Source organism: Strix aluco, chromosome Z, assembly GCF_031877795.1.
Source record: "Strix aluco isolate bStrAlu1 chromosome Z, bStrAlu1.hap1, whole genome shotgun sequence".
Lineage (NCBI taxonomy): Eukaryota > Metazoa > Chordata > Aves > Strigiformes > Strigidae > Strix > Strix aluco.
In genome coordinates, this window is record NC_133971.1 from 58,156,828 (window position 1) to 58,301,006 (window position 144,179).

General features: G+C 41.3%; 1 protein-coding gene and 1 long non-coding RNA gene across 8 annotated transcripts; both read left to right on the plus strand.

Moving 5' to 3' along the window:
- The first annotated feature begins 10,100 nt into the window (after positions 1-10,100).
- LNPEP (leucyl and cystinyl aminopeptidase) lies at positions 10,101-91,970 on the plus strand. Of its 7 annotated transcripts, none has more exons than XM_074813227.1 (20): positions 10,101-10,583; positions 45,475-45,606; positions 49,455-49,561; positions 52,382-53,241; positions 57,007-57,145; positions 62,821-62,952; positions 65,461-65,581; positions 66,262-66,416; positions 66,738-66,851; positions 68,898-69,029; positions 72,920-73,051; positions 77,638-77,798; positions 81,387-81,475; positions 83,326-83,506; positions 84,222-84,378; positions 85,789-85,973; positions 86,634-86,795; positions 87,618-87,758; positions 88,748-88,829; positions 89,794-91,970. In XM_074813227.1, exons 4-20 carry the CDS (start codon positions 52,382-52,384, stop codon positions 89,923-89,925), a joined length of 3,075 nt encoding a protein of 1,024 aa, XP_074669328.1. In that variant the 5' UTR covers positions 10,101-10,583; positions 45,475-45,606; positions 49,455-49,561; the 3' UTR covers positions 89,926-91,970. The 7 variants fall into 7 exon arrangements, with proteins under 7 accessions (XP_074669328.1, XP_074669327.1, XP_074669332.1 ...); XM_074813229.1 differs by lacking the exon at positions 10,101-10,583 and adding an exon at positions 49,916-50,179 and having other exon boundaries at positions 52,401-53,241; XM_074813228.1 differs by lacking the exon at positions 10,101-10,583 and adding an exon at positions 49,916-50,275 and having other exon boundaries at positions 45,479-45,606; positions 52,401-53,241.
- On the plus strand, positions 22,152-28,343 carry LOC141918575 (uncharacterized). The gene is made up of 2 exons (XR_012621722.1): positions 22,152-23,217; positions 24,899-28,343. It is a non-coding gene; the product is annotated as an uncharacterized LOC141918575 (long non-coding RNA).
- Positions 91,971-144,179: the final 52,209 nt, after the last annotated feature.

Consider the following 144,179-nt stretch of genomic DNA (forward strand, 5'->3'; position numbering starts at 1 on the left):
GACTGTGAGGATTAGTGTGTCAATTAAAACACAAAGGCCTAAAATCAAGTCTTTGCTATCTTCAAGTTCACACTAACATTTGAGGACAATCATATAGTTGACCTTTACTGTTGCTAAGTAAGATCTTGGCAGATCAGACAATTGTTTAGATCTCTTTTCAGTGGATTTTACAGGCACACACCAAGCCAGAGGACATAGTCAATGCAAGTTATACAATTCTCAGTCTCCAGTCATCCTGCTCTCCATTTTCTGTCTGTAGTGATAAGACTGGAAAGAAGGACAGAGTAGACAGCCTGATGTGGACAGCACAAGAAATCATTAGGTCTTAGTAAAGATAGGTGAGGATTGCCTTCTTCAAGGCTGAGTTAAATATCAAATGCAAGCATATCCTAAGACACCTGCATTTTAGATGACTACTGTAACTGTCAAGTAATTGGTTAGATTAAGCTCCCTTTAGATTCAACTAGGAATTCCATGCCTGAAGTGAAAAATCTTTTCCAACTAACCTTTTATTGGCAACAGTACATTTCTGGGAGAAAAATGCAGTTTGGCAAGTAATATTTTTCCAGAAATGTATAGTTTACTGTAAAAACTCTCAACTGTTTCTAGTAATTGCATGTGTTTTCCTGTAAGTTTTTATTACTTATCACTATCAGCATTTCCAAGCATAAATGCACGCAAGACCTATGTCAAGGTGCCTCCAATTTCCTCATAACTGAAGTTTATATGTGTTCTGTAGCTTAAATGCATTGTCCATAAGATGACAAAATATACTAAACAATAACTAGATCTCAAAGGTAGTTAGGCAAGTAACAGAATTTTAATATTATCAGGTACATGACAGGTTAAGTTTGTTCTGAGAATATTATGTTTCTGGCCTGTGATTCATTGGTTGACATTTGAAGGGAGATTTAAAATAAACCTGATGTGATATCATCTCATCTTGCTGGTGTAAACACAGGTGTTAATGTTTTCTTAATCTTTTCTTTGCTAGCATCTTACCATAACTGAATGAACAGAAAAGTTCTTTTCATTAGTTTGGCAACTATTTTTTATGAGATGGTATTTTCTGATGCTTATAGGAACAGCAATTGAAGCAAAGATAAATAAAGTGCATTCAAATCTCAAACTAATCTACATTTTGTAAAACCATCAAAACATACATAGATAGTTTAGACTTTCCTATGTGTCTAAGTACTTTTCATCTTTCTACCTGATTTCTTTTTCACTTGAATTTCTAAGAAACAATCCTCTTTTGAAGGGGAATCTGGATGCAAGAAGACTGCAGTGTCTTCTGAGTAATTTAGCCCAAGCACTTAATGCAGCTCAGGTGTCACATTAGTGCTATAGAGCTGATTGTCTTGAGGAGGCAGTATGCTCCCACTGCTTCCCAGCCCCAGCCTGACTTGGTTTTGATCAGCTCAGATTTCTCTGCATGTAAATGCTGTGTGGGCGTGCCCAGAAGCCTTTGCCATAGAAAGCCTGTGTGAGGCAATGCTGTTATTAGATACCAGTATCCTTTGGACACATGCTCATCTCACACAATTTTTTGTTAAAATACCGAAGTGACACCTTGTCTGCTGCCTATGGAGATTTTTTTCTTATAGTAGCCTTCTCATATTAATGTGACTGGTTTTATTTGTAGTTTGTCTTCTCATTTGGCAGTCTTAAAGCATTACCTATGCTTGAAACATACTGCTGTTATCAGTACTAAATGATCTGAGGCAGCTGTTGAATGCCAGCTGACTACCCCTGACATTGTTATGTGGTGATAATATTACATATTCTTAGTATTATGTCACCTCACAGCACACTGATGTTCAAAATACATACTCCACATTCAAGCCAGACACATTACCAAGCATTGCCCCGTTCCAATACTGTGTGCATCTAGTAGTATCCATTAAGTGTTTTCTAAGATTCCCTCCAGACATGAAAAGTACTTTGAAAGTTTCAGCTACAGTATAGTCTTATCAGCCTTCTTTTACCCTATACTCTGTTCTTTTTCTTCAAGACAGTGTCATTTTCAATGTGAGCCAAGGTAGCACTGGTGAGTGCTAAAGTTCTCATGAGTACAAACAGGCTGCTGCACACGTAACCAAAGTCATGTGAATTCCTCAGAAACAGAACAACAAGACTCTTAGATGTTATTTACAACCTTAGATTTTATTTTCAATAGATACGCACTTCCTAAGACTGTTGACATAACTATAACATTCCTGGCATCATGCTATTTGGTCATTGTTGTTGCTGATGTGTCACTGAAGAAGACTAGAGATTAGTGTAGAAAGTTCAAAGCTGTATGCTTCAGGTGAGCTGTTTTCCATTCTCAGTTCTCAGGAGCTTGGTCCAAGGTTTCTGAACTATCCCTTAGGTTCTTTGCCTAGGTTTCTTACACTAATGAGGATAATGTGGGTGGAGAGAGTAGGATGGAAAGAATGGCATTTTAATTATTATGGGGACTGATAAGTGCCAGCCATGTTGTGGGTATTATGGGAAGCTAGCTAGGATGTTGCAACAGCAGGCTAGTAATTGCATATGCATACTTGCAGTTGGTATTCTGGAGAATGATAATTTTTTCCATTTTTTTTTTTCTTTCTGGAAGCTGAGTTGGAAACGTACTGTTGCAGTGGGGTATCCTAGATCACCAAACCATGACAATTAAAATTACTGTGAAATGCAGAGCTCAGTTTGTCCTCTACCTAGCTGGCAACTGTCATATGTGCTGGAAAGATTTTATTGCATCATAATGGTGATGATTCTACACTTTGATAGAAATCACCAGTGTGATAACTGAACATATTCTGGCAATTAGTGTACAGGTATGTGTGTATAATTTCCATGGTTTCATTACCAGGGAAGATAGCAATTTTTTAATTTCTCCATATCAGTCTATAGGAAAACTAGTTTTCAGTCTAGAAATTACAGAGTTAAATCCTCAGACTTTGTAACTCATTGTAAAACTACTAAAGTCCAGTAGAGCTATGTCAGTCTACTCATTCATATCAGCAGTGTGGCCCATTAACACAATATATAGTATACAGAGAGTCTTGAAAATTGGAGGCTATCTAAAAAATTTTCAAAAACTCGTGCATTTAAAACACTGTGTAAAGGAATAAAATATACAGAACCAGTTAACTCTGAGCCCTTGGGACTGACATTTTATGTTATGTTACTGATTTTCAAATAAGTTATATACTTTATATATATACTTTCTTTTTGAGTCCTGTGACAATATCTTGTTTCACTGTATGACTCAGTCTTGAAGGAACTACTAGAGTGAAAGGTGCCAAGAAAAAAAAAAAAAGGGAACACCAGCCATTTTATATGAGCATGAGATCTTCAGATAAATCCCTTCAGGAAAGCTGAACCACAAAATTACTTTTTTTTTAGTGCAAGGGCTTGTCAATTCTTGAAAGCTGTTCCAGATTAAATTTCATTTTTTTGGTGCTTATTGTGCATTTTGTGCATTATTAGTGCTTTAATAACTGGTAATTATTCCCTGCCTTTGGAGCCAGAGGTGTGGGGATGACGAATTTCTAATCCACACCAACTTTTACTGTCTAACAGTGGTAGCCCTCCACACTAACTTTTGCTGTCTGACTGGTAAACCATGTTCACATCTATTTCATCCACTGGTTAAAAGTTATTCTGGCCAAGTGGCATGCTGATTTTTAAATCCATGTTTTTGTATATCACCCAGAACTATCTTTTCCAATTGCCACCAGCTTCAAAGTTCACTTGTATGTGTGAACATGTATCTTATTCATGACTATTTATGGCACTGTTTTGTGACTCAGACTGCATTTACTTTCTCTGCAGAAATTTTGTAATTATACCGCTACTCTAATAACAAGAATCACATGAAATCAGTGTTTCTTGAATGTGGCTGTGAAACAAATGTATGGACAGAGACTTTCCAATAGACAGGATAGAGACTGTAATTTTAGTACCAGTAACAAATCCATAACTAGTTTCTCACAATACAAGCATATCTAGCCTCAAGCAGCAGACCACAAGCCCCATTAAGTCAAATTTGTTGCTCAGATTGGATAACAGAAATAAAAAGGGGCTAAAAGCATTCCCAAATAGGGAAAATAAGAGGGGTTATATTAATCTCTGAAATTGTTTTCACTTTTTGTTTAAAAACATAGCACAATAACTATAGTGTTTGATTAGAAACAATGATATGTCTCTTCAACATATAATATTGTCAGGTTTTTTGTTACCTGTCTTTCTCAAAAATTTGTTTTTAAAGGAACACTGCCAACATGTGATGAATGGACACTCAGTGAAATAAATAAAACACCAGAAAATTCCACAGGCAAGTGGAAGGAACTCTAGCTGCTGAATATATACTTAAATCGGAGCTCAAAACATTGGCAAGACTTTATGCTTTCTTGTTGCCCTGAGAAGCTGCAAGTTTAAAAGATGTCACAGACATGTGCATGTTGTTTATCATATGCCATGACCTCTATCCTGTTACATATCTTAACTGATTGAAGGCTATATTTTCATAGCAAGTAAAAGCTCTACAGCCTTCTACATAATTTAAGACCGTGACAAAACATCACTAAAGAACCTTGTTTTGCTATGGAAGTATTATTCCCACTGTTCTCTTACAATTTTTTTTATAATCCTCTTCAGATGATTGCAAGGGGTTTTGCACTCATGAGAGCCTTGTGCAACTGAAATCAAACTAGGGATGTCACCACTAAACATTTCAGAGAAGTATGTGCAATAATATGCATGTGTTCTGTAGCAGCACCCTGACCATTCTACTATGCATTGTGCTTGATCCTGTTGTATGAAAGATCAAGAACACATCAACCAGTATAGTACCCCATGGTAGCCTGTGCTCTGTGAACATGCCTACCAGAAGCCCACTTATTTTGGATGATTCAGCAGACTCCTATTTCTTAATTCAATGCTTCCATGATTCACATCACTTAACTTTGTGATACTAGCATAAAAATGAATGAATACATGACATTAAGAGCCCTGGTGCCAGCTTTGCACTGCTTCTGATTAGTGGCTGATAATTTCAATTCATAGTTCTTTTGCAGTTTTCCAGTTTGCAAAAGGAGAAAATAATACTAATCAGTTGCCTAATGGGGTACACAGAGATGAGCTGTGAGCATGGATAGCTTCTTAAAATCCATAATGTTATTATGGCTATAAAAAATAGGATACTTAGGCATCCTTTTTATAACTTATACATTAAGCACAGTAGTTGACGTTCTCAAAATTCATGACCGTTGCTGTGGCTTTACTGCTGTTCATGTCATTTAATGTTGACTTCAATATGAAAAAAGTCCTGCCAGCATTGAGTGTTTTTAAAATGCTCCGTGTGGATTTATTCTGACCAGATATCCTGCTTTATAAAACTTCTGCCTTAGTGCATCAGTTTACTGCCATTTTCCCCAATATTCAAGAACAGTTCTTTTCAGTGCTATCAAGCTTCAATTAGTGGTAGATAAGAGGAACTGACTGCTTTCTGAGCTGAGATGAGCTGAGAATGGAATCGCTGGAAAGAGAGAGCCAAATCCATACATGTAGTGATATAGGGGTATTTTGGAAAATGGACAATAATCATAACATAGAATAAAATGACTAACAAGGCTAAAAGACAGGAGACTGTATGTTTAACTAAAGAATTACTGAGCTATGAAAATGGAGACTGAGGCCCAAGGACGGGAGGAACAAAAACCATGGCAACAAAAGATAAAGGACAATTTATTACCTAAATGACTGAGGCCAAAGGATGTGCAACATTTCTTAGATAAGGGGGCTAACAAGCAGGACAACCAGAAGCAACTGGTTTTATGGTCTGGCAATGTTGTAATCGGGGAAAGGTGAAAAGTTGACAGTGAGGAAGACTGCCAGCCTTCCTCCAGAAGACCCCCCGAAGATGACCACCAGGAGGCAATACGGAGGCGCAAAGATGACATAAATATTCCAGAACTGCTGACACAAGCCTTTTGAACTAAACCCCACCTTAGTTATGTATGTTTGTATTGTGTAACGCTATGAATATGTATAAGATACATGCATTTAAAATGTAACCTAAGAAGCTTGTGTGTGCACGATAGGTGGAGCAATCCCCCGTGCACCCAGCGCTGCAATAAAGAATGCCTCCTTTCTAAAACTTTAAACTAAGTCTTAGAGAATGTATTTCAACCGGCTTTTTCAGTATCAGTAGAAAGCTGAAGAACTGAGCTCTAAAGGAGAGATTGCTGTAGACAGCTCACCCCTGGAAAGCGAAGAGAATCTTCCATCTCTTCTTTGGCTCTCACTCTGAGCTGAGGTTGCTTAGCTGCATGTGCATGATCCCTCCTTTTACAGATGTTATCCAGATCCTTTGCAGATTCTGATAAAACTCTGTAACCCAGAATTAAATTATTCACTGCATTGCTGAATTACTTTTCTGCCAGATTAGGCAGTTGAAGAGTTGAATCTGCCTGCAGAGGAATTTAACAAGTATCAGAGTTGGTGCAAGGTAAGTAGTGAGAGGATGAGGCAAGTGTAGGCAGAGAGAAAGAGCTGAGCGGGGAAAAGGACGTTGCCATTTTGTCAAGTGGCAAGCTGTTAGACCTGCCTAAATCATCATGCTTAATTGTATTCTAATATGTCACCTAAGGAAAAAGCAACTTTGGAATCATGCCCTGTAGCATTCTGACCACAAAAGCTGGCAAGTTACTTCTGTGCTATCTGGGATATACATGATAATTTCTAGCTAGTACATGCTTTAAAAAAACCACAAACAAACAAACAAATACACCCAAACAAAAATTAGATGTGAGCTTTTACAGTCTAGAGGTGAGAAAAAAACATACTAGAAATATTCCAAGGAAAAGAGAAAATTAGATTAATTTAATTTCAGGATCTGAAAGTTTTTAGAGTAGTTAATTTATTTTTATGACTTAAACAAAAACAGCAAAGCAGGAAGAGCATTTACAGACAAAATGTCTATACTACAATAAAATGTTCTAATGTTCTAAGCCTGTCATGAGTCTTCCTCTATAGAATAAATCTGAGCCTATATTTTTATATGTAAGGTAGCACTGTAACCCATCTAGATGCTCATGTGCCACTGGTCATTTATTTCTATGTGGCTATTGAGAATGGGCCTGCAATTGGCATCCTGCCAAATCCTTGTTCTAGGCCATAGAGAATAAAAAAATTGCTGGATTCTAAGAAAATACACAGTTAAACTAAGTAAATAATTTAGTGAGCAATGGAGCTACATGAGACATGGTTGTCTCTGCATATCTTAAGTCTTTGCAAATTCTTGATAGAAACTTTTCTTGCATTAGCACCCCTAAATGCTCCCTCTCTTATGTACCTCTACATGCACAGTTATAAGTGTTCCTATGCAAAGATTCTCTGACATATAGTTCATATTGGAAATTTTTTCTTATTGAGGCACTTACAGTACCTATCCTCTCAGATCTATTCTCGTCTAACTGGTAGAAATTTTATTGCCATTGAGATGTTTTCCCTAAGATAAATGCAAGTAGTCTTGAAGCTTCTGAAAGAGACACAGGGAGAGGCAAGGTAACAGTGTAAACAATACTCTCTATTCAAAAAGGAATATAGATCTAGGAAATGTTGATGAAAGGTAGGTTATGTGACACTATAAAATACATAGCAATAACTCTTCTGTGGAAGCAGCTGCTTCTCCTAGGTATGGATACACCTGTAGAAATAGATAGATACATCAATTGACAGATAAGGATATTTATTTTGTTAACGCAGTGCTATGGATTGCTTGGGATAATAGTCTGAACAGACAGTGGTTACCAACAGCTGTAGTTCCTGCTGGCAGGGGATGAGGGTGTCAGATTTATGCAGAGTAATGTGCACAGAAATGAAACAATTTTACCTTTAAATACAAAACCTTACATTAAGGAGGAAATTAACACATTAATCAGTAGTATTCACTACTTCAGTCAAGGAATAAAAAGAACTTCCCCATTCCCTATCTCTGCTCAAGCTTTAGGCACAGGTATTTATTGGGGACATTTTTTCATCTCCTTTTAAGGTCATTGGCCAAATGGTTCACTAGTCCCACACCTGATTCTGAGCTACCTCTGACATGTTTTAACAAGATTGATGGAGTACCGCCCTTGTTTTCAAACCCATGGAGTCCTGGCAATTTCTCAACTACAAAGCTCTACATCCTATTGCAGTGTAGCTTCTTATGTGCAAATCTGGCTGAAAACAATTGAAGACTTTCCACTGTGTGAAAGACACCCAAGTGTCTACCTGACATTTGTAAAATTCATGTGGCCAAATCTCTGTTCCTCTCAGCAGAAAAGTAAATAAGAACAAAGAAGGTCTGAGTCATGTTTCCTGCTATTTAAAAGCTTAAATACCTCAAGCATTCTTTAAGGAAAGCAGGTCTTGAAAGATGTGAAAGAGGCAGGGTCGCTAGCAATCATAGTTTACCCCATGGAAGAGACTCAGTTAAGATACTGCTGAAAGGAGGCTGCCAGACAAAGGTGAAATACAAGTCATTGCAGATGCTTTAAGGATATATTTAGGTCTTTGAGCAATTAAAGACATGTTTTATTCTGTATCTTAAAAAAAAAAAAAAAAAAAAAGACACTGTGGTAATAGTTGACTCAAGGCCTGAAAAAGGAACCATTTTAACATTCTTCACTTTTGTCAATCAAACATAACACTATAACTAAAAACTGTATTTTATAGTGAAAAGGATCTGTACCCTTTGGACACTGATTTTTCTTATCATATTGTTGAAATTTTAGCTTTTTAACAACTCCAGCAAAGCTCGAGCTTCAATTCTGTTCAGCTGTATTCTAAATGATGTTATTCAAAATTACACTGAAACCCTTATTCTTCAGATATTGGACAGATGCAAATAGGTGCTACTGTGTAATGACCTCTATACATAACTTAATCTGTATGAACAGTTCCCATTTTATTCTCTTAAAAGTTGATTTAATAGGAAAATCCAGGTATGGAAATATATGCACATGTAATGGAGCATGCTCTTATTTTAGCTTTTCTGCTTCACAGAGATGTATCATGCTCATTAAAGATTGTGGATTGGTGAAAATGAAGAGTGGTGAAAACAAATGATGAGGAGCTCAAAAAAAGTTACTCAGGCCTCTGCAGTCACTGCATGACACTGTGTAGGATCTCTGCACTGCAGAGTCAGATACATGGTTATTAATGCTTTTTTAATGTAATTAAATATAGGCTAGGCAGGGTCAGTGCTTAGAAAAGAAAGCTCTCAGGACATACTGTGCTATTAAAATAAATGCTTTACTGATTTAATAATATAATTCTTTTGAGGATGGGCTGTTGTCATATGTTGAAGACTGTCTAAGAAGACATTGGTGAATAAATGATCATTAAAACTCATATAGTTTTATATGTGCCCAACATCAGGATTAGTATTAAACTCCAGGGACTTAGTGGGAAACATAAGTACCACCTAGTTTATGCTACAGAGTTGTCAGTGTAACTGTGTGAAACACACTAAGGTGTGGAAAAAGTGCACTTCCAGGTTTATGAAACAGTGAGAACAGGTACAGGACTGGGAATAGGGCCTGAGCTCTTGTGGATCTCAGGTCCTCATCCCCTCCGTTCCTTCTTCCCTCAAAGAACGGTTAAACTTAAGATTTCTTCCTTTTTTTGGCAAAGGAAATATAGGGCCTTTGGATTTTGAGTTCTTCAGGATTAATCAATGTCTATTTTCTTCTTTTCCAACAATCAGTGGTTAAAAAAATGCCTTTATTAAAGAAAAAAAAAGTTAGTCACGTGATAGCAGAAGTGTAGTGGTCAGGGAGGAGGCCGCGGCAGGTAAGGCAGTAGTAAGGCTAAAAATAAAAAGGTTAAGCGCGACGAACGTAGCACGGCTGTGAGTTGCAGGCAAAGCAGGCCTGGCCCGGCTCGGCTGCATTGCTATGGCCGTTAGGCGCCTGCGGAGCTTCTGTACAGCGGACCGGGGCGCCCCAGAGCCACAAGGAGGCCTGCGGGGCAGCGCCCGGATCCCACTACGGCCGGGTCAATTCCGACTCTGCAGCTACAGGGCGGCGGCCGGCATTCGTCTGACACGCCCAAAGTAACCCAGACGAGTAGAGTAGGCGACCGACATCCCGACACTATTTTCCCCCAGGGTTCGGAGAGCCGCGCAGGGTGCTGCGGCCGCTCGCGCATCTCCTCCGGCCTCCCTCGGCGGGGAGGCGGGTCTGTGTGAGGAGTAGGCGGTGCAGCGTGGCCCCGCCGGGGTTGAGAGGGAAGCAGGACAGAAGGTGGTTGGTGCGGGCTAGCTGCCCTCAAAAAGCTGCTAAGCAGAGACCCGCCGACTAAGCCTGCTGTGCCCCTGGCCGGTGGAGGAGTGGTGCAGGGTTCGTGGGCAGTGACAGCGGCGTGAGGGGCTGCAGTGGCCCGGCAGATCCCGAGGCAGCGCCCGTCCTGAGAGCATGCGGCGGCAGGAAGAGGAGTGAAGAGTCGTGGCTGCGCCCCTGCGTCGTCTTCTCCCCCCTCGCTAGGGCTTCGCTCTCGCGGGCTGAGCGCGGACTCCCGGAGGAAAATGGAGCCGTTTCCCGGTGGTGAGTACCGCGACAGGACCGTGCTACCGACGAGCACACCCCGAGCTGGCGGCGGAGCCCGGGATGGGACGTGCGGCCTCCCCGCGGCAGGCTTGGCCTGCCATGCCTCCTGGCAGAGGTGCTCCCGGGTCGGCCCCCACGCCACAGGGCCCAGACGCAGCTAGGGCTCCTAGCGGAAGCTACTTGCCCAGGGGAGGCTTCTTACCCGTGCCGCCCCCATGGTCCACAGCTTGGAAACTACCTCAGATCTTGTTTTATTTGGGTGAATTAAAACCATAAGTCTTTAACTTGGAAGGTGAGAGGAGGCTCCGTCTCCTTTTTGGTACTGTTGTACTTTTTATTGCCCGGCCGTAATCTCACGGTGGCAGATCACGGACAATACGAAGCCGGGGCAACTTCTACACCAAGGTGTGCTCTCGCTCCGAGGAAGGAGCCTTATATGCGTCTGAAGTGCCAAAGCCATCATGACTCTGATGGGAAGGAGGAACCAGTTCCTCTGTTTATGCCATTTGCCTGATCGAGCCACTCTCAACAGTGTCTCCTCCCAGCGAGGGAAAGGAGAAATAAAAATACAGGAGGATCTAGGGGTTTTGAAACAATGTTTCAGTGTGTTTCTGGAAGCCAGAAAGCTTTCAGAACTGTCCGTGCATTGTCAGAAATGCTTGAAATAACCGTGTGGTTGCAGCTGTGAGATAAGCATACAGGAGCGTTTGTTGACATTGTGATATAGCACTGTGTGTGAATCCCGTGCTTGTGACTGAAATGAAGCCATGTCAAGTCCGTGTTACTACTGCCTGCATCTGTATTAGACATTCTAACCGTCCAGGACAGAGGAGGAAATGAAGCTCTCAGATCAAACTGAGACTAAAGTATGTTTGGTTAGACTCAAGACCGTAGCCAAATAAGGAATTGGGACAAGACACTGTGTAAACAAACAGCCTTCCTGTTGAAAATGCAGAGCTTTTATTACAGGGGGGGATTTGGTCTGTTAAATGACAGTACTGGGTAGCCTAACTAAAGCAGGCGTAGAGCTTGCTGCATTATATTTTTAACTCCTCAGTGACCTGCCAAATCATAGTACAAAACTGCCAAGTTCAGAAAAACCTCATGCAGTAAAAAGTAAATTTTCTTTTTCACTTGAGAAATATATTGTCATTGCTTTGTGTCTCCCTTTTCTCAAATACATTAAAATTTCCCTATCCTTTATATGCTGCTGTTTAGAATCTCAAGATTATGAGCTCTGGGCATATTTTTTTGGTTTAAGTAGCAAGATGGACCTTTTCCTTCTTTGTTTTTTTTAAAAAGATTACAGTTCTATGGAGGGTTTTTTCTGTCATGTTAAAGTTAGTTTGTACAAACAGTAGAAGATCTTTCAACTACAACTTATTACAATCACAGGATTGATTCCTACATGCATGGTAAAAAGACCTTGCCTTTAATAGTAATGCAGTTTTGGGAAGATTTTTTTTTTTAAAGTAATCTTGTTAAGTCCAGTCCCGTTGAGAGACAGCCATCATGTTGCTATCCCTTTAAAAGTCTGTTTGACATAATACTGTTACTGCATTGTGCAACAAAAATTAAAAAAAAAAAAATCTCTTTATACAACTGGAAGAAATGGCAGTGTGGGGCTGAGCTCAAAGGTACTATGTGCTACTACTGAGAAGCAATGTTCATGCGTAGAGCTTCCTAATTTTGTTCCCTGAAGTGAAAAGCCTGGAGATGATGGTGAGACTGTTTGGAAGAAAATTTGGAGCTGAAGCTGATCAATAAATTCCCTCCATAAAGCTGGCTCTTCTTTAAGGGACACTAAAGAGAATGTGCAAATATTAGAGCAGAGATGCTGCTCGTCATGTTGATGATGTTGGGGCATGTTTGGTTCTCAGTAGCAGCTGATAAAATCTGAAGTGAAGAGGATGCTTACTATTGGGTTTTTGAATAGAGTTTCCATTTCCATGGCTGGTGGTCTGGAAGTTTTTGTAGACATCAAATGTTTCAAATAAACTGTGCTTCCTGGCAATTGAAAGGTTTTTTGTGTTGTCTTACACAGTAGTAATGAGTTCTTTTTGTGAGTCTCTATGTTGATTTCCTGTGCAAAGTGCCGTGTAAATTCAGAGGAAAAGATTGCTAATGCAGGAAGCTTACAATATTATATTTGTAGCTCCTTCAGTTCTTTGGGGCTTTTACCCTTGTAAAACAGAGGGAACAGACTGAATCTTAAGATTTTTTCCAAAAGCATTTCAGTTGGATTCAGGATGCCAATGCTCATTTGTCAAACTGGTAAGAAGTCAATTTCTTGTTTTACTTTATGGATGTAGAGCTGTGTCAGAGTGGATATGTATTAAAATAGTCTTTAAGGCAACAAATGCACTGCAGTGGATACGGAAGATCGCTGTTTTTCTAATTCAATACTTGGTGGTTTTTTTTCTTTTCTTTAAATAAAAGCAAAAGCACAGCCATAATTCATTTCAGAAGTCAAAGAAACCCTTATCCTTTCCTTTAAATGCTTGTGGGTGTGCTGAACTTTTTAGTGTTTGAATAGTTTCTCCAGTGGAAATACTCAGATAACCTAAATAAAGGTATTTAAGATTTCTTTTTTTGACTTCACCCTCACTCCTGTACCAGAAACTTAGGTCCAGTCCTCTTTGGAGAGATCACTGCTATGCCTTCCCTTCTGCCCAGGAGTTTAGTGTGAGGTCCATAGCTCCAGAAGAACAGTTAATTGCAGATCTATTTTTAGGATATGAGTTAATAATACAATCATAGAATATCTCGAGTTGGAAGGGACCTGTAAAGATCATCAAGTCGAACTCCCTGCTCCTTGCAGGACTACCTAAAACTAAACCTTGAACTCTTGACAAGCTTGATGCCATGACCGCTTCCCTGGGGAGCCTGTTTCAGTGACTGACCACCCTCTCAGTGAAGAACCTTTTCCTAATGTCTAATCTAACTTCCACTGAAATGTTATAAATGTAGTTAATTCATAAATGTTTTAGCAATGGTTACTGGTAAGATTTAATTTTTTGAGACAAATTCCTCTATTTTACATGACTATTCTTAATTTGAGACCTTTCCAGAAATATGAATAATCAAAGTGTTATTAAAAGTGCATGGAAGACTTCCTTGTTGTTGCACTTTTTTTTTTTTTCCTAAGTTGGATGACCTCAAATTCCTCTGAATTGGGAATTGCAGATTAATGAGCAGAATTTATTAGTTCTGACTAGTCATTTGTTACCTAAACAGTTTCACTTAAACCAAAAGAAGTGAAATACTGACTAAAGGAGATATGTCATGTAATTTGTGACATCTCTTTTGGACAATATTACAAAATATTTTAGATTCTATGGGGTTTTTGAAAGATCATGTCACCATTTCCTGTTAATACATTAAACATGGAACTTTTCCATTTGAGATGAAAGGAAAAGGTAAAAGTAAGCTATTACAGTGTTTCTCATTTAAGAGAGGTGATGTGTAAAAACAACAGAAGGGATAACTTGTGATGATCTACTGAAATGCAAATAACTCACTTTCACTGACATTCTTGAATTATTTTTATCTTTTTTTACACATCAAATGGACACTTTGAAATTAATTACGTAACTAAACTGATGAACAAAATAAAAAGGCTCTCATAGGAAGGAGTAGGTTTTTTTGTAGAAGGTAGAAATAAACCAAGTTAGGTAATGTCATTTATAAAATGAAAAATGCCATTTGCAAAGTCTAGTTATTTCAGCTAGTTCCTGTCAATTCCAAAATGTTTTCTTTCTTTATGTTAGTTTTGTTCAGTATATAAATGTGTGGGAGGTTGCAGGAGCATATTCTGTGTGCATAGCCTAAGTCTATTGGGGGCAACAGGCATACCCTTAACTGTCAATACTGTTGTGTCATGGAGCAGAAGGGTTCCTGTTTGTTTAAACAGTAGTATTCAGTCCTAACCAACAGATTTGAGTAATCTGTTTTGGTGAGTTTAGATTAAAAAAAAATCTAAGAGGTCTGTTCTCAGTGTCTCTTCCCCCCTCCATGTTTTACATATCCCAGAATTTTACTTTGTCAAATATTACTGACAGGAAAAAAAATGCCAATTGCATCTGATTCTAAATGTGAGTTTTATGTTGCTCAACTGCATGTTCCTGGGTAGTATTTTTCCACCAAGCCATGCTGTAGCATCTGGATCTTGTGTTCCTGTGTCAACTAAGCTAACAGGACAGTGTTTTCTCAATGAGTTTGGTATGTATTTTCTTACTGCGTTTCTGTGAACTCCCTATATAGCAATAGATGTTGAGAAATTAATTCAGTAATTTGGATGCAGTCTGTGTAGCTGAGAGAGTGATCATCCCTCTCTGGGCTCGATTCATGTATATACACTTACATTCTTCCTTTTGCTGGCACTTTATTGTACAAGCTGGGATCTGATGTATTAATCATCAGATCTGGAACAGAGGTACTCGCATTTTGATGATCAGAATAATGAGGGAAATAGGTGAACATACAAAGAGAGAAAGAACTTAATCTGTTTGGTCTTGCCAAAACAAAACATTTCAATCACTGTGCATTGGAAAATCTTTTTCCCTGTTAAAACAATGTCTGAAGAGCAGAGTATAGATGTTCACTGTGGATTGTTTGCTAGTATTTTTCCGCTAAGGAGATGGTATTCCACTTACAGAATGAATGAAGACACTGAGTATCTGCATGATATCTCACGGGTCAAAAATGTTAAAACCTTATGTTGATCTCAGTATCCACCTGTAAAAGTATTCCAGGACTGTCTTGTCTTTTTTGGGAAGATGATGCAAAGCCCAGTCCGTGACACCTGTGAAGCTGTGTGCACATGTGCTAGATAAAGCCGCATAATGACTGCCATAGAAGATGTTGAAAACTGATAAAACCCTGTTCTGTTTGTTTAACTAATCAGAATGTTTTTTCATATTTGATTGGTATAATAATTACCTATGAAGAAGCTGAATTTACCTTTATTTCATGCATATGTCTGATTTCAGTAGTGAATTCTGCTGTATTCAGATAATTCAAGTTTTTCTTCTTTGCTCAGTGATTAGAGTAAAGGAAGTTCATTGAGTTTCCAGATCTGCTGGGCAATACTTTTTTTCACCAAGTACAAAAGCAAAGATTGTGTAGAAGAGCAAAAACTTTAAGGTTTTTCTATGAGTGAAAGCAGTATTATTCCTTTGTCTATCAGAAATTTGTATGCATGGCAGCTACTGCTTAGACTTCTGTCCAACGCCACCTTAAAATAACATCAAATTAACCTTTAAAACATACCAGCATTTTTTGTGAGCTGAGTTTTAATTGTCTGTGTTTTCAAGAGTACATATATACCTTCTAATAGTTGTGTTCTGACTATTTTTGATACTGCTTTAAATAGTGGAAGTATTAACCTTAAATTATAAGAATCACAAAAAGATTGTGTACCATCTAGCCAGGAAGAAAGGGAGAGAACAGATGGAGACTCTTGAAGGAAATGGGGAGGAAGGAGGGGAGGAAACAGCTCTACAAAACTCATCCAGTTGATCAAAGAGACAGGAATTTCAAGGTAATATGGTGTGTCGGGTTCTGCTCACTTTGCCTCCATGAGGCACAGCTGATGTTTTATTCCATCATGAGTGTTGTCACCCAAAAGATGTTCAAACAAGATCTCAGTGCCCAGTTCTTCTATTGGATTATTCAGAGTGTATAGTAATGTGCTGCAGCAGTGATCTTCTTTACTACAGCTAGTGAAGAGTGAGAGGGAGGAATCCTGATTCCACTGAAATGTGAGACACTTTTGATGTTTTGCTTGTTCATGTGGAGATAAGGTGGTTTTTGGATTTGGGATAGGTTTTTTTTTTTCCCCACCAAAGCTGTTTGGAGGAGTCTTTTCACTGTGCTTTAATAAGCACAACTGAGTGCAGAGAGCTTTTCTTGTGTTGTAATCACTGTTTGACATTGAAGGAAGCAATTCTGCAAACAATGGAGTTCTTGTGTAAGAATACTTCTGTCAGTGCCATTGACCTCTATGGAGGACCAGCTGTTTTTAAAATTCTAACTTACCTACTCTTCAGGGCCTAAGACTTCTTTTTATTTAAGTCTGTCTTTTGTATAAAATCTGACATTTTCTTCTGCAGTAATAATGAATTGTTAACACATCAATAGAACCACTTGTAACTGTTTTTCATGCATGTAAATCAGTCTTTCTGGAAACACCCAAGCTTGTATTTGTGGGAGTCCAAAAAGTTCAGGATACTTCAGAAGCCTCATTCTTCTGAGCTGTAAACCATTATAAAAGAAAGACAAAGAACAGGTTTTCAGAAAAGGGAACTGTGAATACAGCATGTGTAAGCTGTCAGTTTTATTATCCAAATTCGTGCCTTTTATCATTGCAGGAGATACTAATGAGGCCTCAGTGTCTCTTTTGGCACAGCTTGGTATACGTAAGTGTGAATACTTGTATGTGAAGCATTATTTTACAAAACACTGAAAAATAATTAAAGGCACCATTGCACAATATGCACTTTATCAATTAAAACCATAAATGAGAAGAAAATAAGAACTAATAATATTTAAAAGCATGCAACCTGTTAAGCTTTGAACAAATAAAAAACAGATTAAATCTTCCTTCATGTCTGTCTTCTGTGATTATAATACTGTGACAGTGGTCTGCGTGGCAGTAGTAGGAAGGCTGTTTTGTCCTGCATTATGTACAATGATTAGGCTAGCAAGCTCCATCACATCAACTGACTTGTTAGCAACTCTGTTGATTGATTTGGAAAAAGTTCAGGCTAGTGCTATGCTGAGGGCTGGCACCTGAAGTAGAAGAGGCTATAGTAAATGTTAAAATGTGGGAGGGTTAATATCCTTTATGCTTTCTTTGTGATTGTTCCTCCCTACCCCTCCATGTATACAGTGGAAAGCCCTTCATGTGGAGTATCTAAAAGAACAATATATAGATTCTAAATCTTGTCTTTGCCAAACATTGGCACTTTTTGCAGAAAGAATAGGTCATACTGTGGTAACTTTTCATCTGTGAAAATTATGATTGTGGGATTAAGATCAACGAAGGCAAAAAAACCTCAGATGCGGAGCAGAATGGAACTGTTATTATGAGGGCCTGTATCATTGGCAGGGCTGTGATCTACAGAAATTCTTCTAAATAAAAATTGGTAATTGATATGCTTTGTCTAGAGAGGAACCAAAGGTTGTCTTTTTTTAGATCTATTGTATCTTTTCCTGTCATTCTGCTATTTTCTTTCTTTTTCTGGTAGCAGCATATATGTTCTGAAATATATATATATATTCTAATACCAGCGACATGGCCAAGGATATGCACATTGCTGGGCAAAGCAACCCAGCGTACTCACAAGATCAAAATAGCTGCCTGTATGCACAGCTTGTTGATTGAAGCTCCCTCTGGTATTTCTGCAGAAACCTTTCACAAACCCAGTGGGGGATGTTCATCTGCTGTGTAGATCAGTCTGGCCCTCTGAAGTCTGTAGCTCTCCCACCTGCTTTTTGCATGGTGAGAATGAGTGAAAGAGATAACCCCAGGGTACCTTCTGAAAAGTGTATGGTACACAGTGGTGGTGGTTGTAATGAATTCAAAGCTGATATATGATACCTGGTTAGGATTTGGGAGCAATTCAGATCTCAGTATTTCTTGCACTACCATCCTGGCACACTGCCACTTTTTTCTCTGTCAAAAGTCCTTTATATAATGAGACTCACGGAAATTTAGGGAGATGTGTTGTTGCTCTGTTAAGACCATATAAAATTTACTGCGTTGAGAGTCATAGGTGATAACTTCTAGCCGTTATTGCTTTTGTGAGCTGAAATACCAGTTATGAAGAAATGAACATGCAATACTTGGTTGTGACCTACAGATGGTTTTGTATAGTATCACTGGAGTTGTCAAGTGTGTATTAAGTAACAGTAGTAATGTGGAAGGGACATTGGCTTGTTTTTTTAGAAACTGCTCAAGATAAGAGTGTGTGGTAGTTCAAATTTATTGCTTTAAAAAGGACTAAGCAAGCACCAGGTTTTATGCAGTCTGTCAGATTGTATGCCTGACAGTCTGTTCTAGAGACTAGAACAGTCTGTTTTAGAGAACCTTGCAAAGTTATCTAAAAGTTTTTCCTCAGAACAACTGATACTGGCAGAGAAATCCTTTGTAACTTCAGCTGTGATGAGCCTAGAATTTACCAGCCATTAAATTGATGGACAGATATAGTGAAGAAGACAGTTAGCAGTCCTGGATATGGGAGTTCAGTAGCTCAAGAAATTTGAGGCAACTTCCTGTGTGCCTCCAAGACTCAGGGCCTTTTCATTAGACTCCCGTGGTGAAACATCTTCTGTCATTTTAATTGCAAAACATACCCTTGATCAAGTTGGAAACAGGAAACTAAAACCCTATATTCTAGAATTAAAAGTTCAGAGCCCTCTTTCCCATCCAGTGTTTTGTTCAACCAATGGCTGGAACACTAGCTTAATGTTGTTGGGACTTGTAGAAGGTTTTCTCTCTCAGTAGTGCCCAAAGAGCAAAGTGTCATTTAAAACAGCCGCCTCCTCTTCCCTTCCCTCTGCTTCCCCACCTTTTCACTGTGGAAACCTAACTTGTACCAGATTGAAATCTGAAAATACTTGGTGAGATGTGAATGGACATGATATACCTGTGTTGGATATCAAAATCCAGACTAAGCTTGTGTTGGTTAGCCTTAAATTCTCTAGTTATCTCCATTGAGCTCCAGAGAAATAGTAATTTAAAAAGTAATTTAAATTTTTTGCCAGTTGAGTAGGTGGAGTGTTCAGTAAATGAACCACACTCTTTTTTCTCCTTCCATGATGTTTTATTTTTGTTGATATGAAAGTAAAGATTTGAAAAGACATATCAGTAATAGTCTATCTACTTGTAAATTTAATTAGTAAATGTGGAAATGTTATTGATCCATGTGGCTCTTCAGCCTGAGGTCCTACCAAAGAAAATGCAGTTGTTCTTTCCTTAAAAATCAGGAAGAGACTTTCACAAAATCTTTTAGAAGGACTAATAAACTAATAAGCAGTGACTTATATGAGATTACACTCTTAGCTCCTGTTTCTTATGGCAACTTAAGAGAGGATCTTAAAACATATAATCATGTATTGTTTTAATTATCATGATACAGCCCAATTGGCAGAATTTTGCTCCAGTGTATGTGCAGAAGCTTGCTATTGAAATATTTGATCTCACATTCATTAAAAAAGCCCCCACAAACAAACAGCAAAAGTAGACCTTCCAGTACAGGCTGAAGGAGAGGAAGTAGAGTAGAGAGTGACCTTGGGAGGCTTGGAACTCATCTTCCCTCTCTTATTTTGGACTTGAAAGCAGCGCTTGTCCTCCTTTGCAATACAAGTAAAACTATTCATTTTCAAGTCAAGATGGTACAAAACCTGTGAAAATAGTGGGGTTTTTTTCCAAACCAACATCTGTTTTGTGCGTTTTGTGGCATTGGTCACTAGGATGTATGTCAAATCATGGACAGACTTCATGCCTGCCTTCCTGCCTTTTGATAAGAGCTTACAGTAAAATTTTGCAGAGTCATCATATATGTTTGCATGTAAGTAATGACACTGCAAAAAGCAACACAGCCTGTCTTGATTTTTACTCCAAACCAAATGGAAGTGCCATTATCTGTATCAGTGAAGGACAGTGATGTTCTAGCCAACACAGAAAAACTCTAGTTCAGTGAGGTGGTTGTTTTATGTAAGGCTTTTTTGGGATTGTTCTGTTTGGGGATTGTTCTGTCTGAGTTGGTGTGTGCCATTCTCTGTTTTTTTTGTACTTAAGTAATAATAAGAGGACTAGAAGGTGCTGATGTAGGATCTTTATCAACAGGAAGCACAAGTGGGTTTAATGTTTGTTTCTTTTTTAAATGATTGCATTCAGTATATAAAAGTATATATGCATATATGCCCGTGTTTTTTATCTATTAAAAATGTAAATATGTAACCTTGCAGCATCATGGAAATTAGGGACATGCTGTTAACCTACCTATTGCTTCTCTTCTGTCTCTAAAAAGCAGGCAAGACCATGAACGATACACAGATTTTCATAGAAATACTTCCTATTTCCAAATATATCTTGTCTGTGCTTTCTCCTATTGGATTATTTCCTTCTGTCTTCTGAATTCAATAATTTAAGAGAGAAAGTGGTGACATCTATGTGTCTTGTAGCAGCCTAACTTATTTTTTTCAGAAATGTTTTTCTCATGTAAATGTTCTAAAAATATGATTTAACACATTTAAAATAACTGCAAGCATGAAATTCAGAGATTTGTTGTTTCCTAGAAGTGTCTCTATATTGCTCCTGTACACTGGCTATACCAGTAAATAAAAATTCTGCTCAAATTTTCTTGCTGTGGTTTAACCCAAGGGCGAAGGACCTGGAGAACAAATCCTATGAGGAGAGATTGAGGGAGCTAGGACTGTTCAGTTTGAGGAAGAGAAGGCCAAGGGGAGACCTCATCACTCTCTACAACTACCTGAAAGGACATTGTAGAGAGGTTGGTGCTGGTCTCTTCTCACAGGTAATTAGTGACAGAACAAGAGGGAGTGGCTTGAAACTGCCACAGGGGAGGTTTAGACTGGACATTAGGAAAAAATTTTTCACAGAAAGAGTGGTCAGACAGTGGAATAGGCTGCCCAGGGAGGTGGTGGAGTCACCATCCCTGGATATGTTTAAGGGTTGTTTGGATGGGATGCTGGGGGTATGGCGTAGGGGAGAACTTGTAGAATAGGTCTGATGGTTGGACTCGATGATCCCAAGGGTTTTTTCCAACCTGAATGATTCTATGATTCTGTGATTCTATGAACCCTGTTAGGCAGCGAAGCCCCATGAAGCCACTTGCTCACTCCCACCCAGTGAGATAGGTGAGAGAATTCAAAAAAGTAATTGAAAAAACCAATTGGAAAAATTGGTAAAAGTGAGAAAACTTGTGGATTGAGATAAAGACTGTTTAAGAGGTAAAACAAAAGCTGTGTGTACACAAGCAAGGCAAAACATATTGTCCTTAGGACTGCACTAGCCTGTTCTTTTGCAAAATTCTTAAAATGACAAAGGGTCATAATGACATGGTCATAATGATGGAGAGGTTTCCATTAGGTCTGAAGCTATGTAATGCCAGTAAAGAGGGACAGTTTCCTAGGGCCACTAGGAAACATATTGAGGAATATATATAATCCTCAGACAGGTATGAGTTTAACTGCACAGCTCTCAGGGGTCATCAGGAGAAGTAAACCAAAATCAGTGCATTGCTTTGGCAAGGTCTAAAACTCTGCAATTCTTTCCTTTCAAATTAAAACAATTCAAATCCCAAATGGTGAAAGCAGAAAAAAACATCAGTTGCAATTTTGAAAGATGGAAACTGAAGTTTGTATTTCATTTTTTTTGGGGTGGTGGGCTGGGTGGAGTGGGAGGTGTTGTTTGTTTGGTATTTTTTTTTTTTTTAATTTCAGGGCTCTTTTGCAAAATGTTATGGTATAACTACTGGATGCTCATGGTCACGTTTCCCAACACAAGAGAAGCTTATACTAAATTGACTTGCAGGGCGACTTCATCAGATATTCACAAATCAAAGGTGACATTTGCAAACCAAGTCTGCTCATCTGATACTGGATTCCTGTGGGTCTGTCTCATATTACTGTTTTCAGGAGGTACTTGTGTATCTATTTCAATGTTAAGTTTGCACTATAACTAAACTAGTAATTTTTTGTTGTTTCATGAGCTGCTATAACAAGTGCTCTTGGTTGTAGGTATTAATTCCTGTGGAGCCAACTAAAATACTTGTAACAGAGTATGGAATACATGTAAACCACTATTATGAGTGAGTAAAATCCCTAAGCTTTTCTGAAATTATTCAAGCTCACTCTAATGTTCAGTTCTCAATGATTCCTTTGTTTCCTGCTTCTCTGCATAGTGATTGAAAATCACATACAGCTTGAAAATTCAGAACAGTGCACCTAATGTTTCCCTAGATGTTTCCACTCAAAGCAAATATTTACATCTGTAAGTTGGCATACACTTCTAATGAACCCATGCAATCTCATACACAGGTCTAATTTTGATCATTTTCCTGTCTGGGTAAAAACCATAATTCTTAGAAAATTCTATTGGTTCATGATTTTCCTTCCACAAGTGGAAGATGTGGGCATGACCCTGCATTCAAATGAAGCAGTAATAGAAGAGCCACAGAGCTGGGAAATCTGTCAGGTTTTTGCTAGCCTTCTATAAAGGAAATGTGGGTTTGTTTGTTGGATCCTGCTTGTGTGGAGAGGGATGCTTGAGCTACAGCCACTGAACCATTAGTTGTACCTGTGGAAACGTCATAGAAACTGAGGACTTCAGCCACCTTTCTGTATGTGCGTATATTTGGAACCTCTAACTGCATCTTTTTGCATGTACAACTAAGAGTGCTGGGAACTGCAATTTGTTGGCAGATTGGATTTTCTAAGATGATGTGTAACTTTTGGAGTGGTGGATTCCAAGGTTTTTCTCAGGTGTTCGGTGCTTCACTTGATTTTTGTTATGGAGACTTCCGTTCCCTCTGCCATCCCTGTGCCCCAGCTCCAAGGTGATAGGTGAAATCATGGTGAAATGAAGGCAATATGATGTCAGGTAGGACTTCTGATTTTCCTTGAGTTCCACTGCTTAGTTTTCTCCTTGTTTCTAAGCTGATTGAAGGTTACAAATGTTTGCTTTCTTACTGTGGATAAATGCTGATTTTAGATTACACAAATGCCTTTGTGTACTCTCCTTTAGTAATAACAAATAATTCTTCTGTATAGAATTGAATTATTTTCTTGCTCAGAAGGAATTTGAAATGCATAGAACAATTAGGGAGACATAGTAGAAAAGAAGGAAACCTTTAGTCGGAATCTTAGCATAACTAACATGTTTGCTGAACAAGCTTCTTAGAAAAGTTAAGATGAGCTTCTTTATTCCCTCCATGCCCACTCCCCCAACAGGTAATATATTTTTTGTGGACAAGTTGGAGACATCCCAAAGCATAACAGTGCAGGAAGAATTCTGCATTATAGAAGAGCTAAATTGATATGAGAAGAAATAAAGATCATAAACCAAGCAGTACCTAGTTAGAACAAGCTGAAAAATTTTAAAATTAAAAGCCTGCCACTTTAAAAATCACTGCTTGTTGAAATCTGTAATTTTTACTGTATGATGTAACTGTTGATACTTATCCACAAGAAGAAATAGTGTAATGCAATATTGAGGATAGTGACCTTAATTACTGTTCCAGCAACATGCAATTTTGCAGCAAGAGTTCTGAAAATATGATTTTTAACTTACCCAGTGTTCCACTAATAAAGTGTAGTATCTTTCAAAAATCAGATTTCATAAGTAAGTTTTCAGTTTATTTTTTTTCCTGTAAATGTGTGCACTCAGAGATTTGAGCATGTCTTGAATTTAAGAAGTTATTCTTGTCTCCTATAGGATCTATGCAGCATGTCACTGCGTAGAGTTTTTCTATCTGCTTCAGGGCCAGAAATCCCTTAAGATGACTAATTTGCTTTCATGCAGACTCTGAATCAATGTAACTTTTTGTTTGAGGTTCCCCCTCTCACTCCCTTTCCTCTCTGTGTGTGTGGGAAACCAGAAATGTTGGTTGCTTGCCTGACCTACCAAAACATGAGGTTTTGGTTAGGATTTTGCACAGGTTTTCCAATATATTGAGGGGGTTTGCATGTGATCATCAAGAGTCTGTGCCAATGCCCTTACACTCTTTCTGAAAGTGACTTTCTATGTTCCAGAGAGCTCTGTCTATGTACCGTGCATGAAAATAGCAACTGGGATTATTTACTGACTATGCTGTAAATCAGTTGTAAATCCATGGGCGATATTTAAGAAATCCTATATAACTCTGTTGGGTGGTATTTTAGAAGAACAACAAAGCCATTTTTAAAACTAATGTTTGTTATTTAAGTACTTTTCTTCCACTTTAAAGTTTTTTATTGCTTCCTTCAAAGTTTTGAGGCATTTATTTCTAAGCTATGACAAGACAAGACATACTGTGACAGAGAGGGAGAGCTGGCAGTTAGAGGGGGGAGGAATTATAAGTTAAGTGAATCCTATGTCTTTGCTTGGAAACTGAAGTAAGGCAAGAGCTAGTTAAGAGTTTGTGATCATCCCAGGCTCCAGAATAAGGAACCTCAAGTTAATTCCTCTGTTAACTGCTCCTGGGAATAGGTGTACAGTCCTTGTAGTGAATCTGTGGACATAGCATTCAGAGAAGTAGCAAGAACCTGCTTACATTTTTAATCATTTCGTCTTTTGCTGGCAGCAGCAGGAAGTCCAAGGGATGCCACTCTGAAAGGAACAGAGGAACAAAGACAAGGATGGAAAACAGACTGTCTCTGCATTATCTTGGACATAGGTGTCTGGGAAAGGATGGTGGAATGTGGTGAGAGGATGATGTATCTTTCTGTTAGAGATGAAAGTGGTGAGTTAGGAGAGGGAATAGGCAAAATTATGTTCACTATGTGCTGTTCCACCAGTTTTAATAGCTGAGAATATAGTATGCCATCAGCAAATACCTTGAGAAAGTCTGCAAATTGAGCAATTTTCTTGATTAGGTCAGATTTATAAGACTTACACCTAATGTTAAAAATCCCTATGGTAAGCAATTAATTTATAGAATCATAGAATCATTTAGGTTGGAAAAGATGCTTAAGATTATTGAGTCCAACCATTAACCTAACACTACCAAGGTCACCACTAAACCATGTACCTAAGTGCCACATCTACACATCTTTTAAGTACCTGCAGGGATCATGACTAAACCACTTCCCTGGGCAGCCTGTTCCAATACTTGACAACCCTTTCAGTGAAGAAATTTTTCCTAATATCTGATCTAAACCACCCCTGGTGCAACTTGAGGCTGTTTCCTCTCATCCTCTCACTGTTACTGGGGAAGAGACTGACACCCACGTTGTTACAACCTCCTTCCAGATAGTTGTAGAGAGCAATAAGGTCTCCCCTCAGCCTCCTTTTCTCCAGACTAAACAACCCCAGTTTCCTCAGCTGCTCCTCACAGGACTTGTTCTCTAGACCCTTCACCAGCTTGGTTGCTCTTCTTTGGACATTCTCCAGCACCTCAATATCTTTCTTGTAGTCACAGACCCACAACACAACACAGTATCATGGTGCAGTCGCACCAGTGCCACATACAGCGGGACAATCACTTTCCTGCTGGCCACACTATTTCTGATACAAGCCAGGGTGCTCTTGGCCTTCTTGGCCACTTGGGCACACTGCTGGCTGTCAACAAACACCCCCAGGTCCTTTTCTGCTGGGCAGCTTTCCAGCTACTCTTCCCCAGGCCTATAGCATTGCATGGGGGTTGTTATGACCCATGTGCAGGACCCAGCACTTAGCCCTGTTGAAGCTCATACAATTGGCCTTGGTCTATCAGTCCAGCCTGTCCAGATCCCTCTGTAGAGCCTTCCTACCCTCAAGCAGATCAACACTCCCACTCAGCTTGGTGTTGTCTGCAAACTTACCGAGGGTGCACTCTATCCCTACATCCAGATCATTAATAAAGATATTAAACAGAACTGGCCACAGTACTAGCCCTGGGGAACACCACTTGTGACTGGCCGCCAACTGGATTTAACTTCATTCACCACAACTCTTTGGGGCCAGCCATCCAGCCGTTTTTTTTTTTAACCAGCAAACAGTATACTCGTCCAAGTCATGAGCAGCCACTTTCTCCAGGAGAATGCTGTGCAAAATGGTGTCAAAGGCTTTACTGTAGTCCAGGTAAACAACATCCACAGCTTTTTCCTCATCTACTAAGCTGGTCACTTTGTCATAGAAGGAGATCAGGTTAGTCAGGCAGGACCTGCCTTTCATAAACCCATGTTGACTGGGCCTGATCACCTGGTTGTCCTGTACATGCCATTTGATGGGACCCAAGATGATCTGCTCCATAACCTTCCCCTGCACCGAGTGTTACATCCCACTCAGAGGAGGGACACAAGTGACTCAGATTCGCAAATTCCCAACAGAGCAGACAACAAATTTCCAAGTCCAAACATTTATTAACTACCCACAATGAACTAACTGAACACACAATAATTGGCTAAGTATATAGCAAGTTGTAGCAAGCAATACAATATGCTTTGCATTTCTTAATGGAAAAAGGAAAAGAGGGAGATAGAGGGAATAGGGAAATACAGATCACTGGTCTGGGTTTCTGCGTTGATCCCGCCAGCGAGGGTTCCAGGAGGCATCCATCTTTTTCGCTTGCATCCGTCGTCTTTGCTTCACTGCACTCTCCAGGCCCCCCCTCCTTTCTTTCCCCCACCTTGATTTATACACACTTTCTTTGGGTCTGTCCCCTAGGTCGACCCACATACCTACCTATCCCATGTACAGGGAGGGGTAAGGTGTTTCATGAGATGATGTAATTAGCATGATCATGTTAGCCTTCGTTAGCATATTGAGGGGTGTTAACTTTAATATGCATTTCATGGATAATGAAGCAAAGGTCATTCACCGGACAGATGACCCTTGAACTTTGGCCAGGTGCACCAGAGCAGAGCCGTCCTGTCTCCACAAGGCTTCCTCCTCCAGCTGCATCTTGTGTTATTCAGGCAGCATTATCAGCTTCAACCTCCAAACTATCCATCCTGTGATTCATAGTTTTGCCTTGCCAGTGTTTGAGGCATTCCTTCAATCAGCCTCAACTTTTGCTTTCTCAGGCTGTTTTTCTTAGTTTCTCACAGGCCTGGTTTCTCATCTCTCACACCAAGTCCCTCTTGTAGATGAGCATCACAATTGCTAACCTCCAGTCAGCTGGCACTTCCCCGGTTAGCCAGGACTGCTGATAGGTGATTAAAAGTGGCTTGGTGGGCACTTCCTCCAGCTCCCTCAGTAACTTCTGTGTGGATCTGACCACATAGGCTTGTGTGTGTCTAAGTAGTGTAGCAGATTGCTAACCCTTTCACCCTGGATTATGAAACCAGCAGAAGTTATGAAGCTCAGCTGAAGCCAGACCATACTTCACATGTCCATTATTGCCCATCAGCTGCCCCTGGACAATGCCTTTGTGCAGGGAGAAGGCTTTATTACACTGTATCCTCTGAAGACACAGTGCTGTGCAGTTTGCAACTACTTTATAGAAGTAATTGAGAAGAATTAACCTTCTTGTCATCTTTGTCACCCCTACCAGATCCTGGTAGTTAGCAGGACATGCTTCCCGTATCTTATATTTTGATAGTTTTCATTTTGTAACAAACCAGTAGAGAGAAAATTCAAATATAATTCTGTACTTAAAATGAGATTTTGTTTTAAAACTTTCTAACTTTTTTGACTCACTCTAGCATGAGAGCAAATTGTAATTAATTTAACGTGATATTTTTATAATTATATTTACATAACTTCAAAATATCTTTTATTTACAGAAGAATCTATCTTTATTTAATAATCATATAATTAGAAAACAGTTAAACACAGTCTTTTGTTCAGAAGACATTGTACTGATTTCTGTCCCTCACTGAAAAAAGGAGAATTCATTATTTCCAGGTGTCATCAGCTCCAACTTCACTGCACCTCCCAGTCTTCTCTAAGTAACTTGGAAAATTCTTTCTTACTTAACTGTTGGTTTAGTTTTGTGGTGGGTTTTTCTGTTGTTCTCTAGAATGTGTAAATGAAATTTGTTCTAAAACTGGAAAGTCTTTGTCTTGATTGTGAACTGTCATACAATTAAATAACTTAACTCAGCATTTTGGCTCTGAATTTGTCCCTGTTACTTTAACTCCCTTAGATTTAGGCTAATTTACCTGTTGATAGATTAGAAGGAAAAGAAATACCTCAAACCAGATTTAACCAAATAAGACTTTAATTTCTAGAAAGAACAACTGGAAAAAAAACATTAAATCTATATACTGACTTGAGTTTCATCATCTTGAACATACAGTAGTGGTTTTGTGAGTTGATGAGGTAGTAGCTCGAACCAAAGTGACTCTTTGTTGTAATTCCTATGAAAAGAAGGTGCTCTCTGATAAAATTTTTCCAGAAAAAGTTTTGTGACAATAGCTGAACGTGTAAGTTACACTTGTTTGGATGTTTTGGCCCTACGCCCATAGAGTAACTCAGACTCTCTGAGAGCTAGGTATTGGCATACAAATGACAAAGTTGTCTGTCAAGCCTCCAAATTGTGGCTTTTGTTTTTCAGCAACAAAGTAATTTCAGACTTCTGTTTGTTTGGGGGTTTTTTGGGTGTTTTTTTGTTGTGTTTTTTTTTTTTTTTTTTAATGACCCACTCTTTTCCCACATTTGATGTATTTGAACTGATAAATGCAGAAATTTTTATGAATGAGCCCTGGGTATTTTCTTGCAAGTTTTAAATTGAACAGCTACAAAAGCTGAAAAATAGGAAAGTCAGTAACAAGTAGTCTTCTGAGTATTTTTGTTGGTCTGCCTTAGGTGGAATTCACATGTCATGAAATTAGAAAAATGGCACTATGGAACAGGGAAAAAAGGTCAATGAACACAAGACACTGCATTACTGTTTGAGTAGAAATTACAAGGGCATTAAAAATATCTGCTGCACAGAGGAGTGTGTGTAAATGAGATGCTGTTTTTACTTGGGCTTCTGAGATTTAAAATAATTCATCTCAGAAAATATCATTGCTGAGCTATCAAATAACACTCATAACTTTTTTAAACCTCTCTTTTACAGAAGAGGAGGGGGAGCTATATCTTTATCAGAGCTGGTAACATATACCTGCTAGCTGATGCCTGCAAGCAGTTGATGATAATTGCTGTAAGGAGCCTCAGTCAAGAATGTACCAAAGGACATAATTTTTGCAACTTGATGGGTACATCCTAGACAGGGCAGATAAACCAGCAGACACCTGTGGAAGCCCCTCAGAGACCCTTCCCCAAATTTTAGTACTCTTGTGCAATGTATTAACATATGCATTTGATTCTCTGGAAATACGTGTGTACTTCTGGGAAGTTACATGAATATTCATTTCTTTTATTGTATATATAAGTGTGGCCTTGTCTTTCAGCATGCACATTAGGTGGAATGATCAATCCCCCATGCATCCAATGCTGCAATAAAGAATGCCTGCCTTCTAAAACTTCAGATTAAGTCTTGGAGGGTTCTTTTGAGTCTGAATTTACGGTAACATTTTGTTGACCCATATGGGACGCTGCTTCTGAATCTCAACGGATCTGTGGGATCACAGGACCTCCAGCTGGCACCGAGGGATTCTGGGGGGAACCTCTGATCCCTGTACCGAAGAGCTCAGAGCAAATCCCCTGGTAAAATTAAAGGCATTCTTTCAGGATTTCTGGTTGCCTGCCTGTAAAATGTGGTGAAAGCCTCACAAGGTTGGGCCAGAGGGTACCCAAGGGGTTTGAGTCCCCTCCTGTATAAGTTCCACCAGATGAAACATTGGAGGACGCCTGATCTGAAATGTTGTGGGTTTGCGCCCCACCTGGTCTGAAATGTTGTAGGTTTGCGCCCCACCTGGTCTGAAATGTTGTGGGTATGAGCCCCACCTGGTCTGAAACTGGTGTAGGCGTTTAAGTCCCCTTTGGGAGAATTGTGGGTTTGAGTCCCACCCATTGGTTTTGGTAATTTTGAATTACATGCTTTGTTTATTGGATTACAATTTTTGGATTACATCCTTTGTTAACTAGATCATGGTTTCTGACTTTGTGCATTGAATTACAGGTTTTGGCTTTGTATATTAATAAGGTCTAACTAAGATGGTTGCAAAACACTCTAAAACTTAAAAAATAATTTTTAAAAAGTCTCCATTAGGGTGTATTTTAAGGAACTGGAAACAAATAGCAGGGTTCCCTTTGGATTAATATGCTAAACTGTGTATTGTAGTTCTGTGTTAGGTTGTTTCGTGTGTTGTTATTGTAGTATTTTGTTTCGTGTGTTATTTTTGTGATGAGTTCTGTCCAATCACAGAATGGAGGAATTCTAAAGGCTGGTCCTTTAGACTGCTTGTTGAAACACTGGGAAGATCTGGGGGCAGAATCATTGACCTGAAAGAAACTGACTGAATATTGTAATCATTGATAGCCCTTATATACTTTAGATTATCAGGAGAAATGGCCTAAGAACGGAAGTATAAACTATAGTACTGTGTTACAGCTGTTGTTGTTTTGTAGACATGAAGGGAAATCGAATGAGATGCCATGTGTGAATTTGTTCTTTGTATTATGGTCCAGATTGTTTTATACCAGCAAAAGAGCAAGACTGAAATCTAAATATGGGGGCAGGCAGATTGATGAATAAACACTGTCAACACTTGACTACTTCGTTCATAGGTCAGTCAGCACCTGTTGAGGTTTGAACTCAGCTGGCAGCCAGCCGCCACGAGGCCAGCCATTCACCTCCCTCCTCCCCGGTGAAATAGGGGAAGGACAAAAAGAAGAAAATTCGTAGGTTGAATAAAAAGAAAGAATTTACTAAATATAACAAGAGAACAAGAGTAACAATAGTGAGTCCAAAAGAAACGGGTAAAATGCAGCAGTGGCTTACCAAGCGCGGTGACCGCCCCCCACAGCAACACGTGACCATACCAAAAAACCGAAAACGGCGTGTGCCAGAGAGAGCCTGCACCCACCTGTATACACTCGGCATGATGTCACATGATATGAAATACTCCAATGACTGATTGGGACCCGGCTCTCTAGCTGTGCTCCCTCTCAACCCAGGGAAAGTTAATTCTATCCTGGTCAAAACCAGGACAGCACCGGATATAAGAAGAAAGTCACAAAAGTAGAAGGCATGTCTGGAATGTCAACATATCAGCTAACAGAAAATGCTGCAGTCTTAGCAACCACATTTGCTTAAGCATAAACCTCCTCTGGGGGAAGAGGTTTCCTGAGAGGATGAAGAACAGGAGGAAATATGAGAAATAGAATCCCTCTGGGAAGGGATCAGTGTGTGATCTGCAAGAGAAAGGGACGCTGGAAAAATGAATGCCCAAAGAGACAATTGGTTAATTGGATATCCCTATCTGCACCCGTTCCGGAGCCAGACTTGTTTATGATTGGTACGGAAGACTTGGATTGACAGGGACTGGGGATTAAGGAGTTAAAACTCTCCAGCCAAACCCCTGGTTTCAGTTAAACTGGGGAGTGAGACAGTTAAATTCCTAGTTGATACAGGGGCAACATATTCTGTACTAAATAGTTGTAAAAGGCCCATGAGCAAATTCACACACAGAATCACACACAGAATTGTCTAGGTTGGAAAAGACCTAGAAGATCATCCAGTCCAACCATTGACCTAACACTGACAGTTCCCAACTACAGCATATCTCTAAGCGCTAAGTCAACTTTACTCTTAAACACCTCCAGGGATGGGGACTCCACCACCTCCCTGGGCAGCCCATTCCAACGCCTAACAAGCCATTCTGTAAAGAAATGCTTCCTAATATCCAGTCTAAACTTTCCCTGGCGCAATTTGAGGCCATTACCTCTTGTCCTATCACTTGTTACTTGGTTAAGTAGGTTACTTGGTTAAGTAAGCTCTCTGCAACCTCCTTTCAGGTAGTTGTAGAGGGCAATAAGGTCTCCCCTCAGCCTCCGCTTCTCTAGACTAAACAACCCCGGTTCCCTCGGCCGCTCCTCGTACGACATGTGCTCCAGACCGTTCACCAGCTTCGTTGCCCTTCTTTGGACACGCTCAAGTGATTCAATGTCCTTTTTGTAGTGAGGGGCCCAAAACTGAACACATTAATCAAGGTGTGGGCTCACCAGTGCCGAGTACAGGGGCAGGATCATTTCCCTGTCCCTGCTGGCCATGCTGTTTCTGATGCAAGCCAGGATGCCATTGGCCTTCTTGGCCACCTGGGCACACTGCTGGCTCATGTTCAGCCGGCTGTCAATCAACACCCCCAGGTCCCTCTCTGACTGGCAGCTCTCCAGCCACTCCTCCCCAAGCCTGTAGTGCTGCTGGGGGTTGTTGTGGCCAAAGTGCAGTACTCAGCATTTGGCCTTATTGAAGCTCATACAGTTGGCCTTAGCCCATCGCTCCAGCCTGTCCAAATCCCTCTGCAGAGCCTCCCTACCCTCGAGCAGATCAACACTCCCACCCAACTTGGTGTCATCTGCAAACTTACTGAGGGTGCATTCGATCCCCTCATCTAGATCATCGATAAAGATGTTAAACAGGAGTGGCCCCAAAACCGAGCCCTGGGGGACACCACTCGTGACCGGCCGCCAGCTGGATTTAACTCCATTCACCACAATTCTTTGGACCCGGCCATCCAGCCAGTTTTTTACCCAGCAAAAGGTGTGCCCATCCAAGACATGAGCAGCCAGTTTCAGCAGGAGAATGCTGTGGGAAACGGTGTCAAAGGCCTTACTGAAGTCAAGGTAGACAACATCCACAGCCTTTCCCTCATCCAATAAGCAGGTCACTCTGTCGTAGAAAGAGCTCAGGTTTGTCAAGCAGGAACTGCCTTTTCATAAACCCATGCTGACTGAGCCTGATCCCCTGGTTGTCTATTATATGACTTTTAATGACACTCAAGATGACCTGCTCCATGACCTTCCCTGGCACCAAGGTCAGACTGACAGGTCTGTAGTTTCCTGGATCCTCCTTCCTGCCTCTCTTGTAGATGGGTGTCACATTTGCCACCCTCCAGTCCAATGGGACCTCCTCAGTTAGCCATGACTTCAGGTGAATCATGGAAAGCGGCTTGGCGAGTACATCTGCCAACTCTTTCAGCACCCTTGGGTGTAACCTGTCCAGTCCCACAGACTTGTGTGCATCCAAGTGGTGTAGCAGGTCTCTGACCACTTCCTCTTTAATTGTGATGACCTCATTCTGCTTCCCCTCCCCATCTCCCAGCTCATGAGGCTGGGTGTCCAGGGAACAGCCAGTTCCACTCCTAAAGACTAAGGCAAAGTAGGCGTTGAGCACCTCAGCCTTTTCCTCATCCTTAGTTACTATGTTTCCCTCTGCATCTAGTAGGGGAGGGAGATTTTCTCTAATCCTCCTCTTGCTGTTGATGAATTTATAGAAGGATTTTTTGTATCCTTAACAGCTGCAGCCAAGATGAGCTCTAGCTGCGCTTTGGCTCTCTTATGCCAGTGATTGGTGCCACAGGGCGGAAAGCAAATCAGCTGTTTTTTCAACCTTTGAAGTTTGGAATTGTGAACAGGGTGTTAACTCATCAATTTCTTTATATACCAGATTGCCCTATGCTGCTAGTAGGACAGGACATATTAAATAAACTGAATGCATAAATCACTTTTGAAAAAGGGAAAATCCAAATCCGTATTTCTGAAAATAAAGCTTTGGATGCCCAAGTCTTTATGTTACAGAGGGAAGCTGTGTTATAGGAGGTACCTTTGGAAGCAGAAGTCGCTGTGATTCCTATTGTATGGGCCGGAGAAGTCTCAGGAAAATCCAAAAGAGCAGAAACAGTAAGAATTGACCTTAAACCCCAGTAAGAATTAAACAGTATCCTCTGAAGCTGAAAGCTAGAAATGGATTGGTGCCAATAATTGAGAAATTCTTAAAGTACAAGCTGTTAGTAGATTGTGAAACAAAATACAACACCCCCATTTTGCTGGTTAAAAAGGCCAATGGTAAGGAATACCAGTTGGTCCAGGACCTGAGAGCAATAAATCAGATAACCCAGGATATTCATCCTGTAGTGGCAAAACCATATACATTGTTATGAACCCTCACTGAGGAAAAGGATTGGTTCAGTCTCAGACTTGAAAGATGCCTTTTTCTGCATTCCCCTCGATACTAAAAGTCAGGAGCTCTTTGCTTTCAAGTGGAAAATCCAGAAACAGGGAGAAAAACACAATATACATGGACAGTTTTACCTCAAGGCTTTAAGAATAGCCCAACGGTCTTTGGAAATCAATCAGAAAAGGAATTAGAAATTTGGAGAGAAGAGAATCACCAAAGACCTGTATTACAGTATGTGGATGACATTTTGATTGCAGCAGAGACTGAGGAACAATATCTTGCCCTGACCTAAGCCTTTTGAATTTCCTGGGCATCAGCAGATACCAGGTATCAAAAGACAAGTCCCAAATTGCCCAAGAATCGGTTACATATTTGAGATTTGAAATCCTGAAACACCAGAGACAGCTAGGATCCAGCACAATTAAGCCATCTGCCACCTCCCTGAGCCCAAAACTGAGAGAATTACGGACAGTCTCGGGAATGGTGGGATGGTGCTGCCTATGGATCGTTAACTATGGATTACTGGTGAAACCTCTATATGAGATGTTAAAAGATTCCCACAATGAGTATCTTGATTAAACTGATAATGGCAGAACTACATTTAAGCAATTAAAGTGCTAGCAGTGACAGTGTTGCTAATCCAGGAAGCCCGCAAATTTACTCTGGGACAAAAGATTACTGTATGTGTTCCACACATGGTGGTTAATGTGTTAGAACAAAAAGGGGGGCATTGGCTGGCTCGCAGCCACGTGTTAAAATACCAAGTGAAGTGGTGTTGCTAGAACAGGACAATGTTCATCTTAAAACCACCTCAGTTGTTAACTCAGCTGTGTTTCTCTTGACTGACCAATTACAAGGAGTGCCAGAGCACAGTTGTTTGCAGACTATTGAAGAAGTCTACTCCAGTTAACCAGACCTCAAGGACACCCCATTAGCGAACCTGCATTGGAAGCTGTACACCAACAGAATCAGCTTTGTTCAAGATGGAAAGCGAATGTCTGGGTATGCCATAACCACCATTGACAAGGTAATGGATTCATTAGTTTTGTCTTCAAAGTGTCTGCCCAGAAAGCCAAATTAATAGCCCTGAAGAGAGCACTAGACCTGAGTGAAAGAAAAGGACCCAACATATGGACAGATTCCAAGTATGTCTTCGGGGGTAGTCCACACCCACAGGGCTATTTGAAAAGAAAGGAGGGTTGTTATTGGCACAAGGAACTGTGATTAAACATGCCCCCCAGCTCAAGAACTACTGGAAAGCATTCAAAAACCAAAGACAGTTATGCATTATAAAGCCCATCAGACGGGTAAAACCACACCAGAATTGGGTAATCAGTTGACAGATAAAGCTGCAAAGGAGGCTGCAGAAAAAGGCATCAGAGCCCTGGTAACTGAAAAGGAAATAATTTTGCCAGGCACACCACCCAAGTATAATAAAATGGGTGGTAAGCTGATAACTAAATTACAGGCCGAGGAGCAGGTGAATGGGTGGGCCATTATGCCCACCAGACAGGTAGTTATTTCACCCTCATTGATGAGAGAAATTGCTAGGAAAGAACATAATAAAGTACATTGGGGAACAGAGAATTTGGTGAAACACCTTTAGAAAACAGTCAGGAGCAGAACTATGACAGACATTGTTTGGTCCGTTACAGAGAAGTGTAAAATTTGTCTTAGAAATAACCTGAACACTAGTAATAAAGTAGTATTTGGTGTTACCAAAGGAAAAAATTCTCCTGGAATTTATTGGCAAATAGATATTACTGAACTACCTAGACAAGGTGGGGTATATATATATTTTGGGTTTAGTTGATACCTTTACTAGGTGATCCAAGACTTTCCCCTGTCACACCAACAAAGGAAAAGAGGTAATTAAAGCTATTCTAAAAGAAATCCCATGATTTGGTACACCTTTGAGGATGTCATCAGATAATGGGCCTTGTTTTATTGCTGGAATTGTGAAACAGTTGAGCAAAGCTTTGTCTATAACTTGGCATTACCACACTACTTATAGACCACAATCCAGCAGTAGAGTGGAGCAAATGAATTATACTCTCAAACAGCAGCTTGGGAAAATTTGTCAGGAAACACCTATGACTTGGGTACAGGCTCTACCCTTAGTGTTGCTGAGAGTTAGAATCTGGCCCTGTGGAAAGGGTAATTGGAGTCCATACCAGGCTCCTCATGTGTCATGTGCCACTCATACCACAGAATCATCTAGGTTGGAAAAGACCTTGAAGATCATCCAGTCCAACCATTAACCTAACATTGACAGTTCCCAACTACACCATATCCCTAAGCGCTATGTCGACCCTACTCTTAAACACCTTCAGGGATGGGGACACCTCCCTGGGCAGCCAATTCCAATGCCTAACAACCCATTCTGTAAAGAAATGCTTCATAATATCTAGTCTAAACCTTCCCTGGAGCAATGTGAGGCCATTTCCTCTTGTCCTATCGCTTATTACTTCGTTAAAGAGACTCATCCCCAGCTCTCTGCAACCTCCTGTCAGGTAGTTGTAGAGGGCAATGAGGTCTCCCCTCAGCCTCCGCTTCTCCAGACTAAACAACTCCAGTTCCCAGCCGTTCCTCGTACGATGTGCTCCAGACCGTTCACCAGCTTCATTGCCCTTCTCTGAACACAGTCCAGTAATTCAATGTCCTTTTTGTAGTGAGGGGCCCAAAACTGAACACAGTAATCGAGGTGGGCTCACCAGTGCTGAGTACAGGGGTAAGATCACTTCCCTGTCCCTGCTGGCCATGCTATTTCTGATACAAGCCAGGATGCCATTGGCCTTCTTGGCCACCTGGGCACACTGCTGGCTCATGTTCAGCCGGCTGTCAGTCAACACCCCTAGGTCTCTCTCCGATTGGCAGCTCTCCAGCCACTCCTCCCCAAGCCTGTAGCGCTGCTGGGGGTTGTTGTGGCCAAAGTGCAGCACCTGGCATTTGGCCTTATTGAAGCTCATACAGTTGGCCTTAGCCCATCACTCCAGCCTGTCCAGATCTCTCTGCAGAGCCTCCCTACCCTCGAGCAGATCAACACTCCCACCCAACTTGGTGTCATCTGCAAACTTACTGAGGGTGCACTCAATCCCCTCATCTAGATCATCGATAAAGATGTTAAACAGGAGTGGCCCCAAAACCGAGCCCTGGGGGACACCACTCGTGACCGGCCGCCAGCTGGATTTAACTCCATTCACCACAATTCTTTGGACCCGGCCATCCAGCCAGTTTTTTACCCAGCAAAAGGTGTGCCCATCCAAGACATGAGCAGCCAGTTTCAGCAGGAGAATGCTGTGGGAAACGGTGTCAAAGGCCTTACTGAAGTCAAGGTAGACAACATCCACAGCCTTTCCCTCATCCAATAAGCAGGTCACTCTGTCGTAGAAAGAGCTCAGGTTTGTCAAGCAGGAACTGCCTTTTCATAAACCCATGCTGACTGAGCCTGATCCCCTGGTTGTCTATTATATGACTTTTAATGACACTCAAGATGACCTGCTCCATGACCTTCCCTGGCACCAAGGTCAGACTGACAGGTCTGTAGTTTCCTGGATCCTCCTTCCTGCCTCTCTTGTAGATGGGTGTCACATTTGCCACCCTCCAGTCCAATGGGACCTCCTCAGTTAGCCATGACTTCAGGTGAATCATGGAAAGCGGCTTGGCGAGCACATCTGCCAACTCTTTCAGCACCCTTGGGTGTAACCCATCCGGTCCCACAGACTTGTGTGCATCCAAGTGGTGTAGCAGGTCTCTGACCACTTCCTCTTTAATTGTGATGACTTCATTCTGCTTCCCCTCCCCATCTCCCAGCTCATGAGGCTGGGTGTCCAGGGAATAGCCAGTTCTACTGCTAAAGACTGAGGCAAAGTAGGCGTTAAGCACCTCAGCCTTTTCCTCATCCTTAGTTACTATGTTTCCCTCTGCATCTAGTAAAGGAGGGAGATTTTCCCTAATCCTCCTTTTGCTGTTAACGAATTTATAGAAACAGTTTTTATTATCTTTAACAGCTGCAGCCAAGATGAGCTCTAGCTGAGCTTTGGCTCTCCTAATGTTCTCCCTGCATAGCTTCACTACATCTTTATAGTCTTCATGAGAGACCTGCCCCCTCTTCTAAAGGTCATAGATTCTCCTTTTGTTCTTGAGATCCAGCCAAAGGTCCCTGTTTAGCCAGGCTGGTCTCCTTCCCCACCTGCTTGTTTTTCGGCACACAGGAACAGCCTGCTCCTGTGCCTTTAAGACTTCTCTCTTGAAGTATGTCCAGCCTTCTTGGACTCCCATATCCTTCAGGGCAGCCTCCCAAGGGATTTTTTTAATCAGTCTTCTGAACAGGTCAAAGTTTGCCCTGTGGAAGTCTAAGGTGGCAGTTTCACTAACCCCTCTCTTTGTTTCTCCAAGGATCGATCATTCAATCATCTCATGATCTCTGCACCCTAGATGGCCTCCAACCTTTACTTCCCACACAAGCTCTTCCCTGTTCACAAGAAGTAGGTCCAGGAGGGCACCTTCCCTGGTTGGCTCACTCACCGCCTGTGTGAGGAAGTTATCCTCCACACATTCCAGGAACCTCCTGGATTGTTCCCTGTCTGCTGTGTTGTGATCCCAGCAGGTACCCAGGAGGTTAAAGTCCCCAAGAACAACAGCAAGTGACCATGAGATTTCTCCCAACTGTTTATAGAAAGCTTCATCCACCTCACTGCTTTGGTTGGGAGGTCTATAGCAGACTCCCGCAGCAAGATCTGCTTTAATGGCCCTTAACCTAATCCAAACACTCTCAACCCCGTTATCACTATACTTGATTTCTGAGCTCTCACAGCATTCTCTAACATACAGGGCCACTCCACCACCTCTCCTTCCCTGTCTATCCCTCCTGAAGAGCTTGTAGCCATCAATTGCAGCACTCCAGTTGTGTGAGGCATCCCACCATGTTTCTGTGATAGCTACTATGTCATAGTTCTCATGCTGCATCATGGCTTCAAGCTCCTCCTGTTTGTTGCTCGTACTGTGTGCATTGGTATGGATGCACTTGAGATGAGCTAATGAATCCAACACCTTTTTGTGAGTGTGGGCACCATTCCCTACCAGATCCCATATCATGGGAAAACTAAATTTTAAAACTTATTTGACATATTTAGGGAATACCTTATAGAAGCTCCAGAAATATGTCACAATGAATAGACCTTTGGAACTTGACACACCAGCACATATTTTCCAGCCTGGAGATGGGGCCTACGTCCAGTCATGGAACACTAAACGTCTGACAGAAGAGTGTAAAGGACCGTTTCAGGTTTTGTTAACTACCTATACGGCAGTCAAGGTTTGGGGCAAAGGCCCTTGGATTCATTATTCAAGAATCAAGAAGGCTCCCACCCCATGGGTAGTGGAGTAGCAGTCTCCTCTTAAATTGAAATTAAGGAGATCATGATTGAGTTTTATGTTTGGTCTGTGACAATTACAATAGCCATGGATCAAGTCTGGCCAGAACCAAAATGGAATCAGAATCTTCATTTAATTTTAACACAACAAATTACTAGATACTACATAGAAGTGATTGTTGGGTCTGTACACATTTACCAGAACACTCTTTAGGAACACCAAAGTACATAGGGATTCTAATGTCTGATGATACCCCCTCACACAATAATATTACCATTACTCAAGGCCAGAGCTATAGACAGATTACAACAAGCGCAGACTTTCAGTGGGGCAGTGCTAAGATGACTACTCAACAAGAAATCCAAATAGAAGAACCACAAGTATCCTATAACTATACTTTCATACAGCGATGCCATCTAAATGATGTAACTCTATACTGTAAAAACAACAGTACTATAGATGTAGAACTAAACAACATGTATAACAGTTATACGAAATATATAGATGGGAAATTTGATCTAGCCTTCTTAGACAGATTTAAACGAAACAAAACTAAACCCTCAATTGGATGGCCTGTACCCCGAACAGAAGGAGTAGGATGGTATTGGCTATATTGTAATTGAGCTCGGAAAATATTACCCCTAAGATGGAAAGGAATGTGCACCCTAGGAGCCCTAGTTGCAAATATGACAATAGTTAATAAGCTGCAGGAACAGAGTGGACGGGTGAGGACATTCATTAAACAAACCAGAAGGATTCACAATGCTATAGCAGACCACCCTTATGCATTACACAGTTTCGTTAGAAGGCTTCTCCCTTGGCTCGGAGTAAGTGAATTGGAAAAGACAATTGTAAATATATCCGCTATAATTGAGAACATAAAAACCAAAACTATGGCCACGATACAAGCATTGCAAATTGAAGTGTCCAGTTTATCTCAGGTACTACTACAAAATCAAATGGTCCTTGATTTACTATTGCCTTCACAAGGGGGTGTCTGCACTGTGATTAACACAAGCTGTTGTCTATATGTAGATCAGAATGGTAGAATTCCCATGGATTTGGCAGCAATTTGGGAACAGACAAAGGTCCTGCATCAGGCTACCAAGGATGATACATCCTGGGGCTTTGAAGAATTGTGGCACAAACTTACCTTATGGCTACCAAATTGGGTATGGTTAAGAAATCTGTTTGTGGTGATAATAGTAGTGGTGTGCCTTTGTATCTTAGATTGCATTATGATTCAGTGTTGTAGTTGTTGTAGCCAAATCTGTATGAAAATAAGGTATGGGTATTGAGTACTGAGACCTTGGATTTGTGAGTCCAAAGTCTCAATAAAAGGGGGGAGTTGATACCCGCTAGCTGATGCCTGCAAGCAGTTGATGATAATTGCTGTAAGGAGCCTCAGTCAAGAATGCACCCAACGACATAATTTTTGCAACTGTGATGTGTACATCCTAGACAGGGCAGATAAACCAGCAGACACCTGTGGAAGCCCCTCAGAGACCCTTCCCCAAATTTTAGTACTCTTGTGCAATGTATTAACATATGCATTCGATTCTCTGGAAATATGTGTGTACTTCTCGGAAGTTACATGAATATTCATTTCTTTTATTGTATATATAAGTGTGGCCTTGTCTTTCAGCATGCACATTAGATGGAATAATCCCCGGTGCATCCAATGCTGCAATAAAGAATGCCTGCCTTCTAAAACTTCAGACTAAGTCTTAGAGGGTTCTTCTGAGACCGAATTTATGGTAACACATAAGACAGCTGTTGCTAATCACTTTTGCTGAAAAGTTTTGCTAAAAAGCTCCTTCTGACTCTACAGCTGGGACTGAAGGGATCTACTCTCTCTGCAGTCTAACCTACAGGTCATAATAAACCTTTAGGCCAAGGATTCCCTTGGAGAAATTTATATTTCTAAATTGAGTTAAAATAATAGCAAATGTCTTAAAAGGAATGATCTCATTCCTAAATAGATTAGAAAGTCTGTAAACCATGTGAAATAATCTTTTTTTAAAACTGGCCAGAATTTTTTTTGAAAATTTTGTACTCTTGGACACAAATTTACAGAATGCTGTTCACTGCAACCTGTCCAGAAGAGCTTATCAGCAAACAATGAATGAAGAATTTAAAATAATGTTCTTTCAAATATAAATACCTCTCAGATGGAACCATATAGCACTTAAACTGTTTATAAGCACAGGTCTAAGGAACTGCTCTTATTACCATTTTCTGCTAAATATATAAAATTGCCATCTTTTTTGCCCAATCTCTACTTTTTTTGGTTACTTATAAAGCAATCTGCAGCAACCACTGTGTACTGATTTTGGCTATCCTAATGCATACAATTCATCAAGAAAAGATAAGACACTAGACCATAGCAATCAACAGTTTGATACAAATAGTAAATATAATCCTTAAAGGATGGTTGCTAGGTAGTGACAGGAAGCCTGCAGTTCTGGGAATAATTCCATGCTGAGCACAGAATATTGCTAGCAAATCAACTACGGAAACTTTCCAAGAGTGTATTTTGCATTACCGAATAAGTATTTCATTTCCGCTGCACTGATTTTTTTTTTCTTTTTTGAATGCTGAATGCTTTTTTCTTGAAGTAGTGTGAGTAATCAGCAAAATAGGCAGAAGGTATACTAAAGTAAGTTAGAGAGTTGTAGGACTTGGCTTCAGGTTCTCTGCATTTTTTTTTTTTTTTTTGAGAATAGAATTGCATGTAAAGTCTCTCTGGATTGACCATCAGTTTTGGTTGTCTGTGACAGCAAGAAATGGACTGTGCAGCTCCACTGGCTCCAATCAGTACTGTATTCCTGCTGTTTAGTTCTCTGATTCAGCAGAGATGAAAGGAAATTCTGTTTCACAAGTAACTTTAGAGGTGGTCTCCTTTCAAGTGTGTCAAAAGGTGATGAAGCTACTATGTGCTCAAATGTTCAGGTGGATTGAGAGGCTCTATCCCATTCTTCTGGACCAGCTGTAAACGTTAGGATGATGGGCAGTTCTGCAGATGACTGGGTCCATTTATCTGTTTGCTCTGACTAACTGTTTAAAAGTTGGATCCTACTTCATATGTATGCTCCATGCTTAGAAAGCATGGCTTTCCTTTCATAGCTGCTGATGCTGCAGGAACAGGGAATTACAGTTTAAATCAAAGTAAAGGTTAGCTACCAGCACAGTTGCTTTTAGCCAGTTGATTTAAGTGTCTCTTCTATAATCCTTGGTTCAGATCATGAAGTGAAGATGGTTTGCCTAAGCAAGCAATCAGTCCTAAGGCTGGAGATGTGTGGAGACTTAATAGAACTACTGCTGGTTTGTCTAATGAGTTTTTTGCTACAGACTAATACACAGCTGAGTATTTGAGTGCACTTTACATGTACATACTTGCTAAGATCAATAATTTTATCTATGGGTTTCTTACAGAACTGAGGTTATTTCTGATTTGACCAGCAGGTTTTGAAATTGCAGTATCACAGAAAGCAACTCTGAAGCAGCATCCAAACATTCAGAAAGAGCCTGAAGAAGGCTTTAGGTAGGAGGAGCTTTGTTATTCTTAAGCACTTGTAGACTGAGCAGTTACTGACATATGCAGCCAGGAAGTATTCAATGGTAATTATTTGTATTCTTTGAGAATTTTGTGGGGAGAAACTTGGATGTCATCTAGTCATGAGATAATGCCATCTATGTATTCAAATCCTGTACCAAAGATCTTAAGATAACAGCGTATAAATAGGACATAATAGATAGATGGGGATTTGAATGATGACTAAATAAAAAGGGAAGGGGGAACATGAAAAACAAAAACCCCTTTGCCTCAGTGTTAATGTATTTTGAGGACTTTATTCTTAAAATCTTGATATAAAATTGATATAAAATATTGTAGATTTTCTAAGTTCACACTTCTGTTTCTTGATCTTTTTTGTCGTATTTGCAGAAGTGGTTAAGTGGGGTGGAGTGTAACAGCATTTGAGTCACTTATTTCTCTGCTGGATTTTTGAAACTCCTTTCTGATTTATCACATTATGCAGTTCATAACATAAACTAAGGTTTCTAGCCTTATTTTGTCTTTAAATTTACAAAAATATCAAGTTTCTTTCTAAGAAGATGTTAACAAAGTTTTAAGTGCATTTTTGAAGGCTACTAATTCAGATGTTTAGTTGTCATATAAATCTGTCCTTCTTTGCAAGCCAAGGCCATTTTATTCCTCATCTTTAAAAAAAAAAAAAAAGGATAACAAGTTGTATTTATCTGTACAGGATATTCTTATTTCTGTTGATTTAAATTCAAATGTTTATTAGCAGTGATAAAAATTGTAACTATTGTTGTTCAGAAATAGTGATTTTTAATTGGCAGTCTCCACCAAGGAAGTGATTACACTTTCTGAAATACTTCTCACTTTCTGGATTTCCAGTGTAGTATTTAGAATCTCAGTTTTCTTCAAAATGCCTCTGTATGCCAGTTTTAGCACCTGTGAAAATGAATCTGTGTTTTGGAACTCCCTTTGGGCTGCCTGTCTTCCTTCTTTCCTCACAGCCAAGGCAGAAACAATAATGGCAACAATAGTTTTGGCTGAGAATAAGATCAAGATTTGGAGCAAGACTCAAGCAATTAGTCCAACATGGGATCCACAGATAAGAGTGAAAATTCCCCTCACTCTTCTGTGAAAACTTTTAATGTTTTGCAGTTTGGAGTTGTGGGGATTGATTCATTCCCTGTTAAGCAGAACTGGTAAACTGACATTAGTAGGAGAAGAACCTGGGTGTATAGTTTTAATTTTTACACTTCCTTATACACATTTTAGATTTTTTAATGTGTAAAATTACATTTGTGTTTCTAGTCAAGTCTAGCTTTTCTCCCTGCCATGCATTAAGAATTTTTTTTTCTAATGATGGGCTTAGCGGTTTGTACATTTAAAATGTAGACTTACTTTAAATTTAAAATAAAAACTAGTATTTGTTTATAGATTGGTTTAATCTTAACAAACCCATAAAATTTCTGAAAGCTTGCTGAATATTACTTATGCTATTTTCCTATAGCTTGTTTTCCTCCTTCTTGCATTCAGACTATACACTGCAAGTTCATTTGCCTTTTATTGGCTCTCACATTTCATGTTGTTCTTGTCTCTAGCTTGGAAGGACTGATGACATGAGATATGTGTGAGAAATTTCACTATGTAAACCTGAAATAGGTATATTTTTGATTTTGTCTCTCATAAATACAGATGAATGCTGTACTGTGAGTAACATGTTGATCCTTTTCTTAAAACAGCAGATTCTATAACAAGTACACCTATTACTCACAAAATTTCTAGTGCCGTGTCTGCACTGGCAACTGCATAGATCATACTACCTCTTAAAGACACTGCAAGTGTAGCAGAAAAAGTTTATGCATTTATCTTGGCTATAATACGTTCTTTTAAATTGTGGCATGCTTCCATTTCTTTTTTTTTCAGATACGATGAGAAACTTATTTCACTAAGAAGAATATGAATTTTCAGTGTTAATGCAAACATTCTTCCCATCTAATGTTCAACTTTTTTTTTTTTTTCTTCTGCTAGGAACATGGTTATGCTGAATATACTGCTTTTGATATAAGACAGTGCAGTGACTTCATGTGTTGTTATTTCTGCAAGGTTTCTTCATTGGCTCTTCCATTTGACATAATGTTAATTACTGGCAAGGACTAAATAACATAGAGCAGTAGCATTTGTACAGTCTTTGTATCCATGTCTATATGTCAGTGACCTCCTTTAACTCTCCTTTCCTTTCCTTTGTTACTAGTCCCAAAGTCCAAATAAAGGAGAGAAGATCAAATTCCATGTACTGTAACCAGTCTTGCTATTTTTTTAAGACAATACATCTGACCACTTGAAGTGTCCTTACCTGCCATACACAGTGTATTTGCAAGTGCTTGTAAGTGCTTCAAATATTTTCTTGGAGTTCTGTAAACAAATAGCTTTATGCTGTTTGCTAAACTTAAGAGTGCAAAACTAATTTTCCAATGCTTAAGGAACGGTGGAGCCTTTGCTTTTTTGACGTTAGACTGTGTGGCACAGTATTTGTTCCTGCTGGCATCTTTTCCTCAAACTCACTTTATTGTTGTGGTAGTGGTTCATTCATCTATTAGGAATCACATAATCTAAGTTTACTAACTGTGCCAAAATCTTACAAGTGTTTCACCACTACTTCTAGAAGAGGTGGCATATAGACAGGTACATGAACATAATATAGATCTTTAAAAGGAAAAAAACACCTTAGAGTTGCTTTTTGCCCCATCTTAGTAAATGCAACCAGTCTTTAGTAGGAACAAAATCCATGTGGTTTGTCTATGGCATTTGCTGTTTGGTCAGCAGCTGCCTCTACTAAGAAAAGGCCAATCCTTTCAAAGTTGGACATACAAGTTAGGTATGTACAACAATATTATGGCCCTGAATAATTAACCCCATTGTTAAACACCTGTACTGTTCCTGAAATCATTGGACAGAATTATTCTTTGACATAATATCAATGAGTTACTTGGTAGCAAGTCAGGTAGCAAAACAGATACTTTGTTCATAGTTTTTGTGTGTTCTTGCCTGTTAGACCAGGTACAGAACACATCAACATATTAGTAGATGTCTATTTTGGGGCAGCAGTAACTCTGCACCCTCATGTTACTTAAGTGCAACTGAAATAGTTTACATTCTGTGGGAATCAGTTTTCACTCCAACTCGTAGGCACACTTTATATAGGGCCATTTGGTCTGGCCTTGGGTTTTGCTACATGTGCTGGTCTATGACAACATACTACCCAATAGTTGTTTGGCTTCTAGGTTATTCCAGGATAACAGAAAGTGTCCTATGCTTATCTCTGCAGTAGGGGTTCAGTTGCTATAAAATGCCAGGTGTTACTGTAATTATTTTAACATTTCTTTCAGTTAAAATACTACTCATTTTTTAAAGATGGGAATGTGCTGAAGTTCAGTCTTAGAAAGTGATAACAGTCTGTCTGACATTACCAATAGGATTTGTTGAGTGGAAATTGTGCTGTTTTTTTAATTTTAACCTCTTAATTAGAATATGGAAAGTTGGAAAAAGAACAATTGCCTGCATATATTATAAAAAGGAATGAACTTGAGGAAAGGGTCACTTAGATTCACATAAGAATTTTGAGTGCTGAGATTTCAGTTCTGACACCGAATATCCAGACATGAATCCTGATAGCAAAGACATTACTGATTTTGTTTTGCAAGGGGTATCAGTAGCGTTATGGGAAGATGCTGACTCTGAAAGAGAAAGAAAGAATGACTTTTTGTATTCTACAGAATATTTGTGATAGATTCCAAAACCAAAACATCCTAAGATATTTCATTGTCGCACCTACTAAGATTCATTACATGGTGTTACTTGAGGCTTTTAGTCTCCTTGTTAATGGGAACAGAGCTCTTCAGACAAAATAAATACTTGGAGCAAATGCTAGACAGTTTTACTGCAGCCCCTGATTGTTCCTGAATGAACTTGAGTATTGTAATAAAGTTGCTTTGTAAGCTGAAAGACTAATTTGTGAAAGGGTGTAGGGAGTGAAAGATATACGTCTTGTAGGAACCAGATAAGGGACCTCCTGTTTAGCTTGACCTGATTAATTACTCACCTTCGTGTACTTAAGTGATGCCACTTTTTACCACCTAGGTATGCTGTTCACATTAGCAAAGGATGCAGTATATACATGTCCTGGTTTAGCTAGGATAGGGTTAAGTTTCCCCAGCAGTGGGGGGAAGCTCTAGCTGGGTTATTCAATACCATGCTGACGTCACCTCCTGGCGCCCAAGCGCAGGAGCGCGGGAGAATCGGTGAACGCGGGTGTTATGCGATCTCTCTGCTCTCACTGCTGTATCAGTACATATTTTGCTCTGTTCATTGTTATTACTGTTATTGTTGTTGTTTGTTTTGTCGCTGTTGCACTGTTGTATTAAACCTCTCCTTATCTCAGCCCCGGGGCTTTGTATTTCACTGCCTTTGTGGGGGAGGGGCAGTGGCCGAGTGGTCTCAGACCCCAGCAGAGCCTAAACCACCACAATACATCAAGCTTATTGTACTGTTGGCTTGTCCTGTTTTAAACTGCATTTGAATTTCATGTCTACACATTCTGTCCTCTTTACAGAAAACAACAGAACAGGCTTGTTATCATTTTCTGAATATTATAATGGGGAGATATGTGGCAATAGGTTTTTGGGCATCTGTGTTGCAGGAGGCAGCTCTAAAGAAACTTTTTCAAAACAATTTTGAGAAAAAGTCTGCCTTGCTTCAGCTTTGCAATATTAGGAGGATTGGCTGTCTGGATTGGTCTATCACATTTAGTTTTCAACCTCACATCTCTTCTTAGTTTCTAAGCTGTGAGTATTCACATCGTTTGCTAGATGTGATAATAGATCACGTATTGAGGAAGATACTGAAAATCTCTGATTTTCAGATTACAAATTTATAGAAGAATTGTGTAAAATCACTTTTACTTGGGTGTGTTTAAGATTTTAGCTGCTTAAACTTTAAGTTTTAGCGTCATTTCATCAGTGCTAATTAGGGAGCAACAAGTCTCAGCCCCATTACTTTTTTTCACCATTTTGTTCACTCTCACACTAAGAGTGTGTTTAGTGTTCCAATGTTTAGTAAAGATTTAGATTTAAATTGCCATGCCAGATAACAGATAATTTTTGTAGTGCATTTTAGCAGGTCAGATCAGTACTTTCTTAATTGTGGACTAGTGTGACCACAAATGCCTCTAGTGCACCTGCAGCCACTGGCATGGCAGCGGTAATTCACTGGAACCATGCAGCTTCTTTACAGGTTAAAGTTCTCTAGTCTTGCAGTTATACTATTTTTCCTGCATCATATTTGAAATTTGAATTAATGTGCTTGAATATCTGAATGAATGTGCTTTTAGCATGTTTCATAATGGGAATGTTTGCCTCTTGACCATACTTGGTGTGAAAGATGTCTGAAATGTGATGGTTGCAATCATGTTCCTCAGTCTGCTGCTTGTTCCTTATGGCTTGTTTCGGTTTAAGAATACCTTTTTTTTGCCCTTCCTATGGGCTTTTTAGCTCATATTGTAGCAGCCCATGGGTTAAAACTGAAAGGTCATAAGAGTTCACATGACTGATGACTTACTCTATCATGTTACAAATACCAGTGAACTAGCAGGAATCAAACAGTCCAGAGTTTATCTGAGTGTAAAAGCTTTAAATGTGTTTGCCATAGTTCCTCTACAAAAAGTAGCCTGACTTCTATGCTTCTGTGAATGCGTAAGTGCAGTAACCTTTTGATACTTTGTCCATATGCTTTCCATTGGAGAATAGTAGTCTGGTGGTGCCCTTGATCTTCAGTAAAGTTCCGATCTGACAGATTTTCAACACTACAAAACAACCAAGACTTTGCTTTTGATTTTTTCAAATACTTCCATAGAAATTAGTTTTAACTGTTGTTTTCCTAGAAATTAATGTCTCTTAGGTATTAAAACTGTGAATTGCTTGAAACTAAGATCCTTTTTAGCTTTTCTATCTTGGTTTCAGTTTGAGATTTTTTGTATCATTTAATTCCTTTTGACTAAAAGTGTTATTAATGCCTGCATGCAACTTTGAAAATATTAAGATAGTTGGCGTTAGAAGAATTAGGTCTTTATTAGAGTAAGCTCTTCAGACAACAAACTGTTCTATGAGCAGCAGAGCTGATGAAGCCTACATTGTGCCAGATTTATGCTCTTTATCTTTCTCCTCCTTCCCTCTGCAGTGCCTCCCCTGTCTTCTACCTCTTTTGCTGGCCATGCAGCAGCACATGCCATGGCTGGGGTTGGAGCTGTGTACTGATTGGCTGCTACCTTTTGGAGTGGTTAAGATGTGAGTCTTAATACCTGCCTTTTCTACATAGTTGATATTGATTTGGGTGTCTTCCAGCAGCAGCTGGTTGTTTTGGGGTGGGATTGCATTGGGATTTTAAGAAATTTGGTCTTCAGTCTGTTTTCAAATTTGATAGAAGCCAGCCAGCAGATTTGAAGAGCTGGTTACCTGAGGGAGTAATCAGCAAGAATCTCTGGTAAAAGTAGTTTAGTGAATTCTTGATAAACTATTCCTGGGTAGATGAATTGTAAAAGAACTTTTGTTGCACAATACTTCGTCTTTCCACTTTTTTTTCTCCACTAGTTTGTCTGTGTGTTTTCACATGTAACTTAGCTTTTTATCCTCTTTCTTTAGTCTGTGAGGCCTCCAATCAGATATGTGAGTACACCTGTAGAGACCATAGTGCTGGACTACTGAACTGCAACCACAGCCTGAAGGCCAGACCATGAGCACTGTACTTGGAAATGCCATAAGGACAGAAACTTTTAGAAGCTGCTTTTTACAGGAGGTTGGATTATTTGACCTTGCTGAAGTCACTTCCAACCTCAGCAGCCTGTGACCCTATGATCCTATTCCTAGTCAGAGCAGCATGTTTACAGTGGGACAAAGGGTGAGCAGGTAGATCCAAATTCCAGCAAACTCCCTGCTTTCATCCATCTCCATATTGATTGTTCGGACTGACAAGTGTACCTTCCTCTTACTGACTTTTGTGGGGTAGGATTTTTTATTTTCTTTTTTCTTATTTTAAGGCCTTTGCAGAGACATGTTCAAGGTTGATCTTTTTAAAGTAATGCAGTAGTTTTTAGTTGGAGATGCAAGGTGCTGATTTATGAAGCTATTATTTGTTTTGAAGGTATCTGAATAGTCTAAGTCTGAAATAAATGGTAGGCAAGTATCGTTAGAGGTTTAATAATTAGATATCACACAAAGAGAAAAGCATGGTAGAATGTGGGCTAGAATAAGAATTCTTGCTCTGTCCTTTTCAGTGGTAGGGCTACTGACACTGTAGTTTTCGGAGTTTGTGTCCTTGAAACAGAAAGTCTTAAATGTATCAATACATCTTAGAGTAAGTGTTAAGGAGTTTTGTATAGCTGGTTTTGAAAAGATTCTTGCCATCTTTTCTTTAAGATGTTTTATTTTCACCTTTGAAAATTTCAGCCGTATAGAAACCTGACTTTAGGAAAAAAAAAAGGAAAAAAAGGCTATAAACCATAAATCTTTATCCTCCCAATATCTTCCATTAGTCTGTTTCAACATTTTAATTCCTATTAAGCAGCAATATATAGTTGTATTCCTGAAATTATTAATGTAATTTACTTCTGTATAATATTATCCTCAATTATTGGATGGGAGCTTTGCAATATAGATAAAATCAGTAATGTATTATAGGAGCGCTGATATTCTAGGCTGTATATAGATTGGCAAAATGTACATTCTTGTTGGAAATTAATAAAAGTCAACCCGCTTTTCAGTATGTTTAGATCAAAAGAAAAATTTTATCTTTCTCATTCTGAAAATATAGAACGTGGAGGATAGAGGCGTGATGTGATTATTGTCCTAAAGTTAGCAGCAGACCTTCATGTCTGAAAGAGGTTAGTTTAATTTCTGAAGCCTTGCAGTTGGACAAAAGTTTTGTCTAGCGCCTTAGAAGCTGTGACAGGGGACTAACTCAAATTAACTGTAATTTCAAGGCCCTAAAAAGTTGGTAATGGGATTTCTTGGGCTTTTTGGGAGACAAATCTCTGTATAGATGGCTTTTCCATTTGAGTTGTTTTGTTCTCTAGATAACTCTATGGTGTCCTAACAAAAGCCAACCAACATCCGTTGTATGTTGTTTATAGTGCTTTGGTTTAAATACAGTATGGAAAAAAAATTCCTTACTCCTAGGTTAACTACTTTTGGGTGTCCATACCCCATTCCCTCTATATACTTCTTTCCAACAGTGTTTTTAATTTTCTCCACTTTCCACTGAGCAGGTTAGCTGAAAGATAACCTTTTACATAAACAGTTACAGACATGACCAGAAGTTTGATTAAAATACAACTGCATGTAGAATATGAAAGTATCTTTTAAAATGCTTTTAAAATATGGTATGAATTTCAATTCTTCTTTTATGTTCAGTTATCTGCTATCTATTACAGACAAATTTTATGGAAACAGTCTGCTTGGCACTGATTTAACTTCTTACCTGCATGGATTGTTTCAAGGGTTGTATGAGCTAACTTAAATGAAGATGTCAACTGGAGCTATAATTTTTATCCTGTCATTTTTGTGTGAGAAATATTTTGTATCTTTTTTGGAGGGTGTTTGAAAAATAAAGTTAAAAAATTTCAAATAGATATTTTATTTGTGTAGCTGCCAGCACCTTGGCAGATTTTCTCCCCTATTAAAGAATTTAGTACCTAGCATATTCAGAAATACCTCTTGAACTGCACTGGCTGCCTGTGCTTTACCCTTCAACATAAAGAACGTTCCATCTTAACCAATCTAGTTGAATACAGATATAATTTACTGGGTTAGAGGAAGTGTAGCCAAGACACTAACATCAATTAACTGGGAATGCTATGCAGTGATATAACTGATCCCCAGTTATGGTGCAAGACATGTGACTGAGTATGCTCAATGGAAACATCATTTTGAAGATACTGAATGAAAAATTACAGTAGGCAGAAAAGCACAGAAATATTTTCTAGAAACAAACCTGAGAGAGAAATTTGAAGAGCTGTTGATTGTATGTGCTGTAAAAGTGTTTCCCATTCTGTAATTTAGTAAACTATTTTTGAGGTATTATAATCATGCATTTTGTTTATCATATAACAGATGGTCTTTACTTTTTCAGATCGAATTCAGTTACCCAGGAATATGATTGAAAACAGCATGTTTGAAGAAGAGCCTGACGTGGTTGACTTGGCAAAAGAGCCTTGTTTACATCCTCTGGACCCTGATGAAGTGGAATATGAACCAAGGAGCTCCCGGCTTTTGGTGCGTGGCCTCGGAGAACATGAAATGGATGATGATGAAGAGGATTACGAGTCATCAGCAAAATTGCTGGGGATGTCCTTCATGAACAGAAGCTCGAGTCTCCGGAATAACATGTCTGTCTATAGACAAAATCCAAATGAATCATGTTCGGTGCCCTCTACAAGGACCATGGTGGTTTGCACAGTTGTTCTTGTGATTGCAGTTTCATTAATAATGGCGATTTATCTTCTTCCCAAATGTACCTTTACCAAAGAAGGCTGCTATAAAAAAAATCATACAATGGAACTAATATACCCTCTGGCAACCAATGGAAAACTATTTCCATGGGCAAAAATTAGGCTTCCTCCTGATGTTGTACCACTGCATTATGATCTTGTTTTGCAGCCAAACCTAACTACTCTGAAATTTTCAGGCTCTGTAAACATAGTGGTTAATGTCATCCAGGTAACTTGGAAAATTGTACTTCACAGCTCGGGACTTAATATCACGAAGGCAACTATTACTTCAGCAGGAGGGCATCAAGCAAAGCCAGCTGAATTCCTGGAATATCCATTGCATGACCAGATTGCAGTCATGGCTCCTGAAGCTCTCCTTGTAGGACAGAATTACACTGTCAACATAGAATATTCATCTAATTTATCAGATACCTATTATGGCTTTTACAAAATTTCTTACAAGGAGGAGAATTCTGAGCAAAGGTATGCGCACAAATGCAGCTTCTCTTTTCTGTCACTTCTAGATTGTGCTTTGATAATAGAAATAACAAGGGTTGATTTTTCTATTGGATATTTTGTACAACTGATTCCTATTGAGAAAAATCGATCTTTAATCTCCTGATTAATCTACCTGAAAAATGTCTTTCATGGATGAGTTCATGAAGTCAGGGCAGCCTCTCCATCAGTTAAATGTAGTGCGGTATAATGGTTATGGGTAGCTATAGTGTGGCTTTTTGTTTGTTTAATTTTTAGTTTCTCTCTTTGGAAATTCTTCCCACATCTCTCCAGTCCCAGAGTCTCAAGGCAGGGACTGTGAAAACAAAGTCCCACTATCATAAGAGAAGATCAGATTCGAGATCATCTGAGGAACCTGAACATACACAAGTCCATGGGACCCAATGAAATGCATCCCACAGTCTGAAGGGAACTGGCTGATGTAGTTACCAAGTTGCTCTCAATCATAGTTGGAAAGTCTTGGCATTCAGCCAAAGTCCTTTAGTGGCTGGAGAAAAGGGAAGCATCACACTAATTTTTAAAAAGGGTAAATCAATGCTTTTTACCAAGAAGCTTAATGAAATTACCACCCACTTCAAATGGGCCTTACACTGGTCATGTGCTTTAGAGCGTTGGTGCCTTTATTGGCACATCATTGTCCATGCAGGTTTTCTAAAAACAGAGCACTGCAATAAATGAAAGATGGAAAAAGCAGCATGGGTCAGTCCAGGACCGGCTGACAGCAGAGTAGTTTTGAAGGACCCACAAAACTACTGCTAAATAGAGTAAAGACATGAAACACTTAACAGCTTGTGCTAGGAAGTGCTAAGATCTAAAGCTTAGAAAAAAGAAAAGTTAAATGGGATATAAAGTAAAAAGCAAGAAAAATCAATCCTATCAGTGTTACAAATCTTTGCAACAACAGGGAGTTTGTATGGAAATTCCCAAAATGCTAATAAGTAGATTTTGTTTCCTGAAGGGGGAAGGTGGAACTTAGATTAGCACCATCAACCCAACCTTTTACACATTGAGAGTTATTCTCTGGAAAGAGGATCATGCTGAGATTGTATTTGTTTTCAGTTACTTAAAACAAGACCCTTCACTGAGCTGTTGCAAACTTTTTCAGCAAGACTCCTTTATGAATAAAGCAGAAGTGTGGCAAACTTGGTCATAATTCTTCTCTCTGCAGTGAGAAATGATAACTGTATGCTGCTAATGTTTGAATTATTTAAGTCCTTCAATGATAGCTCATCTTTAAAAAAATAAACAAAACAAGTTACTCAGGGTAAAGATGATTTCCAGACTGTTAGAAAGCTGCATAACATAAGAAAGATGTATTTCTATTCTATTCTCTAAGCAAAAACCCAGGATATTTTATTTCAGATTCAGCAGGTCTCTCTAAGCATTAACAACAGATATTTAAACCAAAACACATTTATTTTTCTAAAGTTTACTCACAGTTTGCCTTTAAAACTCCCTTTATCTAGATCTTAGTGGGTCTATGACGTATTGCTGAAGCGTACAAGAAAACAAGTTAGCTGCAACAGTTGTTTTCAAATATATGCAAAACCTGGTGCATTCAAATGAACTGTGGAACATTAAGTAGGTTCTTGAATTAGTCAGCAACTGAGAAAGGCAGGAATTCCCCTCTTTATTCCCATGTGTTCCTGTTGGTCCTCATGTGAGGTAGTCTAATAGGCTTTCTTTAAGAGATTAAGAATTTTAAGAAAAATAATTTGGGATTAAAGGATTGCTGATCTGTTTCAGTTTGGTTGCATCTCCGATGAAAGTGCGTGTGTTTTACTGAAGTGCAAACACCGATGACAGTTCAGGTCCCTCAGGTAAAGTGCTGTTGATAAGCCTCTTATGAAGGGGCTGTTCCTGAGCATACTAAAATCTTACAACGTATGCATGATCATTAGAGAGAATCTGTTGTGAAACTTGTGAAACTGCTGATAGGCTTCAGAATTCCATGATTATAACAAAAATGCCACAAGTTGTCTCTGTTGTGAAATGTGTTGGATAATAAAGAATCACAAAAGGTGTAGATTGCATCAGAAGAGCATAACCACAAAGTGAAATTAAATAGTTAAGTAGCTTATCACAAGGACATGCATTACCGTGAATAAGAATACGTGTCAAAGGCAAAAATGACTTGAATAATTAGCCTCTTTTTGAATTTCCATGGTTTTTTCCTATTCTGATGTAGCTGAAGCTTTGTTTTCTTCTTGTATTTGCTGTACTAGAAAGAGAATGTGTAAGTGTTCACAGAGGAAAAAGGTGATCTGTCAGTAAGTTCCTGAGTTATTGTGTCCCTTTAGTCTAGTGCTAGCTGCTTTTGTTCAGGAATAAGCTATAGCACATGCTTTAACCTGTGTACTTTCCAGCAAATCCTTTTCAGGTAACTCTTTGCTGATACCATCATTTCCATTGCCTTGCTTGCCTGTTCTATTTCCAGGGGCTTTGTCTCTGTATACTTAATGTCAGTGGTTTTACAAATGCAGGTTGCTTTGACAGCCTCTGTTGTTATTGCATTTTCTGTATAAAACTGAAGCTATCAAGCTGCTTTTGCAAGAAAATGTCTTCTAGTTTAGTTTAATTTTCTTTTGAAGATTTTTCATATTGCCACAAAGACATTAAAATTATCAAATGGCAAAATAACTCACTGTTGCCAGATGCAAATGAAAAAAAAAAAAAAGCTTGGACCTTATATTTTTATGCAGAATAGTTCTTTATTATTCTTCTTCTGTAAAATCTTGGGGTGAAGGAAAAAAAGAGAAGAAAGTTACTGCACCAACTTCTAGATTATTGGTGAAGGGGAGGAGAAGCATTAGAAGTTGAAAGTAGGCATGGAGATTAATCTTATGAATTGTCAGCAGTGTGTCTCCTCAGAAAAGTTGTAGGTCCAAAAATGTTGGAGTCATGGTGCAGAAGAAAAGAAAAACGCCCAAAACTTGTGGGTAGCTTGGCAGTAGGTTTAAAAAACCAACAACAACAACAACAACGACCACAAAGTGATGTGAACCACAGTTGTCTCCACTGTTTAGCTCCAGTAAATACAAGACTTAAATTCGCAAACTTCTTGTTGCGCTCCCAGGATTGTCTTGCAGGAGCACAATACATAGTATCAAAATACTGGAGAAGGAACATAGACTTCTGAGAAGTTCTTTTGTAATATGACTACTAGCTGTTGGATTAGAGACAAGACAGTGTCTCTAATCTAGTGGCAAGACATGAATTTACATGGATTCCATCTGCTTGACAGCAAAGGGAGCAGGCACACAGTTAGATGAACTTTGAGAACATCTGCAGAAGGGGGCATGACAATTATACGAAAGAGCTTCCTTGTAGTCCCATCTGCTGCTGAGGATTCAAGACTCTCATTTAGAGGGCATGCTCACTGTTTTAATTTTTCAATCTATTTTTTGTTCCCTCTCACTGGAAGATGGCTGGCTTATTATTTTGGTGACTGTTCTCTAATTGCGTTATTCCAGGTGTGTACTTCTTTGTTAAGAAAGCAAAAAACAGCCAAGCAGATTAGTCCTCAAATAAATACATTTGGGTGGGGTTAAAACAAACTGTTGTTAATGAAACATTTATTCTGACTGAACAAACCCTGTCATTTACTATTCAGAAAGCTACTCCCATAACAAGCTGTTACAAAGTTTGGGGAAATGTCTGTTCTATTGTAATTAAACTGACATTTATCCTTTTCATAATTCTTAATTTGCTCTTCTCTACTCTTCCCATTAGGTGGTTTGCAGCAACTCAGTTTGAACCTCTGGCAGCAAGGTCTGCTTTTCCATGCTTTGATGAACCAGCATTTAAAGCTACTTTTTTAATCAAGATCAAAAGAGATGAGAAACTTTTAACTCTGTCAAATATGCCAAAGGTACCTGCTTTTGTAGAGGAATTTTAGTAGAGCTGCTGCCTAGGTAATCTGTTTAAGTGCTTTGCATTGTGGTTTTGTTGCATTAACATCCAGGGGAGTGACTTGAGCAGATAAGCTATAAACTGTATGACTTTATAGTAAAACAACCATCTTTTCCTCAAAGACTTAAACTAAGTAACTTCACAGAGAAAACAACTGTTGAATGCACTGTGCAGTGTAGGATGTTACTGTAGGGACAGTTGAATGGCTATGGGAGGGATCCCTGCTGAATTTAAATGAATCATTGTTTTGCAGGAGTTTTGTTGTTAGCTACATCAGTCTCAACAGCCCTTAAGATTCACGTTTGAGTTTTCTGTGTTTGCTGATACTGCACATGTGCAGAATACTGGAATATCTTTATCAGTAGTTTGTGTAACTAACAACAGTCTCTGTGAAAGAGATGCCTGATCTTTTGAGCCTAAATGAGGGGAAGTAGGGTGTGAATGCAGAGTCAACCCCAAGATATGAATGAGGGATCTGAAGTTCATTCAGCTAGATCTTCTCAGGCAAAATCTTGTAAGAGCATATCTGAATTTTATAGTGATACTTTATGTCATTCAGCCTTTGGAGAAACCTTGATAGAAGCTTAATTCATTTAGACAGAGCAGCAAGACTAACTTATTACTTAGTTTGTGTCTGAACTAGGTAATAAGTTCAGACTTATCAGGTGAACATTGCCACCATTTATTACCCAACAAAAGCTCATTAATATTGGCATTGATCTAGCCAGTAATGAAAAAAATTACACCCTTGGTGTTGGTGGGACACACAGGTACACTGTGCAGTTTGGGTTCCAGAAGGTTGTCAAGAGCTCAGGTGCTGGAGTAGCTGCCATGTTTTTGCAGACCAAGCTAATAACTGCAACCTTGTGAAATAATATCTTTTTCACAGTGCATGAATGTTTATATTCCTGAATTTGTGGTGATTCTTAACCATTACTTTAACAGGATTGCAGCACTTTAGTTTATGTCCAGGCCTAAGAGCCCTTCATTTGCTGCTTTTTTCTTCACTGAAAGAAGAAACAGATTCTGCTGTACAACTCTCCTCTTTTCTGTGAACAAGAAAGGGTCCTCGTTTGCTTTCCTCTGTTAGGGATTGGACAAGTGGCTAAGCTTCCATAGTTCTTCATGTACAAAAAGTAAACTATGGTTTGCCATTGCTGCATGTGTGCATCAGACATTGCTGAGCTAATTGCCCATAGTTGCTAAAAGTCTATCTTGTTCTTCAGTGTACCTTCCACAGATGATGAGTACTCTGAAAGACCAAGAGTATTTTTGTTTTCAGCTCTTCTGCTGCACCACACTACCATAGAATGTTTACTGCCACCCTAATCCTGGTATATGATGACATCATTATAAAGAAGATGAGAGCATATTCAGTGACATTTTCACCTCTATTAGTTAAGACAGAATTATCTGGTATGTGTCTGGCATCTATTGCCTTGGTTGCCAGTTTGACTGATAATGTTTGGCAGGTGGAGTGCAGTCAAAATAACCATCAGCTCTTCTTCACTGTCATTTGTGGTTGGCTATCAAAGGAGAATGGTTGGTGACAATTCAAGAGCAAGAAGGGTGTTTCCTGAGGTTCCTAGTTTCTACTATTTCGGTAACAATTACCTGCCTACAGTCCTTTGGTATGTCTGCTAATGCCCATTGTGGTAACTGACTTCTCCAGAAGAATAAATAAGAGCCCTCACAGTAGCAAGCAGGCATATCTACTTTGTTTTTTTCCCCACCATATGTGGTTGTGCAGCACCTCCAAGCTGCCTTCTTCAGTAAGTGCTTTGCTGAATCATTTAATCTAATCCCTCCATCACTTTCCTTACTTTCTTCTGTGATTTCACTCAGATTTTATATCTTTTGTGCAAGGTATTTGTGCAACTTTACATGGACAGGAACAAGTCATCTGGAAAACTGCTGCATGTGTTTGTGGCATTGGGCAAGACTGAGATTTCAGATTGTGTCTTCCTGCAAACTGTGCAAGTGGGTCACTTGATGCAGTGAACAGTGAGTGTCAGGAGATATGAGCAGGCTTTTCAGCCTTCCTGAGAGAATCTGCAGAGAAGTTACTTAGAGCTCAAGCTCTGTGTTGACAAGAATTATGACTTATCTGGTCTGACCAACATGCCTTAAACATCAACTCTGTGTGTTTAGTGTGTTTTTGTTGCCAGAGAATCTTCCTCTAGTCTGGAAATGGCTGACTCTCACACCTCAGGACAATGTGAATTAAATCTGGAAAAGACAGATTGTTACTTGCCTTAGTCTTGCATCCTCCCATAACTTCTGCCTTGCATTGACAGTCCTGCAAAGCCTGTGCCTGTGGGGTTCTGTGCTTAGGAAGGAGCTGCTCCCCATCCCATCTGTCCCTGCTCAACTCTGAGTGCTGTTACAAAGCGTGCGGCAGCTCTTTTGGTGATGTCTGTGGATACTAATGTTGTGTACTTGACATGTATGCACAAGGAGGAATCATCTACACGGAGAAAACATGCTGATGAGCTGCCTTTAGTAAAGTCATCAGTACTGCATCTCGTTTCTTCCTCCAGGATGCATTTACATTTAAGTTTCTAGCCTTTCTTGCTGCAGAGTAACGTTCATTACATTGCTCATTTTTCAGGGAGATAGGAAGCCATTTGAAAAATGAACATTTGGGAGATGTGACCTTGTACACATTCTACTTGCAGTGAAAAATGCATTGGTATTGCACATTTGTATGATCTTAAACATGTATTTTCCCTATTGGTCACAATTAGATACATACTGTTTGGCTGTTTCTGCGCTGCATAGAAAAGGTGTCTTTTTTCCTATCCATCTTTCTCTACATAGCATTGTTCTTCCCATGACTTGTGCCACTCCTGCATGATTAATTCCCTTTTAAATTACATGATGCCTCTCTTGCATATCTTTTTGGTGTTTTGATTTCCCCTACTGTTTGTCATATCGCTTGAATTACCTTCAGATTTATTTCTTCCTATTCTGCCTTGCATACTACATGTCCTCTGTTCAGCTACCTATATATGCCATAGGCAGAAGGTCCCATGCTTCCTTCAAGATGAGAATTCTCCTTCCTTCCCATCTTGTCAGACTTTTCCATCATCTGGTTCTCTGCTTTTTAACTCACCTTCTCTGTCTTGCTACCTTTGTTCTTGGAGCCTTTTCACTGAACTTCCTGTTTGTCCACTCTTTTTTTCTTTGTAACGTTTACTGAGCTTGTTATAGTGAGAATGTCTCTAAGAGCGTATTAAAAATTTCATCTGCATCTTCTTCTGTTATTTCCATCTCTGTTTTAAAACTTGGCTGTTACATCATCTGTATGATTGCTAAAAATTTGAGAAAGCTTCCACATGTGGAACAAAGATATATTAAAAAAAGACATTAAAAGGAATGAAGTTGTATGTTTAGTGCTGGGGATCAAATGCGAGTTCTTGTGTTAAAAGAGCAGGTCAGGTTTAATTAGAATTTATCAAGAAGATATAAGAACATACAGAGCAAGTAAATTGATAGTTTTGCTGATGGACATTATCTCTAAGATAATTTGTGTTTATACTGCAAACAATATTCTTCTCTTTTGTTTTGTCCCCCAACTTTATGCCCTGATAATTTGATACTGTGTAATTCCTCTTTTGTTATATGACATCCAAACACGCAGTCTGTTAATGGGTTCAGAAGTGATTCCTTTGGGATTTGTAATTTGTCAAGATAACTTGCACATGTGAATTACAATAAAGTCCTTATTTTTGTGACTGTACAAATAAAAAAATTAGACACAGGAGTTTCTGTGAAATAGTATGCTACCTCAACAGCATTTCTTGTATCAGTGAGTCCTCTTGGACTCATTTTTATACGCAAAGCTTCATTTAATTGACATGTTTTTATGATTTATTTCATGTTTTTTGTCCCTGATCTCACAAGTGCTCTAGCACATGCTGAATTCTTACATTTTAGCTTACTTAGCCTGGATTAGATATTCTGTTAGGTAGTGTGGGCTCCCAATGCAGTAAGTACAGGCTAGTGAGTTGATTCTTGTGCACATAAAGAAAGAAATATGAAAATTGAAGAGGATCATGTTGTATAGGAGTATATTGCACTCGTGAGATCATTACTACAATAGGCTCCCTTCTGAAAATAAACACTTAAACAAATCCCTCAGAAAAAAAGTGGCACCGATTCTTCTGTATAACTACAGGTCTTAGAAACAATCTGTGCTGAATGGAGAGACTTTTTAGTTTATCCATGAGAAGATTGAATGTGAACTTCATAATTTTCTGTAAATACCTACATGAGCAAGCGATCTCAGAAGCAGGTCTTCTCAACTAGCATGTACATTGCTAATATGACAATAATAGTAGCTGGCACACATTAAGGCTTGAAAGAAACTGTGTGTGTTTTGGGCTTGTGGTGTTTTCTTTGTTGCTTTGTTTGTTTTGGTTTTTAAATGAGGATAACTGATTTCTGAACCAGTTTATCTACAGCCACAGATTTTCTTAAATAGGGTGTCACCTCTTTATGAAGATGAAGCTGTAGTAAAGGCCAGAAATTTATGAATTTACTGAAGGAATTCAACAATGGCATTCTATTCATATACAGTGGTCAGACTACATTATTATACTGATTTCTATGTTCAGGCTTAAAAATCTATTCCTCTTTAAATCTGACAGTTAAATTTTCAGTGGCAGTTAAATGTTAAATCATTGTTTGGTTTGAAATTATCTTGTCTAAAACTAAGGTTATCATTGTTTTTTAAATGTTTGTAGTTTCTAGAAACAAACTTATTTATGAAGTTTCAGAAGGCACATGAACTGTCATCGCTGTCTCCAGACCTTTACTAGTCTGCACTACAGTGATTTTCAACATTTCGCTTTATTCTTCATGTAATTTATGTATGTGAAGAACTATACAAAAAAGTACTTCTAGGCATAGAGCATGCCTTTCCAGGACAAATATTAAAGAAAAACTGCACTGAAAGTAATTTAAGAGACACCATGGTATCTTACTTCAGAAGACTGAGCAGACAGTTTTGACAGTGTATAAGATGGGCATGGTTTTACTTTGAACTAACTGAAACCTTAAGTTTTCTTCACTTTTTAAAACACAGTCTCATTTGATTTGTATGTGTGTGTGTGAGGGGTTTTTTGTTCTGTTGTTTGAAAATAATGAGTATATCCACCTGGTTTTGAAGAGGATTCTGAGAAGAAACAAATGTTTAACACATGTAGTACCAGTGTTCTTTAGTAGGATATGCTGAGCTGTGTCTCAGATGTAGCCTAAAGCTCTCTTGAATTAATGTTAATCTTTATGTTGATTTTGGATTATACTGGGGGTTTAAGTGTGAACTGAATTAGATTGATGGCTTCTCCAACAATGCAGTTGTCTGGTAATGCTGCATAATAAAAGTTTAACAAATAGTTTTTGAGTATATAGGCTTAAATGTTCCATGTCTCCTTAAGTTTTGTTACACCATGAGTAGGTTGTGAGTGTCATCTATCCCACTGAAACATAACCAAAATATAAACATGTTCTGCAAGTTTGCTTGTAAACTTTCCCTAGTGTGCAGTAATTATTTGATTTTAACATCAATTCCTTGCATGTCTTAGTATTCTTTTGTCTGCATTAATAACAGTGTTTTCCTTTCACCTGCAGAAAGCCACTACTCCTGTAACACATGGAATTGTTCAAGATGAGTTTTTTGTGAGTTTGAAGATGAGCACCTACCTAGTAGCCTTTGTTGTTGCAGACTTGAAAAACATCAGTAGGGAAACTAATGGGAGTCTGGTATGTTTGTTCCACTTTAAGTTCTCCTCACCCCTCCCAAGCCAACCAGACAACCAAAACAAAACAAAAAAAATCACCAAACCAACATGCAAACTCTGTCTCTTTTAAATGTATTTATTTTGTTGGTTTTATTATACTCATCACAGTTAGGGAACAAAAGCTTTATGCTATAGGTTGGACTGACTTCAGGGCTTATACCATATTGAGAAGACTTTTACAGCAAGGGACTCAGCATTAAGTCTTGTTAACAGTGGAAATTTACAAAATCTATAATTCCTAAGAGCTTTCAGAGCTGGAAGCTTTAACCTTTCAGCTTTAATGCTTCATTTGTGAGGAATAAATGTCATGCAAACCAGGAGTTGTTCTGATGATGTATAAAAACATTACAGCTCCCAAGACAGTCTGTTGAAATACTATTTCAAGCAGTGCTGCAAATATCTTCTGTATCTGCAAATATAACCTACCATGCCCTGAAGTAAAGCAAATTTGGACTAACTTGAAGTTAGTCTAAATTTAGTCACTTGAATACAATTATTTCATTGTGGGGTTTTTGTTTTTCCAAAGGTTCCAAGAATCAAACAGTTGGTCCTGTTTGATCTTTGTCATTTGCAGGGATATGGCCTGCAGGGTCAGTGCGCATTTCCTACAATGTGTGCAATTAAAGTAACTAAAGAAAAAGCATGTTAATATTAGGACATTCTCCTTAATTGTATTTTAGGAGGTGCAAGAGTTTCATGTGAGCAATGATTTTCATGACTATGCCCCTTTGTGGTGAAATGTCAGAAGTGCCAGTACCTGCCTAGAAAGAGGCAGAGGGAATAGTGGTAGTAACACTGCAGGAGATGCAGCCCTCTTTAATCCAGTGTACCCAAGTAAAGATACTGGTCAATAGGCTTTGATACTGATTTGGACAAGTATTCCTAATTATAGCTGAATAGGAGAGACTGTTAGGTGTAACCTGAAAAGTTAAATCATACTTTTTTTTTTTTTAGTCCTTGTGGCTACTATTCAGACCTGTATTTGAACCTGTGTTCTGTTAAAACCATGTAGCCACTTCTTTACCAGGCAGAAAACTGATCTGTATACTAAATGTTTTGTGTTTGCAAAGAGCCGAAACAACTATCTATGTGGTGTGCTTTGCTTATTGCATAATAGTGAGATTAACTTGTATGGATTGTCAGTACTTCAAAAGTATTTTATGGCAGAGGCCTGTAGGAGAGGAAAAAAAGACTGAGTGATGTATTCTAAGTAAGGAAGGTGGTTCTTAACTGTGCTTCTCCTTCATTCTGACCACCAAGCAAGATCTGGCCAAGCTAGGGAAGTCCAGCAGACCTCCAGAAGACACCAAACACAAGGGATCTAACATTGTATAAAAGTACTTGCCATCTTAAAGGGAGAAAGCATAAGAAGGGTCATACCAAGTAAGGCCAGAGTCTAGCTCATGGGTTGTCTAGTACGCCAAGGGAGGGTTTAAGAAGGAAGCATATAATGATGTTTTCCGTGAAATAGGCTTTCAAAATGCTTCCAGCAGTTTGTGGTTAGGAGATTCAAAGAATTTGAACTAACCAGTTCACGCAGGATAAGTTTGTTGTCCTGAATGTTATAAGCTAGCTTAGAGTTGAAGTAAAGTTACTTTGTGTTCATAATGCAATGACATTTTTCTCAACTCCAGAAGATTCTGGGGGATCTTTATGTTTTGTTTTTGAGCTTAAAATTGGCAGCAAATAATACTTTTCTACTTCCAGGAACACTAGATTAGACCCTTACTGGTATGTGCTTGATTCAAACTCAAAGGGTCACCCTATCCATCTATTTGAAATGTCATTTGTTTACTGATTTGTAGCATAGTTAAGAGGGACTTTTTTTTTTTAAATAGAACAAGAAAATTAATCTCAACATATTTTGTGTTTGTGTGTGAAGGGGTGTCCTAAACTGGATCAACCTGCTCAAAGTTATTTTCTTGATATAGCCACTTCAACATGAGTAGAAGGAGACTGTAACCTCTCAATTTTTATGAATGCTTCTTACATCATGTCTAATGTGGCCCTACCTTAGATAGGGGAATGCATGAACTTTGTGCCAATTATTATTTCTTGAGAGAATTTCTTGCAGATGATACTAGTATTATCATACTGATAGCCTAAACTTACAGATTAATTGAGGTATGCAGGGAGGGTCACTTAATAACTCATGAGGGAGTAGAAAAGGAAATTAATCAATTTCTGTTCATGTCGACCCTTCCTGAACACCTTCCTTAAAGGTGTGAACCTTGAGTTGTTCTTGCATACACATTGTTCAATTGGATAGTCTCTCTGTATTTTGGTTAGTGAATAAGCTCTAGCAAAAAAAATATTTATTGACAGCTTCATAACTAGTGTTTTTAACTTGTGTGTGTACTCTCAAAACCATGTCCTACCTGTTTCAGGAACTTCTGCCAGCTTCTCTTTTACTTCTAAAGCTTTTGTAGTTATACATTTCAAAATGTTTTCCCTTCTCTGTTTGGGCTAGGTATCTATCTATGCCATACCACAGCATCTAAATCAAGTTGGATATGCCTTAAACACAGCAGTGAAACTTCTGGACTTTTATCAAGAATACTTTCTAATAAACTACCCTCTTGAAAAATTAGGTAAGTTCTTTCGAACTTTTTTAAAACAGAAGAAGAAGCCCTAATCATTCTGAGAAATGTGGGAGAACTTTTGTTCTGAAAAGGTGTTCTTAAAAAAAAAAAAATAGCATCAAACATCTGTGAAATAAGGTTGCCCCAAAATTATTTTAAAAATTCATGAAATGTTTGACTGAATACAAGTATTAAGTGATTCCCAAGATAGAAAATTTTTATGATCTTTTGACAATGGATTGCTTATATTTGTAGATAACATCAAAAAAAAAATTCAGTGTACTTTAACATCATGTGCCTTGGTAGGGAGATACACAATTCTCAGTTTGTGAACCATGTTCACCAGTGCAAAATCTGTGGCCATACTTTGCATGTATTGATTTGACTGTAAAAATAATGAAATGCAGTCTTCTAAGACATTACTTTCAGTAGGGGCAGCCACATTTCCTTGTTAATTGTGTGCATGCAAGATCTGTAGGCAGTGTCTGTGCTTTAAGTTGTTTAAGAGTACTGCTAGAGAAACATGGCTATAAATCTGTGGGGTTTCTATGCTTGAGATGTGAGCACATGTCCACACCACAGGATTTAAATAATGAGGTTTTTAGGGGTTATGTAATAGAATAGGTAGACCTGAAATACAGAGTTGCTCTAAGTAGTCGTTTCAAAAGCTTCTTTCAAATCTTTTCCAGATCTGGTAGCAATTCCTGATTTTCAGTCTGGTGCAATGGAAAACTGGGGCTTGATCACCTTCCGAGAAACAGCACTCTTGTTTGACAGTAATACTTCTTCAGTAAGGGATAAAAAGTTAATAACTGCAGTGATTGCACATGAGCTTGCCCATCAGGTACTAGATTGGGGAGGTCATTGTTTAAATGTGGTGGGTTCTTTTTTTAAAAAATAAATGCAATTCTATCCTTAAATTCACCTCTGCCCTCACTGTGACTGGGCTGTACATTGTATCTGTTCAGAATACCTGCAGGTGCATTTTCTCCAGTACAACAGGCGGAGTGCAAACTCTCACTTAGGGAGTCGTTCGTGCAAAAGCACTACCATGGTTTTGACTGAACTTGATTTTGCCATGAGCTAAAGCTGAGGATGGATAGAGCGTTACTGTACTAATTTGATTTTATTTCTGAAAAAGAATGACGTTTTTGGTCTTTCATAGTGGTTTGGCAATCTAGTAACTATGGAATGGTGGAACGATCTCTGGCTGAATGAGGGATTTGCCACTTTCATGGAGTACGTTGCCATGGAGGAAATTTTTCCAGAATTACATTCAGTAAGTACTTTCTGTAACTACACTTTCTGTACCTTCACTAAGATCCATCTTTTAATGCTATCCATAAAGGACTGATACTTATAAACTTATACTGAAATTCGCTTTGGGCACCATTGAGATTATACTATATCTCTTCTGCTTTGGCACTTTAATTATATTGGATGTGGTTTTGGGGGGCTTTGGGGAGGGTACATTGTTTTTGTGGGGTTTTAATTTTTTTTATTTTGGTAGTCTACATGCTGTCTATGTGTTTTGTGTAGGTTAAAGCATTCTGTGCAAAATAGCAGGTATTGAAAAGTGTAAGTGTCTATATATCAAATCATAACTTAAAATTTTTATGCAGGAAGTTCAGGCACGTTGTTGACCAAGTTTGTCTGCCTCTTCTTTTCCTAGTAGATTTAGGAAGCTCCAGAGCTTTAGGTTACTAAATATGCCTAGAGTAACTCCTGTCTTTCCGTCGTTGTGGTGCTTGCTTGTGTCTGGATTAGGGGACCTGGCATCAGAGTATCTTACTGTCCCATCCCATGGATTCTGATAAAATTGAGTCATACTAATAGCACAAAGCACTACTCCCACAAGCCCTTCTGTTTACACATATAGCTGAAGGATAGAATCTTTTTGATATAATAACCTAGCGATCATTTAAAAACTCACTCAAGTACTAAGTGAGCTAACTTTTCAGACTCTGGAAAACATGCAGGATTCAAACTTGATCTTTCCTCTCCAAGGAAGGGATACCAGCTACTGCTGTAATGTGTCCCTGTCACTGAATGCAGGCAGAGACACAAAGATTAGTGGAACTAAATGGAGGGAGCAGTGGAGAGATTAATTTTGTATCTGGTGTAAAGGTGTCTCCTAGGAGAAGAGATACCTGGGTTCTGAAACCAGCTTCCAGGAGTGCTTATGTGATTTGCTTTAGTCACGGGAATAAAAACCTGACATACTGACTGTTTCCTGCTTGCTGGATTGTGTTCTTCTTGGCATTCTGACTGAGTGTGTTTTGAGTTCTTATTTCACCCTTGTTACTGCTTTAAGAAACTTGGGTTACTAACTTGGTTCAGTAGAATTCTTTCTTGGACCTGGATGTTTAAGAAGTTTTTCATTTGGCCTAGCTTGGTTGTTGGGTTTGATTGCCACAGAAAGTATGTTTGTATACCCATTCTGCTTGTTGCTGTGTAGCTGTTCTGCATATGTGGTGAGAGGACACAAAAATAATCTGTTTTCATGAGGACACAACTAACACTTGTATACTTTATTCTGAAAGGTGCTTGACAAGGTGCCTTCACCAACATGTCACTTCACCACTTGGTGGTGCCAAAATGTTTTTTGGTAAAAATAAAAAAAATCACTCAGAACTACATTCAATAAGAATAGCTTTAAAATTTTGAACTTCAAAGGTTATCTTTATTGTATTGTACACAGGTCTTACCTTTTTTTTTTTTTTGGTAACTCTCTACTGCATAGAGGAAACTGTATAGAGAATTGTTTATTCAAGCCTCAATGAAATTAATGAAATGGTCATTCAGCTTCTTTTCAGTGTTTGGGATTGTCTTGTTCTGGTAACAGTGTATTAAATTCAAATATTCTAGAAGAAAAGAAGAGATTTGGTACTAGGATCACTAGATGATGTGGTGTTTACATTCACACAAACATCACTGTAGTGAGTAATTTCCCTAGACTTCATGCTTTAATATTAACGCATACTAAAGAAGTCGTGCTTTTGTTTTCCCTGGTTCCTGTAAATTAACTGAAAGCATTGATGAGCCAAATCTGAAATTTGGCACATACTTGCTTAGAAGGTACGTTTATTTTCTCTAGTGCCAATGATGGTTTTACCTGAGACAGTAGCTTAAGGGTCTGGATAATGTGGCAGGGAAAGAGAAGATTTTACGAATGTTACCCTGACAGTTCTTTTGCTGCCTCCACTGGCAGAAAGGTGAGCAATGGCATGTTTGACCAATGGAAGAGCAAAACAGACAACTTTTACTGTTCTGCTTACCATGCATCTTCTAACTTCTCAGACACTCATAAATATTTCTTTACTAGGATGAAGATCTCCTTAACTTAATTTTCAAGGCTATGATGAAGGATTCTTTGAATTCTTCACATCCAGTCTCTTCTGCTGTTCAGTCTTCAGAGCAAATTGAAGAAATGTTTGATGCACTTTCTTATATCAAGGTAACTTTAAAAATATTTGAAAATATTTGGAAAGTGATATATTAGCTATTGAAAACATGAATGTGGAATCATGAGTAAGTAGGCATGTACTGACAATTGTTTGGTGGTAATTTACACCTAGCACAAACAACGCAGATCTCTCAATGCTGTCTCTGAGTGTCTACATAGCTTTTAATTAGGAAAAAATTATGTATGTGTATTTGTGTCCTTACTTAATATCCTTCTGCTTGGCGCATGCTTCAGCACAAATGAAATACTCATGAAGATATACAGGGGACCCAGTAGGTGAAATAAAATGTTTAGTTAGACATACAATCTTTTTCTGATAGCAGATTGTAACAAGTACGTAAGAAAAGATTAACAACAAGGCACTTACTGAAGCAATCACTCCTTTCTATTCTCCTTCTGCTTTTAAAAAACAGTATTTTAGAGACTTCCTGAGATGGAGCCGTGCATCTAGGATGTAAAATTATTTCACTGCATATCCTGGTTGTCTGCAAGTTGATTATTTCTCATATCTAGTGAGGGTTGTGTGTGAAGTTTATGTTTTAAAAAGTGCACAGTGCCTCACTTGAAAATGCTTGAGAGAGCAAATATCTGTATTTGCCTAATTTTTACTCACATTGTCTCAGGTTTTAAATACTGTGTCCATGATTTTGGTAGTATTAAAAGAAAGCCTTTTATATCTTGTTGTGGTCTGAGCCCAGAGGGCAACTGAACGCCACAAAGATGCTCACTCATTTCTTCCCCCTCAGGGATGGGGAGGAGAAAATACAACTTGAGAATCTGGGAATCTGACTTGGGAGATAAGGACAGAGAGGGATGACTCACCGATTATGGTCACTGGAAAAAGACAGACAATTTAGGGGAAGAAAACATAATTTAATTTAAACACAACAACTTAATTTTACAATCAAACAGAGTAGGACAGTGAGAAATAGAACCACATTTTAAAAACACCTTCTTCCCACCCCTCCCTTCTTTCCAGGCTCAGCTTTGCTTCCAATTCTCTCTACCTCCTCTCCTCCAGCAGTGCAGGGGGGCAGGGAATGGGGGTTGCAGTCAGTTCACCACCCATTGTCTCTGCTGCTTCTTCCTCCTCAGGGGGAGGACTCCTCACACTCTTCCTCTACTCCACTGTGGGGTCCCTCTCATGTGAGACAAGTTCCATGAACTTTCTCTGACATGAGTCCTTCCCATGGGCTGCAGCTCTTCATGAACTGCTCTGGCATGGGTCCCTCCCACAGGTCACCATCCTCCCAGAGATGAACTGCAACAGCAGGGGCTTCCCTCAGAGTCCCAGCCTTCTTCAGGCTCAGGTACCTGCTCTGACATGGGGTCCTCCACAGGCTGCAGGTGGACATCTGCTCCACTGTGGACCTCCATGGGCTGCAGGGGGACAGCCTGTCCTCTCACCACAGGCTTCAGGGGATTCTCTGCTCTGGTGCACCACCCCCCCCTCCTCCTCCTCCTTTCTTCAGTTGACTTTGGTGTTTGCATACATGTCCTCCTCACAACTCCAACTCCTTCTCTTAAGTTCCCCCTCTTAAATATGTTACCACAGAGGCACATCCATCGTCGCTAATTGGCTCAGCCTTGGCCAGAGGCGCATCCGACTTGAAGCTGGGGAACTTTGAGAAGCTTCTCACAGGGGCCACCACTGTAGCCCCTTCACCCGCTACCAAAACCCCTGCCAAACACAAACTCAACACGTATCTTTTGTATTAGCTGTAATTTTTTCCTCTCACTATCTTTGTATGCTTGTACTTCCATCTAATAAGAAACCATGAGGACAGCTAGTGCTTACTGGAAAATAGTCAAATACTATATCTTCCTCTGCTCAGTGGAATACAGTTCCCACAGCTGTCTTGGTTTGTCTCGTCTGATTTCTTTTTTGCAAGTCTCAGTGGGTTAACACATTTTGTCTGGCATCCTTGAGTAGTCTGAGATGCCAAATGGACCTACAATAGTGATGTGCTTCTCTTTATTTTGGTCTCTGTTTCCTTAACTACAAGAACAAAGATGTGTGATTTTCAGCTTCCCTTGGTTGTGAAATGGATTTGATTTCTCTCCCTAATCTGTATATCAAAAGGCATGGCTGTTGTTTCATGTTTCAGAGTTGCTGTCTCAAGTAATTCCCTTTTTGGTGAGTTTCTGGAAGCTATGCACCATGTACAATCATGTGTGTAACCAACTAACATCAGAGATAACGATTCTGTCACTCTTTGCCCTATCAAAACTCCCCTATATAGTTTTAATGGAAATATTCCATAAGTGATTGGGCTGGACTTTCAGTCAATTAGTAAAGCATTATATCTGGAGAACTACTTTACTGCTACTGATGAGTATGTGCACCTTCTGAATAGAAATGTAGCAATCTACACCTCTGAGTTTAGGAGCTAACCAGAAGAACTTTTGCCCTAGCATTGTCAGAAACGGGTTTCTCATGGCTGCTTTCTATGTTTCAGAGGCCTTAATTGGATAGCTCTTCATTCATGCATGCCATCTTTGTATTCCACTACTCCTAGCCCTATATCTTAGCTAGCGCTTTTGGCAATTTGGGTGGGAAGACACTTTTGCAACATGGTCCCAAATCAGCTAAGGGTGGTCTGTTATTGAATTGTAAAACTTGCTTTGTTTTACTATACTACCAACTGACATAGATTAGTAGGTGGCCTCTACATTTTATTGTCTGGAATAGAAATTATTGTACAAAATTTTTTTTAACCTTGTTGTTTTGCAGACTATCAGTAAACCTGACACTCAGGGGTGTGACAACAATCCACCTGCAACAACAGAGTGTTTGGGAGGAGATGACAGTGTGTAAAACAAAGTAATAGAGATATAGGTCAAGTATGGATGCATGCAAGAAAGGAAATTATAACCATATTATAAAAAACTATAGTAAGGGGTATTCATTGCAGTTTCATGAATAATTAGAATAACCAGGCAGCCTTCAGTTTCAGGCAAGATGTTAGTTAAATTCCAAAACTTGAATTTGGAATGTGCAAGAACCATACATGCTTTCATTAAAATCTTCCTTTTAATTTTTTCTCGATTCTTTCTCAGAAATAATACCAAAAATATAAAGTGCATCTTTACAGTCTTCATGATCTATGGCTGCTCATCCACATTCAGTTGTACAGTGTGCAAGTCCTCAGGCAATTTATTCATTAGTGGCTGTGACATAGAAGCATTTCTATGGAAAGAAAACGACTTTCAGCTATGGTTGAAAAAAGCAGAAACCACCTTTCTGTCTGCACATTTGTGGCCACTTTGATACTAAAACAACTCAGTTACTACTTTTTTTTAACAAAACATAGCTGTATTTAAACACTGTCAAAATGCATTTGTCCTTCTACACTCAATTCCAGGCTACTAAGTGTATGTCATATTTCTCCTGTATTTTTAGATTTTTGATATAACTGGTAATCATATGACTGTTAAACACTGTCTCACAAGTGCAGTTCTGTACCATGCAGAAGAGTATCACTAATGAAATATGGCAGCCAGCAGAGACTTACCAGTAAGAAGGCAATATTTTTGAGATTATGTTAATTGGAAAAAATGTTAAGCTTTATTAGCCTGTTTTGTAATTGTATTTTGAGCCTTTGAAATACTAAAAAATATTTTTTTTCCAAAGCAGCTGGTAAAAAATTTCAAGCTGTAATAGCTTTTTTTTGTAACTATATTTGAAGTTTATGAAATACTAAAAAAATATTTTTCCAAGGCAAGTAACTTAAAGGTAATTATTCAAATTATATCATTTGGGATAAAATCTGACAGCTTCTGAGTTATTCTTGTACTGTGAAAGAGCTATAATATGCATATGCTTCATCAAGTTCTATAACTTTTATTTCCCATTTCTTTTCTTTTTTTTCTCCCTAAAGGGGGCTTCACTTCTTTTGATGCTGAAGCACTATCTCACTAAGGACGTTTTCCAAGCTGGCATTGAGGTATACTTGCATAATCATAACTATGGATCTGCCCAGAGTGATGACTTGTGGGACAGCATGAATGAGGTATCCATTTTTGATACGCTGTTCTTGTTTTTTCACTTCTCTAAGTGTATTGTAAATTTTTATTTATTTCCTTGTCTATGAACAAAATAAGATAATAGACTGCAGGTGAAGAGTTCTTGCTTATCATAGTACAAAGTTCTGTCATATGGATATGGAGATTCCTGTAGCTTCTAGGACTCCATTGAGTATCATCCCAAAAAAGCACTGGAGGTGGGTGTGCACTACCATGCATATCCACATGTGTGGACATGTCAGTATGTACATATCCTCTCTAGAGTTGCATTGTTAGTGTGTTAAGACCGGAATAAAAATAGTCATATTAAATGCAGGACAAAATGTTACTTTCAAGGAATAGCTGTAGACCTCTGTAGAGGTCTTGGGATACTCTCTACCTGTGCAACTTGTTTCACTGATGGCTTCTGTTTCAGCAAATGGTGCTGGAATTGTAGGAAAATAAATTTTAGGGGACAATTTAGTTCAGCAGCTCTCAAATTGTAAGGCAGGCGTAAGGCTGTGTCTGATTGGGTGTGGGGGGAGAGAGTGAGGGCATGAGAAAGCAGGGACACAGGCAGGAGAGAGCAAGGGTGAGAGTCAGCAGACATGTGGGAGCTGGAGAGGGCAGGGGTGAGAGGGTGCATGTGAAGGAGTGGGGAGAGCAGAAGGGAGAGAGAGAGCAAGAAAGGATGAGGGTAGAAGAGTACAAGGGAGAGAGCAAATGAGGGGGAGAGAGTGAGAGGGAGAGTGCAAAGGGGGGAGTGTGCAAGAGGGAGAGAGTATGTGTGAGACAGTGAGAGTGCAAGATTGAGAGTGATCCCAACAAGAAAGAGCTGCTGAGTATCCTCAGGGAGTGTCAAGGTAGTTGTATAAGGGAAGGGAACAGATTTCCCTGTGAGTGTGTGCACTGCATAGTATGTATTAAAGTATCTGACATACATGTGAGGTTCCCTCAGAGAAGCTGAGTGCTAGACAGGGTACTAACTTAATGTTTAGTTTTGGTTCTTGGCACCTACCTTATGAAATTTGAACTTCTGCAGAACTGGAGCCACTGTTAGTTATTGTCAGCTGTCACAGGTGGCTGTAAATTTATGTGTTTAGTCACATACAGTCACTAGTTTGCCAGCTAGTGATGGATTATTACTAATATCAGACTGTGACTCTCTTATGACAGAGAACTCTTCTGGTTTGTATAATGATTTTTATAGTGCAAACTAGACTTTCCTCTTCTCAACCTCTGCAAAATGGAGCCTCCTGACCAACCATCTTCAGTCATGCACACGTAGAGAACATACCACACAGAGATGTTAGTACCACATAAAGTGGCTAGCAAGACCACACAGATGCCTCACATTTAATTAATGTGAGGGTTGTACTGTTGCTAGATGCAGAGTTTAACTGTTACTAGAGCATGGGACAAGAGTTGTTCTCAAAACTAGGTTATTTGCTTAGTCTGTCTCCCTAGCTCAGAAAATAACTTTTTTTTTATTTCATTATAAACCTACTGTTTGACCATGGGGAAGGTTTGGCTTTTTTGCAGACTTAGCAAGCCTCTTTCTCCAGTCTCTTGGAACCTCAGTCATCATCTTTTAAGAGTCAAAAGTAATTGTTACCGACTCTGGGATTGCTTCACCCACCTTTATTAGTATTGTTAAGTGAATTGCATCCAACCAACCTAGTAACATCTAATGTTAGAACTCAGTGTGTATTTCCTGTTTTAATGAGAAACAACCCTTTGTATTTGGTGCTAATTTAATAGTTACCAAATTCCCACTGACACCAGGTATTTAACAGCATTATCTGCTAGAAGTTGCCCTTCTGTGTGGAGGAGCTCACCAACTGATTCTTTAGATATTTTCTGATGCTGCTTACAGTGTTTGCCTTTTCCTCTGTGTCCATTTCTGACTGCACCTCATTTTGTGCCTGAGTCTTTGATTTGTTTTGTGAGGTTTTTTTCCATGTAAGTGTTAATGCTTAAATGCTAAATGTTAATGAAAACACAGTTTTGTGTTTTCACTTTTGTATACTTTCGTATTCCCTTTTTCCAAAGACTCTTGGTTTAACTGGACTGGTCTGGTATTGCAATGAGTTAGTTTACATCTGGGCTTTTATTATTTTGCTCCCCTGGGAAGGTACATTTTCTGAACTACCTTCTTTCCATTGATTTTCACCTATTGCCTCTCTCAATTTACTGAAATATAGGTACTGTCCCTGTGTCCATTTTCCTTTGTTTTGGTATTCTTTCTGTCTTAATATTTTTCTTTTTGTATCTTGAATGCTTAGTTTCACTTGCTTTCTGATGGGCTTTCACCTTCAGATTCTCAGCCAGACTCTGTTGATTAACAGTCAAATCTAGACAGGCTGCATCTCTGATTACTTGCTCTGCCCTTGGTATCAAAAGTTCATCCATTCTAGGAACCTGATGGAAAGTCTTTGCTCAATAATATTTTCCCCCAATAGGTGTCTGAATAATTAAAACCTTATGAACTAGATGGATGTGAGTAGCTCACACAAAATATTGTGTACCTATCTGATCTTTGAACTGACTGATACCATTATTAGTACCCTTGGACTCTAGCCAGTGCCCAGATCTGCTAATTCTTTCTAAGTTTTATCTTCATAATACAAGAGGCCATATCTGTGTCTGAACTTGTTGATTCTTCTCCATTTTAGATGTGAACTATTGTCTCCCTTATGACAATTAAACCATTAGTATTATTATGTAGTGAGATCTTTGTTACTGTTTTTGGTGGTTTCCTATATTTACGGTAATAATAAAACCAAATCTATGATATTCAGCACACAGATTGGCTCCTTTCCTTTTATTCCCATTAATTATGCCTAGGCTGAATGTGTTTGAAAATTCCAGCTGCAGAAGTGGCTTTTTCTTTGATCATAAACTTTTCTGTCCACACAGCAAAATGCACAATCATTTCTTAAGTCTTAACTTTCTCTGTGGAAATTGACAATCATAGTTGGAGTGAAGATGAGAAAATTGCACATGAATTAAAAGAAAAACCTGTAACACAGTGAGCAAATTTTTTGTATACCTTACATAGAAGGAAGAAGGTTGAATTAATTTTCATGCATTGCTTTCATTGGAGCTGTTCGAAGAAGATACGTCAATAAAATCAATTAAAGTCAATAAAAGTTTTGCTAGGATGAAATAATAAACTTATAATTTCTAACAAATTGGTTTAATTTCAGATGATTGCGAAGGGTTCTATTTTGGAATAGAATTATTTCAGTGGATCAAATTTCAAATTTATAGGTGGCTCACAATGTTAACACAGAAAGACTTGAGATGTGAAACAGGCAAGTTGTCAAGGTGCAAGTACTAGACTTAATTAGTTTCCGGATCTCTTAATATTCCTCTCATCTTGGGTTTGGCGTTTTCTAGTTGGTTTTTTTTTTCTTTGGCTGGGTAGCAATGACCGTATAAATTTCTGGTGGTTTCAAAGTGGAAAAGAAGGAAAGGAAAAGATAACGGCAAAAGAAAGTGAGAGCATGCATTCAGCACATCTTGGGCAATTTATGAAGGGATTGCATAATGTAACATTGTAGTAGCAATGATAGCTTGTGATAACAAGATGGAGGAAGAGATTTAGCCAAGTGTGGGGTTTGGAAGTATGTAAAAAGTATATTTTTTCATGTAGACTTCACATTCTATAAATTTTAAGCTTTTGATAGGGAATTGCTTCCCTGGAATTGAAACCCCTATTTAAATTTTGTGGTTGTTCTCTACATAAATAATACAGTATTTTCCCATGAGTGTAAACTGTACATGTTATTGTGGGCTTGAACAGACAACAATGGGCAGTAAGAAGTTGATGAGATAAACTAGTGAAAGACCCAGTATAGGTTAGTAAAAGTTAAATGTAACTTGAATAATGACATTTTAATTTCCTTATGTTCCTGATAGCTCAACCTAAAACATATTTTCATAACTTAGGGGGCATATTGTCTTTTTCATGTTGGATGATCATCTCTGCTAATAAAGAGGCTGTGATATGTAGACATTATAAAGTACTTGTCCCTCAGTGGGGATGTTGTAGTACAAAAATTCCTGAAAGATTAGAAGAGGTTGGAGGTTAAGCTGTGCAAAGGCTGGTAAGTGGGAGGGAAAAAAAAAAAAAAAAGATATGTTGTTTTTTATTTGCGTTGTACAAACACTGTCATTTTAATTCAATTTCCAATATTCATTTCAGAATTAGAAGAAGATCTTTAACCTGAAACACCCACATAATATCAGAATACCAAGAAGGAGAGAGAAACACTAAGGGGGAGCTTGGGAGCTTCCTATAACTTTCTTTTCTGTAACATTGCCTTCTCCACTTTCATGACATACCAGTTCAACCTACCTGATATTTCCAATTTGTCTTTCCACTGTTCGGCTAGGATTCCCTCTACTTAAGAAAATAAAAACCACTTGCTCCACTAAATTGTTGCTTACAAAATTTACAAGCTCAGTGTCAAAGTAATTGTTTACATATGCAGAGTCATGCCACTACTTACTTGGCAAGTTAAGGAGGAAGGTTTAAAAATGTTCTCCATTTGCTGTTTTCTTGTTATGTTATGATTGTATTTTGCAGATTACCAATGGAACACTAGATGTAAAAAAGCTGATGAAAACTTGGATTCTGCATAAAGGATTTCCTTTAGTCACTGTTGTTCGAAAGAGAAATGTTATTTCTATACAACAAGAGAAATTTATGTATCACATGGAACCAGAAAATTGGACATCAGATACAAGGTTATTACCTTCTTAATACCTTTTATCCATTAAAATCTACCTGCAGATATCTTTTTTGTATCTTGTACATTTTTCTTACTTGTATTCAGGGGTTTTTAGTATTTTCTTTGAAGGCAGGTAGTAATACAGAATTTGGCACAGAAATTCATACATCTAGTATCTGCCTGAAGATCGCTGTCTATTTCCACCCAAACAACTGGTAAAAATCTGTAGCATCCTTTGTAAGCTGAGTTTCTTATTTGCATCCTTTCCTGAAACTTTTAAGCTTGAGATGATAAGTTGTGGTAAAGAGCAGAATGAATTCTTAAGGCTTTTTAATAACAAAAGGCAGATCTTACAGGTGAAGTTTTCTTTTAATTTCAGAAAGTTTTGTGTGGTTAATGAGAAGCTGAAGAAAGACAGGTTGCAGAAGTTTGCAGAACTTACAGAGCATATATCTGACTTTAGAGCCTCTGCTCCTTCCTGCCAAAATTCATTGTATATCTTGGGCTTTGTCAGAAGAAGGTAGAAATGCTAGAATCAAAGTTTACTTGGCTTAGAAATTTTAAGATGGCACTAATGCATGACACCAAATGGCGGAATATATCAGAGAGGAAGTATATACAAAAATGTTGAAGAAGCAAAGATGTGGCAGTTGATAACTGTAAAGATGAATGTACTGTAAATGTTTTATGTGATGAAGCTTAGTGTATTTTGTATCAAAACAAAATATATAAGCTTTAATCATTTTGAGATTTTGTTGGTTTTAATCAGTTGTTTGAAGTCTTAACAGGAACTGAGTCCTTTGCATCATCTTGTAGAGTCAGGCATGTGAAAGGAATTTGTCTCTTGGAATGTTGGAAGTTACAGGGCTTTGTTTTATTTTTGTTATGTGGAGAGAGGAAAGCAATGCGTGGTTGAAAGGTAAGGGAAGAAAAGAAGGATTGTTAGGCTTAATTATTCTTCTGTTTCTAGTTGATGTCAATTTGGGGAGTGCAGGAAAAGCTTTTGAAGAAGAGCGCTCTGTGTGAGTCATACACAGAAGGGGTCCCTGTCAAAATTGGAATGCATATGTAAAACTTGTTTCATCTCACTTGAAGTTCTGTTTTCTCTAGTCAAGTCCTTATCATCGTTAATGAGCCACCTTAGCATTTATTCTTCCAGCTTGCAGTTCACTTGAGACAGTTTTTGTAGTATGCAATCAATTATGGTTTCTATTATCACGTGTTGTGGTTTGATCCCAAAAGGCAACTGAGCACCATGCAGCCACTCACTCACCCCTTCTCCCTCAGGAAGGGGGAGGAAAAAAGCAAAAGGTTTGGGAATCAAGATGAGGACAAGGAGGGATTACTTACCTGTGATGGTCATGGGCAAAAGACAGACTCCTTAGGGGAATAAAAAAAGAACATCAATTTAATTCAGACACTAACAACACCACCACTTAACAGACAGAGTAGGACAGTGAGAAACATTACCACATCTTAAAAACACCTTCCACCACCCCTCCCTTCTTCCCAGGCTCAGCTTTGCTCCTGATTTCTTGACCTCCTCCCACCTTGAGGTGCGGGGGGCAGGGAATGGGGGGGTGTGGTCAGTCCTGTACTTCTTCCTCCTCAGGGGGAGGACTCCTCGCATTCTTCCCCTCCTCCAGCGTGGTGTCACTCTCATGGGAGACAGTCCTCCATGAACTTTCTCCGACATGAGTCCTTCCCACGGGCTGCAACTCTTCCTGACCTGCTCCAGTGTGGATACTTCCTGCATGTTGCAGTCCTCCCAGGGCCAAGCTACAATAGCAGATGCTTCTTCCCACAGAGTCACGGCCTTCTTTGGGCACAGTCACCTGCTCTGGAGTGGAGTCCTTCATGGGCTACAGGTTGACATCTGCTCCACCGGTGACCTCACCACGGGCTGGGGGGAGTCTCTGCACTGGTGCACCTTCCCCGCCTTACTCCTCCTTTCTTTCACTGATCTCAGTGTTCACATAGATGTTCTCCTCGCAACTCCTTTTCATAACTCCAACTCCTCCTCCCAGATTCCCCTTCTTAAGTACATTATCTCAGAGGCACAGCCTTCGTCCACTAATGAGCTGGGCCTTGGTGCAGAGGCGGGTCCAACTTGGAACTGGGGGAGCTTTGAGAAGCTTCTTACAGGAGCCACCACTGTAGCCCCCTCCCCCGCTACCCAAAGGCCCTGCCACACACACAAACCCAGCACACCATGATTTGAAGTTTCAGTCTTGTACTTGAATCAACATAATTTTTTTTTTTAAATAAATCTTACAAAATTTCAGGAAGATAACATTGGACTGAGAAGAAAGTGATATTGGCTGAATTTCTGATACAGCCAGAGATTTCCTGTCCATATGACTTTGGACAAGCTACTTAGCATGCTGGAACTGAGGAAGAAGTACTAGGAAAAGCAGTATCCTTCAGGCATCTGTACTGCGACCAGTACTGTTTAATGGCTTCATCAATGACATACACAGTGGAATCAAGTGCACACTCATCAGATTTTCAGATGACACCAAGCTGAGTGGTGCAGTTGAGGGACCTGGACAAGCTGGAGAAGTAGACCCATGTGAACCTCATGAGGTTCAACAGTGCAAATGCAATGTCCTGCACCTGGGTTGGGGCAACCCCCAGTATCAATACAGGCTGAGGGGTGAAGGGATGGACAGCAACCCTGTGGAGAAGGACTGGGGGATATTGGTGGATTAAAAACTGGATGAGAGCTGGAAATGTGCACTCGCAGCCCAGTAAGCCAACCATATCCTGGGCTGCATCAAAAGAAGCATGGCCAGCAGGTTGAGGGAGGTGATTCTGGTCCTCTACTCCACTCTGGTGAGACCCCACCTGGAGTACTGCATCCAGCTCTGGAGTCTTCAATACAAGAACGACACGGACCTGTTGGAGTATGTCCAGAGGAGAGTCACAGAAGTTGTCAGAGTAATGGAAAACCTCTCCTATGAGGACAGGCTGAGAGAGTTGGAATTGCTTGGCCTGGAGAATAGAAGTCTCTCAGTGGACCTTATTACAGTTTTTCAGTACTTAAAGGAAAGATGGGGACAGACTTTTCAGTAGAGTCTGTAGGATGGGAGGTAATGGTTTTCAACTAAAGCAGACTAGATATAAGGAATAATTCAGGCTAGATATAAGGAATAATTTTTTTGTGATGAGGGTGATGAAATACTAGAACAGGTTGCCCAGAGAAGTTGTGGATTACCTATCCCTATTCAAGGTCAGGTTGGATGGGGGTCTGAGCAACCTGATCTAGTTGAAGATGTCACTGCTTATGACAGGAGCTTGGACTAGATTACCTTTAAAGGTCCCTTCCAACCCAAACCATTCTATGATTCAATGACATTTTCCCACTTCTCAACATGGTGGGAATAAAATAATTGTTGTATATGCTGTACATGTGTTCTTTTATCATATTCTGATTATATGAATGATATATTTATTATATGAATGATCTTTATTATTTTACATAACATGCAGTGATTCTAATACTACTGATATATTAAAGTACTTAAATGAAAAAAAGTCTAAACAAACCCTTCAAGTCAAAGAATATGTGCATATGTCAGTAAACACTTGCTTTCCTTTGCAGTTATCTGTGGCATATTCCTCTCACCTATATAACTAGTAGCTGCAACTTTACCCATTGTACTAATGCATATTTACTGGACCAGAAGTCAGGTATGTGACTCAAAATTTCGGTAGCAAGTTACGTAAATGTTATAGATTACTGACCTTTCTGAGTGCACCCTTGTGTAAGATGTACTGATGAGGGCATATGTAGTACAAAATAATCACAGAGATCTGGAGCCAAGCACTGCTGGTGGTCATCTTTAGAAAGTTGGTTTATGTCATTCTGACATTGGTTTTACAAAGCCTACAAGTTATTCCTGGCCTTTTTCATTTGAGATGGAGTTTTAGAAAAAAATACTGTGAATTATCAGAATGGATACATACAAGTAAATGGCAGCAAGTGGGGCAAAACACAGGTTTGGAATTTGTACTCTGTTCATGCCAGTGTATGCACAAAATCTCTCAAACTGCATGTCCTTTAGAGAGTGAGTAATGGGAAGGTTGCTCTGCCAGTGTACTGAAATGTGAGGAAGTCACTTTCCACTGAAACATTATTTAATTTCTTATAACATTAAAGCAAATACTGCATCCAGAACAGATTCAGTTTTTGAGAATGCTGTAGAACTTGAAACAGTTAGATCTTTTCACATGAACTCTCTGCTTTTGCTGCAGCGGCTAGTTTGGATCCTAAATTGCTAGTCTGTGAGTGTTTTTCATTCAGCCCTGTTTTTCCTTACCAAGTGAATAGTTACTATACACTTTTATGTAGTATTGTGCTAAAATCACTTTGTCTATCTTTTTCCACTGACTTGAATAGGTTTTTGCATTTTATTGAGGCTGGTCTGACTCATTGTCTCACTTCTGCTGATGTATTTTCTTCTCCCCCATTAAAGTTACTATTCATTGCATTTAACTGGCAATTATTCTTAATTCATAAGCCTATCTTGCACCTCTACTTCTTGACATAAAACTATACAAATTTAAAACCAAATTCTCAGAGTTGATCTTGACATTTTTACTGTTTACTGATTCTTACAAACTGCCACCCTTCTAAAATTACTTTAGAAGTACTATAAATAGAGTAAATAATTTTAGTTTATGTCGTTCTGACATTGCTTTTACAAAACCTACAAGTTATTCCTGGCCTTTTCCATTTGAGATGGAGTTTTAGTAAAAAATACTATGAATTATCAGAATGGAAAAACAAAGCTGTTTAATTGAATGTGTTCTTGATCTTACTAGAACTAATAGGTAAGTAGCCTCATTTCATCTTTTATTTTTCACCTTAAATGGCCCTGTTGGTGGTTTCATATTCATCATACTAATTCCTTACTCGCTGTAGAAACTTGGATGTGGAGGATATGAGAATAGAAGAGATGTACAAAGCAGTTTGGAGTAGAATACTTACATTTCAAAGGCATTGACATTTTTGGCAGTACTTATAGAATCAACTGAAATGAAGAGCTTTTTCCCAAAGCCTCTCTTTTTGTATCTAGTTGACTTTGAAACTAGAGTGTGGCCTTTCATCTACTTAATGCCATCTTCATTTCTCTATTTCTTTATATGGTGTGTATAACTACTCTTTTATATATGTGTATATATATATATTTAAAATATGAAAGTGGTCAGAGAGGACATGGGGTTGTTTCAAAGAAGAACTGGACAGAAGGAGAAAAATTACTGCACTAAGTAATTAACTGCATAAATACAACTCGGGGCAGATTGTGATACTGTTTATTCAATCAGATGTAGGAAGAAGGAGGAAGAAGTACAATGAGGAATTTTGGAGCCTTCTCGTAGAAGCTTTGTACTGAGTATTCCTTCTTCATAGTAGGGGGAACTAGTGGGTGGAAAAGAATTTATTGACTCTCTGGAACCAGTCTGCTTCACAGATTTGGATTTGAACGAACAGTTGCTAGATGTTTGTTTCAGCTGCTAACTGATTGTCTGTCCATTAGCTGTCATTGAACTTCCAGAAGAGGTGGAATGGATAAAATTCAATGTGGACATGAACGGCTATTACATAGTACACTATACTGAAGACTGGAAAACACTAATTGATCTGTTGAAAAAAAACCACACTGCTTTGAGTCCTAAAGACAGAGCCAATTTGATCAACAATATCTTCAACCTTGCAGGGTAAGACTTTTATTTTGGAAAACATAGTTAGTATGTGTTTAATGTTTTCCCATGTTAAAGAAGATCAGACTTAGATTCTAGAGAAGACTGCTTCAAATAAGTTTTATTTCAGTCTTTATTAGCCTATTGAAACTGTTCACCATTCACTAATATTTTCCTTAGAAGTTATTTCGCTGATGCTTCCATATTGCTAATTTATTTGATTCACGAAGAGACACATGATAGCTTCCATTTCTGAAAGACACTGTTTTCTTTAGTGTCTGACAATGTGCCTCGACGATTGTTTTCCTCTACTCTGTCAAGGAGTGCTCCACTTTAGAGTAATAAGCTATTTTCCTCTCAAATTTTTACTGGCTCCCTCTCTTGTCTTTCACCACTGCCATCAGAGCACGTGAGGTTGAGCATTCTGGATGGCCTCTTTGACAGCTACCTCCTGTATCTGAGTACCCTCATTTATAATAAATATTTTCAGAAATCATCGTCACACTTCCTTACCTATTTTCATTTTTGTTAATTGAAGGCATGTTAGTGGCCACTGTTTTGTTGATCTCCTACTAATGTTATAGTGTAAAAATATGTACATTTGAAGTGTTTCTTATATTACTCCCTCTATTCACCTATCGCTCTGTTAATGCAATGGAGAACATCACTTCTGGATTCAGGGAGTGCTTTTGCTTTGGAAACCATTTTAATGTTTGTATTCATTGACCTATAGTCTAGGAAAAGAGTCTCTGGAAAAGGCCTTTGAGCTGATTGATTACCTTAACAAAGAGAGCAGCACTGCACCACTCACTCAAGCTTTGTTTCAGCTGAGTCACATATACAGCCTTTTGGAGAAAAAGGGCGAACAACAGCTGGCAGTACGAGTCATGGTATGTCTTGGTTTTCTGTAAATTATGATTTGAAATAATTAGCTGTAATCAGCTGTAATGTTCTTTATAGTTACATTATCTTTTTAGGTGTTGAGTGTTGAACATACTCAGTAATCTTACTGAGTTCGCTTGTATTCTAGATACTTGCCAGTCTTGTCTGCTTTTGTTAAGTAGTAATGACATCTTACTGAAATGCTAATTTTTTTGGATCGACTTCCTCCACCTACCCCCTCCCTCCCAACCCCCCCACAATGTTTTGTAAGGAGTGTAATGCAGTGGGAACATAGTAGTGTCTGGATATTTGCTGTAGTGGCTCTGAAGGTCAATGTAGTTAAGATATGTAATTAAACAGAGTCCATGACAATATGGACAGAAAAGTTATTTCCAAAATCATTAAAGTGGTTGGAGATCATAGATCTAATTGCTTTATTATAGAGGCAGGGAAAAAAATTATTTACTGTAAAAATAGGAACACGAATGGTTGTCACTGTCCCACTCCAGCTGTGCGATAAGATTAACATGATACAGTGCTACAGACTTAGCAATGAAACCAGCATCATAGCCTCAGTTCTTGCTGAGGAAATGTCTTTCATTTCTCTGTTTACCTTCTTAGTATGAAGCCTCCTGTCTGTACTCATCTACAGATATAAAATGATCCTTGCTGCTTTACACTGTAGAACATCAGCAAAGGGATTTAGTCTAGAAGGAAAATTACTAAATGATTAGATAAAATAGCAGGTGTTTTTCTTTATACTATGTAAGGTTAATTAGTGAGTGCTTAAGGAAACTTACAAGAAACAAAAAACCCCTACTATAATAATTTTCTTTATTTAGTATTTATTCAAAGGTGTTACAGATCTGTTATGATAAACAGCCCAAGCTATTGTTTGAAATTCAGTGTCTGTGAGGTTATATTTATGTTCAAGTGTTTCAGCTGAGATGTGGTAGCTGGTCAGGCACATAGTTGTGTTTTTGGCAAGCTACAAAACTACAGATGTGAAAGGTGTTCAACCTCTAGATGAAGGTTTGTTTATTTGCTTGTGCTAAACTAAGATGTATTAACTGTCCCTTGATGGAGTTAAAAGCAGTTAAACTTACAGGAGTTGTAGTTAGTTGAGCTAGTAAGCTGACTACATACAAGTCTGAACCATAGCTCGAAGAGTAGTCTTTAGTTTCCATGTGCAATTTAAGATGTAGATCTGGCCTATCTTTCAAATCAATGTGGTATCTGATATTTATTCATACAGGTAAGAAATGGTATATGTAAGTGGGAATAGGTAGATGAAAAGCTACTATGTTTAACTTCCACAGTTCTAAAATTTAACTTTTTTCCTTTTCTGAAACTAATTTTTAATATAGAAAATCCTCTTGGGAAGAATTAGCTATTGATAGTAATTTTTCCTCCTTTAGCATAGAATAGAGCACCTGCTTGGAGATAAAATTGATCAACAGCGTTGGACAGATGATGGGACCCTGTCTGAACGAGAGCTCCGGTCAATGCTGCTAGCTTTTGCCTGCACCCATGATATGAGAAACTGTAGAACAACTGCCACTGAGATGTTTAAGAAGTGGATGAAGTCTAATGGAACAATGAGGTACCACAAAAACTGGGCTTCCACTTCTTTTATCTACCTGTTTTCCTGTTACCTTGCCACCATTTTGGGGAAAAAAACAACAAACAAAACAAAAAAAACCCACACGCCACCACCAACAGCATTGATAAAGCACTTCATTCTGTCTTTGAGTTGCTCGTCATGTAGAAGTAATTGCTGTTTCAAGATGAGAGGGGGAAGTGTGCTAGAATTTAAGTCTTTGTCTGCAGTCTTATTAAGTGTGACTGCAAAACCAGTCACAAATTGCTTCCATCTGCATTTCCTAAGCTGTATGCTCAAGGAGGATTACTTAGTAGTAATGTCAAAGCATGCCTTTTTATCTGGCAGAATTCATTCTGCTCTGGATTCATGTGCATTTCTAGCGACAGAAAATTACTCAGATTTTTGTACAGTTTACTGTGCTTTCATGTGACTAATACAATTTGCTTTTTCTCAGTGATTTAAAGTCTTAGACTGGCATGAATTCAATCCAGCAAATTTACAATTTCTACCGAATTAAACTGCTCAAAAGAGAGGAATCTCTTTCAAGCTAATATTTTCATTTTGTAACTTTTCTTCCTTCTTTTGCCAAATAGGCATTTATATGTCCCTCTTTTGTTTGTTTTGTTGTTGTTTTGTTGTTGGTTTTGTTTTTCCCTGTAGTCTGCCTAGTGATGTTATGAAAGCCATATTTATAGCTGGAGCCAAATCTAGTGATGGCTGGGAATTCCTCCTAAAGATGTACTCCTCTTCAGTTTCTGAAGCAGAGAAAAGCAAGATGATTGAAGCCTTGGCCACCACAGAAGATGTCAGAAAGCTGATCTGGTATGAAGGAGCCAAAAAGTTGTATGTTATGAAAATTAAAGGTGCTAAAATCTTCTTTGAAAAAATGTATTGCCTTTTTTGAATTGTTGAAAAAATTTGTGATTGCTGATCTATCTGCATGTTTTGTACAGGCTTCCATAAACACAAGGAACCTGATATTTTTAACTTAAAAATAATTTATGTAACAGAGTAGCTCAAAAGGCCAAATTCTGAATATGCATAAAGAGAAAACAATTGCACGTAAAGGCTTTGCACTACTGGTAACACAAAATCGCAGACTTTGTGGTAAAGGTAACAAAATTGCACATTGTTCTATGGAGTCTTAAAAGATTGCTTTATAACCAAGATAATAACTAGTTGGGGTTTTTTTGTTGTTTGGGTTTTTTTTTTTCTTTTTTTTTTTTCTTTCTTTCTTTGGGTAAAATTTTGACCTTACATTATGCTCCAGCAACTCTCTATAGACCAACTCTCAGTACTGCATGGAGGACCAAGGTTGTGCTGCTAGGTGATTCTTGTTACAGCTTTTTTCTCTTAACTTTTCAATGTATTATGTTTTCTTTTACATTTACTTCATCTTTTTCAAAAGCAATGAAAATTCAGGTACTTGGTTTAGAGCTAAGGTCACTCTGACACTTGGAAACTAAAGCTAAATAAGTACAGTAGTTATAAAGTGGAGGATCGGTGTGTTCCAGATGCCAGAAGTCTGTTACATAATCTTTACATTATATAACCTTTTCCATCTAATTCAGGAGTATCAGGAGATCATGTGAAGATAAGAATAGTTGTTTTTTCCTGTCCCTTTTCATATACTTTGTCTTTTAGGTTAATGCAGAACAGCCTTGAAGGAGAAGTCATTAGGGCACAGGAGCTTTCACATATCATATCAACTGTTAGCCAGAGTTTGACTGGATATTTGCTGGCCTGGGACTTTGTCAAAGAGAACTGGGAAAAGCTTACACGAAAGTAAGGCTTCTGATGTAGCTGAAATTTCATACTCAGTGTATAAAAAGCATCTTTTTGTTTCTTTCAAGTGCAAAATAATAAAAAGTTGGTTTCGTATAAGAAGATTTCTATTAAAATTGTAAAGCCTGTTTTGAAATCTTATTTTACAAAAATAACTTGGAACATAAACTTTGAAATCTCAGCAATAGTTGATAGGACTTTGGAACCTCCTAGAGTCTTACAGTATTTTTTAAAAAATCTTGATTTGAATTTCTATTAAAAGGATGCCCTCTCTAAGGTGATTGCTGCACATACAGGATATTTATGTGGATCAAATGCATTAAAAAGCACACCCAGGGAATTCATTCAGAATTTTTTTTTCTGCCTTTTTACAGCAATCCCAAAACCTAATAAACAAAAATCCCACTTGCTTTAGAAATACATGTTCTCCTTAACTGGCCTAGAAGGGTACCCAGCAGGAGAGCTGTCCTGCAAGTCTTCCAAAAGCTAACAGTACGTGGAAAACTATTTCTAAATCCTTGTTTTGATCTGGAACATTTTCACATTGCTAAAAAAGCTTCTCCTGGATGAAAATTTCTGCTCTAGCAAGCTCTTATTAAGCAATATTACAAAATTACTTTGCTTGAAGTGAAATCTGGTTGCAAATTCAATTACTGTAGAGTTTTGGAATACATACCACAAATGCAGGTCTTGGTATTCAGTGTGTGGTGTCCTCAGTTCTTTACTACTTGAGCTGTGATAGAAGTTTGAAAATTTTCAATGTCTTTTGCTCTGAAGTTCAATTTTTAGAGGGATTAGGGAACTAGAGGCTTGGACTTCTAAGACCTTGTATCTCTTTTGAAAAATGACATATGTAAACTTGAATTTAATTTCTTATAATGATTTCCAACTACTAAAACAAAAAAGTAGAAATAAGAATGTGTACATGTACTGAACCTGCATCTTAAAGTGGCTTCTAGTTAAAAATAACTTATTTGTTTCTGTTTCAGGTTTCACCTAGGCTCATATACTATCCAGAATATCATTAGTTTATCAACTTCCCAATTTGCAACAAAAGCACATTTACTTGAGGTTGGTGGTTTAATCTACTAGAAAGGAATATTTTCTAGTGCCAATGCTGTTTTCATTTAATTGAAGGATGAGGAAAACACATGTTATTTCTGTCCTTGAGGCCCTTTTGCAAGGATATACACCTATTGCTTTCCTTATTTCACACACAGCAAATATATACATAAACATGTTAAAGATTAAATACTGAGTCTGTGATAGAGTTGAACCCAGTTATCTGTTTATGCTGTTTTGTTTTCTTGTTCACTGGAACACGCTGTCTCCCAAAATAATGATTTCGTCTAGATAGAATTTTAGTCTAGATTTTGTAAACAGGCTATGCTTTCTGCCTCTCTGGAATGCGATGGAGTGCCATAAAAATTGCTTTATGTTATTTTTGCTGTCAACAGTCCCAAGGAGCTGTTGTGGAGGTTGAATATCAGTTAAGAGCCAGTTAATAGCCATTAGAAATCTCTGCTGTCTTCTCTAACAAGGTCTTGAATTTATGTATCGAGAATGGTTTATGGTTTAGTCTAATGTTTTCATTCAGATTAATTGGTAGAGATAGTTATTCATGGTTTGTTCTGTAGTATTTTAAGTGTTAGCATTGACAGTTATGAGTGAGTGTGGGGGTCATTCCAGAGTGCTGAAGAGGATTGCTTGCAACAATCAGTTGTCACAGAACAAGACTCGTCACACAGAACTTTGCTTTGTGATTGCTCTGTGATCAATATCATAAGTGAATGTCTGTTTATTGGTGAAATCATTTATTGAACCCAGATGAGTTATTGCTGCAGTTAGCATGAAAAATATTTTCCTTGCATTTTGGGAACTCCTTTGAGAGGTTTTATTTCTGCATATATATAAATAATTCTGAATAATAGATTTCCTGCAACATACATTTAGCCTTTGCTTCTGAACCTATTTGTGTGACCAGTGTTGATTTTAATGAAAATTTTCTTTTTCTTTCTTTTCTCTTGCTATGCAGGTGAAGTCATTTTTTGAGTCAAAATCAGAGGAGAGTTCTCAGCTGCGCTGTGTAAAAGAGGCAATTGACACAATTCAGCTTAATATCCAGTGGATGGAGAGGAACTTAGCAAAACTACAAGAACTGCTGTAGTGAGCATAATGCTGTGGTGTGTCAGCCATTTAGGAGCTCTGTGGGCAGTTGCTGTGTTTCTTTTGCAAAAGCCAGGATGAAACCAGGCATCACTGCAACATTGTTTGCACTATTAAGGAGTTTAGATAGCTCAGGGCATGTCTCAGATAAAATGTTATTTTCCTTGGAGCATTTATGAGTAAGATGTAAGTATTTATTCTGAAATTGTTTTCAACTATAGACCAAACATCTCCACGAATTATTAAATATAATTTTATATTTGAAACATATGCCCTTTCATTTGGAGTTGTGTTGTAGTTTCTTAGCAGTGGGTTAATATTGACAGTTAGGGTCAGAAGGAAAGAGTTACCATGAACTGTTACTTCTTTGCAGGCTGTCCACTGAGCAGTAGATTTTTTTAATGCAGAACTGTAGGTGGTTTCCACATTTGTAAATACAGAAGCTGTTGTGAAACAAAATCATATTTGGGATACATAGCAGTAGTGGATCTTAAAGTACAGCAGTTTGAGGCAAAATAAATAAGGTTCCAATTTGATTTAAGTTTGGATTTATTATTTTCACAGTATTGTTTAGGAATTACAGAAAAAAATAAGAGTAATATGTCATGCTAATGGTATACACTTTGATGTATAAAGTGGCTGGGTAGTAGTATTGAAAAGAAAATCCAGATAGCAAAACTAAGTGTTTTAGAGACGGGATTTCCAGAAACACTGGTGTGACCTTAGAACTTTTACTCTGAATTTATTAGGCATTTTTGAGAATCTCATCATTAATCACTGACTTTTAACTGGTTTTGCTGTATTGATCTCCGAGCAACTCCACAAAATTGCATTTTTCCAGGTTGGTTCATCTGTTAGACTGACTACTGATTTGTGCCCTTTTGACTACTGATTTTTAATTTCACCACTTGCTGCAGATGGTCTGCAATTAATAGATATGGCAGCCACTTCATTTGGGTAAACTTCTGTTTCTTCCTTGCCTGATAACTCACATATCACAGTATAATTTGTGAACATTGCTCACTCTTTATGACATTAGCTTTAGGAAAGCTTCTCATTTACATTTTAATGATTTGTTCTTCTACTGTTGTGAAAAACCTTGTGAGACAACTCTTCAGTCTTTTAAAGAAGAGGCTCTAAACCCCTAATGCACTATATTAGAAAGGCAAAATACCTACTGTGCAATCTCCATCTCTTTCATAAACAGTGAAAAAGGCCATTTTTGAGGTATATCATATATAAACACATGCATGAGTAAACATACCTTTTTATCTGAAGATCTGTTCTATTCATTTCACTACCAATGCACCTTTTGTGGATACATGCAAGCAGATTCAGACCCGTTGTCTTATCATCCAATTATGTGATCAGTTATAAAACTATGATGAAAGCTCTAACAACTAAAAGTTGTGCTATTTTAGTTAAACTAATTTAATTTCAGCTACAGTAAATTCTGAAGAAGATAAGGTTTTAAATTAGAGTAAAATTAATGGACTTAAAAATTTGTCACAGGGTAGTTCAAACTGAATGCTTTAATTTATGAAACTGCAGCACTGGCTGTATATTTGGTTAGCAAAAATTGTAAGCTATGATTGCTTAAGCCATACCATACTTTTCCCATCTTTTCAGAGTATCTGTCAAAACTCCTGGAAAAGAAAGTCCTCATTTTCCAGCTCACATCAGAATCACAGATGTCGTTTTTAACCTTAAAATTACCAGAAAGAATGTTAGACGTTAAGATCGTGCAAATACTTGTTTGCCCAAAAGGCTCAGAAATGAGTGATTTTTGCATACACTGAAGAATAAACTGGCAGTATGATAATTGAAAGTAAATCATACTTCTTTATAAGTTATGGAATTAGAATTGTAATTAAGTATGTTCTTGGAAATTTTGTACTGCCATGTGTTATGGCTTCATTTCTTCCTTTAATCTTTGGATTCTCTACAGAAGTATTAGTTCCATCTTTGCATATTTGTGTCTATATATATATCATCTCTTTTTCTTTCTAGTCACTTCTTCATATTAAATGAGAAGTTAGTAGTAAACTTCCACTTTTCTATCCCTTCTATCCCCTCACATATGTTCTACCTCATCACTCACTGCAGTATTGAGGCATATAAAATTTAAAATGGAAACTGTGGAAGAAGATCTCATCTTCCTCCTGATTTCTGCTGTGGAATTTTAAAAAATTACGATTTTATCCATATGCTTTAATGACAATTATGAGGAAATAGCATGGAACTGAGTTTTAGACAGCAAACTATACCAAGAAAATCTCAGAAGTTGGGGGGGTTGTGGAGGAATTATTGAGTAATTTTTCGTTTTACTTTTTGTTTCATATGCATACTTTCTGTATGTCAGTTATAGAGACTTCTTAATTATTTTTCTGTCATGGAGTCTCCAACCCTATTAAAAATTGTGCTGGAGTCCTTCCGTGAGAAATGCTTAAATGTACTTCTTCCTTTCTGAGTATATTCGGAACTGATGAAGATTGAAATGGTTAAGATCTGGTGCAGGACAGACAGCCGTTGCTGACAAGGTTCCGTTTTGGACATGGGCTTAGGGTAGGGTGAGGGTCAGGAAAAAGGTTAAGTTTTGCTGAAAGACAAAGTGTATAGCCACATGATAGGTGATCCATGAAAAGGCTGCCAAGGGAAGGTGAGGGCTACCAAAAGCTTTCTGTCCTGGCCATTTCTCTGTGAGACCCTAGCTGGCAGTTGTCCGTTTTGAGACTGAGCTGTGGCTAGGTTTATGGTCATGGTGTGGGATAATATTAAGTGCTAGAACAAGCACAGAGCCAAAGTGTTGGTGGGACTGTAAAAGGGCTGCCAGTGGAAGCTGAGAGATGCCAGAATATTTCATTATTGGCCACTGCTGTACCCAACTCTACCCTAAGCCCATGTCCAAAATGGAGCCTTGCCAGCAATGAATCACATAAAAAAGTCCCCAGGAATGAGCATTTGGCAGCCCTCACCATCTATTGGCAGCCCCTTCAAATCATCTCAAACAGTGGGTCTCTATTATTTGTCCACCTAACATTAATTCTCCTGATCCTCGCCCTTGCCAGAGCACAGATCAAACATGCAGTTCTAATAGCTGTGGCTCCCAGGCAAAACTGAGCATTTTTGAATCCATCACCTTCCCGTGGCCTTCCTCTCGCAGCCCCAAAATACTTGGACTCTGCACCATCCCAAGGACCAGACCCCTCACCCTAGCCAGAGCTCAAGTCCAAAACAGACACCCATCTGCTAGGGCTCCCACACAGAAGTGGCCAGGATTGAAAACTTTTGGCAGCTCTCACCTTATCTTAGCAGCCTTTTCACATTCCCTGCTAACCATCAGCTTCTGCACTTTGTCTTGCACTTAACCCTAACACTAACCCTTTTCCTCATCCTCTTTAAGTTCACCTCCAAACAGATTTGCTAGCAATGGTTCCCAGGCAAAAAGGGGAAATGACCGAAAATTGTTGTAGCCCTCACCTTCCCTTGGAAGCCCCTTTGCAGTCTCATGAACAATGGGTCTTTACACTTCCTCTGCAACCCAAACCCTCACCTAAACTCTCACAATAGCCATAGGACAAATTCAAAACAGACACACGCCAGCTATGACTCCCACACAGAAGTGGCCAGGGCTGAAAACTTTTGACAGCCCTCACCTTCCCTTGGCAGCCTGTTCAAAGCCCCAGAAACATGGCTCTGTGCTTGCTCTAGCACCTCAATCTCACTTACACATTCTACTCCAGCCTGAGCCCAGGTCCCAAACACACACCCAGCAGTCAGACAGCTAGGACCCCTAGCACCCAGACAGATGTGGCCCAGATATAAAGCTGTTTGCAGCCCTCACATTCATGTGACAGCCCCTTTGCATGCCACAAACACTGCAGCTCTGAACATGCTGTACCACCTTATCCTCACCCTCTCCTCACCCTCACTTTAGCAAGAACTGAGGAAAACTGATGGCTGCCAGAGATGTCTCCCATACAGAAAAGGCCAGACTGAAAGCTTTTGGCAGCCTTCACCTTCCCTGCCCCAGCCCCACAACCAGAGCCCAGGTTCCAAACACACACTTGCTGGGTATGGATCTAACACAGAAGTGGCCAGGACTGAAAGCTGTTAGCAGCCCTCACCTTCCCTTGGCAGCCGCTTCCCAGCCCCACTAACACTATGGCTCTGCACTTGCTCTACCACATAACACTCATCCACCCCCTGCCGCCAAAGCCCAGCTCCAAAACAGACATCCACCGCATAAGGTTCCCACACAGGTGTGGCCAGGTGTCATGGTTTAACCCCGGCCAGCAACTAAACACTACACAGCTGCTTGCTCACTCCCCCTCAGTTGGGTGGAGGGAGAATAGGAAAGGTAAAAGTGAGAAAGAAACTCATGGGTTGAGATAAAAACAATTTAATAATTAAAAAGAAATACTAATTTAAAAAAAAATAATTGCAAGGAGAAGATTAAAAAAAAGTAATAGGAAAATTAAAACCCAAGAAAGACAAGTGACGCAAATGAAAAAAATTACTCACCACCAACTGATACCCAGCCAGTCTCTGAACAGCAGCTCCCTCTGCCAACTCACCCCCCCATTTTTATTACCGTGATGGTATGGAATATCCATCCCTTTGGCCAGTTGGGGTCAGCTGTCCCAACAGTGTTCCCTCCCAACTTTTTTTGCACCTCCAATGTACTTGGCAAGGAAGTGTGAGGAGTAGAAAAGGCCTTGACACTGCATAAGCACTGCTCAGCAGAAACTGAAACATCAGATTATCAACACTATTTTCAGCACAAATCTAAAATATAGCCCTGTGCAAGCTACTGTGAAGAAATTTAACTCTATCCCAGCCAAAGCCTGTGCATTCCCCACCCATTATTCCATACCATTTATGTCATGTTGAGGTCCCACACTCACAATACATCCTCATTAACCACCCCTTCCCCTGTAAAATGTTTGTAAAATTTCCATACATATTCATAAAATATTCATTGAGTTCATTTGATCTATGACTTCCCAGGCTTCATCTGTTAAAGTATTCACTCAGGACAGGAGAGGGCACCAAAAGCAGTTCAAGTTGGGTCACGGCTGCACTTGCACTGCTTCTTGTGATGTTTGTTCTTCATTGGTTCAGGTGTTTCTGCTGTGGTACTTCCTATAACATGCAACTCAAATCGTGGGTTACAACAATTTAAAGTCTCCACCCCTGGTCCCTTTGGACTAGGCCATAACATTTAACTTTGCAATGAATTCCTCCTCTTGCCTCCAGCCTGGCTAGCAGTAAGAGGTACCTGCTGTAATACCTTTGACATAAGGTGGCCACAGCAGTAGTGACATAAAGCATCATGTAACACTGCCATCATACAACTCAAATCATGGATTATTTTCACCCAGAATTGAAGCAGCTTAAGGTACACATTGGTCTTGCCCATCCTTCTACATTACCCACCAAGTGCACCCATGTCCTTGAGCAAAAACAATCCCATGAGTAGGTTTGCCCTTTCCTGAGGAAGGAATAACCCAGACTGTTTTTATGTACTGTGGGGACCTTGTCTCCTTCCACAGTGCCCAGGGGCTTTGATTGAGCAGGGCCAGGTCAACTGTCAGATCTTCTAGTGTAAACTAGCCAAGTGGCTTCTGCTAAATTTGTATCCAATGCTTGAACGTCCAAGCACTCATTGGTCTTGGTGTAGTTTTTAACTACATTGTATCATTCAATTTTCCCAGAGGCTGGTGCATGATAGGGGATGGGATACATCTCATCGATGTCATGCTTCTTGACCCAGGTGTTTATGAGGTTGTTTGGAAATGTGTCTCGCTGACTGACTGAATTCTTTCAGGGATGTCCTGTCACTGTAAAACTTGCTTTCCAAGGCCCAAGATAGTATTTTGGGCAGTGGGTCACATGGTTTCCACCATGTCAGTTCCAGGTGTACTGGAAAGCCCTCTACATGAAAGCAAGCTGTGACCTGCACTCTGCTGCCAAAGGGATTGAGAAAAACATATTAGCAATATCAGTTGTCTTACACCGTTTGGCTACCTTTGACTCCAGCTCATACTGGAATTCTAGCATGTCAGGTATGGCAGTAGTCCAGCTGCATGATCATTCAGGCCACAGTAGTCCACTGTTAGCTTCCACTGTTAGACTTTTGCACTGGCCATATGGGGACTATGTTGTGACTTAACCCCAGACGACAACACAGCCACTTGCTCTGCCCCCTGCAGTGGGATGGGGGAAGGAATCAGAAAAAAAAAAGTAAAACTCGTGGGTTGGGGTAAACATAGTTTAATAGGACAGAAAAGGAAGGGAAAATAATAATAGAATATGCAAAACAAGTGATGCACAATACAATTGCTCAACACCCGCCAACGATGCCCAGCCAATCCGCAAGCTGCAGTGCTCCCAGCCAACTCCTCTTGGTTTATATACTGAGAATGATGTCATATGGTATGGAATCCCCCTTTGGCTCATTTGGGTCAGTTGTCCTTGCTGGTCCCCTCCCAGCTTCTTGTGCACTTCCAGCCTCTGCTGTCAGGGCAGTATGAAAAGCTGATAAGTCTTTGACTTAGTATAAACACTGCTTAGCAACAACTAAAACATCACCGTGTTGTCAACATAATTCTCATTCTAAATCCAAAACACAGCACTATACCAGCTACTAGGAAGAAAATTAACTTTATTCCAGCCAAAAACAGAACAATATCCACTCCTTATTCTATACCATCTATGTCATGGCCAGGTCCCACACTCTCTGATATGTTTTTCAAATAATTTCCTTTCTTAGTTTATGGGCCTTTAAAATGTTCATTTAAATGTCCCTTTATGTTCATTAAAATGTCCCTTTAAAATGTCTGTCGAGTTCATGTAGTTCATGACTTTGGGCTCCATCTGTCATAACAATCTTTCTGGGAGGGAGGAATGGTGCGAAGTCAGCTCAGCAGAGCAGAATCAGGCTTCAGTGCAGTGGGGCGAGTGCGTGACATTGGGCACATCAAGAGAATCGTGTAGTGTTGGATGATTGCATGCTGAAGTCAGCTCTAATTCCATCACTACTGTGCTTCTCTTGGTTTTATCAAAGTTCATTCTTCATTAATCTGAGTCTTACTATAATACCATTGATATAGCATATAACAATTATAGTAATGATGACATACAGTGGCAGAGTTATAATTAACATAATTTAATTCATTGGCTATTCTCACATAAAGGCTCTTGAGTCACACACTGGATTTTTCCATCCTTCTGCATCATACACCAAGTGTACCCAGGTCCTTGAATAGGTTTGCCTTTGCCTAAGGCAGGAGTAACCCAGGCTGTCTTCCCTACCGTATTCTTTATGTGCACTACAGGGACTTTATCCCCTTTTACAGTATGTAAAAGTTTTAATTGAGCAGGGCCAGCCCAATTTGCAGATGCTCTAGTGTTGACTAACCAGGTGGCTTTTGCGAAATGTGTATCCCAATGTTTGAAGGTTCCACCCCCCCACTACATTTAGTGTAGTCTTTAACAGTCCCTTATATCGTTTGATTTTCCTGGAGGCTGGTGCATGATAGGGAGTGTGATATATCCACCCAATGCCATGCTCTTTGACCCAGGTGTCTATGAGGTTGTTTTAGAAATTAGTCCCATTGTCTGCCTCAATTCTTTCTGGGGTACTGTGTTGCTATAAACCTTGGTTTTCAAGGCCCGGGATAGTGTTCCAGGTGGTGGCATGGGGCTTGGGATATGTTTCCAGCCATCTGGTGTTTTCTTCCACCATTATAAGCGCATGGCACTTGCCTTGGTTGGTTTGTGGGAGTGTGATATAATCGATCCATGCTTCCCTATATTGATATTTCAGCCATCGTCCTCCATACCAAAGAGGCTTTAACCGCTTGGCTTGCTTAATTGAAGCACATGTTTCACATTCATGGATTACCTGTGCAATAACATCCATGGTCAAGTCCACCCCTCAATCACGAGCCCATCTTTATGTTACATCTCTTTCCTGATGGCCTGAGGTATCATGGGCCCAGCAAGCCACAAATAATTCACCCTTATGTTTCTAGTCCAGATATACCTAAGCCACTTCAATCTTTGCAGCCTGATCCACCTGCTGGTTGTTTTGATCTTCTTCAGTGGCCCGATCCTTGGGTATATGAGCATCCATGTGATGTACTTCACAATCAGCTGGGCAGCAATATCTTGCCACAATGCAGCAGCCTAGGTAGGTTTACCTCTGCACTGCCAGTTGCTCTGGTTCCATTGCTGCACCCACCCCCACAGAGCATTTGCCACCATCCATGAGTCAGTATAAAGTACTGGCCGTTTTTCTCATTCAGCAATGGCTAAAGCCAGCTGGATAGTTTTCACCTCTGCAAACTGACTCAATTCACCTTCTCCTTCAGCAGTTTCTGCAACTTGTAGGGGACTCCACCTTCCATCTCCTATGCTTTCCTACAGTGTGACGGGACCCATCAGTAAATGGGGCATATTGCCTCTCCTTTTCTGGCAGTTTATTATACAGTGGGGCCTCATGTCACCTCCTCCTCTGGTGATATTCCCAAATCTTTGTCTTCTGACCAGTCCATAATCACTTCTAAAATTTCTGGGTGACTGGTGTTTCCTATTCGAGTCTGTTGTGTGATCAGTGCAACTCACTCCATATAGCATCAGTTGCATGAAGTGTAGAGGGGACCTGAGGCAGCTCTAACTCCTTCATATGCTGCCAATATGTCTTTTTCAGCTTGCGTATAGTGGGTCTTGGATCCTCAGTATCCTTGACTTCAAAACCCTGGGCATTAACATTGTGTCTCCCCTGGTGCTTTCTGCCAGAGGCTCCAGGTAGGGCCATTCTCCCTGGCAACAGTATAGAACACATTTTTAACATCTTGTCCTGCCCGGACCAGCCCAAGGGCTACTGCATGAACAATCTCCTGTTTAACTTGTTCAAAGGCTTGCTGCTTGATCAGTGCCCCATTTAAAATCATTCTTCTTCTGAGTCATTTGATAGAGAAGGCTTACAATCAGACTATAATTTGGAATATGCGTTCTCCAAAAACCCACAACACCTAAGAAAGCTTGTATTTCCTTTTTCCTTTTATGTGGAGACATAGCTGCTATTTTGTTGATCACACCCATTGGGATTTGACAACACCCATCTTGCCACTTTATTCCTAAAAAGTGGATGTCTTGTGCAGATCCCTTAACCCTACTTTGTTTTATGGCAAAACCAGCTTTCAGAAGGGTTTGGATTTTCTTCTCTTTCTCAAAAGTTTCTGCTGTGTTGCCCCATACAATGATGTCATCAATGTATTGCAGGTGTTCTGGAGCTTAACCCTCTTCCAGTGCAGTCTGGATTAGTCCATGGCAAATGGTGGGGCTGTGTTTCCACCCCTGGGGCAGTCGATTCCAGGTGTACTGGACACCATTCCAAGTGAAAGCAAGCTGTGGCTGGCACTCTGCTTCCAAAGATATTGAGAAAAATGCATTGGCAATGTAAATTGTGGTGTACCACTTCGCTGCCTTTGACTCCAATTTGTACTGAAGCATGGATGTCCAGCATGGCAGCACTCAGCAGTGGCATGGCTTCATTAAAGCCATGAGAGTCTACTCCTAATCTCCATTCTCTGTTAGACTTTTGCACTAGCCATATGGGACTATTAAAGGGTGAGTGAATCCTGGTGATCACCCCTTGACTCTCCAGTTGACAAATCAGCTTATGGGTGGGAATCAGGGAGTCTTAGTTGGTGTGATAGTGGCACTGGTGCACTGTTGTGGTAGCAATCGGCGCCCATTGTTCTTTGACCCTCAGCAACTCCACAACCAAAGGATCCTCAGAGAGACCAGGCAAGGTAAACAGCTGTTTAATTTCCTCCATCTCCAAGGCAGCTATACCAAAGGTCCACTGACACCCTTTTGGGTCCTTAAAATACCCTCTCCTGAGATAGTCTATGGCAAGAATACACGAAGCCTCTGAGCCAGTCACAATGGAGTACTTTTGCCACTCATTCCCCATTAGACTCACTTCAGCTTCCAATACAGTTAGCTGTTGGGATCCTTCTGTCAGTCCAGAAGTACAGATGGGTTCTGCCCCTTTATAACTTGATGGCATTAGAGTACACTGTACACCAATGACTACTAGAGCCTTATATTCCTGTGTACCTTCTATATTCTCTCTCCTGAGCAGGGGAACGCTTACTCCTAATAGCCAAGATACTGGTCCATACAGGTGAGGAGTAGGATTTCCTTTTTGATTTGCTGGAACTTTCAAGACAGCTTCTTGCCTAGTATGTCTGGAAGTTTCTCCACAGCTGAAACAAGGGAGGAAGAGAGACTCTGTATTGCCAGAGTCAGCCAGGCAATTCATCCACTATTGGTCCCTCTTCATCTTCCCAGTCCATTACAGCCAATGTATTGGCATGCAATGATGGTGCACTCAATACAGACTTCTGCCACATGGGCTGGGTGTATTGGACGTCATCTGGATCTGTGAGTAACTGTACATTGTCTGGGTCATAATAAACCATCTCCTACATGGCTAATTCCCTCAAGTACTGGATACTTCTCCATGGTGGTCCACTTGCCTGGATGATATACATATCTTCCTTGAAGGGATACCTTTCCCTCATGCCTAACAGAAGTCTCCTCCAGAGGCTGAGGACTTGTGTCTTTTTTTCTAACTGCTTTGTTGGTGCCCCCTTCCCTAGACAGGGATACAATCTGCTTGGTTTCCCTACCCTCTAATTGCAAGCTACTGGCCTCATATCCCAGCCTGAAAGCAGCCAGGTAACAATGTGCTCGCCTGGACAATGGCTGAAATATTTTTCATATCTTGCAGCTTACTCAGAGATATGGATCAGGTGATTACCATTGATTCTGCCTCTTTCTCCTGTTCTTGTGATGACCCTGGTTCAGCTTCATCCCTTACTAAGTGAACTGATGTTTTTGTATATTTCTTCTTCTGTATAGGGGCAACTGATACCAGCATGGGTTGGTTCTCTGGTGCAGTGCCTGTCACGGTGGTTGAAGTAACTGTAGTACCTGTCATGGGGGTTGGAGCAGCTGTAATGCCTATCTCCCTGAGGTGCTGCGTAATATCGAGCAGTGTTTGGTAGATACTGGCCAGGGCTCAGCACAGTGCAGTAAGTTGTGCCTCTTTGGAACAGCCACAGCATTTTCCTTTGAAATATTCTATCACTTTATCAGTGTCCTCTAGTTGTTCAGGAGTGAAGTTCCAAACCACTGGAGGTGAGAAGTTCTCTAGATACCTGCCGATGTTCTCCCACATGCCATGCCACCCATGATTATCCAGCCTTGGGGCAGATCTCTGTATGATATTCTAAAACAGTTGTTTAACCTTAAACAAGACCTGGAACATATTCAGAAGACATAGCAATAGGAACATGCTGGTTTGAACATCCCAAGGATATTCAAAATTCTCAAGAGCTATTGTAATTTGCCTGGAGGAGAATGGGAAGATGAAGGAAAGTGTCTCACCGATGGACTGGCTTTCCAAGGAGAAAAGGTAAAAGGTGTCATTATTAATAGTTTCCAATAGATGTCTCCCAAAGCACAGGGATGATGGCAATGCTGAGTACAAATACCAGATTAGTTTCATGACCAGCAATTCTGTCATATCATAAACTGGTCTTACAAAGCACAACATGATGGCTTTAACCCAGTTCCCATGGATGATAAACAGCACAACAGGGAGAATATACTGCAAGTAAGGTATCACATAGCACAACTTTACTGCATATATATTATTTACTTTATTCCAGCCGACAACAGGACAGACTATTAAAGGGTGAATGAGTCTTACTGATCACTCCTTGACTCTCCAGTCGCTGAATCAGCTTATGGATGAGAACCAGGGAGTCTTGATGGGTGGGATATTGTCTTCAGTGCCACTGTCATGGCAGGAACAGGCACCTGCTGTCCTTTGATGTGCAACAACTCTACAACAGAAGGATTGTCTGAGAGATCAGGAAAGCTAGACAGCTGTTTACACTTCTCCGTACTCAAGGCAGCTATACCAAAAGCCCACCAACCCCCTTTTGGGTCTTCAAAGTACCCTCTTCTGAAGTAGTCTCTGCCAAGGGTACCTGAAGCATTCTGGACCAGACACAATAGGATGCTTTTGCCACTCGTTTGTAATCCAATGATATTTATTAGAATACACTGTGCACCAGTGTCCACTAAAGCTCAAACACAAAAAGGAAGCCTATAGAGAGTGGAAGCAAGGACAGATAGCCTGGGAGGGATACAGAGAGACTGTCTGAGCAGCCAGGAAACAGGTTAGAAAGGCCAAAGACCTGATAGAATTAAATCTGGCTAGGGATGTCAAGAGCAACAAGAAAAGCTTCTTTATGTATATTGGTGATAAAAGGAAGATGAGGGAAAATGTGAGCCCTCTCCAGAAGGAAATAGAAGACCTGATTACCAAGGATATGAAGAAGACTGAGTGACTGCAAGTGCAGAACCAGTTTTGACACTGCTGTGAAGGGGCTGCAAAAGGATCTTGAAGGGCATCAACAACATTCCCTCCTGGTACCTTCTCTGTGGGACACCTAGGCAGTGCATTTAAATGTTGCTGGTTCTAATGCAAGTACGTGTTCGGAGCCTAAACAAGCAGAGACCCCCCGATTTTGACACTGCCATGAAAAGGCTGCAAATGGATGTTGAAGGCCATCAACAACATTCCCTCCTGGTACCTTCTCTGCGGGATTTCTAGCTACTGCATTTAGATGTTGTTGCTGGTTCTAACACGAGTGTCTGTTCGGAGGATAAAAAAACAAAGCCTAAGTCCTTCTAGGCCTGTGAACATGCTGCAAAGGGATGGTGAAGACCATCAACAATATTCCCTCCTGGTACCTGCTCTGTGGGATACTTAGATAGTGTGTTTAAATGAAGCTGGTTCTAATGCGAGTGCGTCTTCATGGGCTAAGCAGGCAGAGACCCCCAGTTTGACACTGCTGTGCACAGGCAGCGATTGGATGGTGAAGTACAGGAATAACATTGCCTTGTGGCACGTTCTCTGGGATTCTGAGATGCTGCATTGTGATATTGTTGCTGATTTTGGCACGAGTGTGTAGTCGGGGGTAATCAAGCTCCAGACATGGTAGGACTTTGGATGTGCTGCAAAGGGATGGTGAAGGCCAGCAACATTCCCTCCTGGCACCTTCTGTGTGGGATTCTTAGATGGTGCATTTAGATGTTGTTGCTGGCTTTGGCATGGGTGCATAGTCAGGGGCTAAGCATGTGTAAAGGCCCACTTTTTGTAGGACTGTGAATGGATTCCAATGGGAGGGTGAACGCCAGCAACCACATTCTTTCATGGTGTGTTCTGTGTGGATCCCCGGTGGTGCCTTTAGATGTTGTTGCAGGGTCTAACATGAATGTGTCCTTGGGCTCTAAACAAGCACAGAGCCCCAAGTATGTTAGGGCTTTGAACAGGCTGCAAAAGGATGGTGAAGGTCAGCAATAACATTCCCTCCCAGTACATTCTCTGTGGGATTCCTAGATGGTGCATTTACATGTTTTTGCTGGACCAGCCTCATGTACATAGTTGGGGGCAAACACAGACCAGCTGTATTGGTAGGGCTGTGAAGGGGCTTCAGATGGATCATGAAGACCAACAACAACCTTCTCTCCTGGCACATACTTGTGGAATTTCTAGATGGTACTTTTAGATATATTTGCTGTTTCTAACACAAGTGCGTGCTTGAGGGCTAAACAAGCACAGAGACCTAGTTCTCCTAGGGTTTTGAACAGGCTGGAAAGGGATGTTGAGGGCCAGCAACAACATTCTCTCCTGGTACATTCTGTGTGGGATTCCTAGATTGGACTTTTAGATGTTGGTATTGGCTCTGGTGTGAGCACATGTTCAGGGTTTAAGAGAGCGCAACACCACAGTTATGGTAGGGCTGTGAAAGTGCTGCAAAGGGATGGTGAAGGCCAGCAACAACATTCCCTCTCAGTACCTTCACTGTGGCCTTCCCAGCTGGTGCATTTAATTGTTGGTGGTGGCTGTGTCACAAGTGTTTATTCAGGAGCTAAGCAAGTGCAGAGCTGCAGTTCTGCAAAGGTGTGTTGAAGCCCAGCTACCACATTCCATCCTGGTACCTTCTCTGTGGCATTCCCAGCTTGTGTGTTTAGAGGCTGATACATGTCTGGCACAAGTATGTGTTCGGGGGCTAAGCAAGCATAGAGCCACAGTTATGGTAGGGCTGTGAATGGGCAGCAAAGGGATGGTAAAGGCCAGCAACAACATTCCCACATCTTACGTTCTCTGTTGCATTCCCAGCTGGTGCATTTAGATGTTGTTGCTGGCACTGGCATGAGTACTTGTTCAAGTGCTAAGCAAGCACAGAGCACCATTTCTGGTGGAGCTGTGAGAGGGCTGCAGGTGCATGGGGAAGGCCAGCAAAAGCATTCCTTCCTGGCACTTTTTGTGCAGGATTACTAGATGGTGTGTTTAGGCGTTGTTTCTAGCTCAAGCTCGAGAATGGTGTCAGGGTAAGCAAGTGCAGAGCCTCAGTTATTTTAGGGCTGTGAATGGACTGCATATGAATGGAGAAGAGCAGCAATAACATTCTCTCCTGGCACATTCTGTGTGGTCTTCTTACGTGGTGCATTTATATCTTGTGGCTGCTTCTAACACAATTCCATGTTCTGGACCTAAAAAGAGCAGACCGTCAGTTCTGCTAGGGCTGTGAATGGGCTGCAAAGGGATGGTGAAAGGTGGCAACAACATTCCCACCTCGTACGTCTCTGTTGTATTACCAACTAGTGTGTTTAGGTGTTGTTGCTGTCTCTGGCACCAGTGCATGTTAGCGGGCTATGCAAGCACAGAACACCATTTGTTATAGGGCTGTGAACAGAATGCAAAGTGCTGGTGAAGAACAGCCACAATATTCCATCCTGGCACCTCCTCTGTAGGATTACTTGACAGTGTGCTTAGATGTTGTTACTGGATCTAACGTGAGTGTGTGTTCGGGGCTTAAGGAAGCACGGAACCCCAGTTTTGACACTGCTGTGAACACGCAAAGGGGTGGTGAAGGCCAGCAACAACATTTCCTCCTGTTACGTTCCCTGTGGGATTCCTAGTGGGTGCGTTTAGATGTTGATGGCTCTGCAATGAGTGCGTGTCTGGGGGCTAAGCAAGTGCAGAACGCCAGTTTTGACACTGCTGTGAATGGGATGCAAAGGGATGTTGAAGGTCATGAACAACATTCCTTCCTGGTATGTGCTCTGTGGAATACTTCGATGGTGCGCTTAGATCTTGTTGTTGGGCCTAACGTGTGTGTCTCATGGGGGATAAAAAAGTGAAGCCTCAGTTCTTATATGGCTGTGAAGGTGCTGCAAAGGGATGGTGAAGGCCAGCAACAACATTCCCTCCTTGTACCTTTCCTGAGGGTGTGTTCAGATGTTGCTGCTGGCTCTGCAGTGAGTGCATGTTTGGGAGCTAAGCAGTCCACAAAACCCCAGATTTGACACTGCTGTGAACAGGATGCAAACGGATGTTGAAGGCCAACAACAACATTTCTTCTTGGTGCCTTCTCTGTGAGATACCTAGATAGTTGTGAGAGACGAGAAACCAGGCCTGCGAGAAACTAAGAAAAGCAGCCTGAGAAAGCAAAAGTTGAGGCTGATCAAAGAAATGCTTCAAACACTCGCAAGACAAAACTGTGAGTCACAGCGTGGATAGTGTGGAGGTCGAAGCTGATAAGGCTGCCCGAGTAACACAAGATGCAGCTGGAGGAGGGAGCCTTGTGGAGACAGGACGGCTCTGCTCTGGTGCACCTGGCCAAATTTCAAGGGCCATCTGTCCGGTGCATGATCTTTGCTTTATTATCCATGAAATGCATATTAAAGTTAATACCCCTCAATATGCTAACAAAGGCTAACATGATCAAGCTAATTACATCATCCCGTGAAACACCTTACCCCTCAGTGTACATGGGATATGTAGGTATGTGGGTTGACCTAGGGGACAGACCCAAGGAAAGTGTGTATAAATCAAGGTGGGGGAAAGAAATGAGGGTGGGGGGGCCTGGAGAGTGCAGTGAAGCGAAGAAGATGGATACAAGCGAAAAAGATGGATGCCTCCTGGAACCCTCGCTGGCGGGATCAGCACAGAAACCAGTGATCTGTATTTCCCCATTCCCTCTATCTCCCTCTTTTCCCTTTCCCATTAAGAAATGCAAGGCATATTGTATGACTTGCCACAACTTGCTATATACTTAGCCAATTATCGTGTGTTCAATTAGTACATTGTGGGTAGTTAATAAATGTTTGGACTTTGAGACTTGTCTCACCGTTGTCCACTCCACTGGGGATTTGTGAATCTGAGTCACTTGTCTCCCTCGTCTGAACGGGATGTGACAATAGTGCATTTAGATGATGCTGGTTCTAATGCATGTGTTCGGAGGATAAAAAAACAAAGCCTAAGTTCTTCTAGGGCTGTGAACGTGCTGCAAAGGGATGGTGGAGGCCATCAGCAACATTCCCTTCTGGTACCTTCTCTGTGGGATACCTAGATAGCGCATTTAAATGTTGCTGGTTCTGACACGAGTGTGTGTTTGCAGACTAAGTTACAAGAGACCCTCAGGTTTGACACCGCTGTTAACGGGCTGCATTTGGATGTAGAAGGCCAGGAATAACATTCCCTCCTGGCACGTTCTCTGTGAGATTCCTAGATGCTGCATTTAGACGTTGTTGCTGGCTTTGGCGTGCATGCGTAGTCAGGGGTTAATCAAACACATAGCTCCAGATTTGGTAGGACTTTGAATGCGCGTCAAAGGGATGGCGAAGTCCAGCAACAACATTCCCTCCCGGCGGCTTCTGTGAGGGATTCCTAGATAGTGCGTTTAGATGTTGTTGCTGGCTCTGGTGCGAGTTCGTTGTCAGGGGCTAACATGTGTAATGCCCCACTTTTTGTAGGACTGTGAATGCATTGCAAAGGGGTGATTAAGGCTGGCAACACCCTGTCCTGATACATTCTGTGGGGTTCCCCTATGCTGCCTTTACATGTTGTTCCTGGGTATAATGTGAGTGCATCATTGGGGTAAAGGTTAGCGCAGAGCCCCACTTTTTGTAGGGCTTTGAACAGGCTGCAAAGAGATGGTAGAGACCTGTAATAACCTTCCCTCCTGGCACCTTCTATGTGGGATTTCTAGATTATACGTTTAGATGTTGCTACTGTCTAAGGCATAAGTGTGTGTTCAAGGGCTAAGACAGCACAGAACTCCAGTTTTGACACTGCTGTGAAGGGCCTACATACAGATGTTGAAGGCCAGCAAAAACATTCCCTCCTTGTGCCTTCTCTGCAGGATTCCTACATACTGCATTTAGATGTTGTTGCTGGATCTAACGCGACTGTCTGTTCAGAGGCTAAAAAAATGAAGCCTGAGTTCTTCTAGGCCTGTGAACATGCTACAAAGGGATGGTAAAGGCCAACAAAAACATTCCTTCCTGTTGTGTGCTCTTTGGGATTCTTAGACCATGTGTTTACATGTTGTTGCTTGGTCTAACATGAGTGAGTGTTCGGGGTCTGAGCAAGCACAGAGCCTCAGTTTCAGTAGGGTTTGAAGGTGCTACAAAGGGATGGTGAAGGCCTGCAACAATATTCCCTCCTGGTACCTACTCTGTGGGATTCCTAGATTGTGCGTTTAGATGTTGTTGCTGACTCTAACGTGAGTGCGAGGTTGGGGGGCAGGGAAGTGCAAGCCTCAGTTCTGCTAGGGCTGTGAACAGACTGCAAAAGTATGATGGCCATAGAGTTTTCCTTCCTGGTATGTTATCTGTGGGATTCCTAGAGGATGCATTTAGGTGTTATTGTTGGCTCTGGTGTGAGTGTGTTTTCAGCACATAAGCAAGCTTAGATCCCCCATTTTAGTAGGACTATGAACGGGGTGCAAAGGGATGATGAAGACCAGCAACAACATTCCATCCTGGCACCTTCCATGTGGCCTGCGCAGATGGCGTATTTTGATGGTGTGGATAAGTCTGGCGCGAGTGCATGTAGAGGGGCTTAGAAAGTGAGGAGCCCCAGTTTGGCTCTTGGACTTTACAGGCTGCAAAGAGTTGCTGAAGGCCCGGGAAATCATTGTCTCCTAGCATGCTCTGTGTGGCATGTGCAGACAGTGTATTTGGATGGTGTGGCTGGCTCTGATGTAACTGTTTGTTCAGTGGCTTAGCAAGGGCAGAATCCCAGTTCGGTTCGTGTGCTGAACAGGCTGCAAAGGGTTGGGAAAGGCCAGGGACAGCATTACCTCCTAGAAAATTCTGTGTGGCCTGTGCTGATAGTGTCTTTCAATGGTATGGCTGGCTGTGACATGAGTGCTTCTTCAGGGCGAAGGACGCACAGAGTCCCAGATTTGCTCTTGGTCTGAACAGGCTGCAAAGGGCTGATGAAGGCCATGGACAGCATTCCGTCACCGGATCTTCTGTGTGGTCTGTGCAGATGCTATGTTTTACATTGTGGCTGGATCAGGCATGAGTGCTTGTTCAGGGGCAAAGCAAGAGCAGGGCACCAGATTTGCTGTTGGGCTGGACAGGCTGCAAAGAACTGGTGAAGTCCAGGGACAGAATTCCCAGCTAGCACCTTCTGTATACTGGGCAGATGGTGGGTTTGGAAGTGCACATTCAGGGTCAAAGAAAATGCAGACCCCCAGATCTGCTGTACAGCTGGACAGTCAGCAGAGCACTGGTGAAGGCCGGGGAGAGAATTTCCTGCCAGAGCCTTCTATGTGCTTGGGCAGATGGCGTAATATGGTAAGACAGCTTGTTGAGGGCCAAAGCAAGGGCAGAGCCCCAGATTTGCTATTGGGCCCGACAGGCTGCAAAGCATTGCTGAAGGACAGGGAGAGAATTTGCTGCTAGCACCTACTCTGTGGTTGGACAGATGGTGTATTTGGATGGTGTGGCTACATCAGACGTGAATGCTTGTTCGGGGCAAAGAAAGTGCAGACCTTCCAGATTTACTGTTGGGCAGACCAGTCTGCAAAGCAGTGGTGAAAACCAGGGAGAGAATTCCCTGCCAGCAGCTTTGGTGCGGTTGGATAGAAGGCGTGTCTGGATGACGTGGCTGGGTCAGTCATCAGTGCTTGTTCAGGGGCAAAGCAAGGGCAGAACCCCAGATTTACTGTTGGCTGAAAGGGTGGCAAAGCTCTGGTGAAGGTGGGTGTTGTGGTTTGAACTCAGCTGGCAGCCAGTTGGCACATGGCCAGCCATTCATCTCCCCCCTCCTCAGTGAAATAGGGGAGGGACAAAAAGAAGAAAATTTGTAGGTTGAAAAAAAAAAAAAATTTACTAATAGTAACAAGAAACAACAGTAATAAAATGTAAGTCCAAAACGGGTAAAATGCAGCAGTGGCTTACCGAGCACGGCAACAGGTACACAGCCCACCCCCCCCAAAGCAACAATCTGACTGCACCAGAAAATCCCGCCATGCGTGAGGGAGAGCCCCGGGTCCGCCTATATACACTGAGCATGACATCACATGATATAAAATATTCCAATAATCGATCGGGACACGGCCCTCTAGCTGTGCTCCCTCTCAGCCCAAGGAAAGTTAACTCTATCCTGGCTGAAACCAGGACAGCAGAGGGAGAGAATTTCTTGTTAGCACCTTCTGTATGGTTGGCAGATGGTGTGTTATAAGGTGTTGCTGGGACTGGCAGCACAGCTTTTTCAATAGCAATGGAAGTGAAGAGCCCCAGATTTGCTATTTGGATGGACAGGCTGCAAAGCACTGGTGAAGGCCAGGGAGAAACTTCCCTGGTAGTACATTCTGTGTGGTTGGCAGCATCATGTGCTTGGTTTGTGTGGCAGGGTCAGGTGTGAGTACTTCTTCAGGGGCAAAGCAAACACAGAGTGCCAGATTTGCTATTGCACTGGACAGGCTGCAAAACACTGGTAAAGGCCAGGGAGAAAAAAATACTGGTAGCATATTCTCTGTAGATCAGCACACAGTGCGTTTGGCTGGTGTGGCTTAGTCAGGCATGAGTACTTGTTCAGGGGCAAAGGAAATGCAGAATCCTCTATATTGTGTTGGACTAGACAGGCTGCCAATCACTGTTCAAGGACAAGGAGAGAATGTTCAGCTGCCACATACTGTATGCTTGGGCACATGATTGGTTTGAAAGGTGTGGGTTGATCAGTTCTGAGTGATTCTTCATGGACAAAACCAGGGCAGAGGCCCCGATGTGCTGCTGGGCTGGACAGGCTGCAAAGCTCTGATGAAGGCCAGGGAGAGGATTTCCTGGCAGGACCTTCTGTGTGTTTGGACAGACTGTGTGTTTGAAAGATGTAGGTACGTCAGGCACGAGTTTTTGTTCAGGCGCAAAGCAGGCACAGAGCCCCAGATATGCCGTTGAGCTGGACAGCCTGCAAAACACTGCTGAAGGCCATGGAGAGAATTTCCTGCCAGCACCTTCTATGTGCTCAAGGAGATAGAGTGTTATAGATGATTTGGCTGGATAAGGCAAGAGAGCTCTTTGAGGACCAAAGCAAGGTCACAGCCCCAGATTTCCTGTTAGGCCCAACAGGCTGCAAAGTACTGTTCAAGGATAGGGAGAGAATTTGCCGCCAGCACCTGCTGTATGCTTGGGCACGTGATTGGTTTGAAAGGTGTGGGTTGATCAGTTGTGAGTGCTTCTTCATGAGCAAAACTAGGGCAGAGCCCCTGATGTACTGCTGGGCTGGACAGGCTGCAAAGCTCTGGAGAAAGCCAGTGAGAGAATTTCCTGCCAGCAACCCCATGTGCTTGACAGATGGTGTGTTCACAATGTCTGTCTGGCTATGGCAAGACACCTAGTTTAGGACCAAAGCAAGGGCAGAGCCCCAGATTTAGTGTTAGTGCTGACAGACTGCAAAGCACTGCTGAAGGACAGGAGGAAAATTTGCTGCTAGCACCTGCAGTATGCTTGGGCACATGGTTGTGTTGGAAGGTGTAGGTTGACCAGTTGTGACTTCTTCTTTATGGACAAAGCAAGGGCAGAGCCCCAGATGTGCTCTTGGAATGGACAGAATGCAAAGCTCTGGTGAAGGTCAGGGAGAGAATTTTCTGCTAGCACCTTCTGTATGGTTGGACAGACTTTGTGTTTGGAAGATGTAGGTAGATCAGGCACGAGTTTTTACTCAGGCACAAATCAAGCACAGACCCCACATATGCCATTGAGATGGACAACCTGCATAACAGTACTGAAGGCCACGGAGAGTATTTCCAGCCAGCAACTTCTCTGTGCTCGAGGAGATGACATGTTATAGATGATGTGGCTGGATAAGGCAAGAGAGCTCTTTGAGGGCCAAAGCAAGGGAAAAGACCCCGATTTACTGTTTGGCACAACAGGTTGCAAAGCACTGTTCAAGGCCAGGGAGAGAATTTGCTGCTGGCACCTTGCTGTATGCTTGGGTACATGATAGGTTTAAAAGGTGTGGGTTGATCAGTTTTGAGTGCTTCTTCATGAGCAAAACAAGGGCAGAGCCCCAGATGTGCTCTTGGGCTGGGCAGGCTGCAAAGCTCTGATGAAGGCCAGGGAGAGGATTTCCTGGCAGGACCTTCTGTGTGGTTGGACAGACTGTGCGTTTGGAAGATGGAGCTAGGTCAGGCTTGAGGACTGCTTCTTGGGCAAAACAAGGGCAGAGCCCCAGATGTGCTGCTGGGCTGGACAGGTTGCAAAGCTCTGGTAAAGGTCAGGGAGAGAATTTCCTGCCAGCACCTTCTATGTGCTTGGCAGATGGTGTGTTCACAAGGTCTGTCTGGATATGGCAAGACACCTTGTTTAGGGCCAAAGCAAGGGCAGAGCCCCAGATTTGCTGTTAGTCCTGAAAGTCTGCAAAGCACTGCTGAAGGACAGGAGGAGAATTTGCCGCTAGCACCTGCTGTATGCTTGGGCACATGCTTGGTTTGGAAGGTGTGGGTTAATCAGTTGTGAGAGCTTCTTTATTGGCAAAGCAAGGGCAGAGACCCAGATGTGCTGCTGTGCTGGACAGGCTGCAAACTTTTGCTGAAGGCCAGGGAGAGAATTTTCTGCTAATACCTTCTGTGTAGTTGGACAGACTGTGTATTTGGAAGGTGTAGCTAGGGCAGGCATGAGTTTTTGTTCAGGCACAAATCAAGCACAGAGCCCCACATGTGCCGCTGGGCTGGACAGCTGTTTTGCTGATCAGGGATATCAATTAAACTCAGACACCAGAGTGAAAAGAGCAGGCGTATTTACTAGAAATAACTAAATAATATAAGAGAATAATATAGAAAACATACAGTAAGAAAAGACAAAGTAGCGCGCTTAAACAAATAGGAAAATACAGGGTAATGCATCAAATCATTGCTACCTGAGAGAGAGAATAGTGATTAAGAAAGATCCATCACCACTTGCATACTTTACCATCATCCAGATCCGCAGTCGCTGGGGAGCCCTGGTTACAGCGAGGATTTGGAGAGCCTGTCCCGGCAAGTGGGAAATCCTACGCAGTGCGTCCACCCGTAGGTGAGGCTTCCAAAGTCGCTGTGAGTGGGCCCAGCCTTATATACCTGAAATCAGTAAGCCAGAATAGCTGGCACCTTTTGTTTTAAGCGGAAATATCTGAAGTCAGTCTCACGTTAGATTTTCCCAGAGCCTGGCCGGGGCTCAGGGAAAAAACTAAGGGAGTTTTCCCAGTTTATCTAGGTGATTTATGAGCAAGGTCACACACCAGGTCACAGGGCCAGACAATTGTCTCTGTGGCCCTGTTATTGTGGCCTTGTTACCTTGTTTACACACACAAAGAAGGATACATGTTTTATGATGTTTAAGTTACATTTTCTATACATATCTCACTAATGACTACATACGGAGTTAGCAATTTCGGTTCAAGACTTATTGTTCAGGTTTCAATATTCCCACCTGTTACATCCGGACAGGTGGTCTGTTATAATTTTAGTACAATACCTATTGATACAATGCTTGTCAATTATAAAACATACAGGATTCATCTATAGGTCAACTCTGGCTTGGGCTTATTGTCCAAGCCTTAGCACTTCATTCGGTCCTTTGACCTATAGGTGAATCATGGTTGTCAAACCACTTCTATGGTTAGTGACATTAGTTTCCGTTCATCACCTGATGATGTTTTGTCAGGCATATCCCGATCCAATATCAGGGAGGGTTCTTAAACGATCTCAGTTGTGATCTTAAGACACAAAGGAGGTTAGATACCATGCAACCTTGTAAACTCTATTTCCTGTAACAAGCAATAATAGCGATAGGACAGAGGGAAGAAGAAAGAAAAAGTCAGAATACCTAAGCAAGCAAACAGAAGAGATGCAGCAAAATCAGTTACCACCATGAATCCAGTGACGTCCTGTTGGTTCGGTCTCTCCTGAAATCCCAGCTCTGAGCCTTGAGAGACGAGTACGCAGTCTTTTTATTGTCCAAGTCCCCAATATTTCCAAAGAGTCTGCCCATTTCCATGGAGCTCATTGTCATATGTGTCGCCCCGTGTTCCTCCAGGTGCTCATGTCTTCTCCACCTGGTTCATGCACAAGTGCAGCTTGGCAGGCACTGCCAAGGATGATGTTGTTCTGGCTTCAGGCAGATATGGTGGTTTCTTCGGGGACAATTCATCTCCTTCAGAGCGTACTCCTTCACGGGACAGGATGTTGAGGCCAGGTAGTGGTAGTGGTGCAGCAGCAATGTCGAGGCAATACAGTCTCTCACACTGCCCCATGGCTTGACATTGCTGTCCTCGTGGTGGCACAAAGGATAGAGATATAAAGAAAGAGAGAAAGAAAGGACAGAAATAGCGTGCAACATGACAACTAACGATATTTCTGGCTAACATATAACTAATAACATCTTTAAACAGACTATAAATTTTCCGTTAATAAACATGTAACTAACAATATCTTTAACAAATACAGATATCTTCAGTTAACAAGCATATAGCTAACAACATCTCTAACAAACATGTCATGCTTAAAATTAACTAACTTTACAAAACCAAAACATTCTACAAACCGATTTTAAGGTTGCAAGGAATCAGTAGAAGAACACAACGGCAGCTCACATGATTGACATTCACAGGGACAAAAAAGATGTATTATAAGAACAAATAAGAAAATGATTATCAAGGTTAAGGCTATAAAGTGAATTGAAATTATTATTAACATATTATCCATTATTTTTCCGTGGTTCTGGTAATATACCACTGAGTGTTGGTGGCCCTGGCAGTCCATGCAGTCTGTTGCCCTGGTCTGCCAAAGTTGGAGTCAGCATACGCAGCAGGAAAATCGCTTTCCATGCCCCTTTATCCTAAAGCGCATGTGTCATCTGGGCCTAGAAACTTCTATCCCAGATTTAAACAAAGGTAAATGAGCAATAACACTACAAATAACAAATAAACCAATATTAACACTGACAATGGTTAACAACATCCTAACCAAACATATAATAAAGGTAACAGTGACAATAACAATGTCAATTAACAATATTTTAACCAAACATATTTAATCAAAATGTGTCCCAGGTTGGGCCTAAGGATGTGCTCCCGGTCCTTGGGGATTGGGGGGAGAAGGTGGTTGTCTGCATGAACAAGTACAATTACAGGATGTTTTACATGGACACTTATAAGACCAATACATACATATCACAAGGGAAAATATTCTGGTTGTTGCTGTCAATTGTGGAGCTGAAGATGGTCTGGCTCGCTGGAGTTGGGGTCTGCCTTTGCAGCAGGAAAATGAATTTCCATGCCCCCAGCCCAGAGTGCATGTGTGGTTTAGGTCTTGATACCTCCATCTCGCCTTCATGGGCCCAGTAATGACCTTTTAAAGCCCAGGCCCCATTAGCAAAGGGACCTTGCCCTGGTTTGGTGTCTGTTGTTTGTTCATAATACTGGTAACAGAATGACTTAAACCCACAAATTCGTTTTCCTCCCATTCTTGGTTAACACTTAGGAAGTCGGAGCTTCCCACAGAACCAAGGGAGAGAGGAACAGTTACCCAAAGCAATTTTTGCAATGATAGACAATACATCCTAGAAATATTAATAAGACAGTGAATATTAACACTATACAAAAATTTAAATTTACATAAGGATCCCCCGTCGTGACTCAGGATATCTTTCTCCAGGGGTTTTACCTGCAAGAAAAAGGAAAGAAAAGCTTCTCAGTTCATTTTGAGAACCAGAAGTGGGTTATAATTAGAAAGATGGGATAATACACCTTGTATTAATTTTGTGCTCCTTTCCATGAGCATCTTTGGCTTTCCAGGTATACTTGTTTATTGGGGTATCCAATACCAATGGTACTGCTCCCACCATGGGGAGTTCGACTAAGACAGGTTGTCCTGGAAAATAAGATGGATTTCTGGGGTGGTCAGGGCCATGTGGGGCTGGCTTGATGCCTGCAATGCCACTGAATTCCCAGAAACTTCACTGTCTCAGACGGTCCTTGGATTTTTGTAGAGTTAATTTCCCAACCCTTCTGTTTCATATGATCTACCACTAATTCAAGAACTTGTTGTATTTCCTCCTCATCATTTCCTTGAATCAAAATATCATCTATATAGTGGCTTAATTGTGTGTGAGGAGGCAGCTGTATTTCATCTAAGTGTTCAGCTACAATTCTATAACAGATAGTGGGGTTATGCAACCATCCTTGTGAAAGCAAATGCTTTTCTGCAATTGGGATAGTAAAAAATGCACTAGTTAAATCTATTACAGCGTACCAAGTTCCTGGATGTTTCTGAACTTCTTCTATTAAAGTGACAGTGTCTGGCACAGCTGCTGCAAGCGGTGCAGTATGTTTGTTTACTTCTCTAAAATCCACTGTCATTCCCTAGGATCCATCACTTTTCTTGACAGGCCACATCGGACTGCCACCTCAAAACTTCTACATCTAATAAATCTCTAATTGTCTGTGATATCTCTTCATGTCCTCCCAGAATTCTATATTGCCTCATTGTAACTAACTTAGTTGCAGCCAGGATCTGCTCAGGAGGCATTTTTTTTTTTTTACTTTGCTGACCATAACAAGTCTGGTACTAATACAGGGTTTAACTCCAAATTGATACTGACCATCAGAAAGATTTAAAGTTAGTCTTTTTAGAATGTCTATATTAATTTTATATTCAGGAATGGGGACAATCACGACTGAATATAATAATTTTTGGAGGTTTCCTGTTTTCATTTCCATTTGTGTTTGTACAGTTTTAATTTATTTTCCTCCCAAACCTGTAATAATTACAGGTTGTCTTTTAGATTTCCTGGGATTCCCATATATTAAGGAGGCCTCTGCTCCAGTCTCAATTAGGACATTTACAGTTTGTGGGGACTGGTTGTTCTAAATAAAAAACAAACAAATAACAACAAAAGGAAAAAAAAAACCAAAAGAACTTTAAGTTCTACATGGGGCCATCGGTCCTTCTGCACCCACTGCCCTGGAACTTGGCCATTAATTCATATGTGCTGATTATAATATTGATTCACCTCACTTGCCTCCTGCAAAGGGTACAAGTCAGAAAACGCTGCCCAATCCTCTTTCACCCCCGGAACCAGTGATCCACTCACGGGGGGCCCTCTGTGGGCAGATGGAGGGTCCCGTTGAGGTTTGAGAAGGGGTGCCGTAGGCTGAGTTGTCCCTGGATTCTTAGTTTTAGCACTCTGCACTCTCTTGCTAGGTTTATTCAGCCCTCTCTGTGTATATATTCGCCACGGCTCGTTAGTTGGAACACCATAAATTTTTTCATGAGACATGCTGTCTTTTAACAAAACCGTAAACATTTCCTTACGAGAAATCCTGTTTTCACTGCCTTTAGGGCTGTCTCGAGTATCTCGATTCCCTGCATTCCCTCGGGGGCTCCACTCTTCAAGGTCACGTAACTGTTGCACTTTTTCTATTACTTCATCGAGGGGATCCCCCATTTCATTAATGCAAAGGGGCATAATTACATTTTTATATGCCAGTGGAATGGTTTTAATCACTCTGTTTCTCATAGTGATCGACAAAGGATGCCACATCATAAAGTCAACGTCTCCTACAAAAATAGCTGCTTTCATCCCTTCCTCTTTCATTCGCTGTATACAATCTAGCAAAGTATACCAATGACGGTCAGATGCCAGCCAATCATTCTCTGTAGGATATTTGGTATTACATCCCAGAGCAGCCAGTGTTAACAAATGAATATCCTGAGTGTTGTTTTGAAATGCATCCTGCACAAAAGCATTTGAACTTAAAATCAAAAACCTTTTAGAATCTCCTGTGTCTAGGGTTACCCCTGCCACTCCCTGATCCTGCAAACGCACCATCCAAGAGAGCAGGGATTCCCCCGGTCTCTGCTTAAATCTTTCAATTATATCATTTACTTCATACTGTGTATAATCCTCTATCATATCCTTCCTCACAGCTTGCCCACTATTAGGATCTCTACCAGGATCCCACTGCACACCCGCTTCTGCAATCACCGCATGCACTTTCTTACACTTTCTCCTTTTCCTATACTCATATTGTGCTACTCGCACCGCAGCTTTCTCTGCCACTGTCTGATAAGTATCCGGCTTATCAGCAAACAACTTATTCTGGCATTGCAACATCACTATTTGACTCTGCAAATCACATCTCTGTCTCTCCATCTGGGAGCGCTCTAACAACAGCCTCTCTTCACTCTGGTGTTGTTTTCTACATGCAGTTAATGAAATCCACCCTCGTTTACTTGAATTTGTAGTTTCTTTTCCTTTTTCAATAGGTACCTTTTTATACAATTTAAAACATCCAATGGTTACTTTAAATAACGGCATTTTTTGTCAAATGCCACTTCTGACACCAATTTATGTTTTGCTGAGCAGGGATATCAATTACACTCAGACACCAGAGTGAAAAGAGCAGGCGTATTTACTAGAAATAACTAAATAATATAAGAGAATAATATAGAAAACATACAGTAAGAAAAGACAAAGTAGTGCGCTTAAGCAAATAGGAAAATACAGGGTAATGCATCAAATCATTACTACAAGAGAGAGAGAATAGTGATTAAGAAAAATCCATCACCACTTGCATACTTTACTATCATCCAGATCCGCAGTCGCTGGGGAGCCCCGGTTACAGCGAGGATTTGGAGAGCCTGTCCCGGCAAGTGGGAAATCCTACGCAGTGCGTCCACCCATGGGTGAGGCTTCCAAAGTCGCTGTGAGTGGGTCCAGCCTTATATACCTGAAATCAGTAAGCCAGAATAGCTGGCACCTTTTGTTTTAAGCGGAAATATCTGAAGTCAGTCTCACGTTAGATTTTCCCAGAGCCTGGCCGGGGCTCAGGGAAAAAACTAAGGGAGTTTTCCCAGCTTATCTAGGTGATTTATGAGCAAGGTCACACACCAGGTCACAGGGCCAGACAATTGTCTCTGTGGCCCTGTTATTGTGGCCTTGTTACCTTGTTTACACACACAAAGAAGGATACATGTTTTATGATGTTTAAGTCACATTTTCTATACATATCTCACTAATGACTACATACGGAGTTAGCAATTTCGGTTCAAGACTTATTGTTCAGGTTTCAATATTCCCACCTGTTACATCCGGACAGGTGGTCTGTTATAATTTTAGTACAATACCTATTGATACAATGCTTGTCAATTATAAAACATACAGGATTCATCTATAGGTCAACTCTGGCTTGGGCTTATTGTCCAAGCCTTAGCACTTCAACAGCCTGCAAAACACTGCTGAAGGCCTGTAAGGGGCTGTGTTGGACTGTGTTTGTCTCAATATTGTTGCTGCACCACTACCACTTCCTGGCCTCAGCATCCTGTCGCCATGGAGGAGTACGCTCTGAAGGAGACGAATGGTCCCCGACAAAACCACAACATCCGCCCGAAGCTGACACTACAACATCCTTGGCAGCGCCTACCAAGCTGCACCTGCGCGCGAGCCGGGTGGAGAGGAAATCGGGGTGAGGAAGCTGTGCAGAGGCTGGAGACGCCTCAGGTCGACCCCCGCTGGCACGATCACGGTGAACACCTGGGCATGCGCGCATGGATGACCATGGGGCAGCACGTGTTACAATGAGCTCCGTGGAAATGGGCAGACTTTTCGGAGAAATCATGGGGACTGGTGCAATAAAAGTTCTGCGTACTCCTCTCTCGGGATCACTCTTGTTCTCCATCTTGTAGCTTGGAGCACCATCACCTGCACCGAGACCGAACCAATGGTACATCGCTGGATTCGTGGTGGTGGTAATTATTCTTGCCCCATCCCTACCATTTTCTTGCTTAGAGATTCTGACTTTCCCTTTCTTTTTCTCTCTGTCCTATTGCTGTTATCAGTTCTTACAGAAAATAAAGTTTACAAGGTTGTACGGCATCTGACCTCGTTTGTGTCTTAATTTCACTCCTGGGATCGTTTAAGAACCCTCCCCAATATTGGATCGGGACATTTTTAAATTGGCGTCAGAGACAGGATCCCTCGAAGTGAAAGTACCACACAGCCTTGCTGAAATTGAGAACCTCTTAGTGTTGCAAAAAGACGAGCCCTGACGGGTTGTATCCCTAAGATGACTACTCCACCTGTTAGTGACTGTAAAAGTGTCTATTTCTCGGAGATGTAAGGAGTGGAACCCTGTGTTGTGTAACTTTACATGCTGCCTCTCTGAGACGACCACTCTGATCTTTTTGACTCAGTAACGTTGTGTACCTCTTAGGGACATAAGGAGTAGGATACTGTGTAACTGAGGGGCTGCTGTTTTTCTTGGAAGAAAAATGAGTATTGCTTTAGAAAAATCCTCGAAAGATGAAAGACCCTGTAAGGAACTGTGTTAGACTTTGCTTGTCTCAACATTGCTGTTGCACCACCACCACTTCCTGGCCTCGGCACCCTGTTGCCATGGAGGAGTACGTTCTAAAGGAGACAAAGGGTCCCCGATGAAACCACGACATTCACCCGAAGCTAAATCGGGGTGCGGAAGACACGCGGACTGGCATGACCAGCGCGGGCACCTGGGCATCCGCGCATGGAAGACCACGGGACCAGGAGCCCCATGATCAGGGTAAGACGTGCAGGCTGGCACGAAATGGGCGGACTCTTTGGAAAAGGTCGAGGGGACTGGGACAATAAAAGGACTGTGTACTCCTCCCTCGGGGCGCACCTTCTTCGACACCTGTTACTTGGAGCTGGGACCTCGGCAGAGCTTGGAGCTTGGAGTCCCCGTCACCTGCACCGAGCCCGAGCCAACGGAACATCGCTGGATCCCTGGTGGTGATGGTAATTAGCTGCATATCTACCGTTTTTCTTGCTTAGCGATTCTGACTTTCCCCTTCTTTTCCTCTCTGTCCTATCACTATTACTAATTGTTACAGCAAATAAAGTTCACATGGTTATACAGCATCTGACCTTGTTTGTGTCTTAATCTCGCTCTTGGGATCGTTTAAGAACCCTCCCCGATATTGGATCAGGACAGACCCAAAATAGGGAAGGATACCTTGTTTAAATTGCTAGAGAAACATAAATCAAGACCTTCAGTGCCTGGAATAGATTGGACCCGAGGGAATTGCCACAACTTACAGGCTGTCACTGATAGGATTGTTGCTCTGCTGAAAGATGCAAAAGTCAGGTCTGGCAAGGGCAAAGCTTTTATATGTGCAGTCATGGGTGCCAGTCTGGCAGCCACAGTAGAGGAAAAGGAAAACCACCGCACCTCTGAACTGCAAATGATAGAGTCCCTCCAGAATCTGGTTCAGTCTCTCCAGAGACAAGTAGAGGATTTAAAAGGGAGATTGAGGAAGAAAAAGAACATGGGGAAACAGCAAATAGAGTTTTAAAAGAGTATCTTTTGTCAGTTAAAAATGAGGAAGAACGGGGAGAAAAATGTACTCTTTACCCTACCAGTGAGTTGCAAAACCTCAAAATGAGCTTAAATATTAGAAGTCCCTCTCCATCCCTTGATTAAAACAGAGTATCAGTACGATGGGGACAATGATGATGCCAGCCCGCAGATAATCAGCAAAGAAGTTCCTTTTACCTCAACAGAGCTGGCCAAGTTAAGAAAAGAATATGCTCGGACTTGAGTGGAGTCTGAAACTGACTATGCGTGGAGAGTGTCATTAACTGGAGGAGATCAGATTATGTTATCAGAAAAGGAGCTGGGGGCTATTGGGGTCCCAATGTTTTCTTAACAACTGGAGACAGAAGGGCTCCATGGTCCCTAAACCAAAGAGCTGCCTACTAGGCAGGGGGAATAGATCCCCGAGAAAGAGGAGAACCTGTAATCATACAGGGAACAGTAGACCAACTCATGGACAGTGTGCAAAAGGCTGCATGTTTGCAGATGATGTATGACCGAGACTTAAAGCCTCATTGTGAATCGCCCATGACATTGCAAGTAGGTCTTGTTCGAATGACACCTCTGGTAAAAGGGTACTCCCCAATTCGTTAAAGACTATGGGGATTCAATTGCAAAAGGAGATAGATAAAACCCCTTCACATCAGAGAACATTGGCATCATTGCGAGGAACTGCCTGGATGCAGCAGAGAGGAGCACAAAGCATGGACATGGGAAGAAGTAGCTAGGGAATTAATTAATTATGCCCGACAATATGGACCTACTCCAACCCCAAGTGCCAAAGTAGATACCCAGGGTGTGAGACGAGCAGAGTTAAAAGTGGTCCCACAGGCTGAAAGTAACAAGAAGACCCCTCCACTGAGAACTGTGGGAGGGAGAGAGATTCCAAATAAGCGTAACACTCTGTGGGTAGAAGGCTGTTGGAAAGGAATCTCGTGTGACCTAATGGACAGGTTGCCAACTGATAGATTAGAGAAGTTAATATCAACTTGGCCCGACTAGCCAGGAGACAAGACCACAAGCCACAAAGAAACCTCCCCTAGTACACCACCCCGAGGTCAGAATTATAGGAGAGAGAGGCCCCTAACTCGACAAGGACTGTGGCACTTAGGGCTTCAGAAAGGCATTCCCCGGGACTTGATGGACGGACTCCCGACTCAAAAATTAGAACCACTTGTGCAGAACTGGCGGATGTCACTGCACAAGGTCTCCAGGTCTTTGAGGAGGATGGCGAGGTTGGTTGCCTCCTGCCCAGCCTGGAGGACAACTCGCAGGTGGCACACCTCCACCCCCATGCAGTCTGTCTCATTTTCCAGGACAACCTCATCTTGGTAGAACTCCCCACGATGGGAGCAGTACCATTGGTATTGGATACCCCAATGAACAAATATACTTGGAAAGACAAAGATGCTCATGGAAAGGAGCACAAAATTAATACAAGATGGATTATTCCATCTTTCTGATTATAACTCACTTCCGGTTCTCAAAACGAACCGAGATTTTTTTTTTTTTTCTCTTGCAGGTAAAACATCCCCTGGAGAACAATATCCTGAGTCATGACGGGGGATCCTTATGTGGATTTTGATTCTTTCTATAGTATTGATGTCTATTGCCTTATTAATATTTGTAGGATGTGTTGTGTACCATCATCAAAACTGTTTTGGGCAACCATTCTCCTCTCCCTTGGTTCCAGAGCAAGCTCCGGCTCTCTAAGTGTTAACCGAAAATGGGAAGAAAGCAAATTACTCAATTTTGTGGCAGTTGCTCTGTTAGCTCTTGCTATATTTTCCCTTGTGCTATGTAAGTGTTTGTCCTGTAAGTGTCCATGTAAACCATCTTGTAGTTGTACCTGTTCATGTCCACCATCTACCACCTCCTGCCCCTCCCTGTCTCCAAAGACCGGGAGCACATCCCTCGGCCCAGCCTGGGACACATCTTGTTTAAGTATGTTTGGTTAAAAACTGTTGATTGGTAGTGTTATTGTTATTGTTAACATTGTTATTGTTTATTTACATTTGTTTAAATTTGGGATAGAAGTTTCTACACCCAAATGATGCATGCGCTTTAGGATAAGGGCACATGGAAAGCGATTTTCCTGTCACGCATGCTGACCCCAACACCAGCAGACCAGAGCAGCAGAACGCGTGGACTGCCAGGGCCTCGGACACTTTGTGGTATTTTGTTAAGAACCGCGGTAATATGTTAGAATAATCTCAATTCACTTCATAGCCTTAGCCTTCATAACCATTATCTTGATTGTTATTGTAATACTTCTTTTTTGTCCCTGTAAATGTCAATCATGTAAACGGCCATCATGTTTTTCTGCTGATTTGTTGGAGCCTTAAAATTGGTTTATAAGATGTTTTGGTTCTGTAAAGTTAGTTAGTTTTAATCATGACATATTTCTTAAAGATGTTATTGGTTATATGTTTGTTAACTAAGAACGTTCATTAAGGACATGTTTGTTGATGGAAAACTTGCCAGAAATTTTGTTTGATGTTGTATTGCTTGCTGTTTCTGGCCTTTCTCTCTCTCTCTCTCTCTCTCTCTCTGTACCGTTATCTTTTACACCACCACAAAGACAGCAATGTTGAGCCACGGGGTGGTGTATGGGACTGTGTTGGACTGTGTTTGTCTCAATATTGTTGCTGCACCACTACCACTTCCTGGCCTCAGCATCCTGTCGCCGTGGAGGAGTACGCTCTGAAGGAGACGAATGGTCCCCGACAAAACCACAACATCCGCCCGAAGCTGACACTACAACATCCTTGGCAGCGCCTACCAAGCTGCACCTGCGCGCGAGCCGGGTGGAGAGGAAATCGGGGTGAGGAAGCTGTGCAGAGGCTGGAGACGCCTCAAGTCGACCCCCGCTGGCACAATCACGGTGAACACCTGGGCATGCGCGCATGGATGACCATGGGGCAGCACGTGTTACAATGAGCTCCGTGGAAATGGGCAGACTTTTCGGAGAAATCGTGGGGACTGGTGCAATAAAAGTACTGCGTACTCCTCTCTCGGGATCACTCTTGTTCTCCATCTTGTAGCTTGGAGCACCATCACCTGCACCGAGACCGAGCCAATGGTACATCGCTGAATTCGTGGTGGTGGTAATTATTCTTGCCCCATCCCTACCATTTTCTTGCTTAGAGATTCTGACTTTCCCTTTCTTTTTCTCTCTGTCCTATTGCTGTTATCAGTTCTTACAGAAAATAAAGTTTACAAGGTTGTACGGCATCTGACCTCATTTGTGTCTAAATATCACTCCTGGGATCATTTAAGAACCCTCCCCAATATCGAATTGGGACAAGGCCATGGAGAGTATTTCCTGCCAACGCCTTCTATGTGCTCAAGGAGATGGCATGTTATAGATGATGTGGCTGGATAAGGCAAGAAAGCCTGTTGAGGGCCAAAGCAAGGGCACAGCCCCAGATTTCCTGTTAGGCCCAACAGGCTGCAAAGAACTGTTCAAGGATTGGGAAAGAATTTGCTGCTAGCACCTGCTGTATGCTTGGGCACTGTTTTGCTAATTAAGGATACCAATTAAACTCGGACACCAGAGTGAAAAGAGTAGGCGTACTTTACTAGTGATAACCAAGTAATGTAACAGCGTAATACAGAAAACATGCAGTAAGAAGAAGCAGAGCAGTGCACATAAAGCAACAAACAGGAAAATACAGGGTAATGCATCAAATCATTACGACCAGAGAGAGAGAGAGAATAGTGATTAAGAGAAATACATCAGCACTTACATATATCATCATCATCCAGATCCGCAGATGCTGGGGAGCCCCAGTTACAGCAAGGATTTGGAGAGCCAGTCCCGGCAAGTGGGAAATCCTATGCGGTGCATCGACCAATAGGTGAGGCATCCAAAGTCTCTGCAAACGGGCCCAGCCTCATGTACCAAAGATCAACATGCCAGAATAACTGGCACCTTTGTCTTGAGTGGAGAATATCTGGTTTAATTCTCGTGTTGGATTCCACCCAAATCTTGACCAGGGCTCGGGGGGGGACCAAGGGAGTTTGTAACAAGGCCAAATACTTGGGTTCTCAGCCTTGAAGAAGGCTGCCAAAGGAAAGTTGAATACATTCTCTCCTCACTACTGATTATATTTTTGTCTTTCACTAGCGAGTTTACATGTTTTATTAATGACTACATGCTAAGTTAGCAGCTTCAGCTTGGGGCCTGTTGTTCAGGCTGCGGTATTTCAATGCTTTAGCACTTTTTACACCAGCATAAGTGGGTTGTTATAACTTAGAACAATACCTACTAGCACAATGATTATCAGTTATAAAATAAAATATACAGGATTCAACTATAGGTCAATTCTGTGTGGTTGGACAAGCTTTGTTTGGAAGATGTAGGTAGGTCAGGCACAAGTTTTTACTCAGGCACAAATCAAGCAAAGAGCCCCACATATGCCATTGAGATGGACAACCTGCATAACAGTACTGAAGGCCACGGTGAGTATTTCCAGCCAGCAACTTCTCTGTGCTCGAGGAGATGACGTGTTATAGATGATGTGGCTGGATAAGGCAAGAGAGCTCTTTGAGGGCCAAAGCAAGGGAAAAGACCCCGATTTACTGTTTGGCACAACAGGTTGCAAAGCACTGTTCAAGGCCAGGGAGAGAATTTGCTGCTGGCACCTTGCTGTATGCTTGGGTACATGATAGGTTTAAAAGGTGTGGGTTGATCAGTTTTGAGTGCTTCTTCATGAGCAAAACAAGGGCAGAGCCCCATATGTGCTGTTGGACTAGACAGGCTGCAAAGCTCTGGAGAAGGCCAGGGAGAGGATTTCCTATCAGCACATTTTCTGTGCTTGAGGAGATAACATATTATAGATGATGTGACTGTATAAGGTAAGAGAGCTTGTAGAGGGCAATGCAAGGGCTGGGACACAGTTTTACTCTTAGGCCAACAGGTTGCAAATCACTGTTAATGGACAGGGAGAGAATTTGTGGCTGACACCTGCTGTGTGCTTGGGCACGTGGTTGGTTTGGAAGGTGTAGGCTGATCAGTGGTAAGTGCTTCTTCATGGTCAAAGCAAGGGCAGAGACCCGATGTGCTGTTGGGTTGGACAGGCTGCAAAGCTCTGATGAAGGCCAGGGAGAGAATTTCCCACCAGGACTTTCTATGTGCTTGGGCAGATGGTGTGTTCACACTGTCTGTGTGGATATGACAAGACACCTTGTTTAGTGCCAGAGCAAGGGCAGAAACGCAGATTTACTGCTAGTGCTGACAGTCCGCAAACCACAGCTGAAAGACAGGAGGATAATTTGCTGCTACACCTGCTGCACGCTTGACCACATGGTTGGTTGTGAGTCTTTCTCTATGGAAAAAACAAGGGCATACCACAAATGTGCTGCTGTGCTGGACAGCCAGCAAACATGTTGTGAAGTTCAGGGAGAGCATTTTCTGCTAGTACCTCCAGTGTGAATGGACATACTGTGTTTTTGGAAGATGTAGCTAGGTCAGACATCAGTTTTTGTTCAGGAAACAATCAAGCACAGAGCCCCACATGTGCCGCTGAGCTGGACAGCCTGCAAAACACCGCTGAATGTATGATGTGCTGAACACATCATAACTTTCGCAGGATTTACTTTTACATCGCTGGACAAGACACCACCATTACTTCAGGGCCAAACCACACACATACACCTGGAGAGGTTGCAGAGCCCTGGGGAAAGGCAGGGAGAGAATTAGCTGCTAGCACCTTCTTTGTGCCTGAGAAGCAGAAGTATTCACAATATCTCGCAGAACTGTGTTTGCATTGTTGGAAATGACACCCACCCTTGTTCCAGGCTGTAAGCAAGTAGAGAGCCCCAGATGCATTATTTCCCCGAAGACACTGCGGAAAGGCAGAGAGAGAATTTGCTGCTGGCACCTTCTCTGTGCCTGGGAAGGAGACGTGTTCATATTGTTTCACAGAATTGCATTTGCATCGCAGGAGTTGACACCAACTCTTGTTCAGCGCCAAAGCAGGCTCAGAGCCCCAGATTCGCTGTTGCCCTGGAGAGCTTGCAGAACCCTGGGGAAAGTCAGGGAGAGATTTCCCTGCTAGCACCTTCTCTGTGTCTGGGAAGGAGAAGTGTTCACATTGTTGCGCAGAATTGCTTTTGTGCAGAAATCACTAAGACTTGTTCAGGATGAAAGAAAGCACAGAGCCCCAGATTCGCTGTTGCCCTGGAGAGCTTGCAGAGCACTGGGGAAAGGCAGGCAGAGAATTCCCTACTAGCACCTTCTTTGGGCGTGGGTATTACAAATGTTCATATTGTTTTGCAGTGTTTTGATTGTTTCGCTGCAGATTACACCAAGTCGTGTTCAGGGCCAAAGCAAGCAGAGAGCCCCAGATTTGCTGTGAGCTGGACAGGTTCTAAATATCTAGTGAAGGCGAGGGAGGGAATTTCCTGCCAGCACCTTCTAAGTGCTTGGCCATATGGTGTGTTCACATGGTCTTGCTGGGTATGGTAACACACCTTGTGGAGTGCTAAAGGAACGGCAGAGCCCCATGCTTAGTATTGAGGCCAACAGGCTGCAAACACTGTAAAAGGACAGAGAGAGAATTTAGTGCTAGCAGCTGCTGTATGGTTTGGCACATGATTGGTTTGGAAGGTGTGGGTTGATCAGTTGGTAGTGTTTCTTCATGGGCAAAGCAAAGGCAGAGTCCCAGATGTGCTCTTGGGCTGGACAGGCTGCAAAGCAGTGGTGAAGGCCAGGGAGACAATTTCCTGCGAGCTCCTATGTGCTTGGTCAGATGGTGTGTTTAGAAGGTGTGGCTGGGTATGGCAAGACAGCTTGTTGAGGGCCAAAGCAAGTGCAAAGCCCCACATTTGCTGTTGGCTGGAGAGGCTGCAAAGCAGTGGTGAAGGAGAGGGAGAGAATTTCCTGGTAGCACCTCTGTATGGTTAGGCACATCGTGTGTTTCGATAGTGTACCTAGGTTTTGTGTGACTGCTTGTTCAGGGGCAAAATAAGCACAGAGCTCCAGATTTGCTCTTGGGCTGGACAGGCTGCTGGGCACTCAGGAAATCTTGTGATAGAATTCCCTGCTATTACCTTCTCTATGGCTGGACAGATGGTGTGCTTGGATGGTGTGGCAAGACTCACTGTTGCGAGCCAAAACAGGAGCAGAGGTCCAGATTTGCCTGCAGAGATGATGTTCTGGCTGTATCTGCAATAAAGGTTTCTACTATGGCTAAACACATGCAGAGAAACACTTTGGCTCTTGCATTGAACAGGCTTCTACATGCTGGTTAGGGACAGATATCATTTTGTCATGGCCCCTACTGTATGGTTTATGCATATTGTGTGTTGTAGTCTGGGCTGAGTTCTTCTTCAGAGGCAAAACAATCGGCAAACCTCTTGTAGGCTCTTCATCTGATAGGGCTGCAAACGGCTTGTGAAAGCTAGAGATATCATTCCCTCCTTGACCATTCTTTATGGCCTGCACATATTGGGCTGCTTGGTCTGACTTGTCTGCTTCTTCAGAGGCAAAACAATTGCTGATTCCCACGTTGGCTCTAGCACTGAACAGGCTGAAAAAGGCTGGTGTAGGCCAGAGACAGCTTTCCCTCCTGGCCCCTTCTGTGTGGTGTGCACAGATATGGCGTTTCCATGCTCTAGGTGGGCCTGGAACAAGTGATTCTTCCAGGTCTAAGCAAGTGCAGAGCACCATTTTGGCTCTTGCACTGAACAAGATGCTAGAGGCTTGTGAAGGACAGAGACAGTATTTTGTCCTGGCTCCTTTTGTATGGCTTATGCATATTGTGTGGCTCGGTCTGGCTCAAGTGCTTCTTCAGAGGAAAACCTGTCACTGAGGCCCACATTGGTTCAAGCACTGAATGGGCTGCAAAGGGCTGGTGCAGGCCAGAGACAGCTTTCCCACGTGGCCCCTTCTGTGTGGCTTGTGCAGATAGCAGGTTTTGATTCTTCGGCTGAGTCTTGTGCAAATCCTTGTTCATGGGGCTAAACAACCCTAGAGACCCAGTTTTGCTGTTGACATGAACAGTCTTCAGGGGGCTGGTTAAGCCCAGGGCCAGAATTCCCTCTTGGCCCCTTTTGTATGGCCTGTGCAGATATTGCGTTTCAATGCTCTGGAACCAGCTCTTCTTCAAGGTCTAAGCAAGCGCAGCGCAACACTTTGGCTCTTGCACTGACCAGGCTTCTATGGAATGGTGAAGGCCAGAGACATCATTCCCTTTGGCCTTGTGCAGATGTTGAGGCTTGGTCTGGCACAGGTGCTTGTTCAGGGGCTGAGCAAGCATAGAGTCCTATGCTGTCTCTTGCACGGAACAGGCTTCCATGGGCTGGTGAAGGCCAGGGACAGCATTCCCTCCTGGTCCCTTCTGTGTGTTCTGCAGAGATTGTGTGGCTAGGTCTTGCTTGAATGCTTGTTCAGGGGCTAAGCAAGCTCAGAGCCCCAGTTTGTCTCTTGTGCTGAATGGGCTGCAGAAGACTGGTGAAGGCCACAAATACCATTCCTCCTTACCCCTGAACAAACAGCATTCTGAATGTAGATTCTGCCTGTTGATGCTGTTTCTAGGTCTTGTTTTGAATCTGCACTCCCCTTCACTAGTCTCTGAAGTGATGGAGGCAAGAGGACAGAAAGGGCCCCAGTGCTTGCTTAGATCTCTGCACTTTTCTCCCAAATAGTGAGGCAGGATATGGTGAGGTCATTTGATCAGGACTCTCTCAGTCCATCCAGTGGTCAGCTTCCCAATGGTCTTGTCCTCAGGCACAAACACACACAGAGACATACATCTGGCACTTAGTTACACCTCCAGTCCCACCATCTCTGTAGAAGCTGTCTGGGACTCCCCTCATTGTTCAGGACTCCCAGTAACCAAGTCCTGATGCTGTCCTATCTGTATATACACACCCCTAGCTCCCAGGCCACTTAATTTCTGCCTGTCTTGACATTCACTAGCAATCACACATTCCTAGTGTCACTCGCTTTTTTTGTTGGCACAATGGACACATAAATCCTCTGCCCCCTGGTCCCTCTCAATTGCTGGCACCCAGGCACTTGAGCCCTCTTGTCCACCATCCCAGCCCAATTGCTGGTACCCAGACTCACATTCACTTGTCGACAAAGAACTATACGTCACTTAGATGAATCCTGTCTCTTCTAGGTAGCTGTCAGTGTTTAAAGACTGTTCCACAGTCACAGAAACCAAAACCCTGTGGCCAACACCAGCTGCACAAACAGCAGTTGACCCACAAGCTCTATGCAGGAAGAGCAAGATCAAGCTCTTCCTCCTCACTAGCAAGATCAAGTAGAATATTGTTTAGGCTCCCACACCCTTCATTACTGGAAGAGTCATGTAGTCTTGGTACTTTCCAGGTCAACCCTGGCAGTATCACTGGTGCCTACATGGAAGGGTGTTTTGCTGATCAGGGATATCAATTAAACTCAGACACCAGAGTGAAAAGAGTAGGTGTATTTTACTAGAAATAACTAAATAATGTAACAGAATAATACAGAAAACATACAGTAAGAAAAGACAGAATAGTGCACTTAAACAAATAGGAAAATACAGTGTAGTGCATCAAATCATTACTACCTGAGAGAGAGAATAGTGATTAAGAAAGATCCATCACCACTTGCATACTTTACCATCATCCAGATCCGCAGTCGCTGGGGAGCCCTGGTTACAGTGAGGATTTGGAGAACCTTTCCCTGCAAGTGGGTAATCCTACGCGGTGCGTCCACCCGTAGGTGAGGCTTCCAAAGTCGCTGTGAGCGGGTCCAGCCTTATATACCTAAAAATCAGTAAGCCAGAATAGCTGGCACCTTTGTTTTAAGCGGAAATATCTGGTTTTCATCTCACATTAGGTTCCCCCCAGAGCCTGGCCAGGGCTTAAGGGAGAAGCTAAGGGAGTTTCCCTGCTTATCTAGTTAATTTATGAGCAAGGTCACAAGGCCAGACAACTGTTTCTGTGGCCCTGTTATCTTGCTCACACATAAAGAAATATAAGGATACATTCAAGATAGACATGTTTTATGATGTTTAAGCTACATCTTCTATGCATATTTCACTAATGACTACATACGGAGTTAGCAGTTTCAGTTCAGGGCCTGTTGCTCAGGCTTCAGTATTCCCACCTTTTACATCAGAATAGTTGGTTTGCTATAACTTAGTATAATACCTATTAGCACAGTGGTTATCAGTTATAAAATGTACAGGATTCATCTATAGGTCAACTCTGGCTTGGGCTTATTGTCCAAGCCTTAGCACTTCAAAGGGCAGCAACAGGTTGTAATCAGAGTGCTGGATGAATCTCAGTAGTACACAACCTTGCAAATGTGAGGCCCCCACAAAGCAGAAAACTTCACTAGATGACAGGCCAGGTCAGCAGATGAGCTTCTCCATCCCCTGAAGCAAGGAGTCTTTCACCACTAATACTCACCCTTGGTTTCTTTGTGTGGCTCCCTCTCACCTGTTGGACATGATATATTCGACAGCACTCGTAGCTCCTTGTCAATGACAAAGACAATGCACCTGTTCCAGGGTTGGAGACTTCCTCCTGGTTTGAGAAATCACCAGATTCCAATCATAGCCATGACAGGAGTTTTTGGTTTTTGACTTCATAGACACAGTCTCTGCCTGCCTCTCCACCACAGATACAGGTTCAGCACTTGAAGCTGCAGGGTCTCAGAGAAGATGTGGTCGATCTTTCTTAGCCTCTCTGACGTTCCACAGCCTGCTGACCTCTTTCCACAGCTCCTGCGCTTAGCAAAAATCCTCAGGAGCTATGCACTTCCTGTAGGCTAGAAGATCACATGCCCCAGCCTCAGTATGAGACCCCAGACACACTCTTCAGCCTCAGACATGTAGCGTTGTATCTCCTTCTGAAACTCTGTCTGAGTCAAAGCCTCCAATAATAAAGGGACAGGTATTCCAGCATCTCCTGGAGGGCATGCCCTGTGGCATGTCACCACCATAGCTGAATACATTTATGCTAGACAGAGCAATTTTGCTAAAACCTTTGTTGCTTAGAATGGTGTACAAGCTGCTGCTTTCAAGAGGTGTGCCCTGACCCTGGCTCTTACATAGGCCTGTCCCTAGCACCAGCTAAAAGGAGACTTGATCCTCCCTAATTAAGAGTCATCTGAAACAAAGGGTCCAAGTACAGTTTGATCAAGGGCACCTAACAGAGTTTGCTAGAAACTGCTAGAGCTACCATCACCTTATCCTTACATGGCAGCAATAGGAACATTCCGGTTCCTCAGGGGGTTCCCAGGAGTCTCGCAAATCCCAAAGTGCCCAGAAGATTCAAGTCTACTCACCAATTTGACCGTATGCCTACTGCTAATGTGCAACTACACCCCTCTGGACAAGGTGCTTACCCCACAGGCCCCAGTAGCAAACAAGTTTCCTTGGGTCCCTACATTTGGTTTTAATTACCACACAAAATTCATGCCAAATGTTAAGGTCTTCTCTCCCCTGCACATTAGGTAAAGCAGACACTGTCTACAAGAGCACAAGAACTCACAGTCAATTTCTCTAGCCTGGCCTAAACTCACATTAACATGCTTATTTGTCTCACATTCCTACAACACGTGTGTGTTTCATTTCACTCTCCACCACAAATTCAGTCCTGCAGCTGAGCTCTCTACTGTGCAATAAGGTCTGTCATGCACCCACTGTGCACACCAACAGGTGGCAGCCAGCCTTTCTAGCCTGCCTGTGCTCCCTTTGCTGCACTTATTCCTCTCATATTCCCACAATTCTGTCCTTCATGTCACTCTCCATACAAAATATAGCCTTATCACTCAGCTTCCATTCCAGTGCACATTCAGCAACATATACCTACAGTGCACACCAACATAAGACCTTGCAGGCAGCTTATTTAGTCTGCCTAGGTATGTGCTACAAACATCCATTCTTCTCATGCTCCTACTGCAGCTCTGTGCTTCCTTTCACTTGTCACCAAAACTCAGCCCTAGCAGTCAACTCTCCACTATACAGGAGGCTCAGACACAGCCCTACTGCCATAGCAACACAGCTTGCAGCAAATTCTCTAGCCTATCTAACATTGCCTTTACATTGCCTTTACAATTCTAGCACTCTGAAAGTAACTCTGCTCTTCGTTTCACTCACAATCTAAAACTGATCTAAACTGAGTTGTTAGAGTGTCCTCTACTGTTCATAAGGACTGAGTGTCCTCCACTGTTCATAAGGTCCAGGACACACCTGCTGTACACTTCAACAGAAGAGCTCTCAGCCAGCATCCCTAGCCTGCCTATGCTTGCCTTCCCATGTCCATGCCTCATGTGTTCTGAATGCAACTCCGCATTTCATTTCACTTGCTACCTAAAATGTGGTCATGCCACTCAACTATCCATTGAATAAAAAATTCAGACAGACACCCACTGTGTGGCTTTTCTTAAATAAAGAAATAATTTATTTCAGTATCTTTGTCTTTAGTATTTAATTTTCTAGTATCTATTTTATTGGTAAAATTGAACAGGGTACAGAACACTGGAAGAACTTCCAGGAGATATTTCTTAACTATCTTTGATAAAAGAAACAGATATTTGAGAGTGGGCATCTCAGCTGAACCAAAGCAAGTGGGAAGACATTCAGCTGCCCACAGATGCTGTGACAATTGACAGTTACCATTTCTTTACTGTCATATAAAACCAAGTTATAGGACCCCTTTCTCTGATATGATCAAGCTTCATTTAAAGAAAAATATGTTTGGTTTTTTTGCTCTGATGCTTTGATTCTAGTATTTTGTTAGCTTAGCAGCTAGAAACATGATTCCCAGTCTATCTTTATTCAGGGATGTGCTTGTATCCATCTTTTCTTGTGATTATATTATTTTTCAATGTTAACAGTATTTCTCCTCCTTGATTCTTTGATCGATTCTTTTTTTTCTGGTGGATCAAATTTAATAGTGTTGCCATGCTGGAGAAATCCTCCATCAAAACATATTGTTTACAATCAGTCTTGCAAATGCTGACATCACATTTAATCTCATGCACTTGCTTAAAAGTTCCTTGATTCCTTGCTGTAAATTAAATCTAAAGCAATCCTGCATAGTTGCCAGTATCTTGGCATTCAGCCCATGAATGCCTTTCATTTGCAATTAATATTAGCATAATACCAGCAAGAAGGAAAAAAATATTAAGTGTTTTGTAAGGAAGTGATCTTTTTATATTTCTTTTGGAGGACAAGGCTATTATTAAGTACCTCATACATGGATGTTGTACCTGTGACGGTTTAGGCTTGGCTAACAGTCAAATGTCCACGGAGTTGCTGACTCCCCTTCTTTTAATGATCTGGATGGGAAGAGAATTGTACATTGAGAATCTAGTGATCCACACAACAGTTAACCTGAGCACACTCAGGTCTGCGCTGTGTTGTGCCAAGCTGTGCATACAGGGTGGCCTTGAGGACTATGTGGTTCTGCACAAATCCCTTGGATAAACTCAGCCAAGTCACTGGAACAGAGGAGCCTGCAGATAGCTCCTGCTGGGTACCAACTATTTACACCTCCAGTGTGACCTTGTCTTTATCTAACAGTGCAGCAAGAAGTTCTCATGTCACCATCCTATTTGTCTCACAGTAGAACAATTCCTAGAGTTGTTTCCTCATAAGAAAAATCCCATAATAGCTCAAATTACCAAAATGGGACAATCTCTTCTATGGACAGTGTCTGCTCAGCATGGATCAGAGGACCATGTGATGGTATACCACCCGGGGGTTTCAGCATCTAAGGGGCTGTAAGGTTTTCTATAGTATCTTGTCCTTATAGTGTTAGGTCCAATCATACTTTACAAAGTCTGAGTACGTTTCTTACTGGGATCATTAACAGACCAGCAGACTTTGGTGCAAAACACCTTCTCAGTAGGGCAGGGGGAGAACATAGGATGAGAAAGCTCATAGGTTGAGATAAAGATGGGGAGATTACTTACGAATTAGTGTCAGAGGCAAAACAGACTTGACTTTGGGAAAATTGATTTTGTTTATTGCCAATTAAAATAGATTCAGGTAGTGAGAAACGAAGACAAGCATTAAAAAAACCACCTTTCCTCTCTCTCTCCCAAGCTAAGCTTCACTTGTCCAGTCCCAACTCCTCTACCCACCCAGTGGTGCAAGGGGAGGGAATGGGGCAGGAGGAATATGGCCAGTGCTAGTGGTTCCTCTTTGTTGCTCCTTCCCTCTCACACTTTTTCCCTGCTCCAGTGTGGGTCCTTCCATGGCTGCAGTCCTTCAGGAAAAAAACCTGCTCCTGTGTGGGTCCTCTCCATGGGTCACAGTTCCCTTGGGAATAATCACCTGCTCTGGCACAGGGTCCTCCACAGACAGGAAGATATCTGCTTTACCATGGAGAACCTCTACCTCCTCATTCTCTGACCTTGAGGCTCATACTGCCATTTCTTACTCTTTTATTTCCCTCTTCATCTGACTGTTCAGCTTATTTTTCCTTTTCTTAAATACACTTTCCCAGAGGCACCATCAACTTGGCTGAGGGGCTGAGCTGTGCCCTGCTGTGGGTTCTTTGGAGCCAGCTGGAACTATCCGTATCTGGCACAGGACAGCAATGGCCTCTTCTCACAGAGGCCACCCCTGCAGCTCCCCGCTGATGGCACCTGAGCATCAATACCCGGTAGAAGTATCTTTTAGTTCAGGTGCTGTATCAACCTCCTAACTTGCTACCTAAAGGAATACACTATTTTCATTTTTAAAAAAAGGTGTTTGTCTGCTATTGTTCATCCCTTAGAATTATTTTCTTAGGGTGAGTTTGTCATAAGATAGGTAATAAATCAGCTTTTTTACTGTTACACTGAAGATATTAGGGATTTTCATAAATCATCTTGCTGCCTTTCAGACTCGGGTTAAAGCCAAGGGCAACTAATTAACAACCAATGCTGCTAAGAATGGATAATCAAATATATTCCATCATGCTCTGATTTATCTCTGGTGGACATTCCTGAAGACTAAGATAGATCATTTTGTCTTGGTATTATGACTTGGGTGTTGGAGGTCATGACATATGAACTGAGCTGAGAGAATCAGGTTTGTTCAGCCTTAAAAAAGAAAGCTCAAAGGGTGAGATCATTGCTGTTTTCAGCTACCTAATATGAGGGCAGAGAAGGTGGAACCAGATTGTTAACAGGGGTACATAGTGAAACAAGGGCAACAGACAGAAGCTGCAACATGAAAAACTCTCATTAGGTATTAGGAAAAAAATTTTACCATGAGAGTAGACAAACACAGGTTGCCCTGAAAGGTTGAAGCTTGTATTTTCATCATGAAGATATGAAAAACTAAACTGGACAAGTTCCTCAGCACCTTATCTGTGTTTTACATTCTCTCAGGTGAAGATTGGAGTAGATTACCTCCAGAGATCCATTACAGTTTAAATTATCATATGGTTCTGTGATTACAGTGAGTTGATACCGATCAGATGACAGCTTAAAGTTCTGCCAAGACATTCAAACAAGATTTCTGATATGATATATGCTTCCTCTAGTAAACTATTTTACATTCCTTGTCTAATAAAGACATGTTTGTATACGATAGTAATCATGTTTCTTTTACAGGACTGTTTACCTACGGTTTACGATTGCTGCTTATATGTGTATCTAGAAAGTAACATAGTGGAATTAAATATGTAGGTATTTATGACCTTCCTGCTTCTTCAGTCCCTATAGATATGATAGGTATTACAATTTCCATTCCACTAATTGTTTCACTGAACAAAAAAGTTCCCAATAATGAGGGTCTTTGTAGGCAGGCAGTTTTTGTAAAAAGCTTAACTTGGCACACGACCTTGATATTTCCTGTGGAGGTCGCTATTGTATGTGTTTGAAAAACAATTGCTATACCTTCCTATTTTGATACAGGAAGTGAATAGAGGTATTAATGTTTCTTGAACAGATGAGACTTTATGTATTTTCCAAAGTAGGTATCTTGGAAAAATATAATGGAGGCCATTTTAACAGCTAGCTGTTCTAGATTCTTTTAGTGGTATAAGACCAGTGATTTTGTATCAGGAAAAAGTGTACTGAATAATCTGCTTGCAGTCTTGGAGTGAAAACTGAGTGATAATTATTACTGCTTTCTCTGTTACTAAAGTATAGAAAACTGTAAAGGATGACCTAGAGTTTTTTCAGCATCTAAGAGAATGCAACATATCTTCTGTTTGATGAGATACATTCTAAATGAAATAGCAGAGATTCCTTTCTGCAAGAATGCGGGTTTTAGTGAAGAGGCACCACTTTCCTATAAAATTAAATCATCTGGGATCATGGAATGGAATCACCATCATTTCTTTTAAAAACACATCATCTGAATCTATCTGTTGTAGATTAATTCTTCATGAACACAGTCTTCATTGAGACAGTGGATGTAGAGGTCCAGTGCTGCCAATTCAATTAGTCCTTTGTTAGGCCATAGCTCAGCATGAGGCACACTCACTAATCAGTCCTGCAACTTATTAATGTGAGATAAGAGAAGACAACTGTATTCTGCGCTGCGATCAACTGGATGACTTTCTCAGCCTGGTGGCGGAACTCAAAGAAGAGGTTGAGAGATTAAGAAGTATTAGGGAGTGTGAAAGGGAAATCCATCGGTGGAGTAACACCCTAGCACCCCTAAAACAACAGGAGCAAATGGAGGCTCCAAACGAGGCAGGTAATCCCTCATCCTCTTGCTATCAGGCAGAAGGAGGGGACCTAAGAGATGGGGGAGGCTGGAAACAGGTGCCTGCTCAGGAAGGCAGGAAAATCCTCTCCTGACCTCCCTCACCCTCCATGGTGTCCCTTCACAATAGATTCGGGGCCCTGGAACTTTTGAATGAAGAAGAGAAGGAGGAAGAAAATGAGACAAACAAGGAGGAAGACCAAGGTCCACCAAAACCTGGTTATTCTAGACCAGGTATTAAAACCAGTTCTAAAAAGAACCCCAGAAGAGTCATTGTAGTGGGTGACTCCATTCTGAGGGGTATCGAAGGCCCCATAAGCAGACCGGACCCCCTTCATAGGGAAGTCTGCTGCCTCCCTGGTGCCCGCATCAAGGACCTCAAAGCAAAACTCCCTGCTCTAGTGAGACCCAAGGACTACTACCCATTCCTGATTTTTCAGATAGGTAGTTACGACATTACCAGGAGAAGTCCTAAAACAATGAAGAGAGATTTCAGGGCCTTGGGGAAAGTGATTAAGGGGACGGGGACACAAACTGTGTTCTCCTCCATCCCTTCAGTTGGGGGGATGGATGAAGAAGAATACCGGAGAACTCAATAGATGAACCCCTTGTGGATCCAGGACTCGTTTTACCAGCAGGGCTTTGGATTTTTCAATCATGGGTTGGTATACAGGATGCCAGACCTTTGGGCATTGGATGGGAAGCACCTGTCCCAGAGGGGGAAGAGGATCTTGGGGAATGAGTTAGCTGGGCTCATTGACAGAGCTTTAAACTAGATTTGAAGGGGCAAGGGGGAAAAACATCAGCCCATCTGAAGTGCATGTATACCAATGCACACAGCATGGGTAACAAACAGGAGGAACTTGAAGCCATGATGAAACAGGAAAATTATGATGTCATGGCTATTACAGAGACATGGTGGGATGTCTCCCATGACTGGAGTGCGCCAGTTGATGGCTACAAGCTCTTTAGGAGGGACAGGCAAGGAAGGAGAGGTGGTGGGGTGGTGCTGTATGTTAGAGACTGTTATGATTGCTTTGAGTACAAGTGTAGTGAAGACAGGGTGGAGTGTCTTTGAGTTAGAATCAGGGGGAAGGCCAACAGGGCAGATGTTGTAGTAGGAGTCTACTATAGGCCACCCACCCAGGACAGAGAGGTGGATGAAATATTCTATAGGCACTTAGGAGAAATCTCACGATCGCTTGCCCTTGTTCTTGTGGGAGACTTTAACTTCCCAGACATCTGCTGGAAATACAACACAGCAGAGTGGGACCAGTCTCGGGGATTCCTGGAATGTGTGGAAGATAACTTCCTGGTGCAGCTGGTGAGAGAACTGACCAGAGAAGGTGCCCTGCTGGATCTCTTCTTTGTGAACAGAGAAGGACTGGTGCATGATGTGGTGGTCAGACGACGACTAGGGCACAGCGATCATGAAATAATAGAGTTCTCTATTCTTAGAGAGACCAAGAGAGGGCTAAGTAGAACTGACATCCTGGACTTCCAAAGGGCTGACTTTGTCTTGTTTAGGCACCTGCTGTCACGGTCCACTCGGTGGACTCGTGATGGTTCATTTGCTACGATCTCAAAAGTGCAAAATTAAGGTGACCAACACCAAAGGGGAGAGCAGTAATCAAACAGTGAAACTTTATTGTGTTGCCTGTGAAGAGGCATGCGATAGTTAGAGATGGGTGAAAGAAAGGAGAAAAGTAAAGTTAAGTTTAGAGAGAGGAGGGAGAGAGGTTATAGCTACCACCACTGATCTCACGACATCCTAACGGTCCCGGGTCCAGCTGATGCTGCGTTGTCGATCGTCGTGGTCCTTGGTGGGGAAGCTTCCTATTTTCGTTGTCCAGAAGTCATCTTTTATGCTCAGTAACACACCTTGCTCCACCTCTGCCTCAGGGGTCTCCACCCTTCTTGAGCAAGGCTACCGCGCATGCACAGGGAGGAGTGTCTGAGGCGTGGTCAGTCTTGGAGGCGGGTAACCTTCAACCAGGAGGTGTGTTTTGGTATTATAATGAAACAAAGTTCGTCTAAGGTTCATGATTTCTTCATCGATGTTATGGCAACAGTCGCGATCCATCTTTTTTGACAATGGCTATGCAATTATCTCTAACAGCTCTGGCTAGGCCCAGGTACTGAAAAATAGCACAACACTCTTTGTACTACACGGCTCAGGCACCAAAGAACAGCACTGCACTGCCTGCACCACACGGTTCAGTACTCATGACAACAGCACAGCACTGACTGTGCCACACAGTTCTGCGTTCAGGAGCCTTTGCACCACATTCCACTCCAGGGATCAGCAACTGTGCTCCAAACAGGCCGTTGTCGGGATCCTCACTGTCCATGTCCCTGATGACAATGTTGAGACAATGCTGATCTTCTGACCGACTCTTACACCTGCTTGAAAGGATCCCTTGGGAGACGATCCTGAAGGGTATAGGGGTCCAGGAAGGCTGGGCGCTCTTTAAGAAGGAAGTCTTAATGGCTCAGGAGCAGGCAGTCCCCAGGTGCTGTAAGAGAAGCCGGCACCAGAGAAGACCACCCTGGCTGAACAGGGAGTTTTGGCTGCAACTCAGGGAGAAAAGGAAAGTTTACAGCCTTTGGAAGAAGGGGCTAGCCACTCACAGTGATTACAAAGATGCTGTGAGGCTATGCAGGGCAGAAATCAGGAGGTCTAAAGCCCAGCTGGAAATTATTCTGGCTTCAGCAATCAAGGATGACAAGAAATGTTTCTATAAGTATGTCAGTAGCAAAAGAAAGACCAGGGAGAGTATCCATCACCTGCTAGATGTAGGAGGAAACATGGTAACAAGTGATGAGGAGAAGGCTGAGGTCCTTAATGCCTTCTTTGCCTCAGTCTTTAATAACAAGACTAGTTGTATTGAGGGAATCCAGCCTCCTCAGCCAGAGGACAGAGACTGGGTGAACGACCCCCCCACAATCCAGGAGGAGACAGTCAGGGACCTACTTCATCACATAGACACACAGAAGTCTATGGGACCAGATGGGATACACCCAAGGGTGCTGAAGGAGCTGGCTGGGGTGCTCGCCAAGCCGCTTTCCATCATTTACCAGCAGTCCTGGCTGACTGGGGGGGTCCCGACAGATTGGAAACTGGCCAATGTGATGCCCATCTATAAGAAGGGTGGGAAGGATGATCCAGGAAATTACAGGCCTGTCAGCTTGACGTTGGTGCCTGGGAAGCTGATGGAGCAGCTCATCCTGAATACCATCATACGACACAGGCTGACCGGTTGGTAGTCCTCACGTTCCTCCTCATTACCCTTTCTAAAAATGGGCATGATATTCCCTTTTTTCCAGTCACTGGGTCTTCACCTGGAAACCATGACTTTTCCAGTATGATGGCCAGTGGCTTAGTAGACAACATCTGCCAATTCTCCCAGGACCATAGAATGCATCTCATAGAGTCCTATGGACTTCTGTATGTTCAGGTTACTCAGGTGGTCTCAAACATGATCTTCTCAAATAATGCAAGGGACTTTGTTCCCCCTGTTATGCAGGCTCTCAAATAAACAATGAACCACCAAAAATTTAAAAAAAAAAAAATATATTATTCTAGCTCTCCGTAAATTACAGGTTTGAATGTCTGTGAGAGGAAAACAGAACAACTTTCTAGGGTTTAACAGCAACCCAAAATGCTTCACAAAGAACTCTATGGGGTTTAACGACAACCCAAAATGCAGAACAAAGCCCCACTCCCTAGGGTTTAATGGCAATCCAAAATGCAGAACAAAGCCTCACTCCCTAGGGTTTAACGGCAACGCAAAACGCTTTATCACTCACCTGATAAGTGAGAGCTCTCAACCTTGAGGGCCTGCTCAGGGCAGCATCCTGACCCAAGGTATCTCAAGGAGTTTCCTTGGGCAGCGTCCTGGCCCAAGGGGAGAGTCCACAACAGCAACGTGCTGCTCCAGGGGACAAGCTCAAAATGGCTCCCCCAGGGGACTCCATTTATACCCAGGCCGAATCTGACCTGTAGTCAATAGCGGCTCCCATTGGCCAAAGGTCCCAACTACCACGAGATCTTGAGAACAAAGATAACCAACCAGAAGCTGCCACACTTCAGCAGCCAAGAAGCTCTGCTTTCATTAGGCGGATGCACCTGCCACACCCCCAGTCCCTGGCTTGAGGTTTGAGAGCTTGAGAGATTTGAGAAGAGAGATTGCCAGTGAAAGCTGAAGTAAAAAATTTTTGAGTACCTCAGACTTCTCCATGTCAGCTGTCACTAGTTCTCCTGTCTTATTTATCAAGAGGGTTACATTTTCTTTAATCTTATCTTTCTGTCCAATGTGCCTGTAGAAGCCCTTGTTACTATTCTTCACTTTCCTTGCCAAATTCAGCTCAAACGATGCTTACTTTTCTTGATCCCACCCCTACACATATGGGCAGCATCCCTGTATTTTTCCCAGGATATATGTTCCTAGTTCCATTGCCTGTGCATTTCCTTCCTACACTGTAGTTTGACCAGGATGTCCTTACTCAGCCATGCAGGTATTCTGCCTTCTCTGTCTCATTTCTTACATATGGGAATTGTAAGCTCTTGTGCTCTAAGAATAATATCCTTAAAGAACTGTCAGCTCTGTTCAGCTCCTTTACCTGTGAGGGCAGTTTCCTAGGGGAAACTAATTCCTTAAACAACTGAAAATTTGCTTTCCTAAAATTCAGTGCTGAGACTCTTCACCTGGCCCAAATCCCTCAAGATTTTGAGTTCCACCAGGGTATGATCACTGCTGCAGCCCAGGCTGGTACCAATGTTGTCCTCTCTAATTAGTTAATCTGTATTGGTAAGCAAAAGGTCTATTAATGCTTCTCCTTTCGTTGGGCTATCTGTCACCTGGATTAAGAAATCATCCTCAATGCACTCCAAGAGTCTCCTGGACTGGTTATAGCTTGCTCTGCTACCTTTCCAGAAGATGTCAGAGTGGTTGAATCCTGATCAGAGCCTCTGAGTGTGATGCTTCCCATAGCTGAGGTAAGAACATGTGAGAGTCTGGAATGTTAAGTGATTGTCTCAAAGCTTGCTTGTGTGTGTGCTTACCTGATTAGACACAGTGGAGTTGCGAGGCCTGGTGGCACCTCAGCTTGCAAGGAAACGTGCAGCTTGCTGGAGCAGCAGACCTTCCCTCTGCCTATCCAGCACCACCAGAACCGAGTGCTAACTGTTGCCAGGAGCTACACCGGTTGCACACCAGGAGGCTGCGCTGTTTTCCAACGATAGTCATGCAAAAGCTGCGTGATAGACAAGACCTGAGGTGCGTGGACAGCGCATGAGGCATCTGTGCATGTGCTGGCTTTCCCGCCGGCTGGACTATAACCTATAAAAGACCCTGGAAACTAGCCAGCATGTGCACCCACTACCGCAGACCTGAAGATTGAGGACCAATGGGATGCCACTGGATCCATGGTGGTGACTATTCTTGCAACTCTGGATGCTTTCTTGATTTCTGTCTTTTCCTTCTATTCTGTCCTATTGCTACTACTCTTCACTGTTGATAATAAAAGTTATTGTGGGTATAAGGCATTTGACCTTGTTTGTGTCTTAATCTCACTCTTGGGATCATATCAAAACCTCTCCAACATTGGATCAGGACAGAAAGTTTCATTGACATTCTCCCCTTGATTGGGTGGCCCATAGTAAACACTAATTCTGAGGTTGCCTTTGTTGGCTTGGTCCCTAATTTTTACCTATAGGCTCCCAACCTGTTCATTACTGTTTTTCAAGGCAGCTCTATGCAACCAATCATTTTTTTACACAGAGACCAAACCCCCACCCCTCCTTCCTTGCCTGTCCCTTCTGTACAGTTTATAGCTATCAATTGCAGCATTCTAGCCATTTCAGTGATAGAGATTAAACCATAGCATTCTAGCTGCAGTGGCTTCCAGCTCTTCCTCTTTGTTACCTGTGCTGCATGCATTGGTACAGAGGCACTTCACCTTGCTTATGAAGTGTTTAACCTTTTTAAATGAACATGCCCTAATTCCTTTGAGGCATTTCAAAGGTGTTTCCATGTTGGTTCCTAATACATCAGCAGCCCCTTGCTCTTCTCTGTTGCTCAAAACTCCTTTGCCTTCCTCCGCTAAATCTAGTCGAGCTCTGGCCAGCTTGTTTGTGAAGACCCTCTAGCCCCACTTGGTCAGATGCATCTGGCCACAACAACGCCCAGCAGTGCTACAGGGTTGGGGAGGAGTGGCTGGAGAGCTGCCAGTCAGAGAGAGACCTGGGGGTGTTGATTGATAGCCGGATGAACGTGAGCCAGCAGTGTGTCTAGGTGGCCAAGAAAGCCAATGGCATCCTGGCTTGCATCAGAAATAGCGTGGCCAGCAGGGACGGGGAAGTGATCTTACCCATGTACTCGGCACTGGTGAGGCCGCACCTCAATGACTGTGTTCAGTTTTGGGCCCCTCACTACAAAAAGGACATTGAATTACTCAAGTGTGTCCAAAGAAGGGCAACGAAGCTGGTGAAGGGTCTGGAGGACAGGTTTTATGAGGAGCGGCTGAGGGAACTGGGGCTGTTTAGTTTGGAGAAGAGGAGGCTGAGGGGAGACCTCATCACCCTCTACAGCTACCCAACAGGAGGTTGCAGAGAACTGGGGATGAGTCTCTTTAACCAAGTAGTAAGTGATAGGACAAGAAGTAATGGCCTCAAGTTGCACCAGGGAAGGTTTACACTAGATATAAGGAAGCATTTTTTTACAGAATGGGTTGTTAGGTGTTGGAATGGGCTGCCCAGGGAGGTGGTGGAGTCTCCATCCCAGGAGGTGTTTAAGAGTAGGGTCGACA

Excerpts from the sequence above, each read along its gene's own strand:
- LNPEP (XM_074813225.1), top strand. The coding sequence starts at position 51,789 with ATGAAGATGTCAACTGGAGCTATAATTTTTATCCTGTCATTTTTGT. Across the intron at positions 77,799-81,386 it reads AATTGGACATCAGATACAAG|TTATCTGTGGCATATTCCTC; the intron begins GTTATTACCTTC and ends TTTCCTTTGCAG. Across the intron at positions 83,507-84,221 it reads AATATCTTCAACCTTGCAGG|TCTAGGAAAAGAGTCTCTGG; the intron begins GTAAGACTTTTA and ends ATTGACCTATAG.